We start from the raw sequence: 118,432 nt of genomic DNA, 5'->3' as shown, positions 1-118,432 counted from the left end.
GTCGCACCCTGTAGGCACGCCTATGTGTACAGTATGGCACTATTGCCATGCTTAACAAATTCATGTCTCAATTACAGGAAAGGAATTGAATTTAAAAATATCTCATCATTAAAAAGACCACCTAGGAAGCAATGAAGGCCTGCCCGCAGCTGACCGGTAAAGCAGAGCTTGATTAAAGGAAAATAGGTAGCATCTTTTCCCCCCCCCCCCTCAATTCTTTGATTGATATTGATAAGGATTGCAATAGGCACCGGGAGCCTCCCTGCCTGCATTACTGGAATAGCCCCATAAGGCATCCAATGCCAACAAGCACATCCTATGTTATGAAATGATAAGACGGGTCCAATTGTATTGGTTTACTGCAGGAGCATGAAGGTTGTAGCTGGGCCCTCTAGACATCCACCGGGCCCTAGGCTCCTGCCTCCTTGTGAAATATCTGGCTCTGTGATAAAGCACCACCGGCAAAGACACCCTTGATAGTGTCCATCACCTTATAACACAGTTCTATATACATCTATGAATTTGGAAGGCCTATAGTTATACTACTGGTGCCATTCAGATGAATGCATGAACACTGAGATTTGATTGGTTGTTGCATTGAAAACCATAAGAGCTAGTCTGCTTTGTGCCTCCTTATGAAATAATCCCCTAGGTGTTCTATAGGTGCAAATAAAATAAATTTGATCCCACCAGTAATACTGTTACTGATGAGACACAAGGAAGCAGCATTATTATTATGACATATTTTCACCTCAGTACATACATTCCATCATTTCTCTACAAGCCCCCCAATGAGCCTAGCGGGCCACCTTGATTGATGATTGCATTCAATTACATTGAAAATAAAGAGGTAGTTCATTTACTCTGTGATGCCATCGCAGACGTGATCTGTCAGTGCAGATTTGCATGGCTTTGGCACATTTGAATCCCTGATTTCCTTGACATCACAGACACCATGGCTACAGCTCGATCCATCACTGCCATTGAGCGTGCTGGTAGATGCGCTTGGTTGCATCTCACCGATCTCTGGAGGGCTGGATGCGGTGGGAGGCCCAGGCGCCTCTTTGGACGGTAAGCCGGGGAGGAGAGATATTGCGTAATCTGCAATAATGCCACCAAGATCTAACTGGCAGGCCTGGTCGAATTCTGTGAAACCGACATTTGCATTAGCCTCGCAAACCACAAAGGAACCGTTTTCGTGAAGGAGAAGGTCGATGCCACATATATCCATTCCCAGGATGCTGGACACTTGCATAGCTAACACTCTTCCTTGTTCATTGAGAGGGAAGGTGGCACCCACACCGCCTGTAGGAAATTAAAAAAAGATAAAGTTCAATTTTATGATGGTGGTTTTGGAATAACAACAGGTCCCAGACAGCTGAATACAGCTTACGTAGCCTTCAGACACCACATCCCAGATAGCAAGCAATTGAGCTGCAAGTTTGAAAATGACTTGCTAAGCTATTGCTAGACTTGCCAGGCTTCACAGGTTTGTTGCACAATTGCAGCAAGTCCGCATTGCATGACTCCAGATCAAATTTCTTTGCAAACATTCTGCAAGTCTGCTGAAAATTCTGGTTCAGTTATGTTGTGCAACAGTCATCCCACCACAGGGGGCACTGTGACTTGCAAAGCTCTTGCTGTAGACTCACCACTGCAACTTTGCTCTCGCTAGAGACCTTCCACGCAAATTTGTTACAAATTGAAAACGTGTCAACTAGAACTTGTGCTTCAAGTTCTCTGCAAGTGCACAACTTGTCAGTGAAAATTTGCAGCAAGTTAACAGACTTACAATTCAACACTGCCACAAATTTGTGGCAAGTTATCCTTGCTATCTGAGATAAAGCCCACTGCACACTTAACAAATATCTGTTATATGGTGCAGCTCTGTTGTGTCCAACAATAAATCAAAAAATTGCTGAAATGTCCTTTCAATTCAGTCCTTTCCACCCATAAAATCTTTTTTTTTAAACTGTGTGATTGCAGATCTCTCTAGTGCACTCCTTCTGTGGCTTAGATGTAATCTCACCTGAGTTCCTTGATCCTACAAAAATATCGCCTTGAAGAAGTCATCAGTGACGAAACGCGTAAGAGAGGGGCTACGTTAAAGTGAGAAGAGGGTAATTTATTGTAAAGGAGGCTTTTCGAAGCAAACAAAGTGGCAATACATTGTGGAAAAATAGGTGGCAATGGTTTTAATTTGAAAATGTGAATGTTATTCTGCAGAGTATGAAATAAATAATATTTTTAAGGGAGTAAAGAACTACACTGTACCTTTAATTTTTTTTTTATCACTTGCTATTATTGCTGTCACAAGGAATGTAAATTTCCCTTCTGACAGTATTAGGCAGTGATAGGTACTCTTTATGGAGGGATCTGGGGTATAAGACCCCAAACCCACTGCACTTCAAAGCATTCAAACCGCCAAGTTTGACTGTTTTGAATACTGTAATTTTTTTTTTTTAAATCTGGCACCTTTAGGAGTCCAGTAACCGGAAGTGATGTAATGACATCGCTTCCAGGTTTCTACACCGGAGACCCGATCAAAGCTGAATCTGGATTTGTTCAGGTTTCCAGCCAGCCGGTGGACAGGCCGGCTGGTTGCTCAGGTCTCCCGGTGGAACGGGAGACCTGGGCGGAGCAGCAAAAGGCAACGGGAGGGGGGATGTCACTCCCGCTGCTTATGATAATGGTTGAGCGGCTGCTGAGCCGCATCAGTTGTTATCACAAGAAAGCTGACCGTCTGCTCTAAAAAATGGTAATGGAGTGATGCTTGCAGCTGCAGACATCACCCCGGTACAACCACTTGAAGCTGAAGGAGGCATATTAGCGTTACGTCGGCGTTAAGGGGTTGCTTACTGGTTAGTTGAGTTGCCTCAAATTTTTGGCAGTGTTGAATTGTAAGTCTGTTAATTTGCTGCACATTTTCACTGGCAAGTTGTACACTTGCAGAGCACTTGAAGCACAAGTTCTAGTTGACACGCTTTCAATTTTCGTGGCAAGTCTCTAGCAAGAGCAAAGTTGCAGTAGTGAGTCTACAGCAAGAACTCTGCAGACCACAGTGCCCCCCTGTGGTGGGATGACTGTTACACAACATAACTGAACCAGAACTTGCAGCAGACTTGTAGAATATTTGCAAAGAAAGTTGGTCTGGAGTCATGCAATGCAGACTTGCTGCAATTGTCCAAGAAGCTTGTGAAGCCTGGCAAGTCTAGCAATAGCAATAGAGGACATATAGAGAACAAGAGAAGGGTGCACCGACCTAGTGCAATATCACAAGGCATTTTATTGAGAAATTAAAAACATGCCATACATTATACTCACAAACATATGCTAAAGGTAAGCATAGAAAATGATTATTTTTGCAATATGGAAACCTCCAGAAAAATGTTATTCAAAACAGCAGGAGGACTGGAAGAACGTCCGTAGTGATAGGGCTAGGGCTGACGCGTTTCAAGGGAGAACCCTCTTCATCAGAGCCCCTGTCTAGCAATAGCTTAACAAGTCATTTTCAAACTTGCAGCTCAATTTCTTGCTATCTGGGATTTATTTCTCTTTGCATACCTGGTGAGTAAAATTATAAGAGAAAGAGGATTTAAAGAGTACCAATTTACAATCTGCCAATAATTGTGATCTGGAGGATATTATGAATACATAGAGAACTATATAAAAGTGACCAGGTGAGGGCACATCTGGTGAAGGTGGCACTGGTGGTATTAAAAGCTTTTCACTGCTATGATAGTTTTTTTTATACTATGTGAATAGTATTTGCATAATAGGATTGTGGCGCCTAAAGGATAAGGCACTATATGGTTTTCTATTTTCACATATACTCTGAGTTGAGGAGAGAAAGAGTGAAGAGATTCATTCGATTGATCAGCTGATCCAGGTGGGACTCCTAATTAAAGCTATATTTGACCATACTTTTTTGTAGGGTCAAGGAACTTAGGTGAGAGTACTTCTAAACCCAGAGGCGTAACTAGAACCTTCAGGGCCCCGATGCAAGAAACCATGAAGGGCCCCCCAAACCGGGGCCCTTCCTTTCAAGCCCGGGGCTTTTCCCACTAATCCTGGGGCTCTTTACTCTCGTTGCATTGCCTTTTATTATGGTCCCGCAGCAGGATCCTTTCACAAGTTCTGCAGTGGGCCCCCTTCCTGCAATCTTGGGGCCTTTCCACAGTGGTGCAATGCCAGGGCCCAGTTGCAAGTGTGACCTTTGAGATCCTGGAAGTTCACCCACTGGTTTGCTACTGGGCCCCCTGGAGCATGGGGCCCGGTAGCAATTGCAACCCCTGCAACCCCTGTAGTTACGCCCCTGTCTAAACCACAGAAGGAGTGCACTAGAGAGATCAACAGTTTAAAAAAAAGGACTGAATTTGAAGGACATTTCAGACATTTTTTGATTTATTGTTGGACACAATAGCACTGCACCATATAACAGATATTTGGTAATTGGAACATATATATATATATATGAGTGTGCACGGGTGTAAGCAGCTTTTTATAGGTAGCACATAGCAGCTCACAGGGCACTCATATTTCATTTTGATTTTACCACTGCACACTTAAATCTACAAATTAGTACTTCCTTATTGTCTCCCATGCATTTTTCCATAATGACCAAGGTGTTCCCTGGTTCCAGCACCGCCCTCTCTCTGACCTGTCTGCATACTCGTCCAAAAAATGAAGTATCAGGGAGAGGTTGCACAGCACAGAGTCATGTGACAGACGGCTGCAGACTTACTGCACCTGCATGGGCTTATGTAGAACTCTACAAAAGGGTAACTGGAGTGTATTTTGAACTTTCAGTGAAATCCTGGACAGCATTCAGTGATGGACTTCACTTCTCTATTGAATTCATTCTTTAATTCTTTAATAACCAAAGCCCTATTGTAAAGAGATAGACACTTTTAATAAGGGGAATCCCATGATGTGAAATGCTGAGCTGAGTCAGCCCATAATGAGTCAGACTCTGCTAAAAATAAATCTGCCTTCCTTGCTTTATGATAATCAAAGTATATTTTGCATTTCATAGAATAGGATAAGATCTTTATTTCTTTCTTCCCCCGGACCGAAGATTTTACCTTCTCCACCAGCAGCTACAGATAGGAGTATATCAACTGTTGTATAACAGTACAGGGTCCAAAGATGTCTCAAAAAAACATAAAGAGAATGTATAGTGTGCTTAAATATTAAACGTATTATGTTCAGTACTAAAATAATTAAATATTTATATTATTTATTATATATATTATTTAAAATGTAGTGTTTAAAGCTGTTTTAAAGGACTAAAAGTTACCTTCTGGTCTATTGTTTCATGTTGTTTAAATATATATCTTCACTTGAGAAAAGAAATGCTGATCGATTCTTTAATAAAAAAAAAACAGCATATTTCTGTATGCTTTTATTGCCTGGGAGCTTCATCCCTGTATGCAGCCCAATTTGTGGGTGTTCCTATTGAAGCTCAGTTGCTACCAACCCTTTGCTGTAAGTGTGCCTGTCTGCCATGCTGCAGACAGTTCTTTGCAAGTGTTACACTGGGAGCAGGACATTCATGCTTACTCCCCCATGCATGATTAATAATGACGGTGGTCTTGGGAGCTGTCAATCACAGATAATGATGTATTTATCTCCAGCTTTCCCGAAAAGCAGTTGGGGTTGGGGGGGGGGGTAGAATTCCTGTTAGCAAAGCTTACTCAGCATTGACATTGCCAATCAAACTTTTTTATTTAATTTTACTTTTGGTTTGAGTGGTGAGGGGTTACTGCTCTATTGGACAGATTTGTTCTCACTTACTATTGACAATAGTTCTAGTGGACAGAGTCAGGGTAAATCTGCAACACAGACTGTAAATTATGAATTGGCTAGACAAATTCTTTAATATTACTCCAGTTTTTGATATCTGGGTCCCCACTGGGAAGATCTCCTTACCTCCTGTGATCAATTAATTTATTACAAAGTTTTCCATTTTTAAGACCATCTTTTCTCCTGGTTCCACCACCAGAGTAAGTAAATGGGATTGTATGATTTTTTTACATTTATTTTTTTCTCTTTTATTGGTTGAACTAGATGGACTTGTGCCTTTTATCAACTTGACTATGTAAATATGTAACTGATGGGTGTGACTTTTTGCTGTTTCTTGGAATGACGGTAGCTTCTGTCTAAAGCTAGACATGCATGGAGCAAATTTCGTCCAGTTCCTGATGAATTGGCTGAAATACGCTAAGTGAGTGGCCTTGTTGGCTGCTGACCGCCCGACATCTCTCGATTGAAAAGGAGCCAAGCAGAAAATTGTTAGCCAAACAGAACCCATATCCATCGGATGCAGACACAAGGCCCCTTTCAGATGAGGCAGACTTGGTCAAGAGGGTCTGCCTGCTCAGCACGGGATTTTTCCGTTGATCCCCGCTGAGTAGGCGGATGACAGGTCCGTGTCTGCTCTGCTAGGCAGAGCGGACACAGACACAGCGCGCTGTTCTCAACTGACTCTCTCTGTTAGTGGTCAGGATTAGATCAGATGCCAGCGGGTGTCATTGGACACATGTCCACTGACATCAGCCGCTCCACAGAGAGCTATGGATGGTCCGATTGTGTCCGCCTGAAAAACTAACAGGTGGACCCGATCAGTCTGTAATGGGCCATACACACGATAAGATTTTCTGAAGACTTTTTCCTTTAGACTTACCAAAACCATATAATATGAGGTCAAACCTAAACACTTTCAATTTGTATGCAATCTGGCAGGCCCTACCACTACATAGAAAAGGTAAATCTGAAGGAAAAAGTCTTCAGAAAATCTTATAGTGTGTATGGCCCTTAAGTGTGAAAGGGGCCTTAGAGTATTTTGATAGCTGGCAGGGCTGGCTGTGGAAATATAATAGCTGCAATGAAGGATTTGTCCATCCATGCTGTGTAGCAAGGATGGGGGTATTAAATGTTTTTTTTTCTATTTAGCCTACAGGCTGGCCCTCTAGTTCCTCCTGTTTTGTACTGTATTGTAACTGTATTGTCTTCCCTCACATTGTAAAGCGCTGCGCAAACTGTTGGCGCTATATAAATCCTGTATAATAATAATATTAATAATAATATGTAACTTTCCCAATCCTTGCTAGAACTATCTGACTACATGGCTGCTCTCAAATCTGGCTTTAGCATTCAACCCTATTAACCCCCGGTTAAGCTTTGGTTATACTCTGGACAACATTTCTGTCTCTTTGGCACCACCTACACCTGGTTTTATTTGACTCCTTGCTTTACTTTTTTTTTTTCTTAATTATTTATTAAGAAGCGGCATAACAATATACAAAACAAGTACAATATTGCTTGCAATGAGTACAGTACAATAAAATGTAAGATGACAATGCTAGGGTTGGCGGTGACTTTGAACCCAACGGCAAACAGTTTTTAAATTGAGCAACTAATAAAGCTCAATATGCGTATATCTAAAAGATACCATTTCCTTATTTTTATTTTTACATTTTTTGTTGGGGTAGTCAGAACAAAATAATAGTATAGTTGGTAAGGGCGGGGGGGGGGGGAAAGTGGGGTGGTGGGGAAGAGCAGAGGATAGGGAAGAGTGGGACCCTCCCCTCCCTCGCCTTCTTGGCCATCCAATCCCTTGCTTTTCAATATTTTTTATTGCAGGAATATAATTACCATATGTGGTAACACCAAAGCACCTAGTCTGCCCACGCTTTGACTAGCGGCAGAAAGAACACAAAATATACAGAGTAAACAAAGGAGAGAAGGCCTCCAATCTAACGAGCAAAGGCATCTTGAATGTAACATACATATAGCTTGGGGCTAACCCTATAATGTGAAAAAGTGACCAGGACCTGTATCTTTAGAACTAAATAGTCTTGGGCATCTATAGACAACTAATGGCACTTTTCCACTGCAAGTACCGGCTCGGCTCTACTTGGCCCTGCTTGGCCCGGCTTGCTTTTCCACTGCTGGTACCGCATGGTACGGTGTTGGAACGGTTCGGTACGGTACGGTATGGTTTGCTTTTCCACTAAAGTAGTACTAAAGTTAAGTGGGTGGGATAACAATGGGGTGGCTGGGATTCTCTGACCAATCAGTGGCTAGTAGTGACTGCATGCAAAGGATTGTGGGATATGGTACCGGGTATGGTACCTCTTGGTACCACAATCGAGTAGGTACTGTTTTTGAGAGCCGTACCATTCGGTTCCATGCAGTGGAAAAGTGCCGCCGTACCGTACCGTTCCTACACTATACCATGCGGTAACAGCAGTGGAAAAGCACAAAAGCGAGCCGAACCGTTCGGTTCCATGCAGTGGAAAAGCACCATAAGGTGGGCTTAAGAACCCGACACGAGAAAAAAGCAGAACAGAGAGAAAAGAAAAGGATTAGGTAAAGGAGAGGTAAATATGAAAGTGAAATAATAATAGAGGATTGCACAAGATACCAGTTAGAGCTGACCCCCACTTGCTGGAGGGAGATCAGGGAAGGCATACGTCAACTATGGTTCCCAGACTTTAAGGCACTTAGCACGTGTGTTTTTAAGAAGACTGGTCATCTGTTTATTGACCATCATGGCCATCAAGCAATCGCTTACTCCCTGAAAGGGGACCGTAGGTTTCTTCCCAACCCTTTGATTTTCAACTGACCGAACTTGCTTAACAATTGGAAATCCACACTGGCCCAGTTAGTGGCTGGTTGCCACCAGCAAGGCAATCCCAATGGCCACAATTTACTCCAAATACAACTGGTGAAGGCCACATACTATAAATCTATATTACTAGTGAGGTAACTGGGTATTTTTATTGAAATTAAATATCACATACTGTATATCACGCCACTGTATTTTTTTTAAATGCTTTAGGTACTTTATTTTTGTAGCGTGTTGTGGTCACATGATCTACAGAGAAAGATCCTTGGGAGGAGCTTATATTACTCTGCTGATGTATGCTCTCTACAATATGAGTTTATGTCTGGTCAGCCCTGATTGGTGCTGTGCCAGTCACATGACTAAAAAAACCCTGTTTCAGAAGAGCCAATTAAATTATAAATTATAAATATCAAATAACTGTTATACACCCCCTTATGAATCTTTATTGAACATCAGATGTGTATTTTTTTGTGCGATAATATGGTGTGGGAGGAGTAAAAAATGATTGATACTAGCTTTCACGACATCTGCATCCAGGGCTCTCTTTTTTTTACTTTACAGGTACAGTATTAGCAATTTCATTAGATGTATTTAATACTGATTTATTTTAAAACTAACCTTTTTTTGAGAGTTTCTTAGTGCATGTAATCATTTAGCTTACTATATCCCACCCCCATAGTGTTTAGCAATAGGAGGACATGGAGGAGGAGGGAGGGTAGAGTCATTTACCACTGTGTATATGCCCACATGTGTCACTCTATAGTCATGTGGACTGCACAAATAAGAAAAAGGAGGAAATGAAGGGCTTAGAAGGGAATTGAAATATGAGCATGCTCAGTAGAGGACACCAGCTGGTCTACACAATCTCAACCTGCAGTAGGGGCACATAGAAGATGAGAGGGACAGCGGAAGGCTGTCCAGGTATATTTCACTATACACAAAAAAATGCTTTAGTGGCTTTCTTAGTGCAGTATATACACTCCATTATAAAGCATGTAATGAGACTTTTTTACAGTCTGAGATTAATGACACTTAAGAAATACATAAACAGAGGCTACCCTCAGTGAATGTCTTACACGAAAACAGAAGATCCAGAGATATAGATAGCTGAAGTCATATTGACTTTTTGTGAACAGTTAAGCTCGGCATGTCCCTTCCCTATCAAACGCCTTTCTACTGGTCTGTTGATAATGATTGATTTCTTTTTTTGATCAATCTCTCCCAATGGGAATAATCGATCTATCATCAAAAACCCATTTGATCATTATGCCACACACTAGGAAGTGGATTTCGATCAATAGTTGGAAGATACAATCATAGTCTGATCCATAAAAATACACTCATGGCCAAAAATATTGGCACCTATGCATTTCTGTTAGATAATGCACCACTTTGCCTAGAAAATTGTTGCAATTACAAATTTTTAGGCATTCTCGTGTTTATTTCTTTTGTTTGTATTGGTATGACACAAAAAAGTGGAGAAACAAAAAGCCAAATCTGACACATTCCACGCAAAACTCCAAAAATGTAATGGGCAAAATTATTGGCACCCACAATTTAATACTTGGTAGCACACCCCTTGGAAAAAAATAACTGAAATCAATCGCTTTTTATAACCATCAATGAGTTTCTTACACCTCTCTACTGGAATTTTGGACCACTCTTCTTTCGCCAACTGCTTCAGGTCTCTCGGATTGGAAGGGTTCCTTTTCTCAACTGCTGTTTTGAGATCTCTCCACAGGTGCTCTATGAGATTTAGACCTGGACTAATTGCTGGCCAGTTCAGTAATCTTCAGCGCTTTAAGCCATTTCTGAGGGCTTCTTGACGTGTGCTTTGGGTCATTGTCCTGCTGTAAGACCCATGACCTCTGACGGAGACCCACATTTCTGACACTGGGCCCTACATTGCACCCCACAATTCTTTGGTAGTCTTCAGATTTCACAATACCATGCACATGGTCAAGACAAACAGTCCCCAAAGCAGCAAAGCAATCCCAAAACATCAGTGAACCTCCACCATGTTTGACTGTAGGGACTGTATTCTTTCCTTCAAAGGCCTTGTTTCTGTTTCTGAAAACAGTAGAATGATGGACTTTACCAAAAAGCTGTCATTTTGTTTCATCTGTCCACAGCACATTCTCCCAAAAGGATTTTGGCTTCCTCAGGTAAGTTTTGGCAAACTCTTGATAATATTTTCTCTTTCGTCCATGTCCAAGAAAAGGAGCTACCGTGCCATGGGCTGTAAACTTCTTGACAATGTTGCCCACAGTGGACACAGGAACATTACGATCTCTGGAGATGGACTTCTAACCTTGAGATTGTCCATGCTTTTCCACAATTTTTGTTCTCAAATCCTCAGACAATTCTTTGCTGTTCTTTCCCTTCTCCATGCTTCGTGTGACACACAGAGACACACAACAGAAAGGTTGAGTCAATTTTCTCCATTTTAACTGGTTGCCAGTGTGATTTCTATATTGTCAGCACCTGTTAATTGGTTCGGGTGAGTTTAATTACAAAATACAGGAGCATCACGAACTTGGAGTACAATTATTTCTTACAATTTTGAGAAGGTGCCCATCATTTTGTACAGTCCATTTTTGGAGTTTTGCGTGGAATGTGTCAGATTTAGCTTTTTGTTTCTCCACTTTTTTGTGTCATACCAATACAAACAAAAGAAATAAACATGAGAATGCCTAAAAATTTGTAGTTACAACAATTTTCTGGGCAAAGTGGTGCATTATCTGACAGAAATGCCGGGGTGCCAATATTTTTTGGCCATGAATGTAGGTTCAAACTCATGACCAAAGTATCTCAGTGATTCTAATCGATGCAAATAAATTATCAAATTTTTGCCCGGGCTTATCAACTCAGTTTGATCGTTTCCAATCAAAAATTAGCCTAAACTGATCAGAAGGCAAGTTATGGCTATTCGATTGTTTGACTATTCGCACATTTTCATTGAATTGCACATCAATCGTAGAATAAAATTGAAGCATGTACCACCATTTATGTGATGGTCAGCATCACTGGTTAACAGGGGGCTTGATAAGAAGAAGGTGGTGCTAAACTTGATCTTTTCAGGAAAACAAAGTTAAGATTTGAAGAAATTTCTATATAAAATCCTAATTTACTGTAGATGTACAGTAAACCCTAACTGAATGACAATTAGTTTGCTAATGTATACCTTAAACATTTGTCTTTTCAAACAAAATACCTTTTTTAATCCTTTGTTTCATCTCAGTGCTGCTGATCTCATACAGCTCCTTGCAGCCACTTCCTACATGCTTTCCAGTGACAGCTGAATGGCATTTCTCAGGGCAGGTTTCATGATGGTGACAACAGTGTACCATGCCTGCGTAAAGTGTGTTGAAACGGCCACTAGCAGTCTCCATCAGAATCCTAAGTGACAGGGTGACAATGCAGGAGCACAATTAGGCAACAAGGACGTAGCGTTGTCACCACTAACAGGAAGCTTTTGAGCGAGGACCTTCATGGCAGGATCACTTGGTATTATATTTATAAATAGTGCAGATTTAAAAAATATTAACAATTACTTTTGAAATTTTAATAACACGTTAAAGCGGAACTTCACTCTCTCCATCATGATCGACTATTTTTAATTCTTATCCTATTAGCATTAGTAAAAAGATAGGGAAGTATATCACATTTACTTGTTTGAAAAACTTTTTTTTTAACATTTCTTCAGGTACTTCCTGGTTTCCATGCCTAGGCAAATGATGTCATACATCCCAGGAGTCTTCAGGAGGGAAGGAGGGGCTTTCTTAGCCAAGCACACCCTCTCCTGCTTGCATACTTGAACTAAGAGCAGATGGATTGCAGGAAGTAAATTAAATGCTACATAAAACATCTGCCCTTACTCAAGATGGCCAGAAATCTTGGGGGGGGGGGGGATTCAAAGTGATTTATCAGCAAAATAAGGCATGGAGACATGGATGGATGGGGGAGTTTTCTTTGAATGTTAACAATTAATTAAACCGTGCGTTTTAGTTTGTGCTGCTCAGATGCAGTGTAGTTGCACATTAAAGCGGAGTTCCGGCCTCTGAAACTATTTTTCAATAAAAATACCCCCGGGACAGTCAGGGCTAGTGCATTCCACAATGGCTAGCCTCTGAACTGTCCCGCGTTGCACTTACCTTTTAGAAGAAATACTTACCTTGAAAATGTCTTGTCCAGTGCTGCCATCTCAGGTGTGGGCAGCTGAAGACAACGCATCCTCTTCTGCGTCCTCTTCGGTCCCACAATGCACTGCACCGGCCCCGCTCGTCACTTCCGGGGCAGGCGCGTCATCCCTGCACAGCTTCTGGGCATGCCCAGAAGTTGTTTAGCAGGGAATGAATCGATACAAGCAGGAAGGGACGGAGAGGGCCACGGACGCAGAGGGAGGAAGTGGAAGAAAGGTAAGTATATTTTCTTCAATATCAAGGTAAGTAATTGAAAAAAAAAAAAAATCGGACTATCCATTTATTTTTTAGGTGACACTGAGCAAGCGGATGGCCCAAAGTGGATTTTGAGGCCAGAACTCCGCTTTAAGGCTTGTATGAGATCAGGCTCTTTCAAATTATGGTGCTTGGGGCGGTGCATTCCCAAAAATGGGTCAGGTGCTTTTTTTTAATAGTGTGCTGGGAAGCACTCCAATGTACTAAATTGACACACCTGTGCTGCATCGTGTTCCCAAAAAAAGGGTCAGGCATGGATTTTGTCATAATTAGGTTGTACTGGGATGCCTGTCTTTTATTTTTTATTAATGATACACCAATGTACTATGGCAAACATACCTTTGCAGCAGCGCATTCTTAAAAAAGAGTCAAGTGTGGCTTTTACCACGGTTTGGTATGTTGGCTTTCCACTCAAGATAAATAGGTTGCCGCAACTGAATGTCTGCTACATAATGTGCATACGTTACGGCACAAATTTAAACCAGGCTTTATTGTTTGGGTTTACATCTATTTCAAATAAAAACACCCAATGATTGTTCTACAGATGAAGGTCTAGTGGCGGTGAAAGTTCCCAGCGGTTAAGATTATCAGTTGTATTGGTCTCAATGGGTGCACTTACCTAAGCAGCAGTTGCTCTGCATTCTGCCATCTGTAGAACACCGGAGCATGGATCCAATCACCTGTCCACCAACAATGACCACACGCACATCTTTCCCATGTGATTCCTTCACATACTTCTGAAACAGATATGGAGCTTCATGGCGTACCAGATGGGATATGTCTAGAAGATGATGTTTATCCCGAACAAGACACACAGCTTTACCTTCAAAATGAACAAAATTTTGTGTTATATGGACAAAAAAAGATAAATGCAAGTGTAAATAAAAGAAGCGCAAATTTCTACATGGCGGGTCTAAAAGTGTCACCCCATTGGTGTTTAAAGGATCACCCAAAAGATGTTGGCACAGAACACCTACACGTGATCAGTGCTGTATCTGCGTACTTGGGTGTATCAGAGCTTTCAGCTTTTTAATCACTTAAAGCGGAGTTCTGCCCCCCCTCCAAAAAATAAAAGTCAGCAGCTACACACACTGTATACATACTGTAGCTGCCGACTTTTAATATTAGGACACTTACCTGTCCTGGAGTCCAGCCATGTCGGCACCACAGCTGATGTTTCCCATCGGCTGTCGGGTGCTGCCGCCGCCATTGCCAGTCAGGGAACCCGTCAGTGAAGCCTTGCGGCTTCATGGGCGGGTCCCTACTGCGCATGCGCGAAGCTGCACATTCGCATTGGCTCGGCAACGGAGTGTAGGAGGAGGGGTCCTTACTTCGCCGCGGTGCTGTTACCGGAAATGGGCAAGGGTACCTCATCAACAGGTACCCATTCCTCCTTCCCCCCGAAAGGTGCCAAATGTGGCACCGGAGGGGGGGAGGAAGCAAATGAGCGGAAGTACCACATTTGGGTGGAACTCCGCTTTAAGGACCGGAAGGTTTTACCCCCTTTATGACCAGGCCATTTTCTTTGCGTTATTTTAACTGACAATTGCGCGGTCGTGCGATGTTGTACCCAAATAAAATTGTTGTCCTTTCTTTCCCACAAATAGAGCTTTCTTTTGGTGGTATTTGACCACCTCTGATATTTTATTTTTTTGCGCTATAAACAAAAAAAAAGCGACAATTCTGAAAAAAACAACAACATTATTTTTTACTTTCTGCTATAAAACATTACCAAAAAAAAAAAAAACTTAGGAAATCAAATCTTTTCATCATCTTCTGCCATTATTTATTCCGCTACATATTTTTGGTAAAAAAAAAAAATCTTAATAAGTGTACATTGATTGGTTTGCGCAAAAGTTATCACGTCTACAAACTAGGGGAAAGATTTATGTCATTTTTATTTATTTTCTTTTTTTTTTTACTAGTAATGGTGGCGATCAGCGAATTTTAGTGGGACTGCAACATTGCGGCAGACAGGTTGGAAACCTAACTGACACTTTTGGGGGGGACCAGTGACATTACTACAGTAATCAGTGATAAATATATGAACTGTTACTCTACTAATGACACTGGCAGGAAAGGGGTTAACACCAGGGGCGATCAAAGGGACAAATGTGTGCCTAGGGCATGCTTTCTAACAGTGGGGGGGGGGGGGGGGTTTGTATTCACTGGATGAACACAGAGACCTGTGTTCCTAAATAGGAGGAACACAGGATCACTGTGTTCATCACTGACAGAACATCTGCCGTGTTTACATCAGCGGACCACTATTCTGTCTCCACTGGGAGCAATTGCGGGTGCCCGGCAGACATTTCGTCTTCCAGACCCGCTGACTGGCTCCCCCTTCCCCCCAGCCAATCGGCGCATGCGCCCCCAATAACTGCTACACGAAACGACGTACATGTGCGTCGTTTTGTGTAACAGAGCCGACCTGCCACAGTATAAATATGGCGGCTGGTCGGCAAGGAAAGTTTGAGGATAAATGAATGTAAGCAGTCAGTCTCTATGGCTATCTCTCTGATTCTATCGTCTTGGGTCACTTATCTGAAACAAGCACACATGACTCATGAGATAGTGAAAGCGATCATGTCTCCATTTTCTAAATGGAAACAAAACATGCAAATGAAGAGTATTAATATACAGCTGTCCAGAAGCGTGTGTCTTGGTTGAGATCATGCGCGGTCTTTCGTATACGATTTTTCGTGGATGTACTGCATACACATTAAACGAAAATTGGTCTTCTGGGGACGGACGATAAAAATTTTGGTGTTTGTCCCACTGTTTTTTTTTTCATTGAAAATGTCGGCATCACACTAGCCGAAAATCGTACGATTTTACTTCGGACGGGAATTTTCAGTAGATTTTCTACTAGTGTGTACCCCACTTTACCGGTAACTCATTTTCTAGGAAGTCTTCCAGGACAGCCTCTGAGACCTAGGGCTCTTCCCTCGGGACAGGAAACACGTACCCCAATCAAAATAAAAGGCAGTCCTTCAAGCCCACACCTCAGTATCACCAAGGACCATGAGAAGGGACTAGAAGACATAACACAATCATCACACTGTGATAATATAATGCCAGAAAAACACACCAGGAAGGAATCCCAGGCTGACCTGGAAGACTTCCTAGAAAATGAGTTACCAGTAAGTCTAAGGTTTTCTCCAATCGTCTTCCAGGACAGCCTCTGAGATGATGCGCAAGAACTTACCACTTAGGGAGGGACCACCACCTGGAGGACCTTACGTTCAAACGCCTGATCTTTGCTTGTAAGCAAATCCAGGTGATAATGCTTCGCAAAGGTAGAGTAGCTGAACCATGTAGCAACTTTGCATATTTGCTCTGACGAAGCACCAGCTCTCTCTGCCCATGAGGCCGACAAGGCTCTGGATGAGTTTGCTTCAACAATTGGAGTCGGGGTCCCCTGCCAGCTATAACTTTTAGCAACAGCTGATCTGATCTATCTAGCTATGGTGGACATAGATGCTTTTTGCCCTCTGCGTGCACCTGCAAAAACTATAAATAAAGAATCTGACTTTCCAAACTCTTTAGAATTCTTGATAGAGCATAAGAGACTTCTGCGAATGTCTAACTGACTAAACATTTCCTCTTCCTTACTGACAGGAGGGGAATAGAAAGTGGGTAATATAATATCCTCAGACCTATGAAAGGCAGAGGATACCTTTGGGAGAAATTCAGGATCTGTTTAAGGAACTACTCTGTCCTCGAAAATTGATGAGAATGGCTCCCTACCGGAAAGAGCCTGTAACTCAATGACCCTTCGTGCGGATATAACCGCCACCAAGAGAACGTTTTTTAAGGTTAGCCATTTAATCAAAGAATCCTCAATGGGCTCAAAGGTGCTTAGCATTAATGCCTTAAGCACCAGAGAAAGATCCCAGGCTGGACAGAATTTAACTGCCACTGGTTTAGATTTGGATAAAACCTTAAAGAAGTTTGATACAAAAGGATCCTGCTGCAGAGGGGTACACACTGAAGGGGGGTACACACTGAAGAAACACACTAAGGGCTGAGGCTTGCACGTTAAAAGTGCTAACAGAGAGCCCCTTGTCAACCTCTACTGGAAGAACTCCAATACTGTTGGGATATCTGGAATTCCATGGGCTTGATCTGACATCCAGGAGTTGAAATTTTTCCACATTTTGGAGTAGATAGCCCTGGTAAGGGGCTTGCGACAGTTAACTAAGGTCTTCACCACTTTTTCCGAAAAACCCTGCGATCTTATAAGCTGTTCCTCAGAAGCCAGGCCGACAGCTTTAGCGTTGACACCTGAGGGTGAAGAACTGGTCCCTGCATGATCAAATCCTCCCTCTCAGAGAGGAGGCTAAGGGGTACTGCAGATAGGCTTTGCAACCTGGAGAACCATGGCCTCCTGGGCCAAAAAGGGGGCCACCAAGATGAGATTGGTCTTCTCTGAGATAAATTTCCATAGAACTTGCGGAATTAACCTCACTGGGGGAAAAACATATTCTAGGCTGAATATCCAAGGATTGGCTAATGCATCTATCCCTATCTCCTGATCCCGAGGGTCTAAGGAAAATAACTTTTCAACCTTGTTGTTCTTCTGGGATGCGAAGAGATCTATTTCTGGCATCCCTCATTTCTGAGTGATGACCATAAAGCTGCTGTCGACTGAGGAAATCCGCCAAAGAATTCTGAGAGCCTTTCAGGTGTATGGCTGATATTGAAGCAAACTTCTGTTCTGCCCAAGCAAAAATGTTGCTTTCTATTGCTTGCAGCCGCTGACTCCTCGTACAACCCTGCTTGTTAATGTATGTAACCGTGGTAACGTTGTCTGAACTAATCTGAAGATGAGAATCCACCAGATCCAACCAAAAGGGGCTCACTGCCTGCTGGACTGCTAAAAACTCTCTCTGGTTTGGAGACATCTGAGCTTCTCTTGGGGACCAGGTCCCCTGGGCTACTCTGTTGCCTAGATGTGTCCCCAACTGAAATGACTTTCATCGGTGGTCAGAATCCTTGTCTGGGGAGTAGTCCATTCTAAGCCCCTGCACAGGAGTCCGCCACCACCAAAAGGGTCTCTTGATCTTCGAGGGCAGGAAAACTCGAAAGTCCAAGGTATTTTTGCTTCTGTTCCAATTTCCTATTAGAAATGCCTGCAATGGACGTTGGTGGAATCTCGCCCAGGGAACTACGGGAAAACAGAATGTCATAAGGCCCACTACCTGAGAAACGTCCCTTAAAGGGACCGATTGATTGCCCTGAAGCTTTGACGCTAATCGTCCATCTTTAAAAATGTTTGCCCTGGAAGAAAAAGCTTTTGTTCCACCGAGGTGATCTCATACCCTAGGTATGAGACTCCCAAGAATGGAATCAGGCAGGATTTGTCTCGGTTGATCAGCCAACCCAACACCTGAAGATGATCCAGAACTTTGTTCAGCTCCACTGCTGGTTGGTGATAAGATCCGGTTATCCAAAGTAGATCGTCCAAATAAGGAATGATCGTGATCGCTCTCAAGCGTAAGGGAGCCAAGGCTTCTGCTAGAATTTTTGTAAAAATTCTTGGTGATGAACCAAACGGCAGAGCCTGACATTGGAAAAGGTGTACCTCTGAGCCTATCTTGACTGCCAATCCGAGAAATGTTTAAAAAGCCGAGTGAATCAAAACATGAAGATACGCATTTCTGAGATCCAGCGTGACCATAAAACATATCTGATACAGGATATTTCTCACCCAAAAGATGGATTCCATCCTGAAGTGCTTGTATTTGAGAGATTGATTTAGGGGCCAGAGATTGAGGATCAGGCGAAACTTGCCTGATGGCTTTTTCACCACAAAGACATGTGAATAAAACCCCTGTCCCTGCTCTTCCCGGGGAACTTTATGGTCCAAAAGATCTCCTATTAGGAGTCAAAGTTTTAGAGTAGGCTTGTCATTAACAGCCTTTTGGGAGGGAACTGATTTCAACTCCAGCCTGTAACCGTCCTGAATTAGATCCAAAATGTACCCGCTGGAGCAAATTGCCGCTCACTGTGGGAAAAAGTTCCCCAACCTTCCTCCCCCTGGGAGACAGGAGTCATTGAGGCTCGGCAGGTTTCTGGGGATTAAATAGTATCCCTCCTCTACCCCTGCCCCTGTGCCCCGTTGTAAGGTTCTGGCACTCTCAGTGCCTCCTATCACATTATTTCCGGGTGATTTCCATCTACCTAGATAGAAGAAACACATATAGGTGTGTTTCCCTTTAAGACTGATGCTGTCATCACTCAGCGCCGGACTAGATGGCTATTTAAATCGCCGGTTCTCACTCACATGTGTTCGTTCAAACACCCTTACCTGGATGCTAACTTGGCTTGAAGCTTTCGTGCTTGCAAGCATACCTCGCTGACGGAACCTCGCTGCGCTGATCCCTGTATCCCGCTTCCGGATCATCAGCTCCTCCTGAACCAACCTTCGGCTGTATTGCTATTAGTGCTAAGTACCCCGCAGGGGAACCCTCTATAAACTTATACTAAGCTTACACTATCTAGCTCTGCATAGTAAAGACTATTTATCACATCTGCATATCTAGATTGCTAGCTCTTAAGACTACTGCTACTTATTCCTGCACTGGGTTGATCTCTCTTGTATGTCCACCTGCTACTCTGTCATCTGCTACCATACATGATTGCTAAACCTACCTGCATCCATCTGCTACTGTCTTACCTTCAAGTGTCTGTCACCTACCACCTCCACTCAACCTGTCTCTCAAATCTGCATCACTGTGTTACTACATACATAAAGTCACTCTAGGAACCAGCTTGTTGAGTGTGTGTATTTACTAGCTGAATTAAGACCTTCCACACATGATGAGTCATTGAGGTTGGGAATGGTATCTCAGCATCTCTCTTACATGACTACTGAAGTGGAATATTTCTGCAGCTGAAAATCCACACCATACATGAAACGCAGGAGCGTTACAGATTGAACGAACCCACAAATGGATTCAGCAGAAATAACCACTCAGGTGACACAATTAAAACAGCAAGTAACTGCGTTAATACACGCACTTGCTGAATTAAAAGAAGACAACCAGGCTCTGTCGCAGCAGGTAATTAGACTGACACAACTTACCTCTGCTCAGTCCCCTGAACCCAAGATAAATCCCCCTTTGGTATTTACAGGCGATCGCAAAAAATTTCGCGAATTTAAAAACGCATGTTACATAGTTACATAGTAGGTGAGGTTGAATAAAGACAATAGTCCATCCAGTTCAACCTGTGTAGGTGTGTGTGACTGTAATCATCTAACATAGCCCTCAATCTCCTGATCCTTGAGATGTAAGTCTAAGAGTCTTTTGAAAGTCACCATACTACCCGCAGAAACCACCTCTTGTGGTAGACAATTCCACAATCTTGTAGCCCTAACAGTAAAGAACCCCCCACGTTGCCTGAGGTTAAAACGCTTCTCCTCTAATCGCATTGTATGTCCTCGAGTCCTCATGCAATTCCTTCGAATGAACAGCTTTTCTTCTAAGCTGAGATCCCCATTAAGATATTTATAAATTGCTATCATGTCCCCTCTCAGACGTCTTTTCTCCAGGGAAAATAAATCGAGCGATTGCAGCCGCTCTTCATAGGTAAGGTCCTCCAACCCCCTAATCAGTTTAGTTGCCCTTCTCTGGACTTTCTCCAGCTCCAACACATCCCTCCTGAGGACTGGCAACCAGAACTGGACAGAATACTCCAGATGCGGTCGGACCAGAGTTTTATAAAGTGGAAGGATTATAGTCTTATCTCTGGAATACATCCCTTTCTTTATGCATGCTAATATTCTGTTGGCTTTGGAAGCTGCCGCTTGGCATTGCATGCTGTTGCCTAATCTATCATCAACTAAGACTCCCAGATCTTTCTCCATTTTTGATTCCCCCAAGGGTTCCCCTCCTAGCGTGTATTGTGTTTTTATGTTTTTGGTCCCCAAGTGCAAAACCTTACACTTCTCCACATTAAACCTCATTTGCCATGTCGTTGCCCACTCCGTAATTTTGTCCAGGTCATTCTGTAGGATATCTGCTTCATGCTGTGCAGTTATTGCCCTGGCCAATTTTGTGTCATCTGCAAAAACTGATAACGAACTACTGATCCCTTCCTCAATGCTGTTTATGAATAAATTGAACAAGGTTGGTCCCAGGACTGAGCCCTGGGGCACCCCGCTTACTACCTCAGACCAGTCTGAGTATGCGCTGTTTATTACTACCCTTTGGACACGGCCTTTTAGCCAATTCCGTATCCAAGAGCAAACCCTGCTGTCGATACCTGCAGACCTTATTTTATAAATTAAGCGCTTGTGGGGAACTGTATCAAACGCCTTAGCGAAATCTAAGTACACCACATCCACTGGTCTCCCCCTATCTAGCTCACAGCTCACTTCCTCGTAGAATGCTAAGAGATTGGTTTGACAAGAACGCCCATTTGTAAACCCGTGCTGGTTACTACTGATGATGTTGTTGTCTTTAGCATACTCTACGATATAGTCCCTTATCATCCCCTCCAAAAGTTTACATATTATTGATGTCAGACTGACAGGCCTATAATTTCCCGGGATATGTCTCTGGCCCTTTTTGAATATCGGAATCACGTTAGCCTTCCTCCAATCCCCTGGTACATCTCCTGTCCTAATACTGTCAGCAAAGATCAGGAACAGTGGTCTAGATATAACCATACTGAGTTCCTTGAGCACTCTCGGATGTACGCCATCCGGGCCTGGTGATTTGTTTGTGTTAAGTTTATCCAGTCTTTCCCTGATTTCCCCCTCTGTTAGCCATAGTGGCAAGTCCTGTGTATTACTACTAACCATACAGTCATGGTCAGTGTACCCTTCCTTTTCCTGCGTAAAGACTGACGAGAAAAAAGAGTTCAGCACGGTTGCTTTTTCAGTGTCCTCTGTAACCATCCTCCCATCATCGTTAATTATGTGTGCAATATGCTCTGCCCTAGTTTTTTTGCTGTTGATATATTTAAAGAATTTCTTTGGGTTTTTTTTACTATCCTCCGCTATTTGTCTCTCAAAGTTGATTTTAGCCATCTTGATTTTGTGTTTACACTTCTTATTTTCCTCCTTGTATTGCTGGAAGGCCGATACTGTGCCCTCTGATTTATATTTCTTGAAGGCCAATTTTTTTCCCCTAATAAGTTTTTTAACGCTACGGTTTAGCCAGCCAGGTTTGGCTTTGTCTCTTCTAAATTTATTCCCCATAGGAATGCACTGCAAGATGCCTTTGCTTAATATTGTTCTAAAGCATTCCCATTTTTCCTCTGTGGTCAGTGATCCCAGGGTTTGGTCCCAGTTTACCCTTTCCATCAATGAGTACAATTTTGGAAAGTCTGCCCTTCTGAAGTTTAGGGTTCTTATGTTCCCCACTTGCCTTTTTATATTGTTATTTATACTAAATGTGATCATCCTGTGATCGCTAGAGCCCAGGTTGTCCTGGACTCCTACCTCCGAGATTATGTCTGGGTCATTAGTGATCAATAGATCCAGGATAGCATTCTCTCTAGTAGGGGAATCCACCAACTGCGACATGTAGTTATTGTCACGGAACCATGAACCAGACGTACAACAACAGATAAGTGAAAATAAGACAGCTTTATTGAAAAACAAGCTATAAAGCAAAAGTCCAAACGGATGGCGAAACCGATGCAGAGTCTTTGCGAAGCCAGGGGTCAGGAACCAGCAGGGTAGTCAGACGAAGCCAGGATCAGGAACCAACAGGGTAGTCAGACGAAGCCAGGATCAGGAACCAACAGGGTAGTCAGACGAAGCCAGGAACAGGAACCAGAAGTAGCAGCAGTCTTAGTAGCATGTGAACACAGGAGGACCAAGCAGGGAACTGAAGCCACAGACCTCCTATATATATGAGCTAGGCATCCAGCTCCTCCCAGTGGGAAGGAGGAGCCGCAGGGTGGGAGGCTACAAGAAACCCAGAAACCAAGATGGCCGCCAGCACATGTCAAACGAAGGAGAACAGCAAGAAGGTAAGACCATGACAGTACCTCCCCCTCAAGGGCCCCTCCTCCGCGGAGTAAAGAACGGTTTCTGAGGGAAGCGTGCGTGGAAGGCTCGGAGCAAGGCAGGAGCATGGACATCTGCGGAGGGAACCCAGGAACGCTCCTCTGGACCATAACCACGCCAATGAACCAAAAACTGCACCCGACCGCGGACCAGGCGTGAGTCCAGGATATTGCTCACCTCATACTCCTCACGATTGCCCACTCGGACCGGACGAGGCCGAGGAACCGAGGAAGTGAAACGATTACACACCAGAGGCTTCAACAGGGAGACATGAAACACGTTGGAGATCCGCATGCCAGGAGGAAGCGCAAGGGCATAGGCTACCGGGTTTACCCTGCGAAGCACTCGGAAGGGACCAACAAAGCGAGGCGCCAGCTTGGGAGTGGGCACTCGAAGGTTGAGGTTGCGGGTGGACAACCATACACGGTCTCCGGCCTGGTAGGAAGGAGCAGGCGCTCGTCTGCGATCAGCCTGGAGTCTCTGACGCTGCGCAGAGACCTCAAGGGACTTCTGGATCTGTACCCAAGAAGCACGTAGGACGGAAAGGTGATCCTCCACAGCCGGAATATCCTGGGGAGAGAATACCTCCGGTAACACGGCAGGTTGGAACCCATAGTTGGCCATGAAGGGAGACGTCCCAGAGGAAGAGTTCACCGCCGTGTTCCTGGCAAACTCAGCCCAAGGCAGGAGGTCAACCCAATTGTCTTGGTGATCGGAGACATAGCAACGAAGGAATTGCTCCAAGGCCTGATTGGATCGTTCTGCGGCCCCATTGGACTGAGGGTGGTAGGCCGAGGAGAAGGAGAGATGAATCCCCAACTGGGAGTAAAAGGCGCGCCAGAACCTGGACACAAACTGACTCCCCCGATCCGACACAATCTCCTTGGGCAAACCGTGCAACCGGAAGACCTCCCTGGCAAAAATCGTGGGCAACTCCTGTGCAGAGGGTAACTTCTTGAGAGGAACACAGTGACACATTTTGGAAAACCGATCCACAATCATGAGAATGACCGTATGGCCTCGGGATGCAGGGAGGTCCACAATGAAATCCATCCCCAGGTGTGACCATGGGCGCTCCCCGGTGGCTAAGGGTTGCAGAAGGCCCAACGGAAGGTGCCGAGGGGACTTACTCTGGGCACAAACGGAGCATGCCGCTACATATGCGGCGATGTCGGAACGTAGGGAAGGCCACCAGAACAGACGTGAAACAGCCCAGGACAGCTGATTCTTTCCAGGATGCCCCGCGGTCTTGGAGTTATGGTAGGTTCGCAACAACCGAGTGCGCAACTCCTCAGGCACAAAACATCTGCCGTTGGGTCTCCCAGAGGGAGCACCAGATTGAGCCGCCAAAATCTGCTCACCCAGGGGAGAGGTCAGGCTGGTGCGAATGGCAGCCAGGATCTGATTCGGAGGTATGACCGAAGTCGGAATCGACTCCTCCCTGGACAGGTCGGAGTACTGCCGTGATAAGGCATCAGCCCTGATGTTCTTGGAACCGGGTAGGTAGGAGACCACGTAATTAAAACGTGACAAGAACAGAGCCCATCTGGCCTGACGTGGTGTCAATCTCTTGGCCTCAGAGAGGTAGGTCAGATTCTTGTGGTCCGTCAGGATGAGGACCGGAACCACCGAACCCTCGAGCAAGTGCCTCCATTCTTTAAGAGCCTCAACTCACCGCCCTTCTTTTTCACAAAGAAAAATCCAGCCCCTGCCGGGGACGAGGATTTGCGAATGTGTCCACGTGAAAGCGCCTCCCTCACGTACTCCTCCATGGCCTCATTCTCCGCTACCGACAGTGGATAGACTTTGCCACGAGGAGGAACGGCACCAGATTGTAACTCGATGGCACAATCGTATGGGCGGTGCGGAGGTAGGGCAACCGCGCGCACCTTATCGAATACATCCCGGTACTCCTCGTATTCAGGGGGCAACAGAGAGTCCGAGGAAGTACACAGCAACTTGACAGGCCCATGGATGCAACTAGTCCCACACTGCGGTGACCACGAGAGGATCTCGGCCGATCTCCAATCGAAAATCGGATTATGCTTCTGGAGCCAGGGGTACCCCAAGACCACCGAGTAGTGTGGAGACGAAATAACCTGGAAGCAGACCGACTCTCTGTGGACGGCACCAATGGCTAACCCCACTGGAAGGGTCTCATGAGTCACGTGTGGCGGCAGAAGGGGTCTGCCGTCTATCGCCTCAAGAGCCAGAGGAGAACCTCGAGCCTGCAGAGGAATGGAATTGGCGGCAGCGAACACACTATCAATGAACAAACCACCAGCACCAGAGTCCACCAACGCCTGGGTCGTCACCGAGCCCCCGACCCAGGAAAGGACAACAGTGATCAGTGGTTTGTCAACACGGGAAACCGGGGACGAGGAGACTCCACCCAAGATCTGCCCCCGACAGGATCTCAGGTGCGAGCGTTTCCCTGGACGGTTCGGACATGCCAACCGAAAATGCCCACCGAGACCACAGTACATGCATCGGCCCTCGCGTCTCCGGAGTACCCTCTCCCCCTCGGACAGGCGAGCAAACCCCAGCTGCATGGGTTCACCCCCAGACAAGTCATCCCCAGGAGGCGTGGGAGGAGAGGGAGGCACGGGTGGGACAACAAAGGTAGGCGCCAATCTGTTAGGAGGCCTCCGCAGACTCTCCTTAAAGGAAGGTCTCTCCCTGAGTCTGGTGTCAATCAAAATCAGGAAAGAAATAAGAGACTCGAGCTCCACTGGTAGGTCCTTAGCTGCAACCTCATCCTTCAAGGCATCCGAGAGACCATGAGAGAAAGCAGCGACCAGAGCCTCATTATTCCAGCCCACCTCTGCTGCCAGGGTACGAAACTCAATGGCGTATTCAGCTACGGATCGTGAACCCTGTCTGATGGACATAAGGAGCTTCGCAGCAGAGGCAGCACGAGCCGGCACATCGAATACCTTCCGAAGAGAAGCAACAAAACCGGAAAACTCGGCAACCACCGGATTGTTGTTCTCCCATAAAGGGCTGGCCCAGGCCAAGGCCTTGTCCGAGAGCAGCGAGATTAAGAAGCCCACCTTTGATCTCTCAGTAGGAAAGGCATGTGGCAGCAACTCGAAATAAATGCCCACCTGGTTAAGGAAACCTCGGCACTGAGTTGGCTCTCCCCCAAAGCGCTGTGGAAGGGGGGCAGAACCGGACATACCCCGAAACACCGCGGGCGCAACAACAGGTGTCGGGGTAGACTCTGGCGCAACAACCGGAGCGGCAGTAGGAGCGGACCCAGGAGCGACAACCGACCCATCGGCAACGGGAGCGAAATGAACCGTGCGTTCAAGCAGGGTTTGCAACGCCACGGCGAACTGACCCAACAGGTGATCCTGCTGATCAAGTCTGGCAACCAGCGTGGGTAGTGAGGATGGCCCTGTACCGTCAGAATTCGTGGCCTGTGGTACCGTGCGTTCAAGCAGGGTTTGCAACGTCACGGCGAACCGACCCAACAGGTGATCCTGCTGATCAAGTCTGGCAACCAGCGTGGGTAGCGAGGATGGCCCTGTACCGTCAGAATTCATGGCTTGGTCCTAATGTCACGGAACCATGAACCAGACGTACAACAACAGATAAGTGAAAATAAGACAGCTTTATTGAAAAACAAGCTATAAAGCAAAAGTCCAAACGGATGGCGAAACCGATGCAGAGTCTTTGCGAAGCCAGGGGTCAGGAACCAGCAGGGTAGTCAGACGAAGCCAGGATCAGGAACCAACAGGGTAGTCAGACGAAGCCAGGATCAGGAACCAACAGGGTAGTCAGACGAAGCCAGGAACAGGAACCAGAAGTAGCAGCAGTCTTAGTAGCATGTGAACACAGGAGGACCAAGCAGGGAACTGAAGCCACAGACCTCCTATATATATGAGCTAGGCATCCAGCTCCTCCCAGTGGGAAGGAGGAGCCGCAGGGTGGGAGGCTACAAGAAACCCAGAAACCAAGATGGCCGCCAGCACATGTCAAACGAAGGAGAACAGCAAGAAGGTAAGACCATGACAGTTATCCTGTAAGGTTTCCGTGAATAGCCGGGCCTTATGCGAGTGTGCAGTCCCCTCTTCCCAGTCAATGTCGGGATAATTGAAGTCCCCCAATATGATGACTGATCCTAGTTTTGCCGCTTTACCTATTAGTGCTAAAAATTCCAGCTCTACCTCCTCCCCTTGGTTAGGTGGCCTATAGCAAACCCCCACAACTACTTTTCCCTTATCTTCTTCCCTATCGAGTTCAACCCACACAGATTCTAAATCCATGCTCATCCCATCCGTAATGTCACTCCTTTCTAGCACCTTTATATTGTTCTTGACATAGAGACATACCCCTCCCCCTCTTTTACCAACCCTGTCCTTCCGGTACACCGAATACCCTTGGATATTGGCCAGCCAGTCATGTGAGGGGTCGAACCAAGTCTCCGTTATTCCCACAAGGTCTATGTCTTCCTCATGTACTAACATTTCCAACTCATCCATCTGTGAGTTACTTTTTTTGCTAAAACCTCGTACCTACCTTACTGATCACATTAAGGTTTGTACTATTATTTCTTACCTAACAGGCGATCCTCGGGCCTGGGCAGACTCTCTTTTTGAGAAAAACGACCAGCTTCTCAGCTCCTATGCCTTGTTTCTAGCAGAACTTACTAGCCTATATGATGATCCCAATAGGCAGAGTACTGCCGATTTTCGATTAAGATCCTTGAACCAAGGTGGGAGACCTGTGGAAGACTTTGTCGCAGAATTCAAGAGATGGACCCTTGATTCAGAATGGAATGATGCATCTCTGAAAACCCAATTTAGGCTTGGCCTATCAGAAGCCGTTAAAGACGAGTTCGCCTGAGCGGATCTGCCAAAAACCCTGGATGCATTGATACAACTCAGTATCACCATAGATAGAAGACTACGAGAAAGGAAGTCTGAAAAAATGGGAATGCCATTATCCAGTTCTTCTCGGATTTCGGCCATTGACCCCACTCCTAAACCCGCTCCAGGTAACCACAGACCCCGGCTACCTAGGGAAAAATGGAAACCTAATAAATATGGTGATCCTGCCTGGTCATGGTCCAAGCCTGCCTTAAACAGTCAGCCTTGTCACTCTGACACATCCCATTTGAACCCTGATCCTACAGAGATGGATGAGGAGCCTATGGAGATTGGTGCCATACATACTGGGTTGTCCTTACAAGAAAAAAGAGATCACAGGAGAATCTGTGGCCTTTGTTTTTATTGTGGTGAAGGGGGACATTTCATTACATTCTGCCCAACCAGACCCCATAGGCCTAAGGCTCTCCCAATGGAGGCCAGGCGAATCCGAAGGGTCTTCCCTGAAAAACAGCCTGGAAATTATATATCAGAGAAGGACACCCAGAAATTAACAAATATTGGAATAGATATTCCTTCAACTCCAGTGAACTTGATACCACGTTCTAAAAAACCTCCTGTACCACCTCCTGAGGATACTCCTATTTTTGCAAGCACATTTTTAGCTTCCAATGAAAACATTGAGATTCTTGCACCTGACTGCGTACGCGCTTCTAATGGCACGGTGGTATGTAGGAAGGATCTGAGGATGTTTGAAGAAGCATTGGTTGCTAGGACTACTAGGATTACTTCGGATGGTTATGCGTCCGATTCTAGTGAGGGGTTCATGTAGCAGACACCCTAACAAAAAGTGATCCGATTCTCAGATCGGTTACCAACCTGATCCGATTTTCATATCGGCAACAAGTGATCCGATTCTCAGATCGGTTACCAACCTGATCCGATTCTCATATCGGCAACAAGTGATCCGATTTTCATATCGGCAACAAGTGATCCGATTCTCACATCGGTTACCAACCTGATCCGATTTTCATATCGGCAACAAGTGATCCGATTCTCAGATTGGTTACCAACCTGATCCGATTCTCAGATTGGTTACCAACCTGATCCGATTCTCGTATCGGCAACCAGTCTTATCCGATTCTCGTATCGGCAACCAGTCTTATCCGATTCTCGTATCGGCAACCAGTATTATCCGATTCTCATATCGGCAACCATTTTTTTTTTTTTTCCGATTTTCATATCGGAAACCAGTCTCATCCGATTCTCGTATCGGCAACCAGTCTTATCCGATTCTCGTATCGGCAACCATTTTTTTTTCTCTCTTCCCGATTTTCATATCGGCAACCAGTCTTATCCGATTCTCGCATCGGCAACCAGTCTCATCCGATTCTCGCATTGGCAACCAGTCTCATCCGATTCTCGCATCGGCAACCAGTCTCATCCGATTCTCGTATCGGCAACCAGTATTTTCCGATTCTCGCATCTGCAACCAGTCTCATCTGATTCTCGCATCGGCAACCAGTCTGATCCGATTCTCGTATCGGCAACCAGTATTATCCGATTCTCGTATCGGCAACCAGTCTTTTCCGATTCTTATATCGACAACCAGCCTTAGAGGCCTTCCGGAGCCGGCCTTATGGGGGGGGGGGTACTGTAAGGTTCTGGCACTCTCAGTGCCTCCTATAACATTATTTCCGGGTGATTTCCATCTACCTAGATAGAAGAAACACATATAGGTGTGTTTCCCTTTAAGACTGATGCTGTCATCACTCAGCGCCGGACTAGATGGCTATTTAAATCGCCGGTTCTCACTCACATGTGTTCGTTCAAACACCCTTACCTGGATGCTAACTTGGCTTGAAGCTTTCGTGCTTGCAAGCATACCTCGCTGACGGAACCTCGCTGCGCTGATCCCTGTATCCCGCTTCCGGATCATCCGCTCCTCCTGAACCAACCTTCGGCTGTATTGCTATTAGTGCTAAGTACCCCGCAGGGGAACCCTCTATAAACTTATACTAAGGTTACACTATCTAGCTCTGCATAGTAAAGACTATTTATCACATCTGCATATCTAGATTGCTAGCTCTTAAGACTACTGCTACTTATTCCTGCACTGGGTTGATCTCTCTTGTATGTCCACCTGCTACTCTGTCATCTGCTACCATACATGATTGCTAAACCTACCTGCATCCATCTGCTACTGTCTTACCTTCAAGTGTCTGTCACCTACCACCTCCACTCAACCTGTCTCTTAAATCTGCATCACTGTGTTACTACATACATAAAGTCACTCTAGGAACCAGCTTGATGAGTGTGTGTATTTACTAACTGAATTAAGACCTTCCACACATGATGAGTCATTGAGGTTGGGAATGGTATCTCAGCATCTCTCTTACATCACTACTGAAGTGGAATATTTCTGCAGCTGAAAATCCACACCATACATGAAACGCAGGAGCGTTACACCCGTCCAATGCATTAGGACAGTTATCTCTATCGGGTTGTACTTGCTGCCTCTGGCTAAGAAAGGAGCTGCGGCCGCTTGTTCTCCTTCTGGATTCCGGGAAGGCCTTCTTTTTGTCCACAGTGCGTTCCTCTAGTCCTGATCTGAAAAGCTGATCCCCTGAAAAAGGGATACTGCAAAGGCGTAGTTTTGACGCTGAGTCCCCTGTCCATGTTTTTAGCTACATGGTTCGTCTGGCTGAGTTCACCAAAGCACCGGATCTCGCTGCCAACTTGACTGACTCTACTGAAAGCATGTGCCAAATAACCTACGGCTCTGAAAAGCAGAGGGAATGATTTTAAAATCTGTTGTCGACAGGTGTGACTGAAGCTGGGAAAGCCAACACTCCAGATTTCTTGCAATGCAAGTTGCTGCTAAGGCTGGTTTTACGCTGATAGAGAGAGAGTCCCAAGCCCTGCAAAGTAAGACATCACCCCTCTTGCCCATGGGGTCTTTCAGAGCCCCCATATTATCAAAGGCTAAGTCCAATTTTTTAGAGATCTTTGAGAGGGGTGCGTCCAGCTTTGGCACCTTTTTCCAAGAGTGAAACGTGTCTTCTTCAAAGGAGGGCAGGAGAGGAAAAACCCCCCAAAAGGGGAGAGATGGGGGCTGTACTTACCCTTCCATGGTGCGGATAACGCTCCATACAGAATCCTCGCCACCAAAGTAGGGGAGCTGTTGGCCAAGGGACTGCTGCAACTCAGACCCAAGCCCGGCTGTATGCGACGTTTAACTCACGGGCCAGCCTCTGTCCTGTGAGGCTATGTCGCGGCCGACCTAGCTGCGGTTTGCATGCGCTCGCTGGCTGGGCTGGGGAGACCACTGGATCTGGGTTATCCAGCCTGTCGCCCAGCCTGGAAGTTGATTGTAGATCTCCCGAGAGAAAAGACAAAAAAGATGTAAGGAGAAAAAATTGCTTGGACCAGAGATCCCAACCCGGAGCTTAGGTCCTTACTCCTGACTACACAGATTAAAACTAATTACCTAGAGCAGATAGGGGGGGTTATATACCAGCTGAGGACGGCCCATGGGTGTAACCAGGTGTATTTGTTCTGCCTAGTCCTACTCCCGGAGGAGGTAATATAACGCAGTAGTTATGATTTATGGAGTGCCGTTTCCGTCGATGAACGAAAGAGAAATACTTTTTTCTAGCAAAAACATATCTATGTGGTCTTTTATTGAACTCTCCAGTATCTTCCCAATTATAGAAGTTAATTTAACAGGTCTATAATTACATGGAAAAGACTTTGATCCCTTTTTGAATACAGGCACCACATTCACCCTACGCCAATCCAGTGGTACTATTCCAGCCCTTAACGAGTCCCTAAAAATTAGAAACAATGGCTTTGAAATGACAGAGCTCAATTCTTTTAGGATCCGTGGGTGGATGCCATCCGGTCCAGGTTATACACCTTTATTTTGTCAAATATTTCTGGACCATATCACTTTTGAGCCATAGTGGTTCATTTGGGGCTGTGTCAATATCATCACCATTATGGACATGAGCTCCCCCAAGCTCCATTGTATACACAGAGCTGATGCAGACCCGGAAGGAAGAACAGGTGAAGTTTGAAGTGCCTGTTAGAGGGCTTAGTTTTAGCCCTTGTTCACATTAAAGGCGGATTTGTAATTGTGCGATTTCAGCTGAACAGTTCAGCTTCAAACCCGCATTTCAGTGCGAGTTTGGGGGCGATTTGAAAGACATCTGTGCATGTTCATGCACAGATGTCTATTGAAATTGCCTCCGAAGTTGCCAAAAGTAGTGTAGGGACTACTTTTGGAAATCGGTACTGCGCCGCAAAGTCGACATTGCACCTGTTGGGACAGTGCTGTTGCCGGCAATAGGCTGCGCTTTGGCATGCAATTTGACATGTCAAATCGCGCCGATGTGAACATGGGCTTAAGGTACAGTATCTCACAAAAGTTAGTACACCCCTCACATTTTTGTAAATATTTTATTATACCTTTTCATGTGACAACACTGAAGAAATGACACTTTGCTACAATGTAAAGTAGTGAGTATGAACTATAAGGAGTGATAAATATGTGAAAATAACAATCTCATAAATACACTCACCCTGCGCTAAAATAAATAAGAAGGCACAAGAATAAAATCAATAATACCGACTTGACGTCAAAGCAGCTGCTATAAAAGAAATGATCAACTGCAAAAAGGTGTCCGATAATATTAAAAGGCAAAGTAATATATTCAAACACTAGCAGCGCTATAAAAACGAACTGAAGAATAAAATCCAAAGTCCTTAAATTGATATTTCCAGGTCATGTGGTAGGTTGGTTAGACACAATCCTTTATCCCAGGAAGGGTGTGATGGGTCCTGACCGTAGCACCAGATTTCCACCACCACTTTGTGCACCCCCCCTATTCTTAAAACTCACCAGAGGATGGTGAATCAAGATCCTTCAAGAGACTCCACCACTAGATTACAGCATTGGACACTGGACCACTTTTCCTCTATTAGCTGTACAATCTCCTCCGTTGCCAACAGACCATGTAAGTGAACAGAGTGGGGCAACAATAGTGTAATTCCGCCAATGACGTTTATTAAACACTAAAAATTGGCGGAATTACACTATTGTTGCCCCACTCTGTTCACTTACATGGTCTGTTGGCAACGGAGGAGATTGTACAGCTAATAGAGGAAAAGTGGTCCAGTGTCCAATGCTGTAATCTAGTGGTGGAGTCTCTTGAAGGATCTTGATTCACCATCCTCTGGTGAGTTTTAAGAATAGGGGGGGTGCACAAAGTGGTGGTGGAAATCTGGTGCTACGGTCAGGACCCCTCACACCCTTCCTGGGATAAAGGATTGTGTCTAACCAACCTACCACATGACCTGGAAATATCAATTTAAGGACTTTGGATTTTATTCTTCAGTTCGTTTTTATAGCGCTGCTAGTGTTTGAATATATTACTTTGCCTTTTAATATTATCGGACACCTTTTTGCAGTAAAGTAGTGAGTGTACAGCTTGTATAAGCCCCCGTTCACATGCAGCGCGCCGCGACCTCGGAGCGGCCGCCACGGACTTCATAGCATTGAAGTCTATGGCGGTCGCCTCCTGGTCGCCCCAAAGAAGCTCCGGACCCTTTTTCTAAGTTGGAGTGACTTGTGTCGCTCCTATTAGAACGGGTCCGCAGCTTCCCTATGGGAGGCGACCTGTGAGGCGACCAGGTTGCCTCACAGGTCGCCGTAGTGTGAACGGGGGCTTACAGTGTAAATTTGCTGTCCCCTCAAAATAACTCAACACACAGCCATTAATATTGAAACCACTGGCAACAAAAGTGAGTACACCCCTAAGTCAAAATGTCCTAATTGGGCCCAATTAGCCATTTTCCCTCCCTGGTGTCATGTGACTTGTTAGTGTTACAATTTGGACATTTTCACTTAGGGGTGTACTCACTTTTGTAACCAGCAGACATTAATGGCTGTGTGTTGAGTTATTTTGAGGCGACAGCAAATTTACACTGTTATACAAGCTGTACACTCACTATCTTACATTGTAGCAAAGTGTCATTTCTTCAGTGTTGTCACATGAAATGATATAATAAAATATTTACAAAAATGTGAGGGGTGTACTCACTTTTGTGAGATACTGTAAGTACCTTTTTCCCTAATGGGTATAAAACTGTAAAATGACACAGCTCTTTTTCAGCCAGTCTGCAGGGAAACATAAGCAGGAGAAGTTTCTAGTCCTTTGCTGCTGGTCACATGTTCAAAATACATATAAAAAAAAAAGAATCAACCTTTGGAATAAAGAGTAAAAATAAATTAATAAAAAATGAATATCAATAAACTGTTATTAATTGTAATACTAATATATTTTTTACATCAAATATTTATTATTTTTTGGCAATGACATGGTGTGGGTGGATTTCTGCCAGTCACAGGCTGCATCACGTCCCTCCAGCCTGTGTCTTAGAATAAGAGGGAGGTGAAGCCTCTACCAATCTACATGTAATATCCCTCCCGGTTGTGTTTTGCTGGTTAGTGGGTATGGAGGAGGAGGCTGTAATTTACCACTGTGTATGCGCCCACATGTGTGACTCCATGGTCATTGTAGCAAAGTGTCATTTCTTCAGTGTTGTCACATGAAATGATATAATAAAATATTTACAAAAATGTGAGGGGTGTACTCACTTTTGTGAGATACTGTATGTCTCGCATAATGTGTTAGTATGCAATGCATACTAGCACATTATGCCTTTACCTTGCAGAGTTAAAAAAAAAAGTTGGTGCATTAACCGGTTGCCGACCGCCGCAAGTACATACACTGCGGCGTTCAGCCCCGGCCAGGCAAAGTGATGTATGGGTACGTCACTAGCCTGGGAGCCAATAGCGGGCGGGCGCGCACCGCCGGAGGAGCGCTCCCGCCTGGACTCGTTCATTGACACCTCTGTGCGTGTGACCGGCGGACCCGATGTCCGCCGGTCACTTGTGATCGTCCGCTGTGAAGGGAGAAAGGCAGGCGGCTAATGTAAACAAAGCCGCCTGTCATTCTTCCCTGTGTAAAAGCACAGATCACTCGGTCCTGTTATGTAGGACCGTTGATCTGTGCTGTTACACACACAGCCACATCCCTGCACAGTTAGAAGCACGCCCCTAGGGACACACTTAACCCCTCCCTCTCCAATAAAGTTAACCCCTTCCCTGCCAGTGTCATTTTTACAGTAACAGGGCATATATATAGCACTGATTACTGTAGTAATGTCACTGGTCCCCCCAAAAGTGTCTAAAATGTCAGTCAAGTGTCCGATCTGTCCGCCGCAATGTTGCAGTCCCACAAAAAAAATCGCAGATCGCCGCCATTACTCGTTAAAAAAAAAAACAACAAAAATTACAAAAATCTTTCCCTTTGTTAGTAAACGCAATAACTTTTGCGCAAACCAATCAAAATACGCTTATTGTGATTTTTTTTTTACCAAACATAGGTAGCAGAAAACAAATTGGCCAAAAATTTAAAAAAAAAATAGATTTTTACATTTTTTTTTGGGGGGGGGGGGGAATTTGAAAAATATTGTTATTTTTGCAAAATTGTCGCTCTTTTTTTGATTATAGCGCATGATCAAAAAATCGCACAGGTGATCAAATACCACCAAAAGAAAGCTCTGTTTGTGGGAAAAAAAGGACGTGACGTCAAAATTCGTTTAGGTACAGCGTCGCACCACCGCGCAATTGTCCGTTAATGTCACGCAGTGCCGAATCGCAAAATACCCCCTGGTCAGGAAGGGGGTAAAATCTTCCGGGGCTTAAGTGGTTAAAGAGCTAATCATTTTTATCTTGTTATTTTTGGCTGGGGTTCTGATTTAAATCAAAATTTTAAATAACTAAAATACCCCAATATTCATGTTTGTAATGGTATACTGTCTCTTTAACATAAGCTTTCGGTTCCCAAAGAGGCAGGAGAAGTCTGACCTTTGGTTCACCACGTGAGGCATGGTATGGGCGCGTTACCAATGACCAGGATCAACACAGAAAATACAAGAGGCATTGTGGAATAAATAAAAGTGGACAATTTGTTCAATTTCATAACAGCCAGCTGGCACTGTTGGGTATAATTTTATCAATGGGGAACTGTATTTCTGTATTCAGAGTCCATGTGTTCTTTGGAGTGATTCTAGTGCTAGGCGCAGCAGACGCAGCCATAACACGGGAGCTGAATGAGATTATATCTCCTGTTATTGTATGGCTGGTGACTCATCCCTGTTGAAAATAACTTATCTCTCGATGACTCATCTCCATGGTATATCTTAAAATAACAAGCTCCATCATGACATATTATCAGCACTTGAAGCTTCCCTTACAATTATTCGTTAACCTGGTTAACTAGTAGGACAAAACTTTAAATTTAAAAAATGTTTGCAAGGGGAAAGTGTAAAACGCACATCTAGAAAGGTCTGCTTGTCAAATGCAGTCTTTTTCTGAACACAGCGCTGCTTAAATGCAAGGCCTTTGATGTGCTTTGCCTGTCCTCAATAGGACCTTTTGAAGAAATGCAACGCGGGTAAAATGCAGCCTTTGAACTGTTATCGGTTCTGTTTTATTAAGTGCCGCCTATCAGTGCAGCCTCATGAGTGCCCATCAGTGCAGCCTATCAGTGCTGCCTCATCAGCGCACATCAGTTTGCAAAATTTTATAATGAACTATGAAAAAAATGTTTTTTTTTTTTAAATGTTCTGTTGGTATTCGTTTATTTAGCAAAAAATAAAAAACCCAGTGGTGATTAAATACCACCAAAAAAAGCTCTATTTGTGTGAAAAAAAATTCAAAAAATTTTGTTTGGGTACAGTGTTGTATGACCGGGCAATTGTCATTCAAAGTGCGACAGCGCTGAAAGCTCAAAATTGGCCAGGGCAGGAAGGGAGTGAAAGTGCCCAGTGAGCAAGTGGTTAAATTATAAAAAAAAAAATGATTAGTTAAACCCACAAGGGCTTTTTTTTTTTACCACTACTATTCCTTTATACTGGCTTTTTACATTTTACAAATGCAGCAATTTAGAAATCAGATGAAAGGTTTAGCACTGGGAAACATTTTATGAAAAATAACAAAGTGCATTTTATATACAACTATAAAGATCAGACCAAAACGAGGGACAAATGAAAAGGACAGAGGGACTTTGTTCCAAATCAGGGACAGTCGGAATCGGGGACAGTTGGGAGCTATGGACACCCTTAGACAGGAACTATTATTATTAGGTTCAGGATGACCTGGTCTCAGAGAAAGTGGGTTGAATGATGCTTGGCTATCAAGCTGAGGACATCTATTGGCAGAAAAAAAAAGTACTGTGGGGGAAAATCCCTGGATTGAAGCTAGAAATTGCAGCAAAAGCTGGTTCTATTTCATCTTTTAATGGGCTATTCGGTTTTCCCTCGTTATTTTTATCTGGAGGTCTGCATTAAAAAATCATAGGACCAGGGCCGGTGTTACCACTAGGTGAACTAGGCAGCCGCCTAGGGCGCACTGCCACCTAGGGCGCAGCCATGGAAAGTGCCACATTCCTCTCCTGTCACCTCCTCATCCCCGGTGGATGTCACCTCTAGAATGGGAGGCAGTGTGTACAGGAAGTGGGGTGTAGTGTTAAAGGGGAGCAGTTTGTGCAGGAAGGGGTGTGTAGGGTTAAAGGGGATGTAGCATTGAAGGGGGGCAGTGTGTGCAGGAAGGGGGGTGTAGTGTTAAAGGGGGGCAGTGTGTGCAGGAAGGGGGGTGTAGTGTTAAAGGGGGGCAGTGTGTGCAGGAAGGGGGTGTAGTGTTAAAGGGGGAAGTGTATGCAGGGAGGGGAGACAGTGTGTAAAGGAAGGGAGGTGTAGGATTAAAGAGGGCAGTGTATACAGGAAGGGCAGTGTAGGGTTAAAGGGGGGGCATTATGTGCAGGAAGGGGGGCAATGTGTACAGTATTTTTTTTTGGGGGGGGGGTTCAAGTAGATAGTCTTGCCTAGGGCGCAAAATAGTCTAGCACCGGCCCTGCATAGGACATACAATAACTGGTCCTGCAAGGTTCAGTTATACTATAATAAAAAGGCAGAAATACCTTGATGCCCTCGAGTATTCTTCACAACCACAGGGTACCCAAGAGGCTCTGCAGCATCGATCATTTTTGAAAATTCTTCATGGCCACCTAAAACGTTAGAAAAAGAAAATTTGTATTACATAAAAAACAAAGGACAACAATGACTGTACAACAGGAGGAGAAATTAGGGTTTAAAATACATTGCCTGTCTCCAGGCAAATACTGTTCCCTTTATCTACCTCCAACACCCACCAATTCACATTTAAAAATGTCTCTCCTGGGAGTGAGGACCAGGGATCCATGCTGACCAGACCCATGATGTGGACCCATGATGTGGCATCATCCCACCACTGCAGTCTTCAGGATCTTAAAATACTGTTTGGACAGCCACTATGAGTGACATTGCAGAATTCTCGCTTTCTGGACATTCGGCCCTAAACATAAGTATCGTGTTTAGTCCTGTCTATTCCCAGAAACTTTCAGCCTATCATAGACTTTGACAGGGAGACAAGCAATTTTGCGTGATGCATAGGCCCAGCCCATTCACTTCAATAGGCTGCCCTATGTGCAATTGCCACCTTAAGCTCCATGCGATTTTTAAAGGTGCGGTTTTGCCGCGATTGCCACAAGATCACATTGGGTTTGGGATGCCATTAAGGGATAATGGCATCCAAAAGCATGTTGCACAGGGATTGCCATGCGATTCTGCTCCTGATTTCAAATCATGAAGTGTGAATGGAGCCGCCATAAGAATGGCTGCACACAAGCTAAATGGTATCTGCATGTACATTTGAACGAGTCCCTTATGCTAGCTGTTATTTTTGTACATGTTAAGCTGGCCATATATAGATTTTTAAACAAACGTTCTTAAAGAATATGTAAACCTAACACTTCATATTCCTGATATGTGGCTGCTGTACCATGTACTTGTATGAGAAAGTATCCGGTTCTCTGTATGGCTTCCTTGTAAAATCCCTGGTGATCCTGCCAGTCCCTCTGCTCTCCTGTTAAAAACTCACCACACTAAGCAGGAGAACACACTGTGGTCAGTTCTCTAGCTATGCTGGGAACTCAGCCTGCTCTCTTCAAATGAGCAGACTTGTCCTGACAGGCCCGCACTGCACAGACTTTCACTGGGAAGCTCAATGTCCTGCTGTTTCTCCTCCCCCAGCTCTTATGCAGCTGAGAACAGAGAACGTGTGATCACTTATGTAGCATCCTAAAGGTAGGTTCTTGGTAAACGTATAGTGGGCCTTGTCTGCCTAACAGCAGGGCTGTGATTTGTTTAGTCAGGGTGTCATGGTTTCCAGGTGTGCCTGCTGAAGGGGGAGTTTCCCCACTGGCTCCTGAGAGGCTTCCCAGCTTCCCATAGGGCAGTGGAGGAAACCCAATCAGGGGACACATCCAGGCTTGTAACTACCCCAGAAGGCAGATTACGCTGCAAAGGATTCTGGGAGTGGGTATAAGTCTGTGCGTGGCGCATGACACAATGTCTTTGGCGGGAGCAGAGTCCCAGGAGGGAGAGAACGGCTGTCTCTCCTCCTGTCTGAGGAAGAGGATCTCAGGGTGTTGCCTCCAGAGAGTGCTGAGCTAAGCGGAGGGGATCCGGTGTGCCGATAACCTGTGGAGAGTCAGAGGAGTCCTGCCCAGGAAAGCCTACACAGGTCGTGAGTACTGCGGATTGCCCCTGGGGGTCTGCCTGAAGTTAGAGGGGACCTTCTAACTTCAGGCAGGTTCGGGGAGGTTCGGGGATCCAGTGCCAGCTAGTGGTGAAAGGGGGTACCTAGGTTGAGGACCCTTAAGTGACAGAGGGGGTACATAGTCAGTGGACTCTGAAGAGTTCAAGGTTAAAGGGGGCGCCTACAGTTGGGCCCTGAATTGTACAGAGTGTGCCAATTGGAAGTTGCAGTTTTTCCAGAATCCCACAACATGCTACCTCAAGCCAATGCAAGGTGGGAAGGAAGTATTCAGTGACTTTGCAGTACAGCAGTGTCAGCAGTTCTAAAATTCACAGTCCTGGATCTTCTGGACTTCAAGTCGAGGATTCAGCACTTCTATTGAGGGACAGAGTACTCTCAGAGTTGGTGAGCGTTGGCTGGCGCCGGCCGGCGTCAAGGAGCGTCAACGGACATTTTTCAGGAACAAAGTCCCAAGTGTATAAAGTTGAAGCCTAAAGAAGTATCCCACTCATTCCCTTCTCCCATCTCCTTTAAATCTAATAAAACAACAAACAAAGATGCCGGAGTTTTCAATGTCTCAGTTCTCACACCCAGGGTCGCAGCTCACATGAGCTGGAGACTTAACCGGTACCGATGGCAGACCCACATCAGGCCACAGGCCCGGAAAACCTGCTACACTTATAAAAAGTATTTATAATGTTTTTATATATTGTGACAGGAAGTCAGGTAAATCTGGGAATGTAGTCACAGACAGGAGATACATTTCCACCTGGATTGGAAAGTTCACCAATTACTATAGGGTGTAGGCTGCAGAGCTAGCCAGCAGGACGTTGAACAGACTTCAGCGGTTCAGAATGAGGAAATGAAGGCCTCTATAATTTGTCCAAAGGAAGTCTCAGGATTGCTGCCTCCGGAAGCTGTCTCCTGAAGCCGTGTGGGCTGGGAGAAGGAGGACAGTCAGATGTGTGCCTCCCAACAAGCTGTGTGAGCATGGGAGAAGACCCCCTGAAGTGATGTGCACTAAGGAGGGTAACCAGTTGTGAACACTTCTCAAGGTGAGAAAACAAACTATTTCTATGTGGAAGAAATAAAGGAATGTTTGCTATGTGAAGAGACAAGCAAAGAGACATTCTCATTGTGAAGAGTAAAGGGACCTGTTAAATGAACATGTGCTGTGTGAAGAGATAAAACATGGACTGTTGAGTATCCGCTGTAGGATAAGAAAGTCTGCCCAACAGTAGGTTGGAGACAGACTCTTAGGTAGGTTCCAGTGTGAGAAGGTAGCCGCCCACAGAGGCAAGGATTTATTTTGTCTTTTATTTTATTTTGCTGGTTTTGACGCTCGCAGTCTGGTGAAGAAAAAATGCATTAATAAACCAAACTGTTGTTTGCAAGCACTTCTCGGCTATCTTCTTGTGAAAACGCACCCCCCAAGGGGTCATCCACACCCGCCACCGAGCTAATCCCTTACAATATCTATACACAAATGTTTTGCCTTTCATTTCTATTTTAACATGAATAGGTTGTTTTACAAGATGATGGTTTACATACACTTTAAAGGAGAAGTACAGCCAAAAGCTTGTTTGTTAGTTCGTTCTGCACTCCTGTGACCCGTTTTCAGCAGACAGCAGGCTGAAGCCCCTCTGTTGGTTGATGTCACAGAGCCGGTCCAGGCTCTGGAAAGATCATGACCATATGGTTGGGATCCACCCACGTGCCTGGACCAGCACCCGGCTCAGCCTCTCACCGAGCCACTGAGAGCCTGAGCGGGCTTCTTCCATCCCCTCCACAGCCCAGCACTCCAGTGAGCGAGGAGGGGCAGAGCAGAGAGCGGTGACTGACAGTCAGCAGCTCTCTGCTCAGGGAGTTCCACTCACATTTCACACTTGGCTCCATGCAGATCTTGTTTGCAGGCTAAAAAAGGTTTTGGCAGTTTTTTGGGGGTTTTTTTCGGTCGATTTACCTTCTTTTTAATGCCATATCTGACCTCCTTCTGTGTACCTCGCCGCGGCATGGTATGTAATTTCTGGCAGCGCATTGGCTCCTGGGAGATAAGTATCATCAATCCCAGGTATCAGTGCGCATCGCCGGCCGCTTGTTTTACTTGCTGGTTCCTTGATCGATAAAAGAGGTTTCCATAGCAACAGGGCGGGAACTTCCTCCAATACCGCCATCGCTATGGAAACCCAGCCAACATGCAGTGGGGCACGATTCCATTGCATTGCACATGCGCAAGATCGGCTACCCAGCATGCACTGAAACCCGGAACAGAGACCCAAAGGGCTTCACATGCCCACAGTCTAGATGCAGGGCTGTCTTTAACACAGGGCAAAAGGGGCAGTCACCCTGGGCCCAGTCATTGTTGTGAGGCCCAAAGCAGCTCCCCCTTGAGCCCACACTGCCCGCAAATAGTTGATAAGTGGATTTGGGATGGGCCAGGGTCCAATCAATATTAAAGATGGCCCTGTCTAGATGGCCGCGCTGTGCAGAAGAAGAGACATGTAAGTTTTTAATGTAGCTCAAAAACAAACCAGGGGACACTTTTGAAGATAGCTAACAGTAAATGAACGAGCGATGACTATACCAGGAGTAGTTTTATCTTAAAAAAAAAAAAAAGACCGCAGCTCCGGTTTAAATAAAAGTCCAACAAGTCATCAAACAAACAGCAACAAAGCCAAAAATCGTCATAGGGTCAAAACGGCCATCAGTTCTCAAATTCTGCTGTTTGTATAGAGTAGCCGCCATTTAGCGCTGACTCGACCCATGCTGAATCTACGAGGGGTCTTCTAAAAGTTTCTGCCCTTTTTGATATTTAATAGAGAACCCTCGTATATACTCCTGATGAAGATTATTGGAATCGAAACATGTTGGGGCTTTCACTTGTAACATACAGCCCTTCGCTACAGCTGATGTTTTTTGCAGGGTTGTTTTTATATAATTTTTATAATCTACATTTATTTCTTGTGCAACTATATCAATTTTATTTGTTGTTTAATAAAATTGAATATTTTAATTCTGTGGTTTTTTTTTTTTGGTGCCTAAAATGTCCTATCCTTGCAGACTATCGTTCCATGTATTAGGGATGTGGCACCTTAATTATTAGAAGTGCTGGGAATCTGGGATCTATTTTTTTTTTCAATTCTATAAGTTTATGGCCAGTTTTTGTCTTTCACATTTGATTGCATTTGGGATCATAAATCAATTGAGCTTGCCATGTCTTCAGCATCCACAGTAAATCATTATCTCTATGAATTGTATCTTCTACTAGTTTATTGCCATTTATGGGCCTATTGCAATCATTTACCTTTTTACCACTGTATTGTCATATTGTGTTATACTGTGAGCTTCACCGCTCAGCGTATGAATGCATATTGTACGTTTAGGCCCCTTTCACAGGGGCGGTTGTTGTACCGCTGGTAAAAGCATGTTTTACAATAGAAGAAGCTTTCATGCTAGAGGGGAACGCAATCGATTAAATAAATGTGAAAAACACAATACATGTAAATATGCTGCAGCTATAAAATTATTCCAAATATCATAAAGTGAAAATATATCTCAACTAGCTGCGCAATACACCCATAAATAAGTGAATGAATAAGTAATTCATAAAAGATATAAAGTTACAATAAATAAGCAGGGATTGGTAAATCGTGCACAAAACCACAAAAGTGCAACTAAAAAGTCCACATTCAATCCACTGTGAATGGATCCCCCCTTTGACAAAGTCGGATGTGACGAAACGCGTCAAGGCGTGGTTAAACGGCACATCAGAGGAGTGATCGGGTGAGCGAAGGTGTTTCCAAGGAGGTTCTCCCTGAATAGAACGGAGGTTCAAACTGAGCTTGTGGCCCTAACCATGAAAAGGGGGGGCAACTTTATGGGGTGAGTTGCCAGCTGATGGGAGTGGAATCACAGGGGTGGAGTATTTTGTGGTGACCCAATATTCAGCATGGAACTCTGACTATCCGACCACCAATTACATAATTGATCACAGTGGTTTGAATGTGGACTTTTTATTTGCGGTTTTGTGCAGGATTTAACCAATTCCTGCTTATTTACTGTCACTTTATATCTTTTATGAATTACTTATTCGTTCATTCACTTATTTATGGGTGTATTGCGCAGCTAGTTGAGATATATTTTCACTTTATGGTAAAAGCATGTTTTGTTATTCTGAAATTCCAACACTCCTTGCACAAAGATTATTCACATTTGTACATTGAAAATATGTGCGATTACTTGCGTTTACATGCGGCTGCGTTTAGCTGCGGTAGTACATTCTTGCCTTTTGTATAGCAACTGTTTACCTATTTTTTCTTTGTGCTGCGATTAACTGCTTTCATATACAGAAAGCTGCGGTACATCGCTCCTGGATGCAGTCAACTTTATTTTTCTTAAATGCACAAAACTGTATGTTATGAAAATGTTGCTAAACGCAGTGTGTGAATGGGGCCATAGGGATGAATTGTCTGCATTTATCTGCGGTAAATAAGTCCCTCTTTCCGCAGCTAAAAACTGATATCTAACCGTTCGTGTGAAAGGGGCCTAACTGTATACAAAAGAACGACATCAAAAACGCTTTAACACTTTAGCTCTGGAAGGTTTACCCCCCTTTATACAGGCCATTTTTTGCGATACGGTCCTGCATTATTTTAACTGAAAATTGCGCGGTCATGCGACGCTGTACCCAAACAACAAAATGTATTTCCTTTTTTCCCACATAAAGAGCTTTCTTATGGTGGTATTTGAACGCCCCTGTGTTTTTTATTTTTTTGCACTATATCAAGACAATATTTTCACTAAAATCACTATTAGCGGACACAAACATAACAGAGAACCTGTGTGAATTAGCCCTTTTTTAATTGTTTTTTACATTTAAAAAAAAAAAAATTCAATATTTTTTTAAATGTTTACAATCATTTTGTTTACAAATTTCTTAAATTATTTATTGCAATGTTTAATTATTATTATTTATTTTTAATTTGTTATTTTTTTACAGGACAGGTAAGCCTGCAGTGCTCTGTAAGGGAGGGGGGTGGCACAGTGAAAGAGTGGCACACTGGGGATGGGGGGGGGGGGGGTCAGAAGCAGACAAAACAGGGAGGGGGATCAGTGTCAGAGAAGCTATTAGAAGAATGATGCCCTGTGTCTGTGTCTCTCCCTGCAGCAGCTGAAAGCAGAGAGCCGCACAGGGCTTCCTTCTGCAATTGTCCCTCTGCCGGACCGCACAGATTCCCCGTGCTGTTGGGGCCCCCCTGTGTGCTCGGGTCCCCTACAGGAGGACCGGTGGTCCCCCCTATCAGCGGCCCTGATCCCGCTACATATTTTTAGTAAAAAAAATCCCAATAAGTGTATATTGATTGGTTTGCACAAAAGCTACAGTGTCTACAACCTATGGGATATTTTATTTATTTATCTTTTTTAATATTTTACTAGTCATGGCGGCGAACAGGACTGCGATATTGCGACAGACATTCTGACACTAATTGACACCTTCTGGGGTCCAGTGACACTAATACAGTGATCAGTGTTAAAAAAATATGCACTGTCATAGCCAGTGTTTCTGTTTAATATGGGAGGTGTTCTTACCAAGGGAAGGCATGGATCTGTGTCTGTGCTTTGCAGGAACACAGGATCCATGTCTTCCCTACTGACAGAATAGCAATCTGCCTTGTTTACATAGACAGACTGCCGCTGGGCCTGTGTAAAAAAACGATCAGCGGGTGCTGGCGGACATGGAGTCCATGGTACCCGCTGATCAGCTCCCACTGTGCATAATCCCAGCAGGAGAAAGCAGATGGTGCCCCCTCTACAGATGTAGTACCCTCCTAGGTAGGTGCTAGGTAAAATATATGTATGGCTCTGTTCTGCTTATCAGGAGAGCCTGATCTGTAGGTTAGCCTGTCACATGCTTCCAGGTGTGACCTGTTGAGTCCGGGGAGTCTCCCCACTGTATCCAACGAGGGACCTTGTTGGACAGTGGAGGAAACCTAGCCAATAGCACACCAGGGTTTATGACTGTCCCAGTGGGTGGGCATTGCTGCAATGCATCCTGGGATTGGGAATAAATCCGGAGGGGGCATGTGACAGGGTGTCTTTTGGCGGGAGCAAAGTCCCAGGAGGCAGTGGACGGCTGCCTCTCCTCCTGCTGAAGTGAGGAAGGTGGTGCAGGCAGTCGGCCTAGGGACCAGGGGTTGAGCTGTGCTGCAGAGGATCCAGTGTGCTGACTGAGTGGAGCTGCTGGGCAGGAGACTTCTGGAAAAACAGTGTTGTGAGTACTCAAGGATCTGCCCAGGGGTCTGTCTGAGAGTGGGGACCACTCCAGTGGGGTCAAATGGATCAAGGACCCAGTAAAGTGGGTGCCCTGAAGATTAGGGAGTAAAGGGGCGCCAGGAAGGGCCCTGAAGTTGTTCAGCAGTGCAGTCTTTATCAAGGAATAGCTTGCCTTAGGAAAGGATTACCTCAGGAAGCTCAAGTGACTCTTTTCACCGGCAAGTGTCAAGTGAAATAGCGGCCTAGCCGTGACTAGCTCAACTCAGCGTTAATCAGCGTTAACCAGCGTTAATCAGCATTTTTCAGACCATCTCTGCCTATTGTGCACAGTTTAGTTCAGTTGGAGTATTCCACTCATCCCTTCTCCTATCCAAGTTCCTAATAAAACCTAAAAACCAAAGAAACGGGACTGGTCCTTGTCTGAGGTAAACACACTTGTGGAAATATGTCTGAATGTTCTACTGTTGCTAATGGTAACCCAGGGGAACCCACACACAGCAGCTCCCATAGAAGTAGTGCTAAATACTGTGTATATATATATATATATATATATATATATATATATATATATCTATATGTGATCCGGTGCACAGCTGCCGCCCTGTAGCAGTAAAATTGCTATGGGGCGAACTGTAAGTGGTTACGATTTTTTAGTGAATTAGTGGCTGCTAACGGGAAGTCATTCAGCAAATGTGGAAGCATGTTGTAAGCACAATTGGTTGGCAAAGTCAAAAATCTTAAAAGAAATGGAATTATAGGAACACTGAACTGCAGCTCATAGCAACCAATCAGGTTTTATCTTTCACTCTATAAACTACACCTGCCAAATGAAACCTGAAATCTCATTGGTGGCTCAGTCCAATATCTTTTCCTCTGTGATCAGAAGGTTCCAATCCGTTCAGGAGATCCGTGACATACTAGAGTGGATCTGCCTGTATGTTCTCATGAGAAAGACGAGGACGGGAGGCCCAGAACAGCCCAGAGACAGAATAATTAAACATATAAAATGTTGTAAGTGTTTCCATACATTTTTCTGCTCACTCAGCACTTTAGAAACATTATCTGATGGCTCTCCTCACAAGATCAAAGTGTGAAATGCAAACCACCTCGCTGGCCCCTCTGCCTCCAAGCCATACAACCATTACATAAAACCTGACACCTAGGAAGACATTTTCCTTCTGCACCAGCATGTTTACATAAAAGAGGACCTGTCACCTGCACACAAAGGCTCATTGAAGCTGAACTCTGGGCAGATATAAAAGACAAATTAAATAAATGTCCTAAATGCAACTAGTGTAAGTGCCTGAATTTGACTTGGTATCAGCCTCATGCAGTCCCCTATACAGCTGTGCTCTGACTGGGAGAGGGAAGGGCAGGACTTGTGTTGTCAATGAACAAGCTTCATCCCCTCCTCTACAAGCTAATTTTCAGCTTTTAGGCCCCTTTCACACTATGGGTCCATTGGACGGACTCCGTTTTTCTCAGCGGAGGATCGATCCGCCGATCCCCCCCTGAGCAGGAGGATGACAGCTGTGTCTCCACTCTGTGTGCGGAGACACAGCTGTCAGTTCCCCATACATCTCTATGGGGGAAATCGGATGGGAACGGACCATATCTCTGTTCTCATCCGATCCCATCAGATCCGCTGGACGGATGGAAAATAGGGTTTCCATTCGACCACATTTGACGGATCGGATGTCAGCGGACATGTCTCCTCTGACATCCGATGTCCCATAGGAATGCATGGGGGGACTGTTCAGATCCACCAAAAAAACTGACAGGCGGATCTGAACGGGGCCTTAGTGTTGTTGTACTTTAATGATTATTATGCAGTCATGCAATAATGTATCCAAATTACATTTTTTATCATTTGTTTGAGACAGATAGAGCTTTCTTTTGGTGGTATTTAATCACCACTGGGGTTTTTATTTTTTTGCTAAGCAAAAAAAAATATTTTACTTATTTTAAAATAAGTAATGTTTCTTCTTCACTGATGAGGCTGCACTAATTGGCACTGATAGACTGCACTGATGAGGCTGCACTGATATGCAGCACCGATGAGCAGTGATAGGTGGAACTGTTGAGCACTGATAGGCGGCATTGATGAGGTGGCACTGATGAGGCTGCACTAATATGCAGCACTGATGAGCAATGATAGGTGGCACCGATGGGCACCGATGAGGCTGCAATGATATGCGGCACTGATGAGCACTGATAGGCGGCACTGAAGAGGAGGCACTGATAGGTACTGATATGTGGCATTGATGAGATGGCATTGATGGTTACTGATGGGCACTTATGAGCAGCACCAAAGGGTACTGATGAGCAGCATTGATGGCACTCATAAACAGCACTGATGAGCAGCATTGATGGCACTGATGGACAGCACTGATGGGCAGCATTGATGGCACTGATGGGCAGCATTGATGGCACTGATGGGGCTGCATGTCCCCTGTCAAGATTGTCGATTACCGTCTCTCCTCTTCTTACGCTGTGACATAGTTTATGATCATGTGACCGCTGTGATTGGCTGTAACAGTGGTCACATGATTGGAAAGCTTTCCGTTAGCCACCGGGGGGGGGAGAGGAGAGGCCTGATATGATGTAGATCGCTGCGTGGCAATCTTTCTAGAAAGTAGGAGCGGGTACCTGTCAAAACCAGGTTCCTGCTCTCCCCCAAAAACCGTCAAATGTGGCAGTGGAGGGGGGGGGAGGGTGCAAACAAGTGGAGCCTCCTCATTTTGGGTGAAGCTCCACTTTAATTGGTTGGGATTAATGTTTTGCTGTTTAGTATGTCCTTGCGCCATGGGCACTCTGCTGGCAGAATAGTGAACAAATTGAAATACTGTACTGTAAATCCAAACAAAATCAAAAATAAAAATAATAATAAAAAAAAAAAAAAATATATATATATATATATATATATATATATATATATAAACATATTAAGGCTGCTGCTGTATGATTGGTTAGAAAACCTGGAATGTTAATGAAAATACAGCGCTGCCACTATCCACCTAATCTGTGTATATAATACCGCCTATCTAATCATAATATATATGAATTCATCAGCTTTTAGTAGGATACATAAACATTGTGTGCGCATCATAAAATGAATAAATGCATAAATCAGAAAATAATTTAGAAAATAAATTGTGTTAATCACAATTCATAAGGTCCGTGCCTAAAAAATGTTAAAATAAAGTGCTACGTGCAGTATTGCAATATAATGTTTGTTTCTACAGTGATGTATATTGTTAGTATCTGTCTCCTTTGTGTATAGGTAACAGGTATAGTGTAACACACGTGTGTCAAACACAAGGCCCGCAGGCCATTTCATGTGGCCCTTAAACCCAGGGGGAGAGGATGAAGTGAGATGTGGACAGTCAGTGAAAGGGCTCTTTCACACGGGCGATCCGATCAGATCCGTCTGTCAGTTTTTTAGGCGGATCTGATCGGATCCTCCATGCAGCTCTATGGGGCAGCGGATGTCAGCGGAGACACCTCCGCTGACACCCGCTGCCATCCGTATCCAATCCTGTCCGTGAAATCCGGACGGATGGAAACCCTATTTTCCATCCGTCCAGGGATCGGATTGGATCGGATCGGATGAGAGCGGACAGGCGGTCCGCTCTCATCTGATCCCCCATAGAGAGCAGCGGGAGCTGTGACACCTCCCTCTCCGCACTGCAAGCGGAGACGGAGCTGTCATCCGCCGGCTCAGCGGGGATCGGCGGATCGATCCCTGCTGAGCAGCACGGATCCGCCTACGGAGGCGGACCGTGTGAAAGAGCCCAAAGAGAGATGAACCGTGCACACTGTGCACAGCACACTCTTAAGCCCTGCACTCTGTATGTAGCGCACTCCTCAACCCTGCACTCTATACTCAGCGCACCCCTAAACCCTTCACTCAGTACATAACGTACTCCTGGTATTTGTTGCCCCACTGAAATCTTAACACTTACCACTATGCAATTTGGCCACACCCACTGATCAATGCGGTTCGGCTGGGGGTTGGTTATGTTCCTGCATCTATTCTCTGAGAAAAAAGAGCCCTACATAAATTTATATAGTCTTACAGATACAACCAGCCCTTTGAGGGCAACCATAATGCTGATGTGGCCCGCAATGAAATTGAGTTTGACCCCCCTGGTGTAACACATACCATAATGTCCAAACCAGTGATACATGTGTATAGAATCTGGAACTGAGGCAGAAACTCACCATAAGAAAAGGTATCGGGCAGAGGAATTCCATGGCCAGCTAACTCCTGAAACGTCCAGAATTTGTTTACGCAATTTAGAATGGCTTGAGAGCGATTCACTAGACGGCAGCCCAGTTTCTCGAGGTGTCGCAGAACAGTTATATCACTATCAGACTGCACGGTAGGGGTTGGGACCCGGACCAGTATCACCTGAGGGTAGGAGGTCACTGTCTTCTTATCAACCTGCAAGCCTGAAACAGAAGAGGAGGACAGATGAAAGAAAACACATGGGCCAATTAAAAAATAGAATGTTGTTGTTAATGTGAGCTTTCATTTAAATTATAACATTGTTAGATGTAAATGTAATGCTGCAGAGGCGTAACTAGAACCTTCAGGGCCCCGATGCAAGAAACCATGAAGGGCCCCCCAGACCCCTGGCCGGGGCCCTTCCCTTCAAGCCTGGGGCTTTTCCCACTAATCCTGGGGCTCTTTACTCTCGTTGCATGGCCTTTTATTATGGTCCCGCAGCAGGATCCTTTCACAAGTTCTGCAGTGGGCCCCCTTCCTTCAATCTTGGGGCCTCCCCACAGTGGTGCAATGGCAGGGCCCGGTCGCAAGTGTGACCTTTGAGATCCTGGAAGTTCACCCACTGGTTTGCTACTGGGCCCCCTGGAGCATGGGGCCCGGTAGCAATTGCAACCCCTGCAACCCCTGTAGTTACGCCCCTGTAATGCTGTTAAAATGTATGTAATAGTAAAACATTTTTTGTTGTGTGGCCATGCCATAGTGCATGCTATAGATTAGTGTTTCTAAATACTTTTTTTTAGTCGAGGCACCCTTTAAAATTATAGACAATCTCAAGACACCGTCTAAAATTATGGACAGTCTCAAGGCATCCCAATGTAAAATGTAAAAAACTATTCTAATAGAGTTACATAAGGCAGCAACATCCACACACGTAGAACACCCAACATTTAAAGGTGATTCTTCCAAAGCAAATACACTTTTGCACACTGGTACTGACTAGTATTCCAATGTTTCTCTTCTCCCTCAATTTCTCTTCATCAGTCAGCTAATATCACCCCAGTGCTTAAAGTGGAGTTCCACCCTTAAAAGTCACTTTGCCCCATCTGCTTGATCTGTGTCACCTGAAAAATAAATGGATAATCACGATTTTATTTTCTTTACTTACCTTGTTTTAGAAGAAAATATACTCACCTTACTTCCTTTTCCTCTCTCTTAGGCCGCGGCCTGCGCCGTCACTTCCTGCTTGCATTGATTCCTGGGAGCTGAGCGTCATCGCTCCCAAGAATCAATGCGCCTGCACCGGCCCCGCTCGTCAGTTCCGGTGCAGGCGCGTCATTCACTGCTAAACAGCTTCTGGGCATGCCCAGAAGCTGTGCAGGAATGACGTGCCTGCACCGGACATGACGAGCGGGGCCGGTGCAGGGCATTCTGGGATGAAGAGGACACAGAAGAGGGCGCAGAAGAGGACGCGCTCGCTTCAGCTGCCCACACCTGAGATGGCAGCGCTGGACAAGACATTTTCAAGGTAAGTATTTCTTCTAAAAGGTAAGTACGACCCGGGACAGTACAGAGGCTATCCATTGTGGAATTCACTAGCCCTGACTGTTCCGGGGGTATTTTTATTTAAAAAAACTTTCCGAGGGTGGAACTCCGCTTTAAGGAGAGGGGCAGAGGAGGGTCAAATAAGAATACTGTGGAGGCAACAGCCGTCCTCCTTATCAACTGATGATGTCATTGGTTATTTGGATTCTAATGTCTAGAACAGCCTTTCTTAACCTTTTCAACACAGAGGAACCCTTGAAATAAATTTCTGGTCTCGGGGAACCCCTGCTAAAAATTAAAAATCTACAACTCATGACACATTAGTGTGACAGTCAGTGGGAAGAATGTTCCTTACTCTTGTCATCATTGGGAAGAATTACCCATCTTACAGATAGCTAAAAGGAACAATGGTTTCATTGGAAACATATCTGAGAGGCAGAAATTGACTATTGCTCAAGGAACCCCTAGCAACCTCAGGAGGAACCCTAGGGTTCCACGGAACCCTCGTTGAGAAACCCTGGTCTAGAAAGTCGTAATGGTGCATAATAAAAACCCATAACTTTGTGTACCTAAAAGGCAGGCCTTATCTACCTGCTGGCTTTTATAACGTTTTTGATTCATTTTTAGGCATTTTGCCAAGGCACCCCAGAAGAAACCTCTGAGGTCCCTGGTTGAAAAAGGCTGGATAGACGTTGGATAAAAGGTTAAGTTCAGTAAAACTTTTTTGGAAATTAAGCAGAGCATTTTTGTAGCACCCTCCTAGATAGGCTGCTAGTTAGGTTAGGCAAAATTAGTTCTTGTGGCTCTGCTGTAATTAACAGTGCATCGTGTGATTGTTTTGGTTTGCTGTGGGCTCTGCAGGCTGCGAGTTTGATTGCTTCCCCCTGTCTTCTGGAGGCTTCCAGAATGTAGTGGGTGGGAGGATCAAATAAGAAGTCAGAATATTTAAGCAGCTCCAGCTAAACCCTGGGGGAAGGTGCTCAGATAGTGGCTGGGAGAGTGTATAAATAGTTTGGAGCTTCAGAGAGCAGGGTTCTTCCCCAGGAATAGAGGTTCCCAGCTAGAAGAGCTGCTGTCCCTCTAGGCAGCCCAGCTAAAGATTCTGCCTATCTCATTGATGTCCCAACTATGTATAGCTGGGGGGTCTATTTTGCTGCAAATTTCTTGTGAGCTGCAAGAGGGATTTCACTGAGTATCCAGTCTGGAGGCTCCATTGAGGGAATTGTCTGCCTAAGTCTAGAAGGAGACAGCTAAGTCCCAGGAACACTGTAAGTACAGACCTGGGAGAGGGATCATTGTGACTGTTGTTGCTGTTAACCTCTGGTGCACTAGCATTAAATCGGTAGTAAACCGCAGCAGTGCATTAAAAAAAAAAAGAAAAAAAAACACCTGTAAGGTAATTGCATAATGTGCTAGTATGCATTGCATTCTAGCACATTCTGAAATACTTACCTTACAATGAAGCCCTCCAGAGGCGCGCTGTCACCGCTGAGAGAGCTGACACCTTCCCCCCCCCCCCCCCGTCTTTCTTACGGGTTCGCAGCCCTCTGCTCTGAAGGTCCGACACAGTATGCCAGGACCTCAGAGCACTTGTGCCAGTGATGTCATTGGCTGCATCCTAAACTGTGCACATTTAGGAGATATTTATTTTACCTACAGGTAAGCCTTATTATACAGTAGGCTTACCTGTAGGTAAAAATCACAAAGCAGGCTTTACTACTGCTTTAAGGCTGGGGGCATTACTTATGGTGTCCCCGTGCTGTCCGCTTTATGTCCTACTGCTTAAAGAGGAACTTTAGGCTAACTAAATTAAATGGGCTGACAGGCAGGATTTTTAATGCAGAAGAGACATGCTTTGTCTGTTCTGCATTAAAACTACCTACCTGACCGTACAAATTCGGCAATGCTAAATCTTAGTGAACTCCCGCGCATGCGCATGAGTGACCTCATCTCTGCCTGGCCGATGACAGTGGCTGGCAATTGAGACCCAGAAGCCGGCCACCCGAAGATGTCTGCGGCCAGGCGGGGAACTCGGGGGTGCCGCATCGCTGGAGCTACTCTGAGTTGTGTTCCGCTTTAAAGGACTGTTCTAAGAAGTAGCTGCAAATGGAAAAGTGTCCTCACATTCTTGTCAAGTGTTCTGAAATATCCGACAGCTTCCCTGAGGCTGGCAGTACATGTTCAATTCTCTTGTACAGTTTTCCTTTAGATTTACCAAAAACCATGTAACATGAGGTCAAAACTAAACAACTTTCAATTGTAGTTAAGCAGGCCCTTGCACTACATAGTTTAGGGTAAATCTAAAGGAAAATTGTTCAAGGGAATTGAACATGTATGGCCAGCCTAAGTCCCATACAATTTAATCTGCAATAAACTTTAAAATGGCAACCCCTAGTCTGTTTTCTGAGCCAGAGGAGTGAATGTTGCTGTTTGCCTGGCTGCCGTCACACTAGTCTGAAAATAACCTGGGACAAAATCAACGGCTCTTGCGGGGGTTAGTGCTTCTAAATGGTAAACATTTGTGAGTTATTGGCCAGACAAGGGTCATTGCATGTTGCACTTTTGGACCCAGTGCCCATGCAACCATAGGACATCCAGTGCCCATGCATCCATAGGACATCCAGTGCCCATGCAACCACAGGACATCCAGTGCCCATGCAACCATAGGACATCCAGTGCCCATGCATCCATAGGACATCCAGTGCTCATGCAACCATAGGACATCCATTGCTCATGCAACCATAGGACATCTTGTGCCCATGCAACCATAGGACATCCAGTGTCCATGCAACCGTAGGACATCCAGTGTCCATGCAACCATAGAACACCCAGTGCCCATGCAACCATAGAACACCCAGTGCCCAAGCAATCATAAGACATCCAGTAACCATGCAACAATAGGACATCCAGTGCCCATGCAACCATAGGACATCCAGTGCCCATGCAATCATAAGATACCCAGTGCCCACGCAATCATAAGACAGCCAATGCACATGCAACCATTGGACATCCAGTGCCCATGCAATCATAGGACAGCCAGTTCCCATGCAACCATAGGACATCTAGTGCCCATGCAATCATAAGACAGCTAGTGCCCATGCAAACATAGGACATCCAATGCCCATGAAATCATAGGACAGACTCTGCCTATGCAATCATAAGACATCCAGTGTCCATACGATCACAGGACATCCAGTGCCTATAATCATAAGACATCCAGTGCGAATGCAGCTATAGAACACTCAGTGCCCAATCAATCATAAGACATCCAGTAACAATGCAGCAATAAGACATCCAGTGCCCATGCAATCATCGGGCATCCAATACTCATGCAATCATAAGAATTAGCCCTGTTATGATAGTAAAGGGGCTCCTCTGCGGTGTAAATTGAGGAACTGCCTTACACACAAACACATACTAGCTCACTTCCCTCCTGTAATCTTAATGCTTCCATCAGCTGTTACTGCTCAGTGCGCAGTCATCAACTACCACTACGGCTCGCATACTATAAATACCAGCATAATAGGCGTACAGAGTGACTGCAGAGACAAGGTATAATCACGGATCCATTTCCACTCAGGAGTTTAATGTGGTGCATTTATATTGATGATTGATGTCTTGTGAAATGTGCCGAGCTGCAAAGGTTTAAATAACTTAGAAGAAGAGCGCACTGCACACACAATGCAGAGTAACAATCTCCTCCAATGTGCTGACTCATCCACTCTTGCTTGTGTCTTCAATATAAGGGAAATTACAAACTAGGCCAGAGTCTCCAAAGTCTACGCAAGTGGCCTCATTGAAAGACCTACACGGGCACTGGGTGCAGAAATTCAACATACAATTTCCCCCGTCCGGGTATCAGGGCCAGGACAAGGGGTGGGCAGGAGCGGCCGCTGCCCTGGGCATTGTGGTATCATGTGAGGTGGGGGGGGGGGCACCACAAGGAGGTTGGGGGGAGGGGGGTTGTGTTGGGAGGGGGGATTTGGGGAGGAGATATGAATTGTTCTTGGAGGGGAAATATGGGGAGGTGTGCTAGGAGTGGTGATTTGAGGGGATTTGTGTTGGGAGGGGGTAAGAAAATATCTGCTAGGAGGGGGAATTTTGGGGGGTTTGTGCTGGAAAAGATAACATGTTGGTGGTGGAGGTGGGGGGGGGGGTGTTGCTAGGAGGGGAACATTCTTTTTTTGGGGGGTGGGGGCGGAGGATTGTAATGTTCTGGTACCGCTGGTACCCTTGTTTCCATATTTCTCCTCTGCTAACTGCGTCCCATCTTGTGTAACAAGAGACGCATATACCTTTAAGACCGGATGACATCATTGCCGAGCGCCGCTATGAGCGGCTATTTCAATCGCCGGCTTGCTCTCACTCATCGCTCGTTCAAACCACATGTTCACCGCACCTACTCCTGTGAAGTCGGAGCTGCTGACATTTTCCCTTGCTGAACTGAAGCCGGAACCTCGCTGGTGATCCGTATCTCGCTACGCGATCACCTCTCTCTAATGGACACTGTTACTACTAACCTATCTAAGTGATAAGTACCCCACAGGGGATTCTTACTAACCAATCTCCTACTGTCATCTACTGCAATTACCAAGACTATCTGTATCTATCTATTCACTATCATCTGCATAGACTGTTATCTCTTGGGACTACCTTCAACTATCCTTGCACTAGGTTACTCTGTCTAAGTATACTCCATCTGTGTCCTCTTACCATCTGCACTATACTTGACATCAGAACCTATCTGCTTTACCATCACCTGCAACTCTCCTAATACTACTTCTAGTGCTCACCATACAATAGCCTGTCTCTCATCTATACATCCTCATATATTCTATCCCTCCATTAAACATCTAATTAAGTATATATATGGTATATAACAGGCTGTGCACGGTGATGAAGTCCTGAGAGTTGGATATGTTTGTTCAACAGAATCTCTACAAGGCTACTGAGTGTAATAATTCTGCAGCTGTAAATCCATCCACTAACAAAAACGCATGAACGTTACAGATTGAACGAGCCTTTAAAAAAAAATATGGATTCAGCAGAATTATCCACTCATGTACTACAATTAAAACAGCAAGTAGATGCATTGATCCTTGCGCTTACAGAGGTACAAAATGAAAATCAGACCTTGAGACAGCAGCTTGGCCGTCTCACACAGCCTCCTGCTGCTCAGCCCCGTGAGCCTAAGATAAACCCTCCTATAGTGTTTTCTGGTGATCGGAGCAAATTTCGTGAATTTAAAAACGCATGTCGATTGTTTTTTTTGTTAAAACCTCTAACCTACACCACTGACCAAATTAAGGTTTGTACCGTCATCTCCTATTTAACGGGTGAACCCCCGGCCTGGGCAGACGCTCTCTTTGAAAAGGATGATCCACTCCTTAATTCTTATCCCTTATTCCTAGCACAACTCGCTAGTTTATATGAAGACCCCAACAAGCAGAGTACCGCTGATACCCAATTACGGGCCTTAAAACAAGGAAGGAGACCTGTTGAAGATATCGTGGCGAATTTTAAAAGATGGTCCCCTGATTCAGGGTGGAACGACACATCTTTGCGAACGCAGTTTAGACTCGGCCTATCTGAGGCCGTTAAAGACGAGATCGCCCGAGCGGATTTACCTGGCACTCTAGAGGGACTGATACAGACCAGTATTAATATTGACAGACGACTACGAGAAAGAAAGGCTGAGAAGATGGGCTCACCATTTTCCAGTCCTTCTCGGATGTTGCCTGCTGACCCTACTCCTATGGAAGTAGTAATGATACGCCCACCTCTGACCCTTTCTGAACGTGCCAGGAGGAAAACCGAACATCTTTGCATGTACTGCGCATCCCCGAATCATTTGATAAACGGCTGTCCCCTTGTCCGCAGAAAAGAGGGTGAGTGTTCAAATGTCTTGCTAGGGGGACTCACAACTTCCTTTTCTAATCCTTATCTTTTTGTTCATTTAACATTGCAGTGGGACCAAACTAGGATCACCACCAAGGCTATGATCGACACAGGATCTTGTGGAAACTACATTGACATTTGTTTTTTCTCCCTTAATAAAATACCTATTGTTTCAAAACCCAAACCTGTCTCCGTTAGTTTTATTAACGGTACCCCTTTATCCTCTGGTCCTATCACCAGTCAGACACAGGCACTCCTTGTAACTGCTGACGAGTCTCATGTGGAGACCACCACCTTTGATGTATTAACTTCACCACATTTTCCAATCATTTTGGGACTTCCCTGGTTACACATACATCAACCAATCATCGATTGGAAAACAAGAAGGTTAGCCTTCTCTTCTCACTATTGTGAGACGATGTGTAATCTCCCCACACATTATAGGATCCTGTCTGTAGTGCCGGATGACATTATTCCCAAGTGTTATCAGGATTTATCGGAGGTTTTCCTTGAGAAAAACGCTCAAATGCTACCTCCCCATAGGGACTATGATTGTTGTATCGATCTACTCCCTAATAGCAAGTTGCCTTTCGGACATGTTTATCCTCTCTCACAGGATGAACTCTCTCATCTTAAGGAGTATCTGGATGAGAACTTGGCAAAAGGATTCATCCGACCTTCTACTTCCTCCACTGCTGCTGGACTCTTCTTTGTCCGCAATAAGGATTCTAGCCTTAGGCCTATCATTGATTTCAGACAATTAAATGCCATTACAATAAAGGATCGTTATCCTTTACCTCTTATTCCTGAACTTATCGAACAGGTGCGTGGGGCTTCTTTCTTTTCAAAATTGGACCTAAAAGGGGCATACAATTTAATTCGAATCCGTAAAGGGGATGAATGGAAGACGGCATTCAGAACCAGATACGGACTGTTTGAGTACCTTGTAATGCCATTTGGGCTATGTAATGCTCCCGCAGCCTTCCAACGGTTTATAAATGAGATATTCAGAGACTTGCTTGATGTTTGTGTTGTAGTATATTTGGACGATATACTTATCTATTCTCATTCCTTACCTGAGCACATAAAACATGTGAGACTTGTGTTGTCAAGACTACTTGCACATAACTTATATGTTAAATCAAAAAAATGTTTGTTTCATAAAGAGGAAGTACTATTCCTAGGATATATTATATCTAAAAATGGAATCAAAATGGACATGAGCAAAATATCCTGCATTCTGGATTGGCCTGTGCCAACCACTCGCAAAGCATTACAAAGGTTCCTAGGATTCTCTAACTACTATAGGAAATTCATTAAGAACTTCTCTGCGATTGTGAAACCTCTCACACAACTTACAAGCACCAAGAAACCATTTAATTGGTCAAAAGAAGCAAATGGAGCATTCTGTCTGCTGAAATCAAGTTTTACTACTGCCCCCATACTATGCCATCCAGACCCATCCCTTCAATACATCTTGGAGGTAGATGCGTCAAATATGGCAGTAGGAGCAGTTCTCTCACAACGACCAACAAACACCTCACCTCTTCACCCAGTTGCTTTCTTCTCAAAGTCATTAAGCAGCCCCGAGGTGAACTACCCAGTAGGTGAGAAGGAGTTATTAGCCATAAAACTGGTGTTAGAGAATTGGCGACATCTACTTGAGGGCACTCAATTGCCAATTCTGATATATACTGATCACAAAAACCTTCAATACCTTCAAACTAATAGAACTCTTTCCCACCGGCCGGTACGGTGGTCGTTATTCTTTCTGAGATTTAATTTTTTAGTGACTTACACGCCCGCAGACAAAAATAAAAAAGCGGATGCACTTTCACGACTAGCCGAGAAAGACTGTACTGAGGTTCCCTCAGTTCCTATAATACCACTTGAACGTATTATCGGTGTCGTTCGCTCCCTGAAGGAAGAGATTTTGCACAGCATAGGATTGGACTCACCTCCACCACAACTAACTACTGACGCAGAAGGCTTCCTCTACTACAACGATAAATTATACATACCCCCTACTATGCGAACCAAGATCTTAGAATTGTCGCATGATGTACCTATGGCAGGACATATGGGTATGACTAAAACGTTCAATCTACTTACTAGGCAGTTTATGTGGCCAGACATGAAGACAACCGTAAAAAAGTTTGTTTCATCTTGTGATATCTGTGCAAGGTCTAAAATTGACAACACGAAACCATCGGGGTTACTTTGTAGTTTACCGATACCCCAGGTTCCGTGGGAAGTGGTATCCTTAGACTTCATAGTGGAACTACCACCTTCCAAAGGATTCAACACCATCTTGGTGTCAGTGGACCATCTGACCAAGATGGCACATTTCACTCCTATCCGAAAACTACCTTCATCCAAACAAACAGCGGAATTGTTTGTGAAACATGTCTTTAAGTTACATGGTATTCCAAAAACACTGCTGTCTGACCGTGGTTCACAATTCATCTCAAAGTTTTGGCTAGCTCTATGTCAGATACTGCGAATAGAGCGTAACCTTACTTCTCCCTACCACCCTCAGACCAACGGACAGACAGAGAGAGTTAACCAGTGCATTGAACAGTATCTGCGTTGCTATACTTCGTATCTACAGGACGATTGGGCAGATCTCCTCCCGCTGGCGGAATTCGCCTATAACAACGCGACTCATAGCACTACTAAACAAAGTCCGTTTTACCTAAATTATGGGTTTCATCCCACACTCCTTCCTCCACGTATCTTGCCATCAAGTAATCCAGTGGCATCTGATTATCTTGCCCAGATAAAGGATTCTCTGGGATTACTCAACAATACCATATCCCATGCTCATAGCCAACAAAAGAAGTACTATGACCTCCGTAGGAAACCCTCTCCCCAATATGCCATTGGGGATCTTGTTTGGCTTTCTACAAAAAATCTGAGACTAAAAATCCCTAGTAAAAAACTTGGACCTCTATTTCTGGGACCTTTTCCAATAGAGAAGCTTATTGGAAAAGCTGCAGTACAACTCACATTGCCAGCAGACCTCAAGATACATCCTGTCTTCCATGTGTCTCTACTGAAGCCCCATGTTCCTAACCAAGGAATAAGGCCTACTATCTCACCTCCACCTCCTGTACAAGTGGAAGGTGGAGAAGAATTTGAGATAAAAGAAATTTTGGATTCCCGTTTCAATAGAAGAAGACTCCAGTATCTTGTACGATGGAAGAACTATGGGCCCCAAGATGACACCTGGCTGGATACCTCCGATATACATGCCCCTAGACTGATTCGCAAATTCCACTCGAAATATCCAGAAAAAACAGTTCTAGAGGCCTTCCGGAGCCGGCCTTAAGGGGGGGGGGGTACTGTAATGTTCTGGTACCTCTGGTACCCTTGTTTCCATATTTCTCCTCTGCTAACTGCGTCCCATCTTGTGTAACAAGAGACGCATATACCTTTAAGACCGGATGACATCATTGCCGAGCGCCGCTATGAGCGGCTATTTCAATCGCCGGCTTGCTCTCACTCATCGCTCGTTCAAACCACATGTTCACCCCACCTACTCCTGTGAAGTCGGAGCTGCTGACATTTTCCCTTGCTGAACTGAAGCCGGAACCTCGCTGGTGATCTGTATCTCGCTACGGGATCACCTCTCTCTAATGGACACTGTTACTACTAACCTATCTAAGTGATAAGTACCCCACAGGGGATTCTTACTAACCAATCTCCTACTGTCATCTACTGCAATTACCAAGACTATCTGTATCTATCTATTCACTATCATCTGCATAGACTGTTATCTCTTGGGACTACCTTCAACTATCCTTGCACTAGGTTACTCTGTCTAAGTATACTCCATCTGTGTCCTCTTACCATCTGCACTATACTTGACATCAGAACCTATCTGCTTTACCATCACCTGCAACTCTCCTAATACTACTTCTAGTGCTCACCATACAATAGCCTGTCTCTCATCTATACATCCTCATATATTCTATCCCTCCATTAAACATCTAATTAAGTATATATATGGTATATAACAGGCTGTGCACGGTGATGAAGTCCTGAGAGTTGGATATGTTTGTTCAACAGAATCTCTACAAGGCTACTGAGTGTAATAATTCTGCAGCTGTAAATCCATCCACTAACAAAAACGCATGAACGTTACAAGGATTTGTGCTAGCAGGGATGATTAGGGGCATTTGTGCTAAGAGGGAAAATTTGGTGGAAATTTGTGCTAAGATGGGGGATTGGGGAGAATTTGTGCTGGTAGGGGGGAATTATGTTGGGAGGGGGGGTGGATTTGTGTTGGGGTTATATGAGGAATGAGAGAATTTGAGCTGAGGGGGTTGGGGGGTGCAAAGATTTGTGCTGGGAAGGGGATTTCAGTAGGAGGCGGATAAGTACTGGGAGGAGGGGGAATTTATACTTAGAGGGTAAGCATGCAGATTAATGCTGAATTCTTTTGGGGGGAGGGGGTTTTGCTGACACATAATGCTCATACATCTTGGGGGGGCGCAATTTGCCATGTTTGCCCTGGGCTCTAGACGACCTTGTCCCAGCACTGCTGGGTATACCAATAGTTCACAGATATCCCTCATTTGGAGGACTGTCCCTCCTTTTGATTGGACACAGCAGGAGCCAATTAGCAGGCCTTGCAGACCTAATGTCCGCCGATGACCCACTGGTACCCCCAAGAGAGTCAGAATGGCGGTCTAGGAAAGGAAGACAGAGGTCCTGTTTTTCTGCTAAGCAGGAATAAGGATTTCTGTCTTCCCACAGTCAAAGCACCTCCCCCACAGAGTTAGAAAGCACTCCCTAGGGACACATTTAACCGATTGATCGCCCCTGATGTTAACCCCTTCCCTGCCAGTGTCATTAGTACAGTGACATATTTTTTAGCACTGATCACTGTGTTGACTGGTCCCCAAAAAAGTGTCACATCCCGTGTCCGATTTGTCCGCAGCAGTATCCCAGTCCTGCTATAAGTCGCTGTAACTGGTAAAAAATAAATAAAATTCCATTTAAAAAATCCCATAGTTTGTAGACCCTATAAATTTTGCGCAAACCAATCAATATACACTTATTGGGATATTTTTTTTAACAAAAATATGAAGCAGAATACATATTGGCCTAAATTGATGAAGAAATTAGATTTTTATTACATATATTTATTGGATATGTTTTTTAGCAGAAAGAAAAAAATATTGTTTTTTGTTTATAGTGCAAAAAATAAAAACCGCAGAGGTAGTTAAATACCACCAAAAGAAAGCTCTATTTGTGAGAAAAAAAAGGACACCAATTTTATTTGGGTACAGCGTTGCACGGTAATGAAGGGGGGTAAATCTTCAGGAACTGAAGTGGTTAAAGCACAAATTACCTTTTAGCAAACCTTCACTCAAAAGTAATAGCACCACTCCTCCCCCACCTCAACACATTTGAGTCTTGTTTTGTTTTTATGGAGAGGGGGTACCTTTTTTGACATGTACCTATACCCCCACTTCCTCAATTCTGGTCTAGGCAAGAATGAGGATGCTCATCCGGCACCACCCCACACTCCACGTCACACGTCCCAAGAAACTGCAGGACCAGTCTCAGAATCTCACGCATGCGCAGCGGGGAGCCAGCTGGGATTCTTCAGGAAATCATAGTCAGCTCCCAAATCCAAGACTTGGCGGAGAACAAGGCCAATGAGAAGAATTGGCAGCAGGAGGACAGCAGTGGACTACATTGACATCTAAATACATTTTAAGTAGATAAAAACAAAAGGTGTGCAAAGTCTTACAGTTCATTTTCTTTAGAAAGCAGCCACAGCATTTCTCACACTTCAGTGCTCTATGCTGGCAGAGCTGAGTAACAGCCACACCCCTCAGCACAAGTTTCTTTACGCAGAATTGTACTGCAGAGACGGGGAGGGGCATGTCTGATCTGGTCTGTTACATTACTGAGAGCACTGGTTCTAAAGCCTCGTACACACGCAACGATTGTTGGCCAACCGATCGGCCGTCTTTTGTCCAGTGTTGTTGTGTTGGTTGAAATGTGCTCTAGACTGTACACAAATTTTTTCAGCCAACAACAACCAACTTCAGAAGTGATGTCATGTGCTGGTTAACTTTCCGTGTGGTTTTTTTTCTCTGAGCATGCCCAGTCTTGCTCATCTGATTTTTGTCTGCCGAAATCTGTACTGACTGACGGAAAATCGGCCGTTCTGTTGACGGCCAACAAAAATTTTATAGCATGCACACCAGATTTTGTTCGGCCGAAAAGTCGCAGTCGGTTGTCGGAAGCATCATACTAACAAGCCGACAATAGGCTGAAAATTCACGGGCAACAATCTTTGCGTGTGTACGAGGCTTAACTCTGGTTCCTATTAACCACTTCAGCTCCCAAAGATTTACCCCCCCTCCTGACCAGGCAATTTTTTGTGATATGGCACCCGTTTGTGTGACGCTGTACCAAAATAAAATTCATGTCCTCTTTTTCCCACATACAGAGCTTTCTTTTGGTGGCATTTGATCACCTCTGCATTTTTTTATTTTTTGCGCTATAAACAAAAAAAAAAAAACAGACAATTTTGAAAAAAATAAAATATATATGTTTTTTTACTTTCTGTTATAAAACATTCAAAAAATGTTTTTAAAAATCTAATTTTCTTCATCCATTTAGGCCAATATGTATTCTGCTACACATTTTTGGTAAAAAATAAAATCCCAATAAGCGTATATTGATTGGTTTGCGCAAAAGGTATAGCGTCTACAAACTATTGAATATTTTTATGTAATTTTAATTTTTTTTTTATTAGTAATGGCGGCGATCAACGACCTATAGCGGGACTGCGATATTGCAGCGGAAAAATCAGACACCTAACTGACACTTTTTAGGGATTTGTGACACTAATACTGTCCCCAATACATACTGTATGTAACTATGTAATACAGTGATCAATGCTAAAAATATGCACTGTCACTGTACTAATGACACTGGCTGGGAAGGGGCTTAACATCAGGGGAAAACAAAGAGTTTAATGTGTCATCTTAAGAGCATTAAAGGCCCCACGGGCAATGCAGTGCACTGGGGCCCTGCCTACACAATCATCCACAAGACTAAAAATTACAATTATCGATAAGGTGATATTTATTGGTACAGCAGTGCCAGGCTAATGACAGCTTCCAAGTTCGGCGGCTAGATCCAGTGAACACACAGACGGGAGTCAGACTCAACTGTCCTGTGTGTGCCTGTTCCTGTGGGGGCGGAAAGGCATTCCTGCAGTTGTGGGCTCCCCCTCCACGGCCCAAGTGGCCTGACAGCAGCACAGGGCCAACCGGCGCTTGCCACCTGTTAAATTCCGTGACAGAATGCACACGGGGGTCGAGACTAATGCTTGGCTGGGTTTGGGTTCCCATGCAAGTGGGGCCCCCGGACACCTTCCCAGCTTGCCTATTTGGTAAGATGGCCCTGTGCCAAACCAGTGTTTTATTACAGGGTGGGAGGTGCTTTTACTAGGGAAAGACGTGGATCAATGTCCCTCCTTTGCAGGAACACAGGATCCATACCTTCCCTCCTATCAGAATGGCGATGTGCCTTGCCTTGATTCTGCATCTGTACCGAACAATCTGACAGCAGCACAGGGCCAACAGGCGCTTGCCACCTGTTAAATTCCGTGACAGAATGCACACGGGGGTCGAGACTAATGCTTGGCTGGGGTTGGGTCCCCGGGCAAGTGGGCCCCCAGGCAACTGCCCAGCGTGCCCATTTGGTAAGATGGCCCTGTGCCTAACCAGTGTTTTATTACAGGGTGGGAGGTGCTTTTACTAGGGGAAGACGTGGATCAATGACCCTCCTTTGCAGGAACACAGGATCCATGCCTTCCCTCCTATCAGAATGGCGATGTGCCTTGCCTTGATTCTGCATCTGTACCGAACAATCGGCGGGTGCTGGTGGACATCAAGTCCGCGGTACCTGCTGATCGACTCCTGCTGTGTATAATCGTAGTGGGAGCGAGCCGCCGGCAGCGCGCATTCGTGCCCATACCCGGAAGTGCAGGATCGTTTATATATATGTGATCCTGCGCACAGCAGCCACCCTGTAGCAGTAAAACTGCTAAAGTCGGTCAGCAAGTGGGGTAAACTACATTTAGATATCTAGCCATACATGCAAAGATTTCTATCATTCAACACCATAGGAGAGGAATCAATGACTTCCCCATCTACACTAAACAGTGTGAATAGAGAAATCTCTACTGCTGGCTATAATATTTAGCCACTGCAGCACCCATGGCTGCCTGGATACCTGAGCAGAGACTGCAATTCATAGAATCTGATAGAATGCAGTCACTTTTGGGCCAATAAAATTCCAGCCATCTCAGTTCATTTTGAAAAAGTGTTTGTTGAGCTGGTTGGTGCCAACAATGCCACCCATAGCTCAAATTTCTGAATTCAAGCCGGGTATGAGTAACTTAACAGGAACATAGAGGTAAGACGCTGAAAATGGAGGTTGTTAGTACAATGTCTATCTGACTACATATCTATTTCAGTGATTTCAACTGATCTTTAACCACTTCTGGACCAGAAGATTTCCCCCCCTTAATGACCAGGCCATTTTTTGTGATTCGGCACTGTGTTATTTTTTTAAAAGACAATTGCGCGGTCGTGCGACGCTGTAGCCAAAAAAAAATTGCTGTCTTTTGGTTCTAAAGCCTGAAGGTTTTACCTTTAATCATATAACCCTAGGAAGATTTACACCTTTATGATTTACATCTTTATGAGCATGCCATTGTTTGCGATAAGGCACTGCGGTACTTTAACTGACAATTACGTTGACATGCAACTCTGTACCCAAAAAAAATTGATATCCTTTTTTCCAACAAATAGAGCTGTCCTTTGGTGGTATTTGATCACCTGTGCAATTTTCATTTTTTTGGCTACAAACAAAAAAGGTGCAACAATTCTGAAAAAAAAAAAAACAATATTTTTCACGTTCTACTATATAACATTCCCCCCCCCCCCCCCCCCCAAAAAAAAAAAGTAAAATCTAATTTTTTCATAATGTTGGCCAATTTGTATTCTGCTACATATTTTTGGTAAAAAAAAATCCCAATAAGCGTATTTTTATTGGTTTGCGCAAAAGTTATCGTGTCTACAAACTAGGGGAAAGATTTATTTAATTTTTATTTGTTTGTTTTTTTTACTAGTAATGGCAGCAACCAGTGATTTTTAGCAGGACTGCGACATTGCAGCAGACAGATCGGACCCCTAACTGACATTTTTGACACTTGTTGGGGACCAGTGACATTACTGCAGTTATCAGTGCTAAAAATATGCACTGTTACTGTACTAATTACTTTGACAGGGAATGGGTTAGCCCAGGGGCAGTCAAAGGGCTAAGTGTGAGCCTAGGGGGTGTTTTCTAACTGTGGGGGGGAGTTAATGGAATCAATACAGAGACCTGTGTTCCTAAATAGGAGGAACACAGGAGCTCTGCATTGATACCAGAGAGAACAACAGTCTGCCGTTTTTATAACAGTAGGCCGCTGTTGTTTCTTCACGGGGAGAGACTGTGGGTGCCGGGCGGCAATCGTGGCCGCCGGCACCGTGGATCGGCTTCCCCGCTGGCTAATGGGCGGGCGCCCCCAGGATCGCTCCCAAGTACCGCTGTAGAGGTACGGCGATTTGCAAAACCTGCGGTGGCTGGTTCGAAAAGTGGTTAAATGGTGACCATACACAGCCTAATTCCATGCTAATACAATGCCCCATTTTAATGCATTGGGCTGAGTAGTGAAGCACTACAAGTTTTTTTGTTTTTTTTTAGAACATCTTTTTGCAACATGGCCAGTCCTTTTCTCTTCTCATAGTGGTAAATGTACACATAGAAGCTTTTTCTTAAAAGACCCGAGTGGGTCGCAGACAGAAGGATTGAGGATTTTCAGATATCTACCGGTCCTCTGGGAGTCATCTCTCTATGGCCAGCTTTGCTTGTCGGTAGTGGTATTTTGCATAGGATATTATATCATGTCCATTGTCCAAGTCTTTAGTAAAAACTGACCTGTAGATCCCAGGGCAGACAGCATCAGGTATTTTCAATTCTGATGAAGAGGGTTCTGCTCTTGAAACGCGTAAGCCTCGCTCCCTGTTTTTGGGCATCACTTGAGCATTTCATTGGATTGCCTCTATTGCAGGGATTCCCAAACTACGGCCCTCCAGCTGTTGCAGAACTACACATCCCATGAGGCATTGTAAAACTCTGACATTCACATACATGACTAGACATGATGGGAATTGTAGTTCCTGAACAACTGGAGGGCCGTAGTTTGGGAACCCCTGCTCTATTGGATTATTGATGTTCCTGATTATAATATCATTATAATTACTTTGTGAGTATATTGGAATTTTTGGGCTTTATATAAATAGTTTTTATAGTAATGCACGAGGCTGGGTGCGTCCTCTCTTTTTTTTTTTTTTTTGTTATTGTTGCTTTCTGGGCTTTTTTTCTCAGAAAATAGGTGCAGAACCTCCCCCTTTCCAAGTCACCACTTATCTCTTCCGAGCACCGTTCCCTAGTTCCACTCCCTACCCACCTCCCAGGAGAGCCCTTTTTAGAGAATACAGAAGTAATTTTTTATAGAACTTGTTAATGATACCAAGAAAAGCAGTAAACCCCTGCAGCCAGCAACAATAGATCCCCCCAGCAACAATGGACCACCCGCAACAAAACCCCCTCCCCCAGCAACATTAGACACCCTGCAGCAACAACTCCCCACAGCCAGCATCAATAGACACCCCCCCCCCTCCCCCAGCAACATTAGACACCCTGCAGCAACAACTCCCCGCAGCCAGCATCAATAGACACCCCCCCCCCTCCCCCAGCAACATTAGACACCCTGCAGCAACAACTCCCCGCAGCCAGCATCAATAGACACCCCCTCCCCCAGCAACAGCAACAATAGATCCCCCCAGCAACAATGGACCACTTCCAACAAAATATCCCTGCTCAGCAAAAATAAACCCCCTACAGTAACAACAGATCTCCCCACAGCCAGCATCAATAGACCCCCACCCCAGCAACAATAGACCCCCCCAGCAACAATAGACCACTTACAACAACATTATCCCTGCTCAGCAAAAATAGACCCCCTGCAGCAACAACAGATCTCCCCACAGCCAGCATCAATATACCCTCCAGCAGCCAGCAACAATAAACCCCTCCCTCAACAGTTGATCCCTCCCAGCAACAACTGACCCCCCCAGCAACATAAGACCCACCCCTAGCAACAATAGATTCCCCCACCAGCAACAACAGATCATCTCAGCAACAACAAATCCTCTTCCTGAAAAAATAAATCCCCACCAGTGTCAATAAATCCCCCAGCAGCCAGCGTCAACAGACCCTGCAGCACAATCAGCACCCCTTGCCATCACTTACATTCAGTGCTGGAGGTGCCGGCGTTCTGTCACATTAGGAAACGGAAGTCCCATCCTGTCAGTCAATTGACCAAAAATATTTACTGCGCATGCGTTCCACCGCTAATAGGTTTCCTAATCTGACAGAACACGAAGGCGGCAGCGGACATCTTGTTACACCCAGTGAAGTCTTGAATTTCGCACTTATTTTAGCAGTAAACTGAGCTAATATACTGAAATACAGTATTTCACTGGGACCGCGTGAGGGTCTCCAAAAATGTCCATCGGCGCCTTATGACTATAGGTTTGGTGCTGAGCAGTGCTGGGTGTACCAAGATGGCCGTCCCCACCCTCTGCCTGCAGGCTTGCCGCTGATTTTAAAATTCAACATGAAAACAGTTACACAGATTTCACAATACTCAATTTCAGTATACCTGATCTGACGGGTTTCCTAATCTGACAGAACACCGTTCCTGCTAAAATAAAGCCCTGGACACTCTAAGGGTTTCCCCAATCTGAAGAGGGCAGCAAAGCCGGTTCATCATCAGACTCTAGATGGAGCATCTGCTGCGGAAATTACATCGGAAGATTCCCAGTTTTTTCATATTAACTATATCAGCCTTTTTCAACCAGGGTGCCTTTAGGTTTCTGCAGGGGTGCCTTGGCAAAATGCCTAAAAATTGCCCAGAAATGTATACAAGTCAGCAGGTGGATGAAGCCGGCCTTATCGTTACACAAAGCCACAGGTGCACCATTTCATCCTTCCAGCCACCGGCATCCTAACAACCAGTGATGCCATCAGTGGTAATAAGAAGGGTGTTGATCGCCTGCACAGCATCCTTGTTTGACCCTCATCTGCCCCTCTATGTCAACACTGGGGGCACATTAGCTGATGGGGAGAAACTGAGGGAGAGGAGAAACACTAGAATAGTAGTCAGTACAGTGTGCAAAAGTGTATTTGCTTTGTAAGAACAAATCACGTCTAACGTTGGGTGTCCTATGTGTGTCAATGCTGCTGCATTATGCAAAACTATTAGAATCATTTTTCATTTTAGAATGGGGTGCCTTGAGCCTGTCCATATTTTTAAAGGGTGCCTTGAGACTGTCCATAATTTTAAGGGGTGCCTTGAGACTGTCCATAATTTTAAAGGATGCCTTGAGACTGTCTATAATTTTAAAGGGGGCCTTGAGCCTGTCCATAATTTTAAAGGGTGCCTTGAGACTGTCCATAATTTTAACGGATGCCTTGAGACTGTCCATAATTTTAAAGGGTGACTTGAGACTGTCCATAATTTTAAAGGGTGCCTTGAGACTGTCCTTAATTTTAAAGGGTGCCTTGAGACTGTCCATAATTTTAAGGGGTGCCTTGAGACTGTCCATAATTTAAAAGGGTGCCTTGAGACTGTCCATAATTTTAAGGGGTGCCTTGAGACTGTCCATAATTTAAAAGGGTGCCTTGAGACTGTCCATAATTTTAAGGGGTGCCTTGAGACTGTCCATAATTTAAAAGGGTGCCTTGAGACTGTCCATAATTTTAAGGGGTACCTTGAGCCTGTCCATAATTTTAAAGGGGGCCTTGAGACTGTCCATATTTTTAAAGGGTGCCTTGAGACTGTCCATATTTTTAAAGGGTGCCTTGAGACTGTCCATAATTTTAAGGGGTGCCTTGAGACTGTCCATAATTTTAAAGGGTGTCTTGAGACTGTCCGTAATTTTAAGGGGGGCCTTGAGACTGTCCGTAATTTTAAAGGGTGCCTTGAAACTGTAAATCATTTTAAAGGATGCCTTGGGACTGTCCATAATTTTAAAGGGTGACTTGAGACTGTCCATATATATTTAAGGGGTACCTTAAGCCTGTCCATAATTTTAAAGGGTGCCTTGAGACTGTCCATTATTTGAAAGGGTGCCTTGAGACTGTCCATTATTTGAAAGGGGTACCTTGAGCCTGTCCATAGTTTTAAAGGGTGCCTTGAGTCTGTCCATAAGTTTAAAGGGTGCCTTGAGACTGTCCATATTTTAGGGGTACCTTGAGCCTGTCCACAATTTTAAAGGGTGCCTTGAGACTGTCCATAATTTTAAAGGGTGCCTTGACTGAAAAAGAGGTATGCAGGAATAGTGGGCCTATTGCTCTTGAAGCACCGATGTTTTTTTGTTTCGATTTTAACAAGCTGAAATACAGTCACTGATTTGGTATGATTGTCATGATTTTATATACACAGGAAACGTGTGCAGCATTTTTTCCCTTTTTCTGTGTATGTAATTCACACTTTCATGAACTCCTGTTGCAGATATAATCTATTGTCTGTATTCCTCAAAGTTGTCTCATTAGCAGTGAAAGTGTGCAGCGTTCCAACTTTGGCCAAGCACTAAAATTAATTATATTCTCCATCTGCTAATCTCCACTACAGTCATGTGCCCGGTAGCCACCTGGTTGGTATTTTACTGACCTGACTGGTAAAAATGGGACTCGATGCTGATAAATATTATTGTTAGGAAACAGATCATAAGGCCAGTTTTTTTCTAAAAAAAAAAGGGGGGGGCGTTAGTCACATGGCCCCAGCACTAAAGCGTTTCCACCTTCAGCTTTCACGCAGATAAAATTTGTAATGCTGACCACATACACATCCATTTTTTTCAACCACTTTAAGCCAAATGGTTGAAAGTAGCCTACTAACAACACTATCTAAAAAAAACATTAGGTCAATGAAATGCTGTTAGTAATTTGCATTGATCCACTTAACTTTTCCATTCCATTACTGGTTGAAAGGCTTTCAAGTTACAAGAAAAGTACTGTTTATGTAGTTAGCAAGCGTAAGGGGCTGTTATATTCAGATGTTTAGTATCTGCATTCTAGATGCATTGCTGCCCCATCATTGGTTTACGAGGGAGGAATAGTGCCCCATTGTTTGTATCAGTGGCAGGAATAGTGCCCCATTGTTGGTATTAGTGGCAGGAATAGTCCCCCATTGTTGGTATAAGTGCCAGAAATAGTTCCCCATTGTTGGTATCAGTGGCAGGAATAGTGCCCCATTGTTGGTATCAGTGGCAGGAATAGTGCCCCATTTCTGGTATTAGTGGCAGGAATAGTGCCCCATTGTTGGTATCAGTGGCAGGAATAGTGCCCCATTGTTGGTATCAGTAGCAGGAATAGTGCCCCATTGTTGGTATCAGTGGTAGGAATAGTGCCCCATTGTTGGTATCAGTGGCAGGAATAGTGCCCCATTGTTGGTATCAGAGGCAGGAATAGTGCCCCATTGTTGGTATCAGAGGCAGGAATAGTGCCCCATTGTTGGTATTAGTGGCAGGAATAGTGCCCCATTGTTGGTATTAGTGGCAGGAATAGTGCCCCATTGTTGGTATTAGTGGCAGGAATAGTGCCCCATTGTTGGTATCAGTAGCAGGAATAGTGCCCCATTGTTGGTATCAGTGGCAGGAATAGTGCCCCATTGTTGGTATTAGTGGCAGGAATAGTGCCCCATTGTTGGTATTAGTGGCAGGAATAGTGCCCCATTGTTGGTATCAGAGGCAGGAATAGTGCCCCATTGTTGGTATTAGTGGCAGGAATAGTGCCCCATTGTTGGTATTAGTGGCAGGAATAGTGCCCCATTGTTGGTATCAGTAGCAGGAATAGTGCCCCATTGTTGGTATCAGAGGCAGGAATAGTGCCCCATTGTTGGTATTAGTGGCAGGAATAGTGCCCCATTGTTAGTATCAGTAGCAGGAATAGTGCCCCATTGTTGGTATCAGAGGCAGGAATAGTGCCCCATTGTTGGTATCAGTAGCAGGAATAGTGCCCCATTGTTGGTATCAGAGGCAGGAATAGTGCCCCATTGTTGGTATTAGTGGCAGGAATAGTGCCCCATTGTTGGTATCAGTGGCAGGAATAGTGCCCCATTGTTGGTATCAGAGGCAGGAATAGTGCCCCATTGTTGGTATTAGTGGCAGGAATAGTGCCCCATTGTTGGTATCAGTGGCAGGAATAGTGCCCCATTGTTGGTATCAGAGGCAGGAATAGTGCCCCATTGTTGGTATTAGTGGCAGGAATAGTGCCCCATTGTTGGTATCAGTGGCAGGAATAGTGCTCCATTGTTGGCATCAGAGGCAGGAACAGTGCCCCATTGTTGGTATCAGAGGCAGGAATAGTGCCCCATTGTTGGTATCAGTGGCAGGAATAGTGCCCCATTGTTGGTATCAGAGGCAGGAATAGTGCTCCATTGTTGGTATCAGAGGCAGGAATAGTGCCCCATTGTTGGTATCAGTGGCAGGAATAGTGCCCCTATGCTGATATCATTGGGAGGAATAGCACCCCACCATTGGTATCAGTGGGAGGAATGAGGATATTTGCCAGCACACCAAGAATCGTCAAGTAGCGTCCAAACTATTTCTTATTGAAGCCTGATCACATCACAAAACAGGTAGTGCAACGTTTTGGAGTCACGCAAGACCTCCTTTGTCATCACATGCCTGACGAAGGGGTCCTGCCTCACTCTGAAATGTTGCACTACCTGTTTTGTGATGTGATTATGCTTCAATAAAAAATAGTTTGGATGCTACTTGACGATCCGTGGTGCGCTGGCAAATATCCTCATTGTGGCTTTCTAAACCAGTCTCCAGCTGGTGGTTGCTGCAGCACCCAAAACTTTTAGAGCTTTATCCAGGAACGTGTGCGATGGGAATATGGAGTATTAAGTGAAAAGAATGGTGCTCCCATCATTGGTGTCAGTTGTTGATGGAATAGTGTCCCAAAGGCCAGATAGAGACAAGGAAAGGGCTACATCAGGCCCCTGGGCCTCAGTTTGGAGATCACTGACCTAAACCATTCCTTCCACAGAGAAAAAAAGTGTGAAATTAAAAAAAGAGAGAAATAAATAAAAAATAAAAATTAAATAAGTAAAAGAATGAAAACTCCTTCACAACCCCTTGGTGATTGAACACATAAAACACTCTGGATAAAATGTCCACTTATTGTTTATCATTCGGAATCTGGTGATTGTTAAGATGGCAAACCTGTAAAAATGGCATAATGTTGTGGGTGCTGTTGAGCCGCACCGTCCTGCCCCCCCCCTGTCCCTCTCCCTTACCCCTCTTTTTCTCTCCCCTCTTATTCTCCTTCATCTTGCTGTCCCTCCTTTATCTCCTTTTTATCTTTCTTTCCTCTTTTTCCTGTCTGGTTTACTCTTGCAGGCATATTACTATGGTTGTTTGTTAAGATCCACGTCTTGCTCCCAGACAGACGTATTGGTGTCAATCCCCCCCTGCCCCTTGGAGATTCTTGGGAATCCGCCGGGGGGCGGCCCTCCGCGCGCCAGATGCCGGCCAAGTGTTGGATGCCGGTGGTGGCGGGGGCCTGCCCCGCGGTGGCCCTGGGGCTCCTGACTACACTCTTGATGCCATATTTCTCACTGTGATGGGTTCTGGGGGGTCGGAATGCTTGGGTTTGATTATCGGGGGATATCCGCCCCCATGTTACACTATGCTGTTATTCTGTTATTCCATACTGTCTATGTCCACCAAGAGCTGTACATCTTACCGCTGCACTATCACTGCTTACTATGTCTAATCTGTTGGCTTGTTATATGCCTATTTTCCTTTTTTTTGTTTCAATAAACGAATTTATAAAAAAAATGGCATAATGTTTTATTTTAATTGTACAAACCCAACTTGATCTTATCATAACCACTTGCCGACCGCCGCACGACTATATACTGCGGCGGTCAGCCCCTCCTGGGCAAAGTGACGTACCGGTACGTCACTCACCCACGAGCCTCTAGGGGGCGAGCTCCTGCCCCGCTCGTTCCCTGACATACCCGCGCGAGTGACCGGCGGCTCCGAAGTCCGCCGGCCACTCGCGATCTCCCGCTGGAGAGGGAGAAAGGCAGGCGGCTGATGTAAACAAAGCCTTCTGTCATTCTCCCTGGTGTAACTGCAGAGACTACACGATCCTGCTATGTAGGATCGTATGTCTCTGTGGTTACATCACAAGCCACGCCCCCCCCACAGTTAGAATCACTCCCCTAGGGATACATTTAACCCACTGATCACCAATAAAGTTAACCCCTTCCCTGCCAGTGTCATTATTACAGTAACAGTGCATATTTTTAGCACTGATTACTGTAGTAATGTCACTGGCCCCCCAAAAGTGTCAAAAATGTCAGTCAAGGGTCCAATCTGTCCGCCGCAATGTCACAGTCCCGCAAAAAAAAAAAGATTGCCGCCATTACTAGTTAAAAAAAAAAACAATAAAAATGACATAAATCTTTCCTGTAGTTAGTAAACGCAATAACTTTTGGGCAAACCAATCAAAATACGCTTATTGCCATTTTTTTTACCAAAAATATGTAGCAGAAAACAAATTGGCCTAAAATGTTAAGAAATTTTGATTTTTACATTTTTTTGGGGGGGAATTTCATATAAGAAAATGTGAAAAATATTTATATTTTTTCAAAATTATCGCTCTTTTTTTGTTTATAGCGCAAAAAGTAAAAATTGCACAGGTGATCAAATACCACCAAAAGAAAGCTCTGTTTGTGGGGAAAAAAGGACGTCAATTTTGGAACATGATGCTCGACTACACTGCAGAGTGAATGAGCATCATGGGAAATGTATTTCCAAAACATCTGGGGTGCCAAGGTTCGCCATCACTGGTATATACTGATAGTGTCAGCAGAGCAATGGACAGTGTTAGTCGGGCAGAGATTGGTGTCAGTAGGGCAGTGGACGGTGTCAGCAGTTTTTATATTTATTATTTTATATTTTTATTATTTTTTACTATTTGATTTTTTAGGAGCCCCGTTAGGGGGCTTTGGTGAAATATCGGGTGTCTAAGGAGGGGTCTATAGATAAGGAATCTGCGCCACACTGGATGATTAGGGTATGCCCAGGCACACCTGGCACACACTGTGCTCATGCCTATTATATAGATATGTGATGTTTATTACCAGTTTATTTTAGTTATTAGGCCTTTGAAAGGGAACTGTGACTCTTTCAGGCACTTCAGCTCTTCTGTATCCCACATCCTGGCCTTTCAGCCAAGCTGTTCGTCTTCATAACATTCAAAGACTGTCTCTGCAACAGCATAGCACGGCAATGCTGCATCTGATGGCAAGTGTATCTGACACACAGACTTCTAGTATGTCTAACTGATCAACAGCAAGATGGCAGCTTGTGACCTGGGGGCTACGGAATGAAGTGGGAGCACAAAGCCGTCGAGGAGTAGGCCTAGCACTTCTGGAGCATACATAAGCAAGGCCGCAGATTCTCTCAGCACACAAGCTCAGGGCAAGGGCAAAACTCGAGGTGACGTGTGAAATTGACTGGCCTCAGCTGCTTCAGCGCCCTTAGGGAGAATGCACAGACAGCCATCTTGTTTTCTAAGTCATGGAGAAGACACACTGGTAAAGCATTGATTTGCAAGTTTATGCTCCCAGAAGAGTGCATACTTTAGACATACGATGCATTGTATGCTTCTTTTCACCAGCAGTTTACTTCCCCCTCACATTTTCTCCATTCTTTTTAAGTATGGTCCAATTTATAGTGGCAATAATCTGACCTATTCCTCTGCATCTGTGGCATGATATAGTCCCATTCATTGTGACAAGGTTCCATTATAGCCAGGGGTCTGCAACCTTTAAGACATAAAGAGCCACTTGGACCCGTTTCCGAAGGAAAAAAAAACCTGGGGGCTGCAAAACCTACAAAAACCTACCGGGGGGTCAAAAATAGGGACGTAATTAGAAATCACAGGGCCCCATTGCAAAATTTGCTATGCCCAATGATCATACCCCAATGCAGAGACCAGTGTACATGCCCCTTTCAATGCAGTAACCAGCATGCATGCCCCCTTCAATGCAGTGACCAGCGTACATGCCCCCTTCAATACAGTGACCAGCGTACATGCCCCTTTCAATGCAGTGACCAGTGTACATGCCCCTTTCAATGCAGTGACCAGCGTACATGCCCCTTTCAATGCAGTGACCAGTGTACATGCCCCTTTCAATGCAGTGACCAGCATACATGCCCCCTTCAATGCAGAGACCAGTGTACATGCCCCTTTCAATGCAGTGACCAGCATACATGCCCCCTTCAATGCAGAGACCAGCGTACATGCCCCCTTCAATGCAGAGACCAACGTACATGCCCCTTTCAATGTAGTGACCAGCATACATGCCCCTTTAAATGTAGTGACCAGCATACATGCCCCTTTCAATGTAGTGACCAGCATACATGCCCCTTTCAATGCAGTGACCAGCATACATGCCCCTTTCAATGTAGTGACCAGCATACATGCCCCTTTCAATGCAGTGACCAGCATACATGCCCCTTTCAATGCAGTGACCAGCATACATGCCCCCTTTCAATGCAGTGACCAGCATATATATAATGATTATACGAAAGTCTAGGCACTGCTTTACACCTGAGACTGTGACATCCCACTTTCTCACTGGATGATAGGGCATTGTGAGGAGTATATCAATTTTAAAGACTAAAGCAAAGGGCATTGGCAAAGAAAGAGAATGTTGTAGGAGTGTCAACAACAGCCGTCCCTACATATTGGTAGAATTATGGAGTGCCTATTCAAGCTGGAGGATTCCCCCTCAAAGCAGAGTCATGTGCAGCGACGTGTGAGGGTTGCAAATATACAGAATTCTAGATGCCCAAATGTATTTATCCGCAGTGGTGCCAGACCCCCCCCCCTCCCCTCCCCTCCCCTCCCCTCCCCTCCCCTCCCCACCCACATCAATAGAGAAAAACGCGTATGGGACAGTTTATTTCCAGGTTTATAGGGCTCTCCCTTTCCAGATCCTAGAACATTGATGGGCCTGTCAATTTTCAAGTTTCAGAACAGTTCATGAGACTCAATTTTTTTTACGTAGAACAGTTCATGGGACCAGGCCTACTGTTAGAAATCACGGGGCCCCATACAGCCTACCTGGCATGCCCCCCGCCCCCAAATATATCAAGACAATATTTGCACTAAAAATACACTAAAATCATTACAGAGAACCTGTGTGAATAAGCTTTTTTTGATTATTTGTTACATTTAAAAAATTAAATAAATACTTTTTTTTTTATTTAAAAGTGTTTATTATTATTTTATTTTACAATTTTTTTTAAATGATTTATTACAATGCTTAATCATTATTATTATTATTATTTTTTATAGTTTTCTATTTTTTTTTTACAGGACGGGAAGCCATCATTGCTGCGGGAGAGGGGGCAGCACAGTGAAAGGGGGCACACAGGGAGGGTCGGAATCAGAAGCAGGCAGAATAGGGAGAGGGAGAATCGGTGTCGGAGAAGCAATTGCAAGAACGATGCCCTGTGTCTGTGTCTCTGCCTGCAGCAGCTGAAAGCTGGCAGGAGGGGGAGAAATTGGCTTTCAGCTGCTTCCAGCACGTTTCTTCTTCAAAGACCCAGAATTCCCTGGGGATGGTCCTCTTAACAGAGCTCAGGCCCAGCCCATATCCGAACTCCATCCAATCCTTTCTCCTCATGTAGCCTCCTGCTTAATCCTAGCTCCTGGCCATACCCCCATCAGTCAAGGCTCTCTTTCCCTAAAGCAGGGGTCCTCAAACTACGGCCCGCGGGCCGCATGCGGCCCGCCAGGGTCCTGAACCCAGCCGCCGGCCGGAATCGGCAAAGGGGTGACTGTCGGTCACTCACTGAAGCTGTAATATGCTTCAGAAAAGGGTGGACCTGGGGTGCAGAGCAGAACAGCTATTGTCACATGGATCCTCCTCCTGGCCAATCAGATTGGCCAAAAGGCGAACCCATGCCATTGGCCGAGGAGGAGGCGACGCGGGGACTGAGGAGAAGCCGCCCGCCACTGCAGGTAAGTGCACTGGTCTCTCTGGCAGTCTCTGCACGCTGGTCGCTTTGCATTGAAAGGGGACGCGCTGTGGTCACTCTGGCATTGAAAGGGGACACGCTGTGGTCACTCTGGCATTGAAAGGGGACACGCTGTGGTCACTCTGGCATGGAAAGGGGGCACGCTGTGGTCGCTTTGCATTGAAAGGGAGCACACTGTGGTCACTCTGGCATTGAAAGGGGACACGCTGTGGTCACTCTGGCATTGAAAAGGGACACGCTGTGGTCACTTTGCATTGAAAGGGAGCACACTGTGGTCACTCTGGCATTGAAAGGGAGCACGCTGTGGTCACTCTGGCATGGAAAGGGGGCATGCTGTGGTCACTCTGGCATTGAAAGGGGGCACGCTGGGGTCACTCTGGCATTGAAAGGGGGCACACTGTGGTCACTCTGGCATTGAAAGTGGACATGCTGTGGTCACTCTGGCATTGAAAGGGAGCACGCTGTGGTCACTCTGGCATGGAAAGGGGGCATGCTGTGGTCACTCTGGCATTGAAAGGGGGCACGCTGGGGTCACTCTGGCATTGAAAGGGGGCACACTGTGGTCACACTGGCATTGAAAGGGGGCACACTGTGGTCACTCTGGCATTGAAAGGGGACATGCTGTGGTCACTCTGGCATTGAAAGGGAGCACGCTGTGGTCACTCTGGCATGGAAAGGGGGCATGCTGTGGTCACTCTGGCATGGAAAGGGAGCACGCTGTGGTCACTCTGGCATGGAAAGGGGGCATGCTGTGGTCACTCTGGCATTGAAAGGGGGCACGCTGGGGTCACTCTGCATTGAAAGGGGGCACGCTGTGGTCACTCTGGCATTGAAAGGGGGCACACTGTGGTCACTCTGGCATTGAAAGAGGGCATGCTGTGGTCACTCTGGCATTGAAAGGGGGCACGCTGTGGTCACTCTGGCATTGAAAGGGGGCACGATGTGGTCACTCTGGCATTGAAAGGGGGCACGCTGTGGTCACTCTGGCATTGAAGGGGGGCACGCTGTGGTCACTCTGGCATTGAAAGGGGGGCACGCTGTGGTCACTCTGGCATTGAAAGGGGGCACGATATGGTCACTCTGGCATTGAAAGGGGACACGCTGTGGTCACTCTGCATTGAAAGGGGGCACGCTGTGGTCATATATATATATATATATAAAATAAAACAATAAATATTGTATTGTTTTTTGTGCGCTACAAATAAAATATGTGTTTTTCAAACTATAGTCCGTCCCCCAACAGTGTCTGAGGGACCGTGAACTAGCCCCCTGTTCAAAAAGTTTGAGGACCCCTGCCCTAAAGGGATCAAGAGACCTTCGTGCTAGATACTGTAAGCATGACAAACAGTGGTAGGGTTACAATACATGAGTAAGGCAATAGATCTGTCATCTTCTAACAAATGTGTATTACTGTAAGCTGTGAATGTGAGAATCACACATGTCTACACAGTCATTATGTTTCCTGTGAACACATATTCTGCAGCAGTCAAAACTAGCGCCTGTGGGCCCTTCTACTTGTATTTCCAAAAGGGTACCAATTATGGGTACTGGGAACGGCAGCAAGTGTGCGTGAAGCGTTTCCAGCTGCCTGCAAGTGATTGTAAAGGTAGGAGGTTTTTTTTTTTTATCTTAATGCATTCTATGCATTAAGATAAAAAAGCCTTCTGTGTGCAGAAGCCCCCCTCAGCCCCCCTAATACTTACCTGAACCCTATCTAGATCCAGCGATGTTGGAGGAGTGTCTCAGCTGCCCGGGACTCCCCTCCACATTGGCTGAGGCAGCAGCGCGGCGTCATTGTCTCTTGCTGCTGTCAATCAAAGTCAGTCAGCCAATGATGAGAGAAAGGGGGCAGGGCTGGGCCGCGGCTCTGTGTCTGAATGGACACAGGGAACAGTGTCTCGGCTCAGGTGCCCCCATAGCCAGCTGCTTGCTATGGGGGCAAGCAACAGGAGGGAGGGACCAGGAGCACCAAAGAGGGAGAGGATGATCTGGGCTGCTCTGTGCAAAACCACTACACAGGGAAGGTAAGTATAACATGTTTTGTTATTTTTAACTGAAAAAAAAAAAAAATTAAAGTGATACTAAACCCACACTATTTAATTAACATTGTCCCTTCTATTTCTGTATATGGATGATAGCACTGTCATTTTAATTTATAAAAAAAAAAAACCTAAGTACCTTTTCGCTAATGGATATACAACTGTAACATGACCCAGCTCTTTTTCCAGCCATTCTGCAGGGAAACATAAGCAGGAGCAGCTTCTAGTCCTCTGCTGCTGGTCACAGGTTCAAAATATAAAAAAAAAAAAAGAATCGACTTTTGAAATACAGAGTAAAAATAAATTAATAAAACATGAATATAAATTATAATACTAATATATATTTGACATCAAATATTTATTATTTATTGACAATAACATGGTGTGGGCAGATTTCTGCCAGTAACAGGCTATGCAACGTCCCTCCAGCCTGTGTCTTAGAATAAGAGGGAGGTGAAGCCTCCACCAATCTAAACATAATATCCCACCTCGTTGTGTTTTGCTGGTCAGTGGGCATGGAGGAGGAGGCTGTAATTTACAACTGTGTATACGCCCACAAGTGTGACTCCATGGTCACATGTGCTGCTCAGATGTGATAGGGAGGAAAGGTTCAGAATAGAAACTCACTGAAAACTGAGCATGTGCAGAGCTGCCAGAACTGCTCTACAAAATCCCTAGCTGAATTGGGAACATGGATTGGACACAGCGGGAGCCAATCATCAGGTCCAGCGGGCTCGATGTCTGCTGGCAACCGGCGATTGTTCAGGAGAGAACCAGAATGGCAGACTAAACAAGGCAGATCCCTGTTCTGTCAGTAGGGAAGAAAGTGACATTGTGTTTCTGCTAAGCAGGAACACGGATTTATGCCTTCCCACAGTACAAGCACCTCCCCCACAGTTAGCAAACACGCTCTAGGCAAACATTTAACCCTTTCATCGCCCCTGATGTTAACCCCTTCCCTGCCAGTGTCATTAGTACAGTGACAGTGCATATTTTTATGCACTGATCACTGAATTAATGTCACTGGTCCCCAAAAAATTGTCAGACGTGTCAATTAGTGTCTGATTTGTCCGTCGTTATATCGCAGTCCCGCTATAAGTCCCTGATCGCCGCCATTACTAGTAAAAAAAAATTAGAAAAACAATTACATTAATATATCCCATTGTTTGTAGACGATATAACTTTTGCGAAAACCAATTAATAAGCGCTTATTTTTACCAAAGATATGTGGCAGAATTTATATTGGCCTAAATTAATGAAGAAATCGCCATACCTGTACTGCGGTGCGTGGGAGCAATCCTGGGGCGCGTGCGCACCCACTCGCCAGCGGGGAAGCCGTTCCATGGGCAGGGCACCCGCGATTGTTCCCCGTTAAGAGAGGATGGCAGTCTGCTGTTGTAAACACAGCAGACCATTGTTCTCTCAGGAATCAATACAGAAGTCCTCTGTTCCTCCTACCTACAGGTCTCTGTATTGATTTCACAAGCCCATCCCCCCGACAGTTAGAAAACACCCCCTAGGCTCACATTTAACCCTTTAAATCGCCCCTGGTGTTAACCCCTTCCCTGCCATTGTCACTAGTACAGCCTAAATTAATGAAGAAATTAGATTTTTTACATTTTTTATTGGACTTGTTTTGTAGCAAAAAATATACCGGTAGTTTTTTTTTTTTCAAAATTGACTTTTTTATTTTCTGCTTATAGCGCAAAAAATAAAAACCTCAGAGGTGAGTAAATACCACCAAAAGAAAGCTCTATTTGTGGGGAAAAAAAGGACATCAATTTTATTTGGGTACAGCATCACACGGTCGTGCAATTATCAGTTAAAGTAAAGCAGTGCCGTATCGCAAAAAATGGTCTGGTCATGAAGAAGGTAAACCTTCCAGAGCTGAAGTGGTTAAGCACCCACCCCCTACATCAGGGGTCGGGAACCTTTTTGGCTGAGAGAGCCATGAACACCCCATATTTTCAAATGTAATTCCGTGAGAGCCATACACTATATTTCAGGGGTCGGGAACCTTTATTTAACCACTTGCCTACTGTGCACTTAAACACCCTTCCCATCCAGGCCAATTTTCAGCTTTCAGCGCTGTCACACTTTGACTGACAATTGCGCGGTCATGCTACACTGTACCCATTTGAAATTTTTATCATTTTTTTCACACAAATAGACCTTTCTTTTGTTGGTATTTAATCATCTATGGGTTTTTTATTTTTTACAAAAAAAAAAGAATAAAGACAGAAAATTTTGAAAAAAAAAAAAGTTTTTCTTATTTTCTGTGAGTAAATTTTGAAAATAAATTTTTCTCCTTCACTGAAGGGCGCTGATGAGGCGGCACTGATGGGCACTGATAGGCTGCACTGATGAGCACTGATGGGCACTGATGAGGTGGTACTTATGGGCACTGATGAGGAGGTACTAATATGCCGCAATGATGAGCACTGATAGGCGGCATTGATAGGTGGCACTGATAGGCGGCACTGATAGGTGGCACTGATAGGCGGCACTGATAGGCGGCACTGATGAGCACTGATAGGCGGCACTGCTGGGCACTGAGAGGTGGCACTGCTGGGCACTGAGGTGGCACTGCTGGGCACTGAGAGGCGGCACTGGCGGGCGGCACTGATGGGCACTGAGAGGCGGCACTGATGGGCACTGGCGGATGGCACTGATTGACACTGACGGGTGGCACTGATGAGCACTGATGGGCAGCACTGATGAGCACTGATGGGCAGCACCATCAGTGCCCACACTCAGTGCCCATAGTGCTGCCAGTCAGTGCTTATCAGTGCCTAGATGAGCAGGCACTGATGGGCACTGACTGGCAGCACTATGGGCACTGATTGTGGGCATTGATGGGGGACACTGATGGCGGGCACTGTGGGCACTGATGGGGGGGCACTGTGTATGTTTTTTACCTTTTAGTAATCAGGGCACTGGTGATCAGTGCCCTGATTACATGTCTCTTTGTCCCTGGCGCTGTGCAGCTCTCCCTCCTTCCTCACACTGCAGGCTCCGTGTGAGGAAGGAGCGCCGGCGATGAGAGATGATCTCATATGTTTACATATGAGATCATCTCTCATTGGATGATCCGATCACGTGGTGAATGGCCGCTGTGATTGGCCATTCACCACGATCTGTGATCGGCCGTGTCCAAGGGACACGTCCGACACAGATTCTCCCCGCTGCGCGCTCGCGGGAGCGTGGGGGGCGTGTCACTGGGAGGCCGTTTAAAAACGGCCTCCCGAAAATTCGAGTCCGCGCTGCAGCCGTATATAGGCTGTAGCGCGGATGGGAACTAGTAAATATTCATATTCATGGGCCGCAGCTATACAGTGAGTAGATGGAGCCGTGTGAAAGTGCCTGGAGTCGAGTCGGGAAGAGAGCAGAGCCGGCAGGTATGCAATGAGGCCGGAGTGGTGAAGCGCCTGAAGGCCTGCGAGTGATGGAGGTGAGTATAGGCCCTGAGAAAATGGCGGCCGGCCGCTGAAGGCCTCAGAAGTGGATGTGAGAGGCAGCTCCCGCGGGTCCCCGGGTGTCAGAGGGGAAGGAGATCGTGTCTGTCGGGGCACAGGGAGCGGATGGCAGGTCTCCTTACTGGGTGGTGATTGCCAAGGCCCTCAGATGCACAACACACGAGCCGGCGGCGGTACCGCGAGTAGGCCGCGGGGTCCGTAGCGGGGCAATCCGGTCACCCAGAGACAAACTGAGGGTAGCGGTGGGTAGCCCACAAAGTGTACCGTCGATGGGTGCAGAAATCTCCTTGGCACTACGCGGATGGCACTGGATTGAGTGACGCGGTGGAGCTCTGCCACTACATGTCCAGCGTGGCTCACGTCTGGACACGTCCCTCTTTATTAAAGATTTGTCTGCGAGCCAGATGCAGCCATTAAAAGACGTCTGGCGTCATCAAATGACGCCTGGCTCGCGAGCCATAGGTTCCCTACCCCTGCCCTACATTATGTGTGTGAACCTTTTGCAAACTCTTGATGCAGAGGTAGAGTAGTCAGAAGCCTCTCTACGAACATGGACATGCCACTGCGTTACATTAATGATGATGATTAATGATGATGTAATCTCACCTGCAGGAGAGTATTTTATTTGAATGCTCATCACTCTATGAATTATACATCACTTGGCTTACATATGGAATCAATGCAAGAACACCGAACAAGCAGAATCATTAAATCTTAAAAACATTGCAGCTTAAATGTATCTTTGAGCGGAAGGTTGTCAGTTCAATGTGCGGGATGACTGCACAACGCTCTTTAAACTAATCTACAGTGACATTGAGGAACCTCCTGTGTATACTGTACGTACGGGAGGCTATATACCCTGTAGGGGTTGTTTCGGTTTGTATGTTATTCTGTGTAGTGTACTTAACAGGATGTGTAAAATATCTCTAAACATAGACAGACCATAAAATGTGTCTCAGGTCTACATTGTGTGACCTCTGTCTCAAATCTAAGGCCTCATGCACACGGGACGCTTGAAAAAATGAGCTGCAAACTCAGTTCTGACGCCAGGAAAAAGCAGCTGCAAAAACGTGCTTTTAGAAGCGTTTTGTATTGGCATTAATGCACGTTTATAGCCACGTTTAGCAGCGTTAGCATTTAGCCCTCTTTTATTTTCCAACCTCAAATCCAACTACTACAGCTTAAAGCGGAGTTCCGGGCACAGAAACCATTTTTCAATAAACATACCCCCGGGACAGTCAGGGCTAGTACATTCCACAATGGCTAGCCTCTGATCTGTCCCGGTTCGCACTTACCTGCAAGAAGAAATACTTACTTATAAAATTTCTTCCACATCGTTGCCATCTCTCTTGTGGGCAGCTGAAGCCGGCGCGATCCTCTTCCGCGTCCTCTTCTCCCAGAATGCGCCTGCACCGGCCCCTCTCGTCACTTCCGGTGCCGCGCCGCATACCTCCACAGCTTCTGGGCATGCCCAGAAGCTGTTTAGCAGGGAATGCGGCGTTGCCCCGAAAGTGACGAGCGGGGCCGGTGCCGTCGCATTGATTCCTGGGAGTGATGACGTTCAGCTCCCAGGAATCATTGCAAGCCCGGAAGTGACGGCGGAGCCACGGCACAGAGGGAGGAAGTGAAGAATAGGTGAGTATATTCGATCTACAATTACAAGGTGAGTACAAAAAAAAAAAAAAAACTAACTATCCAATTCTGTTTCAGGTGAACAAGCGGACGGGCACAAAAAAAAAAGATCGATTTTGTGCCCGGAACTCCGCTTTAACCACTTGCTGAGCAACCTCTGCAGTTATACAGCAGCAGGTTCCCACGAATCGCCATACCTGTACGACGGTTCGCGGGAGCAATCCTGGGGCGTGCGCACCCTTTTGCCAGCGGGAAAGCCAATCCATGCGGCCGGCGGCTGCAATCGCCGCCGGGCACCCACGATCGCTCCCCGTGAAGAGAGAACGGCAGTCTGATGTTGTAAACACAGCAAACCGTTGTTCTCTCAGGAATCAATACAGAGCTCCTGTGTTCCTCCTATTTCGGATCACAGGTCTCTGAGTTGATTTCACAAGCCAATCCCCCCACAGTTAGAAACCACCCCCTAGGCTCATATTTATCCCCCTGGGTTAAACCCTTCCCTGCCAGTGTCATTATTACAATAACAGTGCATATTTTCAGCACTGATTACTGTAGTAATGTCACTGGTGCCCCCAAAAGTGTCAAAAATGTCAGTTAGGGGTCCGATCTGTCTGCCGCAATGTTGCAGTCCCACTAAAAATTGCAGATCGCCGCCATTACTAGTAAAAAAATAAAATAATAATAAAAATGACATAAATCTTTCCCCTAGTTTGTAGACGCGATAACTTTTGCGCAAACCAATCAGGATACGTTATTGGGATTTTTTTTACCAAAAATATGTAGCAGAATATAAATTGGCCTAAATTGATGAAAAAATGTGATTTTTACAATTTTTTTATTGGGAATGTTATATAGCAGAAAGTGAAAAATATTGATTTGTTTTTTCAGAATTTTTTTTTGTTTATAGCACAAAAAATAAAAAATCGCACAGGTGATCAAATACCACAAAAAGAAAGCTCTGTTTGTGGGGGGAAAAAGGACATCAATTTTATTTGGGTACAGCATTGCATGACCACGCAATTGTCCGTTATAGTAACCAGTGGGGACTGGTGCTCCATGGGCCGGGGGGGGGCGGCAGACGGACCACACCATACCCCCCCCCCCCCCCACCACCACACCAGCTCCAGCCCGCGCTGTCCCCTTTCCCGGTCTCCGGTACCCCACCAGCTCCAGCCCCCACTGTCCCCCACCAGCTCTAGCCCCCAGTGTCCCCCACCAGCTCCAGCCCGCCGGTCATGGTCCCCCACCAGCTCCTAAAAGCCCTATGTGTGCATGAGGCCATAAAATAACAGGGAGGGGGCCTTTTTAAGCTGCAAAAAAAAAAAATGCAACTGTATAACGCCCTGTGTGCATGAGGCCTAAGATTCTAACAACTAATCTTTCCTTCAGTTTAATTGTATTGAAGGTGTGTGCTGTGAATTTTATTACTGGGTTTGTGTTGACTTTTCCTTGTAGATGTTATTTTACAGCAGCTGGAAAATGGTCTGGCATAGATTATGTGATTTAAATGTCTCTTGTCCTAAAAATGCATTACAAAGTCCACTCATCCATCTCAACAAATGCAGGCAATGGCTATAATTTCCTTGGTGGCACTTTGGACACAAGAGAACCCTAACAACAATTTTAATAATTTGATAAGTGTGCAGGTGTGGGTGAGGGGCCCCGAATGCACACGGTCTGTGTTCAGGGCTGTACACCTGCATCCACACGCCTTTCAAATTAAGACGCCCTCATCGCTTAAAGCGGAGTTCCACCCATTTTTGTGTTTATTAAAAGTCAGCAGCTGCAAAAAGTGCAAAGGAAAAGGAATTGGCAGCACTCCAGGTTGAGTCAAAATCCAGATTTATTGACTGGACATCCAAATATGACATATGCCACAACCGTGGCGTTGTCCGATTGAATCCTTACCGGGCTCCCCTGCAGACGATCCATCCACAAGGACAGGCAAAGCCTGATCGCCCGAATCTCTAGTACATTGTTTCACAACCTGGACTCCTTTTCGAGTCCAAGCCCCCTGAGCCTGATCTGTGCCCAAGACACCTCTCCCCCCCGGACAGGCTGGCATCCGTGGTAACCACCGTCCAGTACAGGGAGAGAAAGGATTTTCCCTGATAAAGGAAAAGGAATTGGCAGCACTCCAGGTTGAGTCAAAATCCAGATTTATTGACTGGACATCCAAATATGACAATGGATTTTGACTCAACCTGGAGAGCTGCCAATTCCTTTTCCTTTATCAAGTTTTCACGGAGGCGAGCCGGGGCATGCACCGGTGTGAGTCATCAGGCAATCACACCACCTTGAGCAGTGAGTTCTTGTCTTTTCAATTACAAAAAGTGTAGCTGCTGACTTTTAATGAACACACACTCACCTGTCCCACAGTCCAGCGATGCGTCCGGCGGGAGCCTCTGTTCTCTCCATCTTCTCCCTGCGGCGCCAGCATCTCTAGTGTGGACACCCGACTCTGACAGCTTGTAGCTTCACAGCCAGGTGCGCACTGTGCATGCATGAATCCTGCTGTGCGTCCTGAGTGAATGGGCAATCTTCTGGGACCTGTGACGTGTCCCAGAAGATTTCAGGGAGGAAGGGGGAGAGGAAAACTTGCTTGAGCTGCCTAGGCGATAAGGGATAGGCGGAATTGTGCACATGCACGTTCTCAAGGGAACTGACTATGCCATGAGGATTCCCAAGGCGGATCCCCTGAGAATGTCTATGCGCACGAAACACGTCCGGAGGGGCCTACACACTGACGTCATTGCCGTCGTTGTCCTTGTGCTGGGAGCGATGGCCATCTTTTGTAAGTTTTCTGTGTGCTACAGCATTCAGACTTCAATAAATAATAAACTATGTGAGCATTACTTGGGCTCCCTTGTGTGAGATCTTATTTTGCACAGTGCTGGTCTTCCATGAGGTTTTCCCTGTTGTCTACCACTCTGAATAAGATGCTACCAGACTCCAGGATATTGATACAAGGCTCTTAATTAGAGATCGACCGATTATCGGCAAAGCCGATATATCGAGGGCCGATTTGCACTTTCCCCGATATATCGGAATCAGCCACCAAGGTGACCAATATTGCCGATATTTCAGGAAAGTGCTGTACCGGAGTGATGCCTGCAGCTAGAGGCATCACCCAGGTACCAGCGTCCAAAGCCGACGGTCGGTTGTCTTGTAATGGCAACCGATGCGGCTGAGAAGCCACTCGGCTGTCATTACAAGAAGCGGAAGGTGACGCCCCCCCCCTCTCGCCGCTTTCCGTGGCTAGCCCGGGTCTCCCATCCCACCTAGGAGACCTGGGCAACCAGCCTGCATAGCCGCCGAAGACCCAATCAAAGCCGCATTCGGCTCTGATCGGGTCTCCATGCAAAAACCTGGAAGTGATGTCATGAGTGACATCACTTCCAGGTACTGTCTGGCGCCAGATTTTAAAAAAATGACAGCATTCAAAACAGCCAAACTTGGCGTTTTGAATGCTTTTAACCACTTAAGCCCCGGAGGATTTAGCTGCTAAAAGACCGGGGGGTATTTTGCGATTCGGCACTGCGTGATTTTAACAGACAATTGCGCGGTCGTGCGACGCTGTACCTAAACGAATTTGACGTCCTTCTTTTCCCACAAACAGAGCTTTCTTTTGGTGGTATTTGATCACCTGTGCAATTTTTTGATCATGCGCTATAAACAAAAAAAAGCGTAAATTTTGCAAAAATAACAATATTTTTCACATTTTTTTATATGAAATTCCCCAAAAAAAATTTAAAAATCAAAATTCTTAACATTTTCGCCAATTTGTTTTATGCTAAATATGTTTGGTAAAAAAATCGCAAAAAGCATATTTTTATTGGTTTACGCAAAAGTTATCGCGTTTACTAACAAAGGGAAAGATTTTTGAAATTTTTGTTGTTTTTTTTAACGCGTAATGGCGGCGATGTGCGATTTCTTTTTTTTGCTGCGACATTGCGGCGGACAGATCGGACCCTTGACTGACATTTTTGACACTTTTGGGGTTACCAGTGACATTTCTACAGTAATCAGTGCTATACATATGCACTGTTACTGTAAAAATACACTGGTAGTGAAGGGGTTAACTTTATTGAAGAGGGAGGGGCTGTGTGTGTCCCTAGGGGCGTGATTCTTACTGTGATTGGCTGTGGCTTGAGCTGTAGGAACACTGATCAACGGTCCTACATTGTAGAACCGTGTCATCAGTGTTTCTACACCGGGGAGAATGACAGGCGGCTTGTTTACACAAGCCGCCTGACTTTCTCCCTCTCCCCCGACGATCGCCGAGTGACCAGCGGACATCGGGTCCGCCGGTCACATGCGCGGGGGGGTCCGTGACCGTGCGGGAGTGGGAGCGCGCCTCCACGGGCGCGCGATCGCTCCCCAGAGCCTCACAGGCTAGCGACGTAGACCTACGTCGCTCTGCCTGTGAGGGGCTGACTGCCGCAGTAAATATACTGTGAGCAGTCGGCAAGCGGTTAAGTGCAGAGGAGGGGTTTGGGGTCTTTTAGACCCCCCAGATCCCTCCACAAGAGTAACTGTCAAATAAGAAAAATACATTTTTTTTTTTGTACGAAAATATCGCCCCATATCGGCCGATACCAATATGCATTGGCCAAAATATCTGTATCGGTATCGGCAACGAAAAACCTTGTCTTTTGGTTCATAGCTGCAGCAGCTTTGGAAATACATGGGTATGCTCCCCCAAATTTTTTGCCTGTTTATTATGTATTCGGTCTGACCAGACTATCGAGGTTGAGCAGCCCTCCCCACCCCCCCCCACATACACCTGTACTCAATCAGTGTCCACCATCAAATGGATATAGGAGGAGTCCCCTGTAGTGCATTTGCACATTTTTCCCAGCAAGGAGTGTTGTCTCCAAGGGTTAGAAGGGCTGGATTCATCTCTTTTTCATGGATAGTGTAGGACCCACTGATAATGGGGTACTTTGACGCAGTAGTGGGCTTGAGCACGATATGGCCATATGGTGGGACCAAACCCCCATTTTTATTTATGGACTCTCTTCAGATTTGGTAGTAATTTCTTTTGCATTTGCGCGCTATTCTTTTTTAATATACATGTCTTTTGGTTCATAGCTGCAGCAGCTTTGGAAATACATGGGTATGCTCCCCCAAATTTTTTGCCTGAAAAACCGATATCGGCCGATCGCTACTCTTAATGGCTTGATTTCTAGTAAGTGCATAAAATGATGAAGGGATCCCACAGCTAAGGAGCACTGTGCAATTCTCTGGACTTCCAAGTCTATGATCACATGCTGTTTTATTTTCACTCTATGGTGAGTGTTTTGGCACCCCACACTATCACGGTGGAATTTTGGAATTTATTGAAGACTTTTTGCCTAATAGGATTGATTACACTTGGGACTTATATAATTTATCTATTTATTATATGAACATTCACTAAATACTACATAGTGAACACAACACGTCCTTTGTTACCTTATTGTTTATTGAAGGTTGTATATTCACCTTTACGAGTCCCAGCTGCTTATTTATTTTATGACTAGCGCTCACTTGCCCCATTTTTGCTCAGATACGTACATGTATTCCTATCCAAACTATCTGTACCTAGAGGACATGGTTTGCCTCGAAATTGGAGTGGTACATTGTATAATTTTCTGGTGGTGGAATTGATGCCCTGAATTCCAAAGCTTCCATAGAAAAGATTAGAATGTTTTTAAAGACAACACATGCTAACATAGTAGGCATGGCTGGGATTCCACACCAGCATATTCCCTCCTCTCACTGACGCATTAGAAGATGGAACGGATTGATGTAATCACAGCTGAGGAAATTGCACTAAGGAGGCATCACAATTCCTCTTTTGTAGACCACATGACTATTCTTAAGAGCTGATTTCTTACAGACTTCCAAAACTAGTTTGGGTATTTTATTCCAATGTGAAATGTAATCTTTAACTACTTCAATACCGGGCACTTTCACCCCCTTCCTGCCCAGGCCAATTTTTAGCTTTCAGTGATATCGCACTTTGAATGACAATTGCACGGTCAGACGAAACAGTGTACCCAAATACATTTTTTAAAATTTCCTTCACACAAATAGAGCTTTCTTTTGGTGGTATTTAATCATCACTGGGTGTTTTATTTTTTGCTAAAAAAAAAACGAAAAAAGACCAAAAGTTTTCCTTCAGAAAATTTTGTAAATAAATAATGTTTCTCCTTCACTAAAGTGTTCTGATGAGGTTGCCCTGATGGGCACTGATAGGCTTCACTGATGAGGTGGCACTGATGAGGTGGCACTGATGAGGCAGCATTGAAGGGCACTGATGGGGTGGCACTGATGAGGAGACACGAATATGCAGCACTGATAGGTGGCACTGATAGGCAGCACTAATGGGAACTGACAGGTGGCACTGATGGGCACTGATAGGTGGCACTGATGGGCACTGATAGGCGGCACTTATGGGCACTGATAGGCGGCACTGATGAGTGGCACTGATGGGCAGGCACTAATGGGCACTGAAAGGCAGCACTGATTGGCATAGATGATGGGCACAGATTTGCCTCACTCAAGGGCACAGACTGGTGTTACTGATGGGCACAGAGTGACATCACTGATGGGCACTGTTGGGGCTGCATTGTAATCAGGGCACTGATGATCAGTGCCCTGATTACCTTTACATGTATCCCCTGTGAGGAGATGTCTATGTCAGTGTGAGACGAGGAGAGCCGATAAACGCCACTTCCTTGTTTACATGTATTTGGCTGTGATTGGACACAGCCGATCACCTGGGAAAGGAGCTGCAGCCATGGCTCTTTGCTGAGATTGGAGTTGCGCTGCGTCCAAGGAACACAGCTTTAGGGCTCTTTCACACGGGCGGTCCGATCAGATCCGCCTGTCAGTTTTTTAGGCGGATCTGATCGGATCCTCCATGCAGCTCTAAGGGGCAGCGGATGTCAGCGGAGACACCTCCGCCGACACCCGTTGCCACCCGTATCCGATCCTGTCCGTGAAATCTGGACGAATGGAAACCCTATTTTTCCATCCGTTCAGGTATCGGATCGGATCGGATGAGAGCGGACAGGCGGTCCGCTCTCATCCGATCCCCCATAGAGAGCAGCGGGGGCTGTGACACCTCCCTCTCCACACTGCAAGCGGAGACGGAACTGTCATCCGCCGGCTCAGTGGGGATCGTGGATCGATCCCCACTGAGCAGCACGGATCCGCCTACGGAGGCGGACCGTGTGAAAGAGCCCTTACTAGGTGCTGTCATATGACATATGACAGCTAGAGCTGCACCGCTCTGCCGTCATTTGATGGTGGCAAGTGGTTAAAAGGCCAGGCCGCCCAAGTCAATATTTTAGTTATAAGTGGAGACTTGTGGTTTGAATCATCTCCTGTTGACGGAGATGGTCAGCTTGAACGTGTATTGCATTGTACGTGAACAAAAAAAAAATCCCTGTTTTGCTGGAAAGGGTGCATACCCTGAGGAAGCCATGTGACCAGTGACGCAATGCGTCGGGCGGGGCCTGTCATTTCAGGTGTCTCCAATCCCCAGAAGACGGTGAGGAATTGATTGCTGACGTTTTTTTTTTTTTTAAGCCCGTGGTGTGTGAAACACACTCAAAAGACTTAACACCCGGTGCATAAAAAAGTGCACACACGCAACCGTGAGACACATAAAAAATGCACAAGGCGTACACATGGCCCTCCTCCGAAGAGGAAGGGCCCTGACCCTGATCCCCCGGGGCGCAAAGCTCCTGACAGGGACTGAGGTACTCACTTAGGTCCACCCAGCCAAAGCCAGGCAGACCCCGTTCTCCAGGGGGACTGCTGAAACAGCCCACCCCGAGTACTAGGTGGGGCTCCCCCGAAGGGAGACCCCATGAGAGAGGGCGAACTAAGCCAGAAGGCCATATCCACCCCCTCCCAAGACTTTCAGGGCAGGCCCAAGGACCTACGCCGTACTAATCGTGCAAGTGACAGTACAACCAAAAAGGGACAAACGTGACACACAACAAAGAAAAAACAGAGTGGGGAAAGGGGAAGTGGAGAAGTGCCAAAGTGCAGGACCTTGGCAGGCCCCCCCGGCTAGGAATAAAAAATTCCTCTGGTGCTGGCCAAAAGGCCCGCCCCAAGAGGCAGGTGCTGAAAAAGTGTGATGGTGCAGTGACCAAGGTGCCGAAAAGCTCAGGTGAGCTGCCCCTCACCAGTGAGAATTAAGGCACCCCTGGGCTGCCACCCCAGGGGCACGTACACCACAGGCTTTTTCGGTCTCAGCCCCTGGCCAGACCCAGTGTAGCCCTTACCCACCAGGTGGTTTGGAACGTGGACAGCTTAGGGAGAGCCTGCCTTCAACTGGGGATAAGCCTTTTGCAAGGCCAGATTCAACCCAGGAGGAAAGGCCCACCCACCGCCATCCAAATTCCTCACCAATTACATCCAGGAGAAATACTAACCGTCTTTTCCCAGCTTTCTTGCTCCCTTCAAACTGGTAGGGGCGGACCCATTCAAATCAGAAGGCAATGGACCCATCCGGCTTTCTCTGACATGGCTTACTTCCCGGTCCTCCGGTTACGCCCAGAGCGCCCCGGTTCCTTTCAGCCCCATGCCGATACTAGCAATCAAGGTCCATACCAACTGATAAGAACAGATACTACACTTGATCTTAGCCAAAAGGCCGAGAAGCGATGCTGACGGTTTTTAAACATCATGCATTACTCAATATGTATTTAATGTGAATATAGATTGTTTTAATAAAGTGTTCTTAGTTTACATATGGCATTATGAGCGCAATTCCTTTATATATTTGAGCCATTACTGTGAAGTAGAAATAACTCTGGTAAGCCCCTTAAAGGGGACAACACGCATGAAGGTGGTGAAAAAAAATGCATGGTGGATCCGCAAGGCTGTTAAAAGAAACCGCGGTTACTGACTGTTCAGCTCAGCGTAGAAGGTGAGTGAGCACTGCACCTAGAGGTGATTGGTGGTTAAAGAATTTTGGACATTCATCCCAGCACTATTTATCTGTTTAAAGTGTAGACTTTTTTGGAGCACTGCATTTTAATATGGACACTTGTTTTGCTTTCTAGTTGAGAGCACATTTATTTTAATCATATCGCTGATTGGTTTCTTGGATCAGATGGTTTACACCTAGTAAGATATATTTGCTGATATTAGTAGCACAGAGAGATTAAGGTTGATATATTTATCACATATAGATCTTTGTTATATTATATATATATAACTGTATATATTTTTTCATTATTTAGCAGCGCACCATAAATTTAGATTATTTTTATCTTATTTCTTTTGAATTATCCAGGTCAGTGACCACACCTGAACCTTGTAGCTCTCCTACTGTAACGCTCATGCGTTTTTTGTTAATGAATGGATTTGCAGCTGCAGAATTATTACACTCAGTAGTCGTGTAGAGATTCTGTTGAACAACATATCCAACTCTCAGGACTTCATCACCGTGCACAGCCTGTTATGCAATATACATACACTCAATATGATGTTCCTGGAGTGATAGAATATATGATAGTCAGAGATGTATAGTAACGAAGTAGAACTACTTAAGTACTGTACTTAAGTACCGAAATGCGGTATCTGTACTTTCCTAGAGTATAATTTTTTTCTCCTACTTCTACTTTTACTTCACTACATTTTTTCGATGATTTCGATACTTCTACTCCAATATTTTTTTTTTGTGCTGCATAGTTATTAGTTACTTTTAAAAAAATTACCACTGCCAGAACAGTAGATGGCAGGTTGCATAAAGCTCAAAAAAATGTGTATAATGTCATTTGTAAATCAGCGCATACGAAAATAAAGGCTGTGTATAATAAAAGCTGCTATACCAAATCTTTCCAATAAAAAGAAAATATGAAACAAACAAATAAATGGTGCTACAGCGCTTAAAGTGCATCAAGAAACTACTAACAAACACAGGTTAATCATTTGAATAAATCATTTGAAATAATAAAAAACAATATGATGTTCAAACTTTTGACTTCTTTCTTTAATAACTACATAACACAGTACTTCTACTTCTACTTTCAGTACTTGAGTAGAAATTTTTTTTCAAAACTACTGGTACTTTTTACTTTTAGTACTTAAGTAGCAAATGTTTTGATAAAACTACTTGCAATACTTAAGTAAAAAAAATGTTGAATACTTTAGTACTTCTACTTAAGTAACTTTTTCTGCGAGCACTTCCACTTCTACTCAAGTCACTTTTTGATCGAGCACTTGTACTTTTACTCAAGTAGAAATTTCGAGTACTTTATACAAGTCTGATGATAGTATAGAGGTGAGAGACAGGCGATAGTATGGTGAGCACTCAGTAATAGTATTCAGGAGAGTGGTAGGTGATGGTAGTATGCAGATAGGTTCTAGCAATCATGTATAGTACAGATGGTAGGGGACAGCAGAATGTATACAAGATAGAGTAACCTAGTGCAATGATAGATGATGGTAGTCCCAAGAGCTAACAATCTATGCAGATGATAGGAATAGATTAGATAGTAATAGTCTTTGTAATATGCAGTAGATGATAGTGAAAGTATAGGTTTAGGAAGGAATCCCCTGCGGGGTACTTATCACTGGATAGTTAGTAGTAGCAAGGTCCAGTAGTAAGGAGTGATCCGGTAGCGAGATACGGGATCGGCAGCGAGGTTCCGGTTCAGTTCAGGCAAAGGGTATAGCTAGAAGCTCTGGCAGCACAAGACAAGGTAAGGTGAACATGCGGTTTGATCGAGCAATGAGTGAGAGCAAACCGGCGATTGAAATAGCCGCTCATAGCGGCGCTCGGCGATGATGTCATTGCCCTTAAAGGTGTATGCGTTCCATTTGGATAGCAAGATGGGACGCAATGTTAGGAGAGAAATGGAAATAAGGGTACCATAGGTACCAGAACATTACACCTACAACTTTTGTTTATTTGCCCCATTTTGTCACTATATCCACTGGAGACTTTGCATTTTGCAGAGTAAAGTAGGGACTGGCCAGAGAGGGATTACTTTGATGCAGTTGGCCAGCTTAAACAAGCATTGCAAAAAAATGTGAACGAAAAAATCCCTGTTTTTGTGCAAAGTTTGCTAGAAAGGGTGTATAGCAGCAGGGACGTGCAGTCAAAATACAAGCTGGCACAAGCTGTTTGCAGCAGACTAAGAGGATGAGCTCACAGTGCCTCTGACTTCTTGTCAGAGGCACTGAGCTCAATGGACAGCTTGGAGCCTTGGACCAATGGTAAAGCACCATTGGTCCAAGCTGTCCAATAAAAATGCTGCAGTGGAGGCTCTCCTCTCACTGCAGAGCCATAGAAGGGGGCATGTGTATAAAAAACTGTGAAATGCCTGGGAAGTGACGTTACCCATAGAGTTACTATGGGGCTTCTGTTGTCGGATGCCTCTCCTGCACCCATCTCCGTGCTGAAGCCACCGTTGACAGCTGATGCTGGGAATGGATCAGCAAGGTTACAGGGTTAGATAGATTAGGGTTAGAATGTGGCACAGAGCAGGTTTAGCGTCAGTTAGGTTTAGCCTGGACGTATCCTTTGGGTAACAGCCTTTTATAATCAACTGTCTGCTGGACACCTGTTTAAAGTGATTGTAAAGTCACAATTTTTTTTTTTTCTTCTGTGCAGTTGGTTTTGCACAGGGCAGCCGGGATCCTCCTCTTCTCATGTCCCTCATTCCTGCTGCTGGCCCCTCCTTCTTATTAAGTGTCCCCACAGCAAGCAGCTTGCTATGGGGGCACCCGAGCCAAGCTGCAGTTCCGTGTGTCTATTGTTTTTTACATTTAAAAAAAAAAGAAATATATATATATATATATATATATATATACTGTATATATATATATATTTTTTAATGTTTACAATTATTTTCATTTACAATCTTCTTAATTAAGTTGGCTTGCAAAAGCCAACTTTCTAATATTGTATTTAACCACTTTAGCCCCAGCCCTATTTCGGACACTTTTTGTTCACAAGTTAAAACCAGTATTTTTTCCTAGAAAACTACTTAGAACCCCCAAACATTATATATATTTTTTTAGCAAAGACTCTGGAGAATAAAATGTCGGTCATTGCAAAATTTTTTGTCACGCGGTATTTGCGCAGCGGTCTTTAAAACGCCATTTTTTTGGAAAAAATTTGAAAAATCACATTTCACTGCATTTAAAAAATACTAAACAGTAAAGTTAGCCCATTTTTTTTGTATATTGTGAAAGATGATGTCACGCCGAGTAAATAGATACCAAACATGTTACGGTTTAAAATTTCGCCCCCCCGTGGGATGGCGACAAACTACGGTCAATAGAGATCTCAATCTGCGACGCTTTAAATTTATTTAACGGTTACCAGTTTAGAGTTAGAGTGTAGCTCTTTTTTTTTAATTATTGCCCACGCTCTGGCGATCGCGGCGATACCTCACATGTGTGGTTTGAACAGCGATTTCATTTGCGGCTCGACTTGCGTATACGTTTTTTTTTGTGCGCGAGCTAACGGTGACGGGGACGGCTAAATTTTTTTTTTTTTTTTTTTTCCTATTTATTTTTTCTTTTTTTTTAAACTTTATTACAGGTTTTTAAAAAAAAAAAAATCTGATCACTTTTATTGCTGTCACAAGCAATGTAAACATCCCTGGTGACAGCAATATGTCGTGACAGGTACACTTTATGGAGGGATCGAGGGTCTAAAAGACCCTAGACCCCTCCACTACACTTCCCTGTATGCAAAACGCCGAAAACGGCATTTTTGCATACAGCCGTTTTTCAAATCTGCCGCCTTTTGCAGCACAGTAACCCGGACGTGACGTCATGGACGCCGCCTCCGGGTTACGTCATCGGAGACCCGATCGATGCCGTTTCCGGCATTCATCGGGACTCCATCCAGCCGGCGGACGTGCCGGCTGGGTGCTCGGGGCTCCCGGTGGGACGGTAGCCCCGAGCAAAGCCGCGGAAGGCGGCGGGAGGGGGGGGACGTCCCCTCCCGCCCCCCCGGGTAACGATCGAGCGGCTCCCGAGCCGCATCGATCGTTACCGACGGAAAGCCGACCGTCGGCTTCAAACAACGGTACCGGGATGATGCCTCTAGCTAGAGGCATCATCCCGGTATAACCACTCAAAGTCTGATCACGTAGAGGTTACGTGACTGGTAGTAAAGTGGTTAAACTTATTTTTTATTCTTCTTCTTATTATTTTTCTGGCCGCAAAATTTTTGGACACTAACTCCTCCTAGACCGTTCAAGCTACATACTCCAAACTCGAGACACAGACCTTCATACTGTTCTGACTCGGTGTGCTATATCTTTTCAGACTGGTTTGAGTTACGGTTTTCCTAAAAATTAAAATTAAAAACCCCAAAAATGCCCATAGACTTTCATTGACAGGATGTTCAGATGACCCAAGCTCCAAATCCCATTAGACTCAATCAAGCTTTGATGCTAATCAATGTAAACTCATTCAAACTCATCTAATCTATCTATCTATCTATCTATCTATCTATCTATCTATCTATCTATCTATCTATCTATCTATCTATCTATCTATCTATCTATCTATCTATCTATCTATCTATCTATCGATCGAACTTCAAACCTTTTTGATCGATCGATCTTCAAACCTTTTCTTTCTATCGATCGATCTTCAAACCTTTTCTATCTATCGATCGATCTTCAAACCTTTTCTATCTATCGATCGATCTTCAAACCTTTTCTATCTATCGATCGATCGATCTAAACTTTTCAAACTTTCTGGTCAGGCTTTCTCAAGCCAACTTAAAGTTTGTCTCGACGAACTTTTTTTTCTAGTTTATTTATTACAATGTTTAATTATTATTTTTTTAAAGAATTTCTTTTTTTACAGGACAGGGAAGCCTGCAGTGCTCTGGGAGAGAAAGGAAGGGGGGGGGGGTTGGCACAGTGAAAGGGGGGCGCATGGGAAGGGGGGGATCAGAAGCAAGCAGAACAGGGAGGGGGATCAGTGTCAGAGAAGCAATTACAGGAATGATGCCCTGTGTCTGTGTCTCTCCCTGCAACAGCTGAAAGCTGGCAGGAGGTGAGAAATTGGCTTTTAGCTGCTGCAGAGAGCCGCACACGGCTTCCTTCTGTAATTGTCCCCCTGCCCGACCGCACCGATTCCCCATGCTGTTTGGGCCCCCCCCCCCCCCCGTGTGCCCGGGCCCCCTACAGGAGGACTAGTGGTCCCTCCTTATCAGTGGCCCTGCACAGAGCTGTCATTTGGCTCCACCCCCTCTCTCTCTCCTCATTGGCTAACTGACTTTGACAGCCGCGGGAGCCAATGGTACTACAGCTGTGTCTCAGCCAATCAGGAGAGAGAGTCCTGGAATGTTGATTATACAGAGCGCCTGTGATCCTTCTATAAAGGATCACAGGTCTCTATGGTCATTTCACAAGTCCATCTCCCCACAGTTAGAAAACACCCCCTAGGCTCACACTTAACCCTTTGATCACTACTGTGTTACCCCTTCCCTGCCAGTGTCATTAGTACCGTAACAGTGCATATTTTTAGCACTGATTACTGTAGTAATGTCACTGGTCCCCCCAAAAGTGTCAAAAATGTCAGTTAGGGGTCTGGTCTGCTCGCCGCAATGACGCAGTCCCGCTAAAAGTAGCAGATCGCCGCTATTACTAGTAAAAAATAAATAAAAATGACATAAATCTTTCCCCTATCTTACCAAAAATATGAAGCAAAAATACAAATTGGCCTAAAAGGATGAAAATTTTTGTTTTTTACATTTTTTTTGGGGGGGGGGGATGTTATATAGCAGAATGTGAAAAACATTGTTTTTTTATTTCAGAATTGTCGCTCAATTTTTTTGTTTATAGTGCAAAAAATAAAAATTGCAAAGGTGATCAAATACCACCAAAAGAAAGCTCTATTTGTGGGGAAAAAAAGGACATCAATTTTATTTCGGTACAGTGTCGCACAACCGCACAATTTTAAAGTACCACAGTGCCGAATCGCAAAAAATGGCCTGGTCATTAAGGGGAAATCCTTCCGGTCCAGAACTTGTTAATGGGCCTGTACACACATGCACGTAAAAAAAAATACAAAAATCTGCATTGCTGGACAGTATTTTATGTGCATACGTGTATATACAGCATATGACACCCCCAAGAAAAATAGAAGAATTTTTAAGCCCACGTAAAAGTACAAGCGAATACGTGCATTTCCTATATAGCCCATCCTCACATTTTTGCACAGGAATTTTCTGCCAGGAATCTGATGTTCATACAGAATTACTGTGTACAAGTACCCGAAGGTGCGCTGTGGTGAAATATAATCCACAGTGGGAGGGGCTTAAAACGTGAGCCTACACAGTGACATATGTTGCAATCTTGGTACCCAAAGGCCTCATGTACACATAACTACATAGTCAGTCTGGCTGAAAAAAGACACAAGTTAATTTTACATTCAACCAATAGAAGGAAAAAAATATATACATACTGTATATGTATATATATATATATATATATATATATATATATATATATATATATATATATATATACATATATATATATATATATATATATATATATATATATATATATACATATATATATATATATATATAAAATATATATACACACACGCACACACTATATCACCAAAAGTATTGGGACGCCTGCCTTTACACACACATGAACTTTAATGGCATCCCAGTCTTAGTCTGTAGGGTTCAATATTGAGTTGGCCACCATTTTTTGTGCTATAAATAAAAAAAGACTGAAAATTTTGAGAAATGAAAAAAAAAAAACAATATCTTTTTACTGCTGTACAACAGATCCAATAAAAAAAATAGAAAAATCCAATTTCTTCATAAATTTTGATATTGATTGGTTTATGCGAATGTTATAGCGTCTACAAATTATGGAATAAATACTGAAATTTGTATTTATTCATTTTTTTTAAACTAGTAATAGCGGCAATCAGCAACTTAAACGCAGGACTGTGATAGTATGGCGGACAGTCTGAGACCAACTGACAATAACTAAAACTTTTTGAGAACCAGTGACACTAATACAGTTATCAATTCTAAAAAATATGCACTATCACTGTACTAATGACACTGTCTGGGAAGGGGTTAACATCTAGAGCGATGAAAGGGTTAAATGTTTGCCTAACCAGTGTTTATGTGTGTACTGTAAGGTGCTTTTACTATGGGATGTGCCGGTTTTTATTCCCTGCTTTGCAGGGAAACAAAAACCGGCACATCCCCACTAACAGGACAAAGCTCTGCATTGTTTACATTGACAGAGCTCTGTTCTGTCCTCCTCCTCACCGATCAGCGAGTGCCGGCGTTCATCCATTGTCCGGCACCCACTGATCAGCTTGTATTGTCTCTAATCACAGCACAGCCGGCAGTACACGCGTGCCCCCTACCCGGAAAAGCAGAATCATGAGTATGTGTGTATATATATATATATATATATATATATATATATATATATATATATATATATATATATATATATATATTTCTACGCAGTTGGCCAGCATTGTAGCAGTAAAGCTACAGTACACGGTCAGCAAGTGAATATGCTCACCTTACCATCAACCCCACCCCCATCAAATGCACTTGGTACTTCTGGCTATGGGGGAGAATAGAACTTCCTTTCCTCCTATGTGACAGCACTAGTGATTGGTGATTGGCAACTCAGACACTTAACCCTGTCACATGGGAATAGGGTGAGAATATTCAGCCTATGCAAAGCTAACTCTCTCTTACTCCCAGAGTCTGAGTATCTGCGGCCAGTGAGGGCCATCATCAAAGTGAACCTGTTAGTTTGTCATGCATGGACAAGGCACAGTTTCCCATTACTTCAATGCTGGGCACTTTCGCCCCCTTCCTACCCAGGCCAATTTTCAGCTCTCAGCGCTGTCGTACTTTGAATGGCAATTGCACAGTCATGCAACGCTGCACCCAAACAAAATGTTTATCATTTTTTTAAACAGAGAGAGCTTTCTATTGGTGGTATTTATTCACCACTGAGTTTTTTATTTTTTTCTAAATAAATGAAAAAAGACCGAAAATTTGGAAAAAAAAAAGATTTTAGTTTTTGTTACAAAATTTGGTAAATAAGGAATTTTTCTTCTTCACTGATGTGCGACGATGAGACGGCACTGATGGGCACTGATGAGGAGGGACTGATATGCAGCACTGATGAGCACTGATAGGTGGGATTGATGGACAGCCTTTTTTGGCACTGATAAGCGGCACTGATGGGCAGCACTAATATGTGGCACTGACAGGCATCCCTGATGGGTACTGAAAAGCAGGTAGCACTGATGGGCACTGATAGGCACTGATTGGCACCACTGGTGGGCAATGACTGGCATCACTGGGCATCACTGGTGGACACAGGTGGACATTACTGGTGGGAACAGGTGGGCTTTACTGGTGGGCATTACTGGGAGGCACTGTCGGCCATCATTGATGGGGCTGCACTGATAATCACTGCACTAATTATCAGCGCAGATCCCCCCTGTCAGGAGAGCCACTTATCGGCTCTCCTCTACTCACACCCTGTCAGCGCAAGTAGAGGAATGCCAAAAACCAGCACTTCTTTTTTACACTGTGATCAGCTGTGATTGGACACAGCAGATCATGTGATAAAGAGCTCTTTACTGTGATCAGAGATGTGGTGTGTCCGGGCCCACAGCCGCTTGTCCTGAAGGACGTCATATGACGTCCAGTCAGGACAACGGAGCCCCCGCCCGGCTGTCATTCTGCTATAGGCCAGGCGGGAAGGTGTTAAAGGAGAACACTAGATCAGTGAATTAGGGTTATGTCAGCGTCATGATGTGCTTTACACTTACCTCTATGTAGTGGATCCATAAATCTTGAACGCTGCCATACTGGTCCACACCTAACCCTTGTTCTTTATGCTGCAGTTGGTCCATCCCTATAGACTTCTATATGACTACATACTACTTCTGACTGGCTGTAGTGGGGAGCACTGAGGGTATAATTTTTCTATGAAGGACAAGGATCTCTGAACTGAAGAAAAGAGGTAAGTATAAAGCACATTGTACCATTCAATTGAGCTTGATTTAGTGATAGAAGTTCTTCAAAGAAAGGTGTATTTTTTAAATTAAAAAAACACATATTAACCCCCTCTTGCTGACCTCATCAAATTGCCATAAAAAGTAAAAGCTTAAATTCAACTTTTCCATCAGGAAAACTTGGTCAGGCGACAACTGCCATATATATTGGATTAGGATCCATAGAACTATGGATGGTATACAAGGCTATGAATTTAGGTTCTACAGAACTACAAATGGTACCAGAGGCAGAGGCGTAACTAGAACCTTCAGAACCCCAGTGCAAGAAACAATGAAGGGCCTTTCTCTCTTAGCCGGGCCCTTCCCACTGAACCCGGGGCTCTTTTCTATTGTTGCAGAGCCCTTTATAATGGTCCTGCAGCAGGACCATTTCACAGGTTCTGCAACGGGCCTCCTTCCTACTGTCTTGGGTAGGGTTGCCACACTTTCTTCAAGCAAAACCCAAACACTTTAGCGGCACACAGAAATCTTTTTTGTAGTATAAATATGTTTTATTAATAATAACATTTCTAATCATATGGATTTAATCACAAGAGTCTCCCCTTACAACAGAGTCCACAGAGTTCCCCCTTTACATCTGAATCCACAGAGTTCCCCTTTAAAATCTGAATGTACAGTTATCCCTTTACATCTGAACTTGCAGAGCTACCCTTTGTATCTGAACCTGCAGAGTTCCCCTTTGCATCTGAACTCACAGAGTTCCCCTTTACATCTGTACTCGCAGAGTTCCCCTTTACATCTGTACTTGCAGAGTTCCCCTTTACATTTGAACTCGCAGAGTTTCTCTCGACATCTGAACTTGCAGAATTTCTTCTTACATCTGAACTCACAGAGTTTCTCCTTACATCTGAACTCAGAGTTTCTCCTTACATCTGAACTGGCAGAATTTCTCCTTACATCTGAACTCACAGAGTTCCCCTTTACATCTGAATCTGCAGAGTTCCCCTTTGTATCGGAACTCACAGAGTTCCCTTACACTATAAGGCGGGACTCTGCAGACTCTGATTTAAGGAGGAACACTGAGAACTCTGATGTAAGGAGGGTAGTCTGATGTAAGGGGGAATACTGCAGACTCTGTTGTAAATGATAACTCTCATATAAGGGGGTCACTGGTAACCAGAGCTTCCACTTACATCATAGTTCCCAGCATTCTCCTTTATTCAGGGTTCCCACCCAGAGCCCGCTTACATAAAAGTCTGTAGAATTTCACTGTAAGGAGGTGCTCTGGGGACTCTAATGTAAAGGGGAACTCTGATGTAAGGGGTGCTCTGGGAACCTTAATTTAAGGGGGGGCTTGATGTAAGGGGTCTCTGCTCACCAAAGACCCCACCTAAATCCACAGGGTCCACAGAGTGCCCCTTACATCTGAGTCCCCCTTACCTTAGTGCGGCCTTTCTCAACCTTTTCAACACAGGAACCCTTGAAACACATTTCTGGTCTGCTAAAAATTAAAAATCTACAACTCATGACACATTAGTGTGACAGTCAGTGGGAAGAATGCTCCTTACTCTTGTCATCATTGGGAAGAATTACCCCCTTACATATAGCTAAAACGAACAATGGGAACTTATCAGAGTGGCAGAAATTGCCCATTGCTCCTGGAACCCCTAGCAACCTCAGGAGGAACCTTAGGGTTTCACGGAACCCTGGTTGAGAAACCGCACCTTAGTAGGGGAAACATCAGTCACCTTGGAAGGGGAGCTCACTCACCCCAGGAAGGAGGCTTAGGCAGTCTGCATATTTTCTCCATGATATAGTTGCTGGCTGCTAGGCTTTTCCACCCACTCATCTCCTTTCTGAGGCACAGTGCAACTGGGAATTGGTGTGTGGCACACACAGGAGGAGAGGGGCAGAAGGAGCAGATCCAGCTCTCTCTTTTCTCTCCAGTTCATGTGGGGGGGGGGGGGGTCGCAGGCTGTCAATGCTGACTCTGGGCAGTGTGAGAGAGAGTGTAACAGACACTCTCTGCTTACAACTGCAGCCAGCAACCCTGCTGTGAAGGCCAAAGTTCAGGGCCCCCCAAGTGGTGGAACGCCAGGGCACAGTCGCAAATTGCGATGTAGTTCCACCACTTAACGGAAGCTATGAATGTAGGGTCTGCAGAACTAAGAATGGTACCCAGGCCTATGAATGTAAGGTCTACAGAACTATGACTGGTACTTAAGGTTTTGAATGTAGGACATGGGTGTCCAACCTTTTGGCCTCTCTGGGCCACATTGAGTGTAGAGAAATTTTCTCGGGCCGCATATAAAATTTATACTATAGTTAAGGCATGTAATAAAATGCCGCCGCCCCCCCGCACTAATTTAACACAACTAGAGGATGATCAAATTAAATGGAATCAGTATACAGAGGTCTACTTCTTCTGAGAGACAGTAAAGGAACACTCTAACCACCACGACCACTTCAGTGATTTGAAGTGGTCATGGTGGTAGGAGTCAGAAACACTGCACATTCTCGCCTCCCCCCCTCCCCTCCCCTCAGCCTCTGCCTACCGTTAGTTGGAAGCTGCTGTGGCCTTGCCCCCAACCTGACTTCCTTCCTCCCCAGCAAAAAAAGATTGTCAGGGGGCAGTGGGCCGCATTGCCTGTGGTTTTGGGCCGCATGCGGCCCTCGGGCCGCAGGTTGGACATGCCTGATGTAGGATCTACAGAATTATGAATGGTACCCAAAGCTCTGAATGTAGAGTTCTATAACTCTAAAAGGTACCCAAGGCTATGAATGTAGGGTCTACAGAGCTTTGAATGGTACCCAAGGCTATGAATGCAGGGTTTCCATAGCTATGAATGGTAGCCAAGGCTAGGAATATAGTATCTACAGAACTATAAATGGTACCCAAACCTATGAGCATAGGGTTTGCCAGAACTCTGAATAGTACCCCAGCCTATGAATGTAGGGTCTACAGTACTAGGAATGATACCCAAGGCTATGCATGTAGGGTCTACAGAACTTCGAATGGTACTCAAGGCTATAAATGAAGGGTCTACAGAATTATGAGTGATATCCATTATGATCCTACAAGGAATGATCCAGAAAACATTGTTTGACCCTCAAACTATTTAGAGTTAGATGAAACATGTAGAGTGAAATCCCTTTGGTATGCCTGGACCAGATGATTAAAAGTGGGATCTCATGTGCTACGATCTTCCTACCAGAAACCCAGAGAAAAATGACAACTGGTGCATTAGTACAATAAAAGAATAATAATAATACCAAAAATAAGTTTTGGGTGGACTGACCCTTCAAAAACATATATTTCAGATTATTAACAAGCATCATTGAGTTGATTAATCATTGCGCTATCTTATACCAAGCATAGACTTCAGTTGTAAGATATCCCCCCACCCTCCCCCAACAAGTACAGTCTGCACAAATCCAAACGTTGGTGTCACACTCCCCAAGATGGATTCTCTGTAATGTAGAATAAGCAAAAAAATTAGAATGCTTAGCTGCAGAAGGGCGACACTTTCATAATGGCCTGGTGGGAGGGGCCGAGACACAAAATACGATGGAGAAATCTCGCTACCAGAGTCCAGGAGAGAAGCTAAGAATTTGTTTGGTGATTCCATTCTCTAATGGTTGGCTAAGTTTGCTTTTAAACTTTGTAGCTTTCACATAACAGGACAGAAACACAGTGCTACATTGTTATCATTCACTTAAAGTAACTGTTTATGTCATTTACCTGGAACGAACGTTACATTGCAGCAAATCCAGTGTCTTTTGCTGACTCTTTTCTCATCTCATATTTGCTAAATTACTGTGAATTTAGTAATAGTATAAATATTATTTTGCATTATACCAAAAATTATCTTACAGGCAGTGTTCCCTTTAAGGTGCGCGCGTGCGCGGTCGCGCAGTGGAAATTACGTCCCGCGCAAGCACCTAGTTAGACGGCGCAGCCGCAGACGGAGCGGCCAGGGAGCAGAGCGTGCACCCCGAGAGCACGCCCATCGTGTGACAATAGCGAATGAAAATTCGCTATTGTCATACGGATCCTCCTCCTGGCCAATCAGGGAGCGGGTCCTCCCGCTTCCTGATTGGCCGAAAGGCCAACTTCATGCCATTGGCCGAGGAGGAGGCGCCGGGACTCGGGAGGATGGAGACGCGGGAAGCTGGAAGCCGGGGACTGAAGACAGAGTGCCGTGACCGTCCGTGAGGTAAGTGCACGGGGTCGCGGGGGGGCATTGCTGTGGCACTCTGCAGTTTATTGGGGGCATTGCTGTGGCACTCTGCATTTTATTGGGGGCATTGCTGTGGCACTCTGCATTTTATTGGGGGCATTGCTGTGGCACTCTGCATTTTATTGGGGGCATTGCTGTGGCACTCTGCATTTTATTGGGGGCATTGCTGTGGCACTCTGCATTTTATTGGGGGCATTGCTGTGGCACTCTGCATTTTATTGGGGGCATTGCTGTGGCACTCTGCATTTTATTGGGGGCATTGCTGTGGCACTCTGCATTTTATTGGGGGCATTGCTGTGGCACTCTGCATTTTATTGGGGGCATTGCTGTGGCACTCTGCATTTTATTGGGGGCATTGCTGTGGCACTCTGCATTTTATTGGGGGCATTGCTGTGGCACTCTGCATTTTATTGGGGGCAATGCTGTGGCACTCTGCATTTTATTGGGGGCAATGCTGTGGCACTCTGCATTTTATTGGGGGCAATGCTGTGGCACTCTGCATTTTATTGGGGGCAATGCTGTGGCACTCTGCAGTTTATTGGGGGCAATGCTGTGGCACTCTGCAGTTTATTGGGGGCAATGCTGTGGCACTCTGCAGTTTATTGGGGGCAATGCTGTGGCACTCTGCAGTTTATTGGGGGCAATGCTGTGGCACTCTGCAGTTTATTGGGGGCATTGCTGTGGCACTCTGCAATTTATTGGGGGCATTGCTGTGGCACTCTGCAATTTATTGGGGGCAATGCTGTGGCACTCTGCAATTTATTGGGGGCAATGCTGTGGCACTCTGCAATTTATTGGGGGCATTGCTGTGGCACTCTGCATTTTATTGGGGGCATTGCTGTGGCACTCTGCATTTTATTGGGGGCATTGCTGTGGCACTCTGCATTTTATTGGGGGCAATGCTGTGGCACTCTGCAGTTTATTGGGGGCAATGCTGTGGCACTCTGCAGTTTATTGGGGGCAATGCTGTGGCACTCTGCAGTTTATTGGGGGCAATGCTGTGGCACTCTGCAGTTTATTGGGGGCAATGCTGTGGCACTCTGCAGTTTATTGGGGGCAATGCTGTGGCACTCTGCAGTTTATTGGGGGCAATGCTGTGGCACTCTGCAGTTTATTGGGGGCAATGCTGTGGCACTCTGCAGTTTATTGGGGGCAATGCTGTGGCACTCTGCAGTTTATTGGGGGCAATGCTGTGGCACTCTGCAGTTTATTGGGGGCAATGCTGTGGCACTCTGCAGTTTATTGGGGGCAATGCTGTGGCACTCTGCAATGTATTGGGGGCATTGCTGTGGCACTCTGCAATGTATTGGGGGCATTGCTGTGGCACTCTGCAATGTATTGGGGGCATTGCTGTGGCACTCTGCAATGTATTGGGGGCATTGCTGTGGCACTCTGCAGTTTATTGGGGGCATTGCTGTGGCACTCTGCAATGTATTGGGGGCATTGCTGTGGCACTCTGCAATGTATTGGGGGCATTGCTGTGACACTCTGCAATGTATTGGGGGCATTGCTGTGACACTCTGCAATGTATTGGGGGCATTGCTGTGACACTCTGCAATTTATTGGGGGCATTGCTGTGGCACTCTGCAGTTTATTGGGGGCATTGCTGTGGCACTCTGCAGTTTATTGGGGGCATTGCTGTGGCACTCTGCAGTTGATTGGGGCAAGCTGGTCACTCTGCATTGACGTCCCCCCCCCCCCCCCCCCCATTGCTCAATCTAAAGGTTTGCGCTCAGAAATTTTTTTATTTGCTCAGCTCAGTAAAAAATTAGAGGGAACATTGCTTACAGGGTGACTTTGTTGTTGTGGATAGAGTTTTGTAGAGGTGGAGAACATAGAATATTATTTGCAGATAAAGACCAAATTCATCTAGTTTGCATATTTATTATACTTCACTATTACATTTTATGAATAATAAATCCAAATGAATGCAAATTATTTCGATTTATCACAATTATTTTTATAGGACCATTGATATATGCAGCACTTTACCCATATTGTACATTTCACATCAGTCCCTGCCCTCAAGGAGCTTACAGTTTAAGACCACTGACTAAAATACCAAAGGCCAGTTTATACAGGAGCTAATAATCCTACCAGCATGTCCTTGGAGTGTGGAAGGTAAGCAGAGTACCCATAGGAAGCCCATGCAAGTACAGGGAAAACATGGAAACTCCATACCAGTAGTGTTGTTGTTGGGATTTAAGCCAAAGACCCTAACACTGCAAGGCAGAAGTTGATTTGTCTGCTTCATCTTCTGGAAGTCCTTTACAATTATCTACTACACCTTGTTAAAAAGACTTTCTACAATACTGTTTAAATTTGCAGTTTCACCCAGGGAATCCCTCTACAAGATGCCATCTTCACAGAGTTCCTCCCCATTTCCTAACCATCCTCATTTCCTATATATCCGCATTTCCTAACTATTCCCATTTCCAGACATTGTTTAATTTTCAAACTATCCCTATTTTTTAATCATTGTAGTTTTGTATTCTATCCCCATTTCCTAATCATTTGATAATGTCCTCTTTTCTTAACTATCTTTATTTTCTAACTATCTTAATTTCCTAACTATCATCATTTCCTAACTATCCTCATTTCCTATATATCCCTATTCCTTAACTATCTTCATTGCCTATATATTCTAGTTTCCTATATGCCCATTTCCTGGCTATCCTCATTTTTTTAATGTGTCCTCATTTTGTTTGTATCCTTACTTCCCAATTATCCTCATTCCTTTATATCCCTATTCCTTAACTATCTCCATTGCCTATATATTCTAGTTTCCTATCCCCATTTCCTGACTATCCTCATGTATAATGTATCCTCATTTCCTATGTATCCTTATTTCCTAATTATCCTCCTCATTCCTATATATCCCCATTCCTTAACTCTCTCCATTGCTTATATATTATAGTTTCCTATCCCCATTTCCTGACTACTCTCATGTATTATTTATCCTCATTTCTTATGTATCCTTATTTCCTAATTATCCTCCTCATTCATCCCCATTCCTTAACTATCTCCATTGCCTATATATTCTAGTTTCCTATCCCCATTTCCTGACTATCCTCATGTTTTATGTATCCTCATTTTCTATATATCCTTATTTCCTAATTATCCCTTAACATTTCTATATATCCCCATTCCTTAAATATTCCCATTGCCTATATATTCTAGTTTCCTAACTATCCCCATTTCCTGATTATCCTCATTTCCTATGCATCATCATTTCCTGTTCCCCATTTCCTATATATCCCAATTCCATCCCCATTGCCTATATAGCCTAGTTTCGTAACCATCCCTATTTCCTAACCATCCTCATTTTCCAACTTTTCTCATTTCTTATATATTTCCACATTTTCTAACTTTTCCTATTTCCTAACTATCCTCATTTCCTAACTATTCACTATTGCTATAAGTCCTTGTTTCTTATATATCCCCTTTCCCTAACTATTCACTATTGCTAGAAGTCCTTATTTCTATATATACCCTTTTCCTAACTATTCACTATTGCTAGAAGTCCTTATTTCTTATATATCCCCTTTCCCTAACTATTCACTATTGCTATAAGTCCTTATTTCATATATATCCCCATTTCCTAACTATTCACTATTGCTAGAAGTCCTTATTTCTTATATATCCCCTTTTCCTAACTATTCACTATTGCTAGAAGTCCTTATTTCTTATATATCCCATTTTCCTAACGATTCACTATTGCTAGAAGTCCTTATTTCTTATATATCCCCTTTTCCTAACTATTCACTATAACTCCTTATTTTTATATATCTCTTTTTCCTAACTATTCACTATTGCTAGAATTCCTTATTTCTTATATATCCCCTTTTTCTAACTATTCACTATTGCTATAAGTCCTTTTTTTCCTATATATCCCCTTTTCCTGAATATTCACTATTGCTATAACTCCTTATTTGTTATATATCCCCTTTTCCTAACTATGCACTATTGCTATAAGTCCTTATTTCTTATATATCCCCATTTCCTAACTATTCACAATTGCTAGAAGTCCTTATTTCTTATATATCCCCTTTTCCTAACTATGCACTATTGCTATAAGTCCTTATTTCTTATATATTCCCATTTCCTAACTATTCACTATTGCTAGAAGTCCTTATTTCTTACATATCCCCTTTTCCTAACTATTCTCTATTGCTATTAGTCCTAATTTCTTATATATCCCCATTTCCTAACTGTCCCCAACTATCCTCATTTCTTAGTTTGCATGATTCTTAGAGGTTTGTCCCTAGAAATGTTTGCTTTTGGGGATTGCCCCTTTTATATATATATTAAATCATTCTTTGAAGCTTTACTCTATTTAATGACTATTTCATGTTATCTTTCTGAGTGCTTTTTAAACAAGTGCATTTAAAATGTACAATTCAACTTATTATGCAAGGATGTTATCTCTGTGTATCTCAATACTTCAAATGGCAATAATAAAAATAAAAAAAACAGTGCTCAAGTGTTAATGGAAATGATGTTGATGATGTTGACGATGTTAAAGTGTAACTGTTCATCTACAAACTTGCCTGTGAATGTGATTTGAAGGTGTTCTATGCAGGATGACAATGATGCAGATGGGGTGTAAACTAGTAAAAAAAAATAAAAAAAAATATCAGGTCTTACCCAGCTTGCCATCAATGACAGTGAGGGCGATCTGATCCATTAACACCAGACTGAAGCCCACCTCTTGGTCTCTACACCGCTGCCTCAGTGCCTCCAGGATGCGCATCTGTGGGTAATCCTCCAGGATATTCCTGCTTGTCAGCAGCCACAGCTGGGAGCACATGGTGAAAGCAGTCAAGTGCAACAACAAAAAAAAGGAAAAGGACTGTGCAGTAAAATCCAGCAGCAAGGTCAGCGGTGCCTGGGACCTGGGAAGGCCTGGGTGCAGCAGGCAGCTAACTGCTTGCACTGTAATAAAGAATGAGCTGCATTAAACCAGTCTCCAGCAGCCATGCGCCATCAGAAGGGGACTGTGATCATGGACTCCCCTACATAATACAGCATTCAGTGGGCAAACCCCTTGATGCAATCAATATGGGCGGACCCTGCAAAATCCATGTCAGATCCCATTTATTTCAGTCTCCCCCCTCCTTTACTATAGCAGCAGCAGCAGCAGGGACAGAGGTGACCCCCCAGCACAAGGCTCTGTGTTTTTATTGGCTGGCTCTAGCTCTTGTTTGCACTTCACGGATCACCGTCCTCCCAGCACTCAGCACCGGGATCATGAGATTACCTGCAGCCCGCCCGCCCGGGGGAAGCCAGCGCTGCATACGAGGGAAAAGGTTATTCCTTAATGATGAGCGGGGATGCGGCGGCGACCAATCACAGGCTCGGCGAAGGCAGCGGCCAATGGGGTGGAGCGATGTCAGTCTTGAGACTGCGCGGGCGGCCAATCAGAGCGCTCGGATGAGAGTGGAGGGGGATGGAGATGCTCGCTGGGTACCAGAGCTGTGCGCTCCTCTGCAATGACCCGACAATGAGACGGGCAGGGGAGGGGGAGGGGGGGGGGGTAATACTTGTAGGGTGCCGGTTGATGTCAGGTGGGCTTATCACTGGCTGTCAGTACAGTATAGAGCCGGGGGAAGCAGCGCAGGAGCCAGTGATCAGGAAAGTAAACCACCCACCACCAATGCTGGGGGGCTACAGCCTGTCACTGACCACGGGGGAGGGGGGGGGGGCTGCAGTCGACCACTGACCACCAATGCTGGGGGGCTATAGTCTACTACTAACCACCAATGCTGGGGGGGGGGGGGGGAGGACTGCAGTCTACCACTGACCACCAATGCTGGGGGGGGGGGAGCTGCATTCTGCCACTGACCAACAATGCTGGGGGGGGGGGGGACTGCAGTCTACCACTGACCACCAATGCTGGGGGGGGGGGAGCTGCATTCTGCCACTGACCAACAATGCTGGGGGGGAGGGGAGGAATGCAGTCTACCACTGACCACCAATGCTGGGGGGGGAGCTGCATTTTGCCACTGACCAACAATGCTGGGGGGGGGGAGGACTGCAGTCTACCACTGACCACCAATGCTGGGGGGGGGAGCTGCATTCTGCCACTGACCAACAATGCTGGGGGGGAGGGGCCCACAGCCTACCACTGACTACCAATGCTGAGGGGGGGGGGGCTGCAGTCTACCACAGACCACCAATGCTGGGGGGAGGCTACAGCCTGCCACTGACCACCAATGCTGGAGGGAAGGGAGGGCTGCAGTCTACCACTGACCACCGATTCTGGGGGGGGGGGGCTACAGTCTGCCACCAACCACCAATGCAGGGGGGGTACAGTCTACCGCTGACCACCAATTCTGGGGGGGGGGGGCTACAGTCTACCACTGACCGATGCTTGGGGGAGGCTACAGCCTGCCGTTGACCACCAATTCTGGGGGGGGGGGGGGGCTACAGTCTACCACTGACCATCAATGCTTGGGGGAGGCTACAGCCTATCACTGACCACCACTGCTGGGGGGAAAAGGGGCTACAGTCTACCACTGACCACCGATTCTGGGGGGGGGGGGCTACAGTGTGCCACCAACCACCAATGCAGGGGGACCACAGTCTGCCACTGACCACCAACACTGGGGGGAGGGGGTTATTTTTACTGCCTGTCATTGACCACCGATACTGGGGGGAGGTTATTATTACAGTCTTCCACTGACCACGCATGCTTGGGGAGGAGGGGTTATTATTACAGCCTAAGCCTGTCATTGACCACCAATGCTGGGGGGGGGGGGGGGGGAGTTCTCAATACAGCCTGCCACTGACCATCATTGCTTTGGTAGGAGGGCTCCTATTACAGCTTAAGAATGCCACTGACTACTGCTACTCTGGGTGGGGAATCCTTACAGCCTACCATACACTATCAACACTGGCAGGGTTTTAATTAGAGCTTGTCACTGACCACCAATCCTGGTGGCACCCTTCTTAATTTGTGGTGGGAGTGTCCCCTGATTCGCCCCTTCTGGACTGATGTTAAAGCCTAGATAACGTTAATGAGATCATGGAAACTGAGGATTGGGTGGCGATTTGTATGGGCAAATGAGAGTGCTGGACCAGTATGTGGGTGATGTGGTGAGACCACACCTCTGACCCTGATCAGGTCCCATCTAGCGTAGATGTTGCTTTGTTGGAGTTAGCAGAGCCCTCGCCTACAGTACCTACCTAACTTAGTGCCTTACCTAACCACTGCCTGTTTCTTTATCATTTTTCTTTTTGGTCGCAGCCTTTGAGTCAATACTCTCCTTTTTTTTTCAGAGGTACAGGCTGGTGTGGGCAATTATGGTCCTGGTATACTCAATATGAATGTCCTTAATTTTCTGTTTATATTTCCTTAGCACTTTATTTAACCTTGGGGGCTAAAGTTTTGGTATCCAATATTCTTATGCAGTTGACATCTCCTTCGCTGGAAGATGGTCTCATTTTCTGCCTATGTGTTTTTTTTTTTTTTTCCCCAACAGATGGACCCCCTTACTATTATAGTGCAAGTTCCTGTACTTCTGGGTACCCTAGTCCACTGTTACAGTAGGGCTCTTTCACACGGGCGATCCGATCAGATCCGCCTGTCAGTTTTTTAGGCGGATCTGATCGGATCCTCCATGCAGCTCTATGGGGCAGCGGATGTCAGCGGAGACACCTCCGCTGACACCCACTGCCATCCGCATCCGATCCTGTGCGTGAAATCTGGACGGATGGAAACCCTATTTTTCCATCCGTTCAGTAATCGGATCGGATCGGATCTGATGAGAGCGGACAGGCGGTCCGCTCTCATCCGATCCCCCATAGAGGGCAGCGGGGGCTGAGACACCTCCCTCTCCGCTCTGCAAGCAGAGACGGAGCTGTCATCCGCCGGCTCAGCGGGGATCGCAGATCGATCCCCGCTGAGCAACACGGATCCGCCTACGGAGGCGGACCGTGTGAAAGAGCCTTTAGGGTCCTTTCACACGGGGTGGACAGTTTTTTGATATGTTCCGGCACTTTTTTTTTTTTTACGGACACGGATGACACTTGTGTCATCTGTTCCATATGTCCGTTTATCATCCCATCCGTTTGCAGATGATAAACGGAGATAATGCATGTCAATGGGATTGCGGATGTCAGCGGATAACACCGTTGACATCCGTTTTTGCGTCCGTTCCATTTTTTTAAAACGGAAGAAAAATAGGGTTCTCTTCTGTTGCAAAAAACGGAACTGATAGGAAAGGACGCAAATCGGATGTCAGCAGATGGTCATCCGCTGACATCCGCAATCCCATTGACATACATTATGTCCGTTTTTCATCCGCAAAAAAATGGGATGAAAAACGGACCATCCACTGACATCCGATTTTCTTCCTTTCAGTTCTGTTCCGTTTTTTGGAACGGAACAGAACCCTATTTTTCTTCCGTTTAAAAAACGGAAAGGACGCAAAATCGAATGTCAGCGGTGTCATCCGCTGACATCTGCAATCCCATAGACATACATTATGTCCGTATATCATCCGAAAAAGGATGGGATGATATGCAGACATACGGACCGGATGAAACAAGTGTCATCCGTGTCCGTAAAAAAAAAAAAAAAAGTGCCGGAGCGGATCGCAATACAGTCCGCTCCATGTGAAAGAGGCCTAATAGTAATATAAACATAGAATTTCAGTCTTCAGCCTCAGCAATAAGGCAGTGCCACTTACAAGTCCAAGTACAGTAAGGGCTCTTTCACACAGTCCGCCTCCGTAGGCGGATCCGTGCTGCTCCGCAGGGATCGATCCGCCGATCCCCGCTGAGCCGGCAGAAGCGGAGCTCCGTCTCCGCTTGCAGTGCGGAGAGGGAGGTGTCACAGCTCCCACTGCTCTCTATGGGGGGTGAAAGCGGACCGCCTGTCCGCTCTCATCCGATCCAATCGCTGGACGGATGGAAAAATAGGGTTTCCATCCGTCCGGATTTCACGGACAGGATCGGATACGGATGGCAGCGGGTGTCAGCGGAGGTGTCTCCGCTGACATCCGCTGCCCCATAGAGCTACATGGAGGATCCAATCAGATCCGCCTAAAAAACTGACAGGCAGATCTGATCGGACCGTCCGTGTGAAAGAGCCCTTATTGTTTTTGTACTCTGAAGTGCAATGTGAGTCGCTTTATTTTTTTGTATGAAAAATGTTCTTTAAATAAAGATTACATGTAAAAAAAAAAAAAGATCTTTAAGTGGTTTGGCATTGAGCGCCTGTGTGAATGAGCCTTAACCTACTGTATATTAAAGGGTTACTGAACCCAGGACCCTATATTCACTATATCTGGTCTCCCACAGTATACAGAACATGGAAATGCAATTATTTTAGTAAATATAATTGGAGAAATACCTTTTCTCATTAGCAGTATATAGCAGCCTTGTGACTTGTATCAGTTCCTACTCCTTGTAGGCAGGGCCGTTGATAGGGGGGGACCACCAGTCCTCCTGTAGGGGGCCCGGGCACACAGGGGGGCCCCAACAGCACGGGGAATTGCTGCAGTCGGGCGGAGGGGCAGTTACAGATAGAAGCCCTGTGCGGCTCTCTGGAGCAGCTGAAAGCCAATTTTTCCCCCTCCTGCCAGCTTTCAGCTGCTGCGGGGAGAGGCACATACATAGGGCATCATTCCTGTAATTGCTTCTCTGACACTGATCCCCCTCCCTGTTCTGCTTGCTTTTGATCCCCCCCTCCCTGTGTGCCCCTCCTTTTACTGTGCCTCCACCCCCCCACCCCCACCCCCACCCCACCACCACCATCATCTTTCCTGCAGCGCTGCAGGCTTCCCTGTTCTGTGTAATAATTAAATATTGTAATAAATTAAAAAAAAGTTTTTAAATCATTTAAAAAAAAATTGCAAAATAAAATATTTGTAAACATTTTTTAACATTTATAAAAAATATATAATTTTTCTTGTTAAAATGTAAAAAACAATTAAAGAGGGCAAATTCACACAGATTCTCAGTTATGTTTGTGTCCACTAATTATGATTTTAGTGTATTTTTAGTGAAAATATTGTCTTGACATATTCGGTGTGGGGGGGGGGGGTTGCTAGGTAGGCTGTATGGGGCCCTGTGATTTCTAACAGCAGCCCTGCTTGTAGGAGTTTTCATTTTCAGCTGATCCTCTGTCTGGACATGTCTGGAGAGTGCTGATTGGCCCTGTGCTGATCACATGCACTTTCCCAAGAAAAAAGAAAAACT

General features: G+C 45.1%; 1 protein-coding gene across 1 annotated transcript; it reads right to left on the bottom strand.

Moving 5' to 3' along the window:
* Window positions 1-272: 272 nt before the first annotated feature.
* RIMKLA (ribosomal modification protein rimK like family member A) lies at window positions 273-113,231 on the bottom strand. The gene is made up of 5 exons (XM_082273232.1): window positions 112,874-113,231; window positions 50,153-50,383; window positions 37,998-38,084; window positions 13,709-13,912; window positions 273-1,305 (listed from the first exon to the last, which is right to left on the bottom strand). The coding sequence occupies exons 1-5, from the start codon at window positions 113,034-113,036 to the stop codon at window positions 860-862; spliced, it is 1,131 nt and encodes a 376-aa protein (XP_082129358.1). The 5' UTR covers window positions 113,037-113,231; the 3' UTR covers window positions 273-859.
* Between the last annotated feature and the right edge of the window lie 5,201 nt (window positions 113,232-118,432).

Source organism: Pelophylax lessonae (genome assembly GCF_965119305.1).
Source record: "Pelophylax lessonae genome assembly, chromosome: 12".
Taxonomy (NCBI): Eukaryota; Metazoa; Chordata; class Amphibia; order Anura; family Ranidae; genus Pelophylax; species Pelophylax lessonae.
This window is presented reverse-complemented; position numbering and strand designations above follow the sequence as displayed.

What these genes read in the sequence shown, in the direction of transcription:
- RIMKLA (XM_082273232.1), bottom strand. Translation starts at nt 113,036, where the DNA reads ATGTGCTCCCAGCTGTGGCTGCTGACAAGCAGGAATATCCTGGAGGAT. An exon ending in TGTCATTGATGGCAAGCTGG is followed by an intron (nt 50,384 to 112,873) that starts GTAAGACCTGAT and finishes CTTCTGTTTCAG; the next exon opens with GCTTGCAGGTTGATAAGAAG. An exon ending in GAATACTCGAGGGCATCAAG is followed by an intron (nt 13,913 to 37,997) that starts GTATTTCTGCCT and finishes TTCATTTTGAAG; the next exon opens with GTAAAGCTGTGTGTCTTGTT.